Source organism: Strix aluco, chromosome 3 (genome assembly GCF_031877795.1).
Source record: "Strix aluco isolate bStrAlu1 chromosome 3, bStrAlu1.hap1, whole genome shotgun sequence".
In the NCBI taxonomy this organism is placed as follows: Eukaryota; Metazoa; Chordata; class Aves; order Strigiformes; family Strigidae; genus Strix; species Strix aluco.
The window spans coordinates 38,885,748-39,020,221 of NC_133933.1; the positions used below are offsets into that span (position 1 = coordinate 38,885,748).

Consider the following 134,474-nt stretch of genomic DNA (forward strand, 5'->3'; position numbering starts at 1 on the left):
CTGAGCCCCTGCCGCATCCTTCTAGAGCACTTACCCCTGTCACAAGCACCTTGGGTTTATCAAACCACAGCACAACAGGGAGAGGGGGAAACTGGGGCAGGGAAGGAAATGACACAGAGTCACAAGCTAAAATGCAAAGCATGGACCACCCCGGGGAGAAAGAGACCACGCAAAACCAATGGAGTATCTCCATAAGAGTGCTGGAAAACAGCCTCCCACTAACTCTCATCCCCAGCCTGGGAAGGGAAAATCTTCACACCTGCTCTGAATGTCGTGAAGGCTGCAATAAGCCCAGACAGGAATAGAAGTCACTAACTAGATGCTTTCCCTCCTCCAAATGAAAATGCAGTCTCTCCTCTCCTCTCCTCTCCTCTCCTCTCCTCTCCTCTCCTCTCCTCTCCTCTCCTCTCCTCTCCTCTCCTCTCCTCTCCTCTCCTCTCCTCTCCTCTCCTCTCCTCTCCTCTCCTCTCCTCTCCTCTCCTCTCCTCTCCTCTCCTCTCCTCTCCTCTCCTCTCCTCTCCTCTCCTCTCCTCTCCTCTCCTCTCCTCTCCTCTCCTCTCCTCTCCTCTCCTCCCTCACAGCACCCCAGCAGCCGCAGTGCCCGGGGAAGCAGCATGCACACTGTCCCAGCTTGGCTCACACACCCACTGCCAGGTTTGTCGAGCAAGGCAACACCGTCCACGTTGGAGAGCCCTGCAGCCGCTGGCCAAGTGCACAGGGCAGGGAGGAACGTGGCCAGTGTTGCTGAGGGGAGCTGGCTGCATCTGGCACCCTCAGTGAAGACATGACAGCACCCCATTCCACAGGAATAGAGCTGCAGAGGAGGATGGCTATTAAAAGTGCTCAGCATCCAATGTTATTATATTATTTACCTCCCTCATGGCTGCAGCCTGCCCTGTTTCTGCGCATGCCTCCTCCTGGACTCTACTAAGGGAGATGTCTCCCCCATCCCCTCCAAAGAGATGAGAGGATGCGTGCTCCAGGGACAGGATCTGTGGGGATTGCTGTGACACAGTAGTGACAGTGGAGACCTAGAGCTCAGGCAGTGCTAATGGAGATGCCCATCCCTGGGTATCAAGAACAGCCAACAGAAAGTGTCAGAGTCCCTCCAGAAAAGGAGGGATTGTTCAAGGGGCCACCCAGTTCTGAGCCAAAAGTATCAGGCATTGCTCTAGCACAGTCATCTGAAGCAGAAGGGCTGGGAATATCTGAGCAAATCCTGAGTCCCTTTTGATGTCCAAATACAGCCCCATGGTCCCAGCAGGCTTACAAATAGGGTATTTCTGCTGCCCACAACCTCTGAGACACTCTTTCTGGCAGGACAGATTCTCTGCTTTTCCCCTTCTCCTCATTTCAGTAAGGGGGGGACTGGGATCTTGTCCCGCCTGAGAGAAGCTTGCTAAACCTTCAGACCTGTGCTTTGCAGGCAGGGAACTACTCAGAGGTAGTAATCAACTCTGGCCAAAGAAATTTTCCAATAAGTAAGGAAGGAAGTGGGGCGAGGGAGTGTGGAGGAAGCAACAGCTGTGGTCGTGTCGTAGGCATTGCTTATTAATTATAGCATAGCCTGGGAGCTGGGCACAGGGGAGAGCTTCAGATCAGGTCCTCTCTTCCCTGACACCCCTTGATCTGGGATTCTGCCAGCACCTCCCACGTCAATCCTACCACAACTGGGGCTGAAGACCAGGGAAGCTGGAGCAAACACGGTAGCCTGAAAACTGGCAGTCTGGTTCTTCATCTCTTTTCTGTAGATCGAAGGGTGGAGAGAAAGGGAGGGGAGCCTGGCACAGCTCCTGCCCAAGCTTAGTGTGCCATCTGGCATTTGGATGCAACACAAGGGGCTGAGTGGGAGGCAGCAGAGGGACCTGAGTCTTCTGGCCTGACGTTGGAGGGATCTCGGAGAGAGGGAAGGAGTGAGGGCTCCAGCAGCAAGGAGAGAGGCGTTTGCAAACAGGAGCCAGTAGGTCCCTGGGCACTGATCCTGCCTGTGGGAAGGTTTTCATGATTCAGTCAAGAAAACATACGACCTGGAAAAAAAATTTTATAACTAAGAGGCAAATAAAACTGTCTTGCCTGGGGAGCTTCAGCTTGGCAGGATGAGGCAGTATGTCTGCCCTTTTCCTCTCACCCTGCTACGAGCAGCAAGAGTTGCTGAAGGAAAGGGGTCCCTGTGGTGGAAAGTGATGCCAGCTGTTGAGCTGAACCAAGCAGGGATAAATCCAACTTTTGGGGGAGCAGCAAGGATTTGTTGAGACACCACAACTGTTCAGATGGGCAGGACAGCACAGAGGTGGGATTAGCAAAGTGCAGCTTTACCAAGCATCTTGGGCAAACACTGGGATGGAGGGTGTCCTGCCCCAGAGACAGGGTCTGGGATGTACAGGAAAGATTTAACAGCCATCCACTTTTGCCTCCATCTTCTCACAATGTGATTCCTGGGAGGCACAGCCTCAGTGGGTGAAGAAAACCTCCCGCAGTATTTTTGCATCTGCACTAAAGTAACCTGGATGAAAGAAACCTTCCTGCTTCAGAGTTCAGGCCAGAGGTGGAGTGGCATAAGAAGGAAAAAAGCATCCCCCTTGGGCAGATCGTATCCTGACTAACCCCACGGCGGCTGGGCTGTGCCCTGCCAGAGATGGAGGACACGTCCAGGCATAACCTGGGACTGGCTTGCACCAGCAGCAGAGGAAAGATGCCCCTTTTCACAGGCCTTGGTGCAATGCATGGTGGTGGAGATGTCAGGCATGACAGGTCAGATCCCCTGATTATTTCTTCCCATCTTGTTTCTTTAATTAATCTCGAAGAGAGAGCATCCAACCCACCGGCATCCTCAGGCTTTGGTGGGATCATTTCTCTCACACCCCCCAGGTCTCCTGTGCACTACTGGAAAGGCCAGGGTGAGAGGAGCTCCTGCAGCCCTCCAGCTAGCAGGCTCTGCCTCCTCCCCTGTGCTCAGCATCCATGGGCAAGGCCTGTGGGATGTCCCAGGGAGATGAGCCTCTGCTCCCTCTGCTGAGCCCTGCATCTCACAAAGCCAGCGCAGGCAGCAGATGGGCCAGTTTGTCCCTGCCAGCACAGGCAAGGGGGCTGGAAGGTAGGAGGTGGAATGAAATCCAGTCTAATTAAGGGTAATTACCATTCATCCCAGGAAGGGGTAGGAGACAGAGCCCACATTCTCCCTGTCTATTAATAGCTGTCAGCAGCTGCACGGTTCCTGCTGGGACCCAGGGAGAGCGGAAAGCTTTGGGAGGAGCGGCAGCACAGAGAGCATCCTGCTCCCCTGTCCTTCAGCACTGGCTGGGCAGGGTTTTTTTCTCCTTACAAGATGTCATTTTTCTTGCCATTTCCCCCAGGACTCCAGGAGATGCCGGCTGCTTTTAAGAAGTGTTTTCCAGCAAGAGCTGCAGGGAGCCAGCCAGAGGAGGGCCTGGAGACAGCGTTTTGGAGCCAGTCCCTGCTCCTTAGCATCCTCAGTTTGCTGAGTCCCCCCAGTTCTGGCAACTTTCTGTGCTCCTCATTGAAAGGATAGAAGCCATTCACGCAAGAGGACTCCCCCAGCACCAAGGACAAACCTTGCTGGTTCCTGCCCTAGTGAATCCCTTTGGTGTCAGGCAGACATCAAACACCAACTGCCTCCTCTCAAACCTGACCTTCAGCTGCACCCGCAGTTCTTCCCCCTGGAGAGATGAACTGTGTCTGACAGATGGGGGTTGCCTCGCTGAAGGCATCAGCTAGAGAAGTTGCCCCACGTGGCAGAAAGGACTCAAATAAAATGATATCCTGAACTGGTATGGTGACTTCTGGCTGTCACAGCATGATGTGAGGACAAAGGGGACTGCAGGAGATGGACTAGCAGAGCTGGCTGGGTAGATACATGCACAGAGGTTGGGGGTTTTTTTCCCTTCCACTCCTGCTACCTCCAGCTGCCACTGCGAACAGTCTGCCGCTTGCCGTGGGCAAAAAGCTCACCAGATGTGTTTGTGCCGTTCCCAAGGAGACAGCTGGTGCTGGTGCCACCCCACCAGGGAGAAACCAAGAAGCAGATTAGAGGAGAGCTGCTTGGCTGCAGGGTGTCTCAGTGGCCAGGCAAAGCAGGGTGCAGGAGGGAAACGTTCTGTGCCTGGGCACCGTCCTCTTCTGCTCTGGCACTTGGCAAATGCCTGGCAATAGTCTCTGTCCCAGCAACACCCAGCACAGTTTCTCTGCCGGCACTGCACGGCTGTCAGCAATCCTTGTGCTCAGAGCTGCTGGGGTGAGGGGCCACTTGGTTCTCCTTCTCGCAGCTGCTTACCTTGCAGTGGAAGATGCCTAGATTGAGAGGGGCCACATCCAGCATCTTCTCTGAGAGGAGCAAGGCTCTGCTTCTTGCTGTTGCCGAAAGAAACCAAGACAGCCAGAGAGAAGGGAAATGTAAGAGTGGAGGTTTGGTGCAAAAGAGGGAGCTCGCCAGGCCAGCCCTGGAAGGGCAGCTTGGTATTTTAACTGCTGCAGGTCCCTGCAGCACACAGGCTGCATACATGTCACCAGTCTCTCTCCCTGGGTGATCTTCAGCAAGCGCAGCCTGCAGTGCTATGAAAGACCATTTGGGGATGGAGCAGAGGTTTGGAGCTCTGACAAAGCCTGAGCTTCTGGTGCCACAGCTTTAGAAATCATACCCAGTTGTGAGCTTTAAGATGTGGGCAGACAAAACAAGGATTTTTCCTTCTTTCCCCTCCCCAGGATGACATGGTGCTGCCTTCATCCCCACATGACTCATCTGCCAGAAAGTCCTTACAAACATCCTTAGAGACAAAGAAATCAGAGTGGGAGAAGCCAGGTAGGGTAACATGTTTCTAGTCCATCATGCCTGGGACACTAAAACAGGTTGTCACCCTACAGCCACAGTTCTGTCTCCAGAACAGCACCCAGATCTTCACATTAGCATCAGAAGATGCCCTGTGGGATATATTCCTCCACAGAAGGCACTGAAGGACGTGGCTCTTCTATTTATTTGTTGTGGTACGAAGTTCAACTACTGTTACACTGTCCTCAAACTCCAGGCAAAGACAGCGAATCTGATAATGCACTACACCATCAGAGGCACTGTCTGGGGGAAATCTGAGACCTGGCAGCTGAAGGGATAGAGAGGGCAGCTAGGATTTGCTGGTAGAATGATGCTCTAGTCACTAAGGCCAGGAAGCAGTGCCTTCCCCCATCCCCTCCCTCAGATGTGAACAGGGGGAATGCAAATGGATATGGGTGTTTTACCCTCCTCACAGTCAGCTACTTCATGGCATTTGAGGAGCAACTGCCACTGCACACCCCACTGGAAACACATGCTAATGTCTACATGGAAATAAATGCTAAGGTAGATACAGAGTTAACACAGCTGTTTTTTGGCTACCACTAATTGTTTTCAGCATATGATTCAACACCTGATTGCATCCAGTTCAACAACTGACTGTAACGCTCGGGCAATATTGTCTCTGGCAATCAGTGACTCTGGGCAGACACAGCTGGAGTCCATTGGACCATGAAGTCTTCAGAGATGACATTTGCATTATATTAGCAAATATAAGGTAAGCTAAAGACTTCAGTCTTGATGGCTTTTTGAAGACTCAGCTCAGAAATGAGCACAGTTGTGGAGGCAACTCAGGGGGGCTATTTCTGTGGATCTGGTTTGGCTATCTCCTTTGCTATTCAAGAGTCAAAATGAATACAGGCATGGAAATCAGTGCACGAGAAAACATTTCTAGCTTTATATTGCTCTCATTTCTGCTTTTCAAGCTCTCAAAAGCCCTGAAGATGTGTTCCCAGGAACAACATGGTCAGTGTGAGGCCAGAGTTTGCAAAGGGTTTTGAAGGCTTCTGACACCCCCGCTGTGTTAAACACCAGCTTGACAGTGTCACGGGCTTCTCAGGAGTTGAGTGACAGAATCAGGCCACACCTAGAAAAGAAATACATTGCTGACAAAGTCTAACGCCCCATCTTTGAAACTGACAAATGAGGCTTCAATCTTGACCTTTCTTTTTTTAATCTGTGCCTCTTTGCATTTATGGTTTTGTGGCTGAGCCTTTTGAGTAATCTTGGATCATGTTTGTTACATCTTCTTCACAACCAGGAGGTATATTTTATATGAAAGTCAGCACAGCTTCCCAAAAATGCCAGCTATTACGGGACTTGCAGGACTATCACGAGAGCTGGCACCAGTATTACGTATGCTCCCACAGGGCACAGGCTGGCTACACTCATCACGTACCCGCTACCGAGCACATCAGCATTTTGAAGGAGTGAAAGAAAGCCACGTTTCAGTCTGGAAATCTACTGGCAAATACCAAAATGCTTAGATCTGAGAAACGGGAAAGAGGAGATGCGTGTTTTCATCCCTTTGTTTACTCTCTATATTCCACAGCATCATGTGTGCAGTTGCTGCCTTGCCGAGGATTTGGGTCTTCCCCCTGCTCTACAAGAGGGTGTTCACTAGCAGAATGGAAAAAGAGCAGACCGAGGAGGAGAGAGATGGGCACACAGCAGATAGACCAAGATCTTGCTGTGGTGGTGTTCTCAGATTTTCTCTCCTCCCTCTCAGACCTGCCTGCGATCTGTCATTCAGGGGTAACAGCCCCAAAATGGGAGGCCTTGAAGCAAGCCAGTTTCAGGCACTGACAGCATATCTTCAGCGAGGAAGTTGTTGCAAATACTGATGAGCCTTAAAACACAAATGTGCAACAAAACAACTATCTGGAGCACAGCAAAGCCTTCGATGTTTCAATGCTGGTACCTAACCATTCAGGGAGCGCTGCCCGCCCCGTTCTTGCCACGCTGCCGAGATGCCACAGCAGCTGTCACTGCAGGAGTGTACAGGACCTCAGCAAATGTCCCCACCAGCACCGCTGGAGCAGCTCCCCGGGCCAGTGCGGGGTGTGAGGGACCTCGTGGTGAGCTCACACCCTTCTTCTGTGCTGGAAAGAGGGGTGCCAGCAAGGCCCAGGGTCGCGGGCCTCCAGCGCTGGGTTTCAGCAGCTGCAGTGGGGCGGGGTGACGGGGGAGCGCGACCCCAAATCCCGTCCCTCCGACCTCCCTGCTGTTTCTTGCAACCCCCCGCAGTCCCTGGCAGCGGGCAGTGTGCGGCGGCCGCCCGCAGAGCGCAGCACCCTGCTCAGGAGCCCCGGCCCGGCTCGGCCCCACCCGCGGCCCCCCCACGCGACGTGGGACCGGCTCCCCCACGAGCCCACACCCCACACACCCCCTCGGGGTGCCACGCGTGCCCGGCCCGCGAGGGGCTCCCCGCGCTCCGTTTCTGCCCTCCGCGGAAGCGCCTTCACCGCCCCGCCCCGGCAACGGCCGCGTCCCCAGCGACCGGCGGCGGCGGGCGAGGGCCGGCCGGGCCGGGGGGAGGCGGCCGGGCCGTTCGCACCCGCCATCCCCGCAGCCGTGGGCAGGGACAGCCCCGGGCCGAGGGGCGCGGAGGGACCCACCCCGCGTGTTTCCCGCCCGAGCTGCGCCCGCGGCACGGCCGGGGGCTGCCGGTATCCCCCTCCCGCGGAGCTCGCGTCGCCTCGGTGGACACCCACGCCCCCCACACCTCTCCTCGGCAGTTTGCAGGTCTTACTCTTCATCTAACGAGCTAACGAGTCTTCTTCCCTCTCCGGGACCGCGGAGAGGAGCTTCGCTGGGGGGAGGGTGCGCAGGATGGCGCCACCGACATTTCAGGGCGCTGGGGTGGTGGGGCTGGCGGGGGCCGGGGCCGTTAGCAGCGGGCAGATGTTTTCCGTGCCTCCCGGGGGCTGACAGGACGGAGCCAGCTGCGCGGGGTGGCCAGGGGTGCAGTGGGCAAAAGTGCTTTCATGTCTCTGACATCCCTTTGGGGCAGTGACCCACACCTGGGTGTGCTGACAGATACCCAGGACCGCTGGCCCTTCGCGCCGCCTGGATTACACTGATAACATTAACTGTATTCGCAAACGGCTGGCTGGCCTCATTCTGCCCAGGCTCCTGTTACAGACAGATTCCATTATATCTGAAGCTAAATAGATTCCTCATTTGGCATGCTTTTTCTTTTAACTTACTTAAAGCCCATTGCAGAGACTCAGCCCCTCGATGAGCCTGCAATATGCTGTCCTAATGCACACTGAGCATCAGCCTTCCGAAGTGCCAGGGAGCGTGCAGGTGGAAGCGGGATCAGCAGTGCTAGCCAGCATGCGGGATCACTTGCCGATGTCCCCGCTCGCCTGCGGGAGTGGAGGTAACAGCACAAAGGCCAGGGCACCTACAGACCAGCTGGCATTTTCAGGGGCTGCAGTGACGTGAGAGCTTCCTCGATTTCTGGGTAGGCTGAGCTTCAGCGCGAATGGGATCTCGGCTGGGCTGTAACTATCCTCAGGAAGAATTTCTCTTGTACTTACAAACTCTCCAGTAAATGCGGTGTTTGCAGTTGCTCCATTTCTTGGATCACCGTACTGCTGGTAGGAAGCATCCCGCCAAAGGTCACCGGTTTCCATGCAACTCTTCTTTTTTGGTCTCTCTGGGCTTTGGCGTGAATCGAAAGAGCAGAAATCTTTTATTTCCAGATCAAAACAGGTTCAACTGAAGGTTTGTTAGGCATATTAGGTAGCAGCGTTAAGTTGGTTGTGTGTGTGGATTTCTGTCAGCTTCTGCCTGGGAAGGGAAGTGTGATTTTTTTTTTTTTTAGAATTTTTAGTGTCATTTACCTTTCAGCCTAATCTGGGTGTTAAATGACATAAACTGGGAATTTACTACATGACCCCATTCATTGTATATCATTTAATAAAGCCTTTTTAGCGTAGGTGACTGATGTGTATGTAGAGTGGGTGGGAAGGAGCATGTGTTAATGTTGTTGACGTGGCTTATTGATAGTGAATTACAATGCTTCTCCGGTGTTTAAATACACGCTTAGCAAACCTGGCTATGGGAACTGGCTTGGCATGTTAGCTCTGGCTGAGTGAGACTCCCGCAGCCAAGGCAGAGGGGATGCAGTGGAGAAAGAGGCCTTTCCCCTGCCGGTAAGCACACCTGGTGGGGTACAGCAGCACCCGGTGGGGTGTGCTTACTGTGCTGGGGTGGTGGGGGGAATGGATGCGGTGCGAGCAGTGACTCAGCGTCAGACTCAGCTCCCCCCCTCCGCCGGCACCGCAGGCGTGGGGTTGATTCAGACGGCTTGCGTACGGGCTGTCGCACGCCGGCAGCCTTGCTTTTGCTGGCTTCACACCGAATGCCGAGTGGGGATGACAGAGTCATCCGAGCTGACTTCTTGTGGAGCTCAGGTCAAGGGAAGGTTCCTCAGCAGCCCGGACACAGGCACCCCCAGCTGTCTTCTTCTCCTTTGGGGTCACCCTATGTTGGGGCTGGCCCACAGCTGGGTGGCACGCATTGGCTGACCTCCCACTGCAGGTGAGCTTTGCTCAGCGAGCTTCATCCCCTGTATGGAGGGGCTGCACTGTTTCTTGAGCTGGGTTTCAGCTCTGCCTGAGGTCTCCAGGAGCCCCTTTGGCAGTCCGACATGTGCCATAGGTTATGTACCCTCTAAAATCAACCTGCTATCGGTAAACTGGCAATCAGATCATCTGCTGGAACGCAGCCACGAAATAATACTAGGCCACCAATGCTGCACTGGCTTTCCCCAGCAGCTGACCTTTCACAGTTGCTTCCAAAAGGTCAGGAAAGCCATCAGAAGCTCCAATTAGCTGTGGCTGGCCCGGGGGACAAAGTGACGTAGATGCTTTTTGAATAGGACAAAGGACTGAGCAAGGAGAAAACATTTTTCCTAGTCACTTCTCCTCTATTAATGCCACCTCACTGCCATCCATCTGTGCTTTTCCCTTCTGCTGAAGTCCATCAAGCACCAAGAGTTGGGTTTCAGATGGGTCAGTGTGCTGTGGAGAATCAGGCCTCTTCTCTTCCACCTCAATGGTGGCCTGCCATCACAGCACCTTCCTCTGGGGGCAGGGAACTTCAAAGAGAAAGGACTCCCAGTCCTCACATGTGCCTGTCACCCATTCCTTCTCCTTCCACACCCACCCTTCTTCAGAGCTGGCTCCCTTTTTCTACAGCCTTTGCCTTTGCCATCCGTACACCAGTGCTTCCCAGGAAACACAGCTTCCCTGCCCTTGGCACGCTTCATCATCCTGCTCTGTGACAGAGGATGCCCTGCCACTGCCATCTCCACCCTTTCCTGACTCTCATTCTGAAACAGTTCCTCTCTTCTCAGGCCTGCTTCAAGTGCATTTGAAGAAGCCTTTGCTGACATATTTGCTGCAGTACAGCATGAATCATTTTGCTCTTCCCCTCTAGTTCTCAGCATTTCACAGATCTCCTCTTTTCCCCTTTTGCCGGTTCCTTTGCAGGCCCTTCCTCAGATGCCTTTTGGAGGGGAGGGGGGAGCAGAGGGAGGAACACTAGCAAAGCCAGCTACAAAGCTTTCAGAGAGAGAGGGGCTTGTGCTGACTGAGGCAGCACAAACTGGGAGGGCAGAAGAGAAGGGAGCAGTCTTGTGCATGGGGAAGATGTTTCATTTGGGGAGCACTGTCTGGCTCACACCCTTCACAAAGGAGGAGCTGTTTGGGATCAAAGCACTGTTCAGCTGAGGGATGTTGTGGCACAAGATGGTAGTTATTTTCTGTGAAGGATGTTACTACAGGATCCTTTTGACTCTACTGTGATGCAAGGCCACCTTTGCCCTGAGGCATCCTCTTGGTCTTGCAGGAAGCTGTCCTCACCTGTGACATTGCCATCCATCCATCTGCCTCATGCTTCTTTTAGGTGTCCTGCAGTCTCTAACTGCCCAGCCCTGTGCTACAGCCCTGTTATGTCCAGTTAGTCCCAGTAAGGATCAGCATGGGTCTGTATGCCCTGGGAGGTGCTTACCAAGCCTGGGTGCTCTTGTTGAACCCAGAACTCAAGGGGCAGACTCCTTCCTAGTGTCTTCTCTGCCTCTTTCAGACCAGTAGGACTGGTAAGGAAACCATTAGGATGTCCAGGCAATAACCATACATGTGGGATCCTGATGGCTGAGAGCACTGGTCCTGAGATTGGGGTAGGAAACAGCAAATGGGAAACTTTGGTCTGGAAAAGCTCCACAGAACTAATAAGACTGGGCATCCTGCCTTCTGCTCCGGGCTGGTTCTTGTAGCTCATATCTGCTTAGGCTCAGTGTGGTCTGAACAGGTCTGAAACATCTCATCAGTTAATGGATGTTTGGAAGAAGTTCATCTGGAGAGTAACTGGGAAAAGCGGAAAAAAAACCCTGAATACACTTATAGTGTATTCATCTGGAAAGCATCGGTCTTTAAAGAGTCATAAGAACAGGCATACTAGATCAAACCAGGGTATAGTCTGGCCCAGTATCACATCTCTGACAGTGGCTAGAAGCAGATGCCTGGAGAAGAGTGGAAAAAGAATGCAAGTATGTGTGTTTCTTTCCTCCAGCACTCTCCCCACCTCCAGCTGTGTTTGTCACACTGAGCCAGATGTGGTTTCTGTGCACTGAATCATTCTCAAGGGTTTTCTCTTCCATGGACTTATCCTGGAACCTGCACAGTCTCAGCATCCACAACATCCCATGGCAAGGAATTCCCCAGTTAACTGCAGACCGTGTGAAAAACCATCATTTTCCTTTGCTTTAAACCCAGCTCCTGTCAGCTTCACATACTTCTTCTATTGTAAAAGACAGTAAATAATCAATTCCTGTCCATCCTCTTCAGCAGCACTCTGAATTAACACCATGTTACTATCTGCTTATTACATGTGGTACCTAGAGACCTCTTTGTACAGGGCAGTGTATAAAGATAAGGCTGAATAATAGTTGTTTTGCTGCAGTGCTTCCAGTCCAAGCAGAGGAGGCAGGCAAAGGGCAGGGGCCAAGTGCATTACAGGACAGCAGTGTGAGCAGAGCATTCTTATCACTGGCCTCTTTCTAAAGTTGCCTTTTTCTTTTGCAGGCAGCCCATCTGGAAAATGTGGTGACTCTCAAGCAATTTTTCTCTTGCTTCTGAAGGAGAAGTGGGTCCTGAGCAGGATGCAGCAGCCAGTGGCTGGTGACAGGAGCGCAGCCGTTCCCTCACTGTATCCATCCCAGGCCAGACTCGCTGCTGACTTGTACTCCACACACCGCGTCATTGAGGATCCTGAGTGGTCCCTCACCACTGTTCCCCACCTCACTGAGCTCTGCCTCCAGCACATCGTTCACAATTTTGAGAGTAAGCAGGAGCGTGTTTCCCTGGGACACATGGAGATAGAGCAACAGTCCCAGAGAGCAGAGGGTCAACAAGGCAGGCAGATGCATCTGAAAGGCAGAACGTGGTGCCCAGCCCTGCCAAAGGAACAGATGAGAAGCAGCTAGTTAAACAAACTGTTTAGTTGCTAAGTATGACTTGTACACTCCAGGGATGGCTGTAGTCCTCTGGGCTGCTATCCAGTATGTGACTCTGCCCTAAACTTGTCCTATTGTTTCTTCTTCCTTCCATGCTCTGCTCGATTCATTTACCTCAACCATGGTAAGGGCTGTGCAGTTGCTGTTTCCTTCTCTTGATTCATGCACATGTTATGGTAGCACTTGAGGATGGAGCCCCATTGTGCTGAGTGCTGTACGACGAGATGGAGAATTGCTCCCTGCCTGGAGGAGCTGCCATCTCAGAATATGTATTGTACTCACAGTCTCAGGCCTTCTCCACAGCTTTTGCTGGTGTTGTGACAAGTTATATCCTCAGGCAGGGAATGTGCTTTTGAAGCAGGTAGATTGATGAAACATAGCAAAACAGAAAAAGCATGTCTCATCTGAGAACTGGCTGGGAAGGGTAAAGGGAGGGCCTACCTATCTTTTTGGCTGACTCAATGATGTGGCAGCAAAGATCAAAGATAGGTCTAAGGCTATGTCCACATTGGGACTGTAAGACAGTACAGAGGAGCTCAGTGCTGCCTCATACCAGGAGCTGATGGTACTTGGGGGTCTGACCTGGGACACCCTTGCAGTCCTATCAGCCTGGTCAGTCAGCCTGATGCCAAATGGATTGGACCTACACTGCGTGCACATAGAAGCAGTGTGCTCAGTGTCTTGGGGACCCTCATGCACCTGAGCTGTGTGGCTGCGTCTTGCCCACTGGTGTGGCCTAAGTGAGCCCCAGTGAAGCTAGCCCAGTTTTGCCCCACCCCATATGTGTCCCACCTCTGCTTGTGTCATGGGACTTTGCAGAGAGGTCACTGCAGTGCCAGCTGTAGGACACTGGAGAATAGACTCCAGGAAGAAGCTGTGGTCAAACTCTGGGTGTCCTTAGGATGGAAATGCCACAGAGATAGAGGAAATATAAAGCTAACCCCACTTTGTGTCTCAAAATATGATTTTCCGTGTGCAGATAGGCCTCTCCACTGATGATTTTTGTTACTCAACACTACTGTGTACATGTTACCAAGCATTCATGGTGTGAGTATGCATGGCTTTCCTCTGGCGTTTCTTACCACAAAGAACTTCCACCAGACAGAAGCCAGCTGAGACTTAGGGCGAGCATCAGAAAAGACATTGAGGGAGGGAAGCTCCTGGAAAAAGAGAACTTTTATTTAAACAAGGTGGACCTAAAGGCTAAGAGTGCCTCTCAATGGAAAGGAAAAGGAATCAGTTTGGGGTAAGACAGACACCTGAGTTCAGATAAAAAGGCATGAGGACTTGCATGAAGAGCACACAGACAGTTGTTCTCAAAGATCATCCTTCAATATGCTTAGAAACCAAAGGGGGAAAGTTCAGCAAATCACAAGCCAAGCTCTCCCATTGCTGTAAGGCTGAATTAGCTCTCTTGGGAGCAGAAGTCCTGCTCTGAATATAAACTGCATTCAAACTAAATTTAAACTGGGAGAGAAGTTTCTGATGCAGTTCCCAAATATTACGGGAGTAAACCCAATTACACTGATGTTTTATTGTAAAAGTTAGAAATCCTCCAGAGAAAGGTAGGAGATGAATCCTACACATTTTCTGCCAGTTTAGCTCCCTGCACCAACCCTGGCAACTGAGAAAAGAGCCAATATCAGCAGAGGGGAGGGCACAGGCACACAGCTGGGGGCCCGGGCAGAACCCTAGTGCCAGCTATGGTTCCTACAGCCCAGACCAACCTCTCCTTCTCTTCACCCCCTCCAGAGAACCCTATTGTGGACCATCTACTGCCTGAGCACCAAAGGAAAGTGTTGGACAGGCTCTCCACTGGCCTTCCACTTGCTGTGACTGCCAACCTAATAAGCGATGAGGACTACTGGAAGAGGTGCTGCACGGAGCGCTGGCGAGTGTGTGACATCTCCAACTATGGAGACAGCTGGAAACGGATGTTTTTCGAACGTCACCTGGAGAACATCCTGAAATGTTTCATCCCTAACACCACAGACCCCAACCAGGTCCTAGAGCTCATCCCGTTCTGCAAAGACTATGTGCAGAAACTGGAGGTTGATCAGTTTCTGCCACCACTGCAGGTGGATCAAAAGGAGGAGAGGGATGACCTCTCTGATACAGAGAGTGATTTTGGATTCAGCAAGGTCTCTATGCATCACTATGACCTGGGAGTCCTCATTACTGCTCTTCCTCACCTTGAAGAGCTTCATCTCACTTATGGTGTGAAGGACTGCGGCATGAACTTCGAGTGGAACCTCTTTAACTTCACCCACCAGGACTGCTGCAACCTGGCTGTCGCCGTGAAGATGTGCCACAACTTGAAAGTAACGTATCCCCAACTGAACCTCAGCTAGACCTTCAAATTGGCCAGGGATAGGAACGCAGGGACAAATTTTGACTGCTGGCAGCAGCCTTCCTTTTGCAAGTTGCAGTCTGCCAGAGTGCAGAGATGTTAACTTGCTGGCCTAGTGCTGAGTATCTTGTTATATGCTTGTTAGAGCAGGTTGTCAGAGGGTCAGTGAGAAAAATACTCACTCCCACAAAACATGTTCCCTGTAGTGCAAGAGAAAGCAACACCCCTGTATAGTTCTGGGAGGGAGGAGAGAAGCCCAGAGAGAGATTTTCATAAGGAGTTTTTGGTAGTTATGCTCAGTAAATACATGTCAACATGCTCCAGAGGAGCAGAGACCCCCGAGAAGAGCATGGAGAAATACTCACATTTGCCTTAGAGTGATGAGGGGTTTTCCTTCTGGGCACTAACATCATCTTCAGTTCTGTGTCAACTGTAGTGCAGACACTCAGCCCCTCCAAAACATCAGTGGGCATTGCTATCCAGAGTGCAGCCAGAGAGGCTGGCTGAATGCTCTCCCCACGGATTGACGTGCTTTGAGAAATATTTGTCTGCTTGGCTTCCAGAAGAGAAATTATCTCTCCTGCGGCTGTTAAGGTGCCCTGGCCACGCAGGACATTGCCCTTCACAGAGAGCACTGTGGTTACCACTGGTGCACGTGCTCATTCAGACAGTGTTTGACTGTGAGCTGGGTTGAGTTCTGCTGTTACTCTCTGCAGATGTTTGGGCAGCTTTGTCTCGTTTTAATTTACCCCCCTGTGTCAGAGATCCTGTGGAGTCAGAGGAGAAGAACAGGCATTTCCAGGAGATGAACCATTTCTACAGGCATCTCCATGGGACATGAGTGGCATGCCCTGCCTGCTGGAAGTATCTGCCCATTATAAACGCAACTACTTGAGTCTACTGGATAAAAGTGTCTGAAGTGAAGGGGGGTGAATCCTGTCTGGTGGACCATAGGCTTAACATCCTTGAGATCTTGTACAAAGCTCAATCCAAAGTGCTGGCTGTTTTAGTGTCCCTGTCCTTTATCCCCCCAGGTTTTCAAGCTGACACGAAGCAAAGTGGATGATGATAAGACCAGGCTGCTGGTCCATAACTTGCTGGATCACCCCTGCTTGGTGGAGCTGAACTTGTCCCACAATCTCATTGGGGACAAGGGAGCACAAGCTGTCGGCAAATTGATCAACCGCAGCAGGTTAGAAACCCTCAATCTGTGTAACAACCGGATCAGTCACCTGGGGGCTCAGGCTCTTGCTCAAGCCCTGGCTGAGAACTCCACCCTGACCTCCCTGAATCTGTGCCTCAACCACGTAGAGGACAAAGGTGGGGAGGCGGTCGGCCATGCCCTGCTGACCAACAGCACCCTGAAGTCCATCCATCTGGGAAGTAATAGCCTGTCAGAGCCAACTGCTGCGCTTTTCTCCCAGGTCCTGGCTCAGAACGCCACCCTGACAAGCATCAACTTCTCATGCAACCACCTGGGGCTGGTAAGAGAAACCCCTTCTCCCTGCAGTTTGTGAGCCTGCGTGGTGGACTTGCAAAGCAGATGCTGAGCCTGCCCTGCCTCAAAGTCGCAGAGGCAAATGCATCCCTCACTTTGCACTCTTGCTGTGATAACAATCAGCTGCGAGCAGGGAAGAGACTCTAGCAGAGGCAGGAAGGACATCTGTGCACGCACATTCATTTATCTCACTTGTACATCTAGCTCTGTTCACAGGGCTGAATCTGGCTTGCAGGCTTTGGGGTTTTGGGCAGAGAGGGCTTTCCCCCCCAGGAAACTGAAAACCAGGGAGTATGTCTGGGAAAAATCACAGCCACTTCACATATGTGGGAGTAGATAATGTTAGGTGGCATGAGACAAGGGCCTTATGCATATCCTCTGTGCTTTGGATCTGCTGTGCCATCTGTCACTCAGCAGCACACACATAATGTCACCCTTCCCCGAATCTCTCCTGTCCGTCACACACTCAGAGGAGACTCTCAGAAAATTGTCTCGGTTATTGAGCTTCTTTAACTCACCCTGCAGCTCTGGAGCAGTTTCAATAGGTCGAGTCACGTCCGGGTGCTTGTAAGTAGCTCCTCAACCACAGGCTTACATTTTCTAGATAGAGGAGCATCCACAGATCTTACTACAACCCTAAGAGCTGCAGTATGCAACATGCCCACAAACCAGACTGCTTCTCTTCTGCTGGTTAAAAAGAGCTTTAGAAATCTGAAACTAGACAGCCAAATGCAATCATGCTGGTTTTTAAACTTTCTGCACTGCCTCAATTTTTCTCACTGTCACAATAAAGAGACAGCAAGACCAGCTGTCCCTGCTGGCAGGAATATTGGCATCAATGTGTTTGACAACGGTTTTAAAAGGATTTGATGCCAGAAAACCTTTTGTGAGTTCTGAGTTTTATGATCCTGGACATGGAAAACCATTTGAGTTTAATGATACAAGGGGGCAAAGGTTGGAAAGGATAGAAGGATTTTTGCTTAATAAATAATAATCTCTGTGTTTAGTATCTTTCTTTTGATGAGCTCTCCTGTTACCCATTTGTGAAGCTCTGTGGCAGCCCAACAAGTGGGATGGTGGTATTATCTTTGGGGAAATGAGGATCTTTGCTAAAGATGCACCAAATTCTGACCTCTGTACCCCATTGAAAAAAAAAAAAAAGACTTTTTGCTCTGTCCTTTTTGGCAAAATATCTATGAGGCAGGGTGCTGGGCTGAGGGGACCACCTGGATGGAGGAGATGGGGGCAGGAAGTGTATGTGGTACCTGAAAGAGAATACCTGTGGGGAAAAAAAAGTCGAATTGTCACATCCCTAAAGACAGTACTTCAGGTAAGGGAGGGAAATACCCCAAGGTGAGTTGTCTCCCTAAGGCTATCTACATTGCATTTTCTGTCCCACGCAAGTTGGACTTCAGTTGTGTGAGATGTTCCCCCCAGGAAAGCCAACCCAGCCTGGGAAATGGCATCCAGGCAGGAGACTGCCAGTGCTGGGGCTCTCAGCACTGCCAAGATGAGGAGCAGCACACTAATCACACTGCCCTTTGTCCCCAGCCAGCAGTGAGCTAGGGCCCGGGGGACAGGGAGAGCAGAGACTCCTCTCAGGTTATCATTGCCAGCCGTGCTATTAAACAGCCTGAGCTTGAGGACTCTTGACATGGTACCCAGAGGGCGTCATTAGCATGTGTCATATCACTGAGTGCTGCATAAGGTTACACTCCTTCCCTGTGTACTTCTGTGAACAACATTTCAGGCTTGGGTGAAGGCCTTCATTCCTTTTGGCACCATCTCATGGGCTCCCCATCACCAGCAGCAGAAGTTGCCCTGGGGAGGAGGGAAAGGGAACAACACACTTCACATTTGGATCTCCTCCTTTAACCCCCGCTTCTCACCCATTTGCAGGATGGTGGGAAGCAGCTGCTTGAAGGGCTGGCAGATAACAAGTCTTTGATTGAGTTCGACCTCCGCCTGGCAGAGGTGGGTGAAGAGACCGAGTACCTCATTCACCAAATTGTGTGGTCCAACCAGGAAGCGGCGAGGCTGGAGTCTCCGCAGCACCCCCCTGTCAAACCCCTCTAAAGAAAACGCTCCAGAGAGCAACGAGCTTTGCGGTGCAGTGTTGGAGATACTTCACTTCAGAGGCTTGTTTTTATTCGTATTTCTGAGAAACACTCAACTTGTGGCTGTCACCACAGCCTTTCCCAGATCCCCATCATCCAACCTGTGACTTAATATGAGACGTTAGACCTCATCGGACTGTAGCGGCATCACAGAAGCAATCTGCCTCTTGAGCCCTCTCTCCCACTGCCCCCAAGACTAAATCCCACCTCCTGTGGTGTTTCTTACATGCTCCGGCAGCAAGCTTAGTTCAGGCAGCTGGATGTTGTTCCACCTGTAAAGCAGCTAAGGTGAAGTATCCACCATCTAAATGGTTTGGCCCAGACCTAACCTTCAGGGCCGGCAGCTCTTTTAGGCTTTTTGCTGAGGAGGACATGAGATGCATAGAGAATAGAGGGAATGTTGTTTCTAGTTCCTCCGCAGCTTTTTCTCACTATTGCTCTGCTCAAGGATTTATTCATTTTTATAGCAAAATCTGTCTGGAGTATCACATATGGGTGGTGAAAACTAAAAAAAAAAAAAAAATAGATTCAATAAATGGTAGGTCTCTCCACCATGGTTTCCTGCTTTGGGTTGCTATGCCTTTGATCAGTTGCTAGCCGGCTTTGCAAACAGGTGAATTCTTTACAACCAGATGCTCACTTTAACTAGTAGTGCTCTTCTGTGCAAACCTGTCAAAAAAATAGGTGTTTCACATAAGTTCAAGCTAGAGGAGTCCCTACAGGACTGCCGGCCCACACAGCCCACAGTGTTGAAAACAGAGCAGCTTCCTTGGGCTTGGAGGAAAGCAGGGCAGCTTCCTTCTGCCCCACGGGCTGTGGCCACCTGAGGACAGGACAGGGCACATACCTGATTGCTCGGTCCTTCAACTGCCCCCCACTCAGAAGAGTTCAGCATGGAATTAAGCCAGCGGGCTGACATCCATCCTCTTCGGCCCTGTGAGTAATGCAGGGGCTTCACATGTCTCCCAGCCCTGCCCAGCTCACAGACCCACCGCTGGCAGCCAGCTCAGTGAATCATCTGAAACTTTTATTACACCGATTTGGTTTACAATCTTTGTACTTTGATATTTCCAACAAAAAAGGCAACATTGTGATATACTGTTTGTACATATATAGAGAGACAGACAGAGCTAGATCATATTGACAGAGTTGAAAAGTAAAAACTGTTTCCCAGTGTTCACAAAAGAATTTGTTCGCCACATACCCGCTTCTGCCTTGCTCCGTCTGATGGACACAGACACTCGCAGTGCTGCTGGCTGCCAGCCCCTGGCCAACAAGACCTTTACCCGCGCCATGTCACACCCTTATAGATCAGAAAGGATGGAGTGCGAGGCTGTCCCCCGCAGCAGTGGCTGCGTGAGGGGTACTGACAGGGCTCAGCCCTGAGCCCTCACAGGTCTGTGTAGCTCCCTTCCCAACTATTCACAGATGCTCCAGAGGCTACATCCAAAAGAAATCCTAACCAGCTACAGCAGCTGTGAACCCTCCCCACCCTGGCGTCTCCCACTACTTACTTCCCATCCTCGAGACCGAGGTATTGAATAGATTTATTTGTTTTTATTTGCATTTACAAAATACTTCCACTGAATGACACACCTGAATGAGATGAGAACTCGTGTTCAGAAACAGCAGAAAAGACCCAGATCAGCATCAGGCTGATGAAGGAACAGCTCCAGCAACAAGGGTGGGGTGGGGGCTTAATGAAGGTGGCCTGGTCCTGGGCAAGCCTGCCTGTAGCTCAGAGTACAGGGCTGCATTGGGTCAGCCAGCTGTGCAATGAAAGCTCGTGCTGGGAGGGCAGCGATGAGATCGCTCAGACATGCTAGCAGACACATGAGAAGGAATTGGCCGCCAGAACCAGTGAGGAACAGGGATGGAAAGAAAAGGACTTGGGAAAATGTATCATCACCAGAACAACTGTTGACTTGCGTTCCAGGATACTCATGGCTCCTCTTCCTGCAAATGGCCTGAGCACCCTCCAAACCCACTCCTGGGCTGCCACGCAGGAGCATCTGGACAGGTAGCTGCTGCCTGGAGAACCCTTTGCTTTCCCTCTCAGCAATCTCTTGGCCAAAAAGCAAAGCCCAAACCAAGCAGCCTGCACCACTCACCCACACCCAAGACCAACAGTTCACTATCCACCAGTTTGCAAGGATTGAAACTATTTCAAATACTATACACATTGGTTAAAATGAAAGCCCTGACAGCAACAACAGATTGTCTGAGTGTGAATGCTCACATTGTTGGTGGGCCACTTGACAGCTTCAGGTCCAGTTACCATGGTGTGGGACTGCCTTGCAGAGTGGTAACTAGCAGGTCACTCTGTGCTGGGTAGTGCATGTGCCAGCACAGGACCAGTACAGACCCCCTAGCTCTCCCATGAGATCCATCCCCAAGGAGTACTAAGGGGCTTTGAGGAGGGGGGATCAGCTGTGGGACTCCGTCTGGAGGAGGGAATGACCTCTGGCGTCTTGCTTGGGAGCTGGTCTTCCCTCCCACTGCCATCCACTGATGCAGCGCAAGCAGCACTCAGCAGCAGAGGGACCCCAGCTGAGCTGGGAGGAACACCCCTGCCTGTGGGTCTGTCCCAGAGAGATGGTGGGAGACGGGGGGGTGGTCAGGAAGTAAAGGAGGGGGTATGACACAAGGGCTTGCACTTGAACTACACCAGTGGGTGCCCCATCGGGCTGGAGCAGGGGTGCCCGGCTGGCTCCCTCCTGCAGCAGATGGCAAACCCTGCTTCCACTACTCCGAGCGCAGGAGCCCGTGGCTGGCTTCCCAAGCCTGGCGGCTTCTGCTCACAGTGACCCAGGCATCAATTTTCAAGGTGTCATGCTGGCATATGTCATAAACAGGACAGCAGGTTGACTTTGAGCACTGACTGGGGGTGGAGGAGCAGCCTGCCACAAGGATGGACAGAGGCTGTGCATGGAAACAGTCGCTGCGTTCAGCCTCCCTTTGCTCCCATGGAGCTGGATTTGTCCACGCTGAGCTTCTGTCCCTGCCTGATGGGTACCTGCTGGCCCTCTGCACAGACAGCCCAGGTGCTGATGGCTAGGGTTCAGCAGCAGGGGGGAAAATGAGGGGGACAGTGCGCTGTCCCCAAGACAGCACAGTAGAGCTGTCTCCGGGCTGGGTGAGGGCTTGGGCTGGGGCAGGCTTGGAGCATTTCCAGGTTGCCTCTTATAGGGGCAAATGGTGAAACTGGATTGGAGAGTAAATGGCACATTTGTAAAACACAGCACCAAGCACTACTGGCCTGAAACATGCATGGTGCAGGCCATGGCCCTGCACCCCAGACAACTGAGGCAAGCTCTCCTGATCGCTGGGGACCCACTGCTTTATCCTGTCAGCACCTACACCACCCATGGGTGCAGCAGCCTCCCTCCAAACTCCCTCACTAGCTAGCCCTGGCTGGGGCCACACACTGCCCTGCTGACAGGGCATTTTTGGCTAACCTGGACCATGTCCTGCTTCTTCCTTCGGTAGCAGTGAAGAGGGATGAAGCCTGAGCTCATGCAGCTGTGAGGCTGGGGAGCAGCACAGAGCCAAGCCTTGCATCAGCTTCCCTAGGCGAAGGGGATGGCTCAGAAATGAAGCGTTCCTCCTCCCTACAGGCTATGCCTGAAATAGCCAAGCCTGTCAGATCTCTATCCCTGGCTGTGATGGATTAGCCTCTCCAAGGCACAAGGCAATTTATTCATTAGTGACATTTACACCTTGTGGCTGCATTAGCCACTGCGGTTTGGTGACACGTGCTCAAGCTGTCAGTGCTGGACTTAGAGGAAACATCACTGCCCTGACAATGCAGCAAGGCTTGGCCTGGGCACCTCAGCTTGGAAATATCTCCTGACTGTCTCCTCAGACAGAGCATGCACAGCTTGCTTTGAATGTCCACTTTGTTCCCCAGCTTCTCCATCAAGTGCCCTGGTCCCTGTTTCCCCCCCAACCCTCCCTGCCTCACAGCACCACTGCTCCAGCACAGCAGCCTCTTGCCCTGTCTTGTCTTCTGTCTCCCATAAAAACCATTGCATCTGCAAAGTCTTTTACAGCTGTTCTCCTACAGCCCCTCCTGTCCACATTTCTTGCTCAGCATTCACATGCTATTCTGCCCTCCTCAGCCAGCTCCTCCATCAGCTGCGTCTTGTTCAGCAAAGCTGCCCTCAGTCCCAGTGGAAAAGCACGGAGCCACGTCTGGAGATTCCCCTAGCAGACACGCTGCTTTCACTGTGACCCTGTCCCCTGGTCCCACACTGCCACAACAGCTGACCTGCCTCTCCTCCCCAGGGACAAGCACCAGGGCTCTGCAGATCAGGACCACCAAAATGTTAAGGCCTTCTGTTTTCTAATTTCAGTCTGTTGAACTTACCCTGCCTACAAAGGCTCAGAGAAGCGCTGTGAAATTCTCTGAGAAAGCATAAAGTGATGCAGAAGTGAGGCCAGGACATGCTGCAATGCTCTGCAGGCTGTGCTGTCTCTCTACCAAGCAAGCACGAGGCATGCCAGGGCAGGGAGCATTGCTGGAAGGCTGTGCACGGGCAAACCAGCAGGTTGTAGTGAGGTCTGGCCACCAGCACGCCTGAGGTCATCATGTGTCTGCTGGCATTCCACGGCCAGCCCACAGCACCTAGCAGGGAGTGGACCGAAATGATGCGAATGCACGGCCTAGGAGTTCAGGGGAGGGGGGTGCTTTCGCTAGCTCAGAGGAATGACAGTTTGCACATCAGGTTTGGGGAGGGTGAGAAGAGCTGGAGAGTACTGGCCAGGGAGCAGATCCAGCAGCTCTCCCGTTTCAGGCAGCCAGCAAGAGATTAGCTTGTTCTCAAACACAGCTTGCTCCATGCTTTTATCCCTGCTCCCTGCCACTCGCTGCAGCAAATATGACACTTCACACCATCTCCTCACAAAAACCAGGTCAGGAGTTTCATCTCACGGGGAACAAGCAATGCTCTGTCACCCTGCAAAGCCCCTTGCTGCAAGGACAGATGAGCGAGACCGAACCAAAGCCACAAACACACCAACCCTCTGAGGGGCCACGGGTCCCAGCCACGCACACAAGCACACAGAAGCCCGCCCTGACACACACACATATGTGGGTGTACGGCCAGGACACACCTCCCAGGGCAGAGGAAGACTTTAACCTCCATCCTCCGTTCCTGATCAGCCTACCCCACTGCAAAGCCAAAGGGCCACTATCCCAATCTTCCTTCAGCATTTCTTCTCCACCAGCACTTCACATTTCTAACAGAGCTGGCTGAAGTGGAGTGTTTAAACCCACTTCATCATCAAAACTTAATTTTTTTTAAGCAAGGAACAGCAACCTGAAACACTTCTCACAACTGTTAAGGCCTTTTAGTCTCATTTCAGTTTGAGAAAGTCCTTGGCATTTCCAAAGTGAAATCCTATTATTTTGGGTTCTCTATGTCACCACTTTTTCCCCAGCTGGCTGAACAGTGCTGTGCATGCTGCTTCGTCAGATGCACCGTTATTTTCATTCCGCTCTGCTCGGCCCCCGGGGACAGGCTCTCCCTGGGAGGGCAGGTGCTGCACAAACAGACCCCACCAGCTTCTGGCTGGGTTGAGCAAGAGGTGACGGCTGCTTTCAGCTGATCCTCTCTCTGCATTTGCTTCTGGAGACATATAGACTCAGGCTTGGGTTTTTCCAAACATTTTCACCCTGACCGGTTCAGGGACTGCCACCCAAAGTCCGAATTCATGGCACAGCAGCTGATGGTGCTGCTAATGGACATTGGGACCATGGGACTGATACAAAATACTAAGTTATCTCACCACATTCTAGCTAGGCTTTTTCTTTCACTAATGTGAGTAGCTAAGATCGCAGAAGCAGCTTGGGCTGATGGAGTGTGAAAGAACCTCATGTGTCTGTGTGTGAAGTTACTTTGCTCTACAAAATCCGTGAAATTATAATCACAGTAGGTGATGCATCCGTTCCCAAAGTTCAAAGGACTGGGGAGGGTTCAGGATGGGCACCAATTTCTCACAAGCTTCATTTCCCCAAATGAAGTTTACGAAAATCAAATGAACGAACAAAAAGCCCAACAAAAACAGTCTTCCTCGGGAGCAGGGGAGGAATAAAACCCACTTAGCTTTCCAGCAGCCACTGTGCTTATTCTCAGTGCTGGATGGCCATGTTGCACATTGTAATGGGCTCCTGAAAACTCGGCAGCTTCTGGAAGTGTTGCATAGGTGGACGATGTACCTGTTAGTAGAGCCTGTTTACGAGCTGCAGGAAGAGGAGCTTGCTGAACTCCACAAAGAAACTGTCCCTCCCCCAAGACAGACAGACGAGGTGAGGAAGGAAGGAAGAAGGGGAGCCCATGAGGCCATCGGTCTTGCAGCTTCAGTTTTGTCCTTGGGACATCTTTTCCCTTGTGTGTGGAAAGGCTATGGTCCTGTGGGAGAAGGCTCCTCTCCCAGTGCAGTGGAGGTCAATTTGCTTGTTAGCTTGCTTTTGAGGGAGTTGATGAGATCGCATCCATGGGCATAACATTTCCCTCGGCAGAGCAGCTGTGATGGAGGCAGTAGAGCAGAACAATTCAACCCACTGCTTGCAGAGACAGTAGATATTCAACATTCATTCATGTTGGCCAAATCCCAACATGAACTCTATGCATCAAGGCAACACTGTGACAGATCAATTTGTCTGGTCTCAAGGACAGACCACACTGAGGAGTTGCTAAGCCAAGCTCACATTGGTATAGTACCACTGGCTTCAATAAAATTACACTAGGAATGAACATAGCCCATTAATTTCTACCTGAAATGTGACTAAGCCCCTTTCCCCTTTTTGCAGAATGCCCACAGGTAAAAGAGCCCTAGGCACGCTCAGCCCCAAGTCCCCACTGGGCTCCCAGGTCCTATGAACGAGCCTTTGGTCCCCATGCATACCTGGCTCGGTGGAGACTCTAGGCCCACGTGCATCACAGGAGGCAGCAGAGCTAACGCTTAAACCATGTCCCTTTTCTGAGATTATCTGGATCCAGATCATATTCATACAGACCTTATTCTAACCACCGAGTATGAATGAAACATGATTAGAAGCACGTATCACAAATTGAGACTTATAGCTCTTTGGTAACACAACTTCTTGGTGGTAGTGTAGTATTTCAGACCCATGTCCTACAGCTACTGCAGCAGAGTAGGAGCACATTGCAGCAAAGTTGTACCCTGCTAAAAGTAAGGCAGCACCCTGGTAATACTAGACAGCAGTACTGAAGCTGTGGTTGGAAAGGCTGGAAGGAGAGCTTAAAAGGTATTGTTCTTCCCACAGGCTAATCATCAGGCACTGTTTAACCAACATCGGATGCTACCTAACTTTCTTAAGCTTTCACTTAATAAACCTCTTCCTGCAGTCTCCTCCCCATGGGCATCCATCAGAGTTACTAAACAGCTCTGCAGCCTCTTGAGTGGAGAGACAATAAAGGGGGCAGGGACATGCTGGGTCTGTAACATGTGCATTTTATGGGGAGCAGAAAGGGAAGGGGGTGTGCTTGTTTGACATCAGAAGAACAGCAGCTTCCCCAGCACTAATCCTTGTGACTCTGGAAGGCTTGGCCTTGGCCATAAACTGAGATTCCCTCTTCCTGTCCTAACAAATATCCCCACGGTTGCTCAGCCCAAAAGCCCTCTCTGAAATCTCCCTCCTTGGTGTGGTCTGCATCACACACAGTGGGCTCAAGAAGTACCACCAGGCTGGTTGGTGTCACTGCCTGGTTCTGCGCAAGCAAAGTGCTAGGCACTATCTGGGAAGCTTCCACTGTGTGCTGGAAGATGGATAAATGGGTGGTGATGTGCCCTGAAGATCATCTAATCCAGAGCTTCTCAAATGCTCATTCTCTCTCCTTCTCTAGTTCAGGAAAGCTGGAGAGCTTTTAAGTACCTGGCAAGCATACTGGCAGCAAAAGGAAACACCAAATAGCTCAAACTTATTGCCCAGCCTTGCAGCAGTAAGGACTAGCTCTCTTCTAGGGATGTATTAGTGCCATGAAGGGCCAGGAAGAGGAGCTGGCAGTGTTCCTGCCTCACTCATCCCGGTATGTGAGGAAAGCCTGCTGACAAGTGCAATGCTGAGCCTGGCTCTTGGCCCATGGAAAGCTGCAATGGGTGAATGACGTATGGAAAAAACCAAAGCCGTCTGACTGCGGAGATCCTCTACTTATTGCCCCCTCATACTGACAAGCACCTGGCTTTCACCTTCCCAGAGGGTGATGCAGGCTGTCCTGCTTTCCTTGCTTTCCAGCAGCTGTGTACTTCACTTACTTTGAAGAGATCTTCTGCACCAGAAATGAGGACACAGCCACCCTGACAGACCAAGGTATTGCTTATGCCTTTGGCCCTCTCCTCTTGCCCAGACCAGGCTCAGAGCAGGAAGGACAGACTCGCTACACAGGAAAAACTTCTGCACGACCATGCAAGCCAGGGTTTGCCCAGTGAGATCCTGGGGGAAAGAAGACCCTGGGACTGGTGAAGGAAAGGCTGCAGAGACCAGATAACACCTGCTTGTGTCGAGAAGGCCATGGGGAAAAGGAGCTGAGCCAATTAGACTCACCAGTCAATGAAGGAGAAGTAATGGGATTAAGATACAGCAGGGAGGATTCAGGTTAGATATAAGGGAGCAGGCTATCATGAGAGGAGCAGGCTGGGCCATCGAATGAGCTGCCAAAGGAATTGTCATCACCAACACAGACACGGCAGAGAGCAGACACAAGTCTGCAGGAAGAGCAGATGCCCGACTGCTGCTCAGCCGGGAGCTGTAGCGGGTGGATGTCTGTGTGCTGAGGAGATGGGACCACTCCATCACGGAGAGGCTGTGTGCCAGAACAGGGACAGACAGTCTCTGGATGTCTGTGCTGATAGCCTGAGCTACAAGAAGAACTAAATCAGCTGCCCTTTGCCCAGGGCCCTAGGGTCCCTCACCAACACTTAGGAGGAAACCTATACACGCACACCCTTTCTGCCGGCTGTGTCCCATGCCGGGAGTGGGAAGGGAGAGCCCAGTTCTCTGCTATGAACTTCCCTGCCTGGCTAGACATGCTGTCCTGCTGTTGCAGGCAGGGAGGAGAGGGGAGCACAACCCCAGTTTTAGTCTGTCCTCTTCAGTTCCACCACTTCTCTGCCAAGTCACCAGGCAGCTCCTGTCCCTCCTGCTCAGCCCTGCTGCCCTTCCATGCCCAAGTGTGCCATCCCCCTTTCCTGAGCCTAAGAGAGGGCAGGAAGGTCTCCAGCCTGGTGAGAATGGAGTAAGATAGACTGGGGGGGGGGGGCAGCTCCACCAGGTGCAGTGGGGTAGCAGGGCCAGGAATATGAAGAAAGGATCTCCAAGAAATCCTGGCACGCAGTGGGGAGCACTAACTAGAGACGTCCCACTTCTCCAGGGTGCTGTGGGTCTGGTACAGCCACAGACCGTGGCACTGGGACTACATCTGGGACTCAGCTGCCGCTGGCACTATGTGCATGGGGAAGGTGTTCAGCAACAGGGAGACTCTGCACAGATCCTGCTGGCCAGAGCAGCAGCCGTGGCTCAAAGATACATCTGTCCACCTGGACAGACCACCTCCAGAATAAGATTTCATGGGTGAAAATGGGGCTGGAGGAACAAGTTGAGGCAATCTCATGAAAAGGCCCAGAAAGAGCCAAGAACAAAGTGCCTGAAAGCAGAACTCTACTGCAGGTGCTAAAGGACAGGGGCACAGAGACCCCACTAATCTGTCTCTACTGTGAGGACTGTCTTTGCCCCAGGGAACTAAAAGGCCTGCCAAATCTTAGATAAATCCATCTGTCCAAGGCACCTTGAAGGCTGGAGACAGAAAGACGAGCCATCACAGCCTAATTTCAGCAATGTGTATGAGATTTCAAAGAGAACATGTTGAGAAGGACAAATGGACACATTCCTCACTGTTGCAGCTCCACTGACTGAACATCTCCTGATTCACTGGGACATACAAGTACATACTATTATCTCCCCAGAGTCACAAGGATGCTCAGCATTGGCCTTGGCTTACATTAGGCCCTTGGAGAGAGCAGCACAAGCGCACAGCAAGCCAAATATCATCACTAAGCAAGGAAATCCCAGGTCAGCCAAGGGGGCTGTAGCTGCTGTCACCCAGTCTGAATCTGTGCCAGTAATAATGAGAACAAAACACAGAGAGGGATTTGCCCAAACTGGAGACCTTGTGCTTCCCTGTTCTCAAAGCAACCCTCTTATTTAAGCCAACATCTAGGTCTGGTAGTGAGAGTAAGGGCAGATTACAAGACAGAATCATAACAGAGTGGGATTTTCAGGGCCTTTATTCAAACAACCATTGTTTGGAGTCTAGCATGTGAGATCCAGGAGGGCAAGATGACCTGAAGGGCAAGAGATGCTGACCAGGAAGACACAAAGAGCAGAAGGACAGACAAAAGCCAAGTGAAGCCTTACAATGCCCAAAGGCCCTGGCCACTCCAGGCTTGCCAGCAAGAGATGATTTTCAAAAGCAGACTGATGTGGTGGAAGGGTGCACTTGCAGCCTCCCCAAGACCTGGGAGATGAAGCAGTACAGCAGCATGACTACAGAAACAGACACTTCATTAACAGTTGGCAGGAGGAAGACAGGCTGGACTAAATGCCTCACTGTTTGCTGTTACATCTTGCCCTTCTGCAATGGATGTGGAAGCAGACACCAAGCTCGAAAGCCCAGGTGCTAATGGATTGCTCTTGTCACCCAAGACCTACTGCTCTCAGCTGTTGTTTGCCCCAGCTGATGACGGAAGCGTGGTGAGGCTGAGGAGCAGTAGTCTGAAGAAATCGCTGGCTGATTTGGCATGCACTCCCCCAAAGAGCTGACTGAAAAGGAGACAGATTTTCTGAGAACAGGGACACGAGGGATCCAGGGATGTGTTGACAGAAAAGGAAAATCTGGGTGCTTGCATGCTGCAGCCACTGAGACAGCTTCAGTGACATGAAGGCTCCTTGCCCAACATCACTGAGACTCTTTCCAGCAGGATAGAAGGGGCAGCACAAACCTCAGAGCAGGCCAGCCTGTCCTGACAAGAGTGAGGCAGAGGAACACAGGGGCTAATGGGCTGCACAGAAGCTACCTCACTTCTCACGGCCTGACACCTCTCTGCAAAAACCTCTGTAGCGCAAAATGCTCAGTTTTAAGCAGATTTCCCTCTAACGTATCCCCAGCCTCTGTTATGCACAGCATCCCTCAGAGCAGATGCCTCCATGTCTCCCACCTGTATGTCCTGCACCCACAGTGGGGCCCCACAGAAAGGGAATCCCTTTGCTCCTCATTTCCCCAGCCCAGGTTCCCGACGCTCCAGCGTGCTTTTTTGCATTTCTCCCTCCCAGCCCCTCAGAGCTCTCTGCCAAAACCAGGCTGCCAGGAGCCTGCAGCTCAGAGTCTGCAGCCAGAGCCCATATCCTTATCTTATGCAAAAATCACTCTTACAAGACGCACGCTAACCTGATGCTCTATTATCAATAGGTGAACTGCAACTGAACCTACCAGAGCCTTCCCTGATGCTTGTATGAACTGATTAGGACTCACTTCAAAGGTAGGAAGGGACCCCAGCCACTTGACACAGCACCTATTACCACGATGCCTGTCTCAGTGCCATCCTCTCCCCCTTCCCCAGCTCACCCGGGGCCTCCCATTTTCTCTTTCCAGCTGAGTGTTCCTCCAGCAAGCAGATCAGTAGTGCCACAGATCTCTGCTCCATCTGGGTTTGAACATTCATCCCTTCCCCACTGCTGCCTGTCTGCTATAATCCCAAACAGAAAGCCCTTTACCTAGGGGATGCTGACTCTGAGAGCTGGCGTGCCAAAGCTTCCTAAGGAGCCGAGCCTGGGATCCTCTGGAGGTGGTGCCATTCCCAGCAGTGAGAACAGAGTAACAGTCGGAGCGTGGTCTAAAAAAAAACAGTGGGGAGGGTGGGGAACAGTTGGGGGGAAGGGGAAGAGCTGGATTTGTGGCTTTCAGCCTTTGCTCTAACCTGCCGCTCAGCTCCACATGCCTGGATGCCCCAGACCTTTAGGCACAGGCAGTTACATGCTGCTCCCAAGGGGCCCGTTCCCCTCCACCCTGCGAGGGGTCTCGCTCCAGCATGGGCAGCGGGGTGGGCAGAGGTGCGGCAGGGTGCTTTCTGGTGGCTGCTGGTTCTTCAGAGCACAAGCCAGCCTGGAGCCAGGACTGGGAGCCAAAGCCCTCCCCTTCCTGCATCAGGCCTGTCTCTTCATTCCCTACTTTGGATCTTGATGCCATGAATTATGGTTTTGGGGTTGGTTTGGCTGGGAGGGTGGGTTTTTTTGCATGTGGTGGTCGGTCTAGAGTTCTGTGCCATGTCAGGGGGAGCATCAGCACTCACCCCTCTGGGAGGTCAGAGCCCCGGCGAGGGGAGCTTTCGCTGGCTGCCAGAGCGAGATGCCATGTCCGCTCCATCCTGATGTCCTCCTAGGCCATCTCCCTCCCCTGTGCTCCTCTCCCCAAATCCTGCACTGGCTCGGGCCAGGCAACAGACAACGAGATCTCACCGCCCTCTGCTTTCACAGTGAGGTCTCCACGCAGGACCCGTTGCGATGGAGGTGACGGTGATCGTGGTTCAGGCAGCCTTCGTTGCGGTGCACGATGAGGATGGGGAAGTAGAGGGCGTCCTGGTAAGGAGGGGGGTCCTCCTCCTCCACAGTCACCTGGCTGGAGAGGCGAGTCTGCTCCGTGGGGCAGCTCTGCTCGTTCAGGCTCCCGCTCCGGCTCTGCCAGAGGCAGCTGCGTCGCGAGCCGTACAGGCGGCCCAGGGAGAAACGGCTGCTGCTGAAGGGGATCCTGGGGCTGCCGTTGCAGATGCTCAGGGCACTGCGGGAGAAGATGGAGGAGCTGCTTATAGTCCTGTGGCACCGCTCGCAGTTCTGCCGGTAGCCCCCGTACCGGCAAGCAGAGTAGCTAGTGCAGCCAGAGAGCCCCACCAAGTCCATCAGGACTGCTTCCGAGTAGCTGGGCACCAGTTGCTGGTTGGATCGGATGTGCCACTCCAGCTCGGTGCTGTCCACCGTGTTGACACGGGGCATCCTCCGGCAGAATGAACGCTCCTCGGCCGGTGTCACCGCCACATAGTCGAACCCAAAGAGTTTCTCCACGTGGTAATGGACATAAGAGGTGCGGTATTCATTTAGCACCCGCAGGGGCCAGGATAGGGTCAGCAGAGCCGCCACCCAGAAGACATAGTGGGATACATACCAAGGCAGGTTGTCTGGGTCAGAAAAGGCCACCATGTATTCTTTGAAGTCCACGTTTTTGAGGTGCATCCCCTCCCTGGCCTCCATGTAGTCATCTAGGCCCTCATTCTCCGTAAAAAAGCGGGCCCGCTGGGTCAAGTAGGAGTTCTCTGACTCCACATTGGCAAAGCTGAAACACTTGGTGAAGCGGAGCCGCGTGGCCGGGTAGCTCTCCAAGTCGATGAGGTCCTTGGAGATGTCCTTAACTCCACAATTGGAATAATCAAACTCGGCCTCTGCCACATGGGTGTTGACCCGCTCGTGGTACACTTGCGTGGTGGTGTAGGCATCCCCATTGCGGTAGCGGGTAACCTGCCGGGTCCTGCGGACGTAATGGTAGCTGATGGCCTTCCACCAGATGCAGGGAGTTGCCTGCTGCATCCGCTGCACACGCTCGTGCACGCTCTCCACGTCCACTTTGTACTGCAGCTCGTTGCGGGTGTAGCAGTGCCAGCACTCCACCAGGTACACCACGTAGAGCATCACCAGGAAGGCCAAGGGGATGTAGACATAGCCGTTGGAACAGGGACTGTCGTGGTACATCATGGACTTGCCCTTGTAAGCGCTGTCAAAGGTCAGCCGGGTCACCTTGGTGACGTGGCACCAGGTCATGGCTCCCATGCAGCCGTACATGAGGAGGGACAGCAGCAGACATTTCCAGTGGGACTCTCGGCACAGGGACTTGCTGAGAGACTGCTTCACTGGCCGCTGCTGCTCCGGGGGACCGGGAAGAAGGGGAGAGAAAACAAGAGAGGAGTCAGTAGGGTGCAGCAGCAGGGGGAGAGGGAGCAGGCAACACAGTGCCACGGTGGCACCTGTAGCTCCACGAATGTGGACAAAATAGCAGACACTGTGGGGCTCCTAGCCTCAGCAGGCAGGCCGGAGGCCAGGATCGCCCCCAGGATGACAGTTCTGCAGTGTGGGCAGCCGTCACCCCCCCTTCCCTCTGTGGTGCTCTGCCCCTCCGTGGGAGATGGCCAGAGGACAGCTGGATGTGGAGGAGAGCATCAGGCGGCAACTCTGCCAGCCTGCACCCTGAGCATGCTCCTTCTTCAGTGGGGAGTAACCCCCACCACTGCCGCATCCCGGACAGGGCTATTGAAGCACAGCAAGATGGAGGCTGGGGGATCTATGTCACATATCTCGGCTCCTGCACCAATCCCACCAGTGCAGCCAACTCTAACTGATGGGTTGTCCCAGCTGAACACCTCACCACACCTCTCACTGCTCGCACACAAGTCTCTCCCCCTTTCCCGGTCATGACCAACAGCAACATTCAAGTTTAGAATCATAGAATCATTTAGGCTGGAAAAGACCTTTAAGGTCATCAAGTCCAACCATTAACCTAGCACTGCCAAGTCCACCACTAAACCATGTTCCTAAGTGCCACATCGACATGTCTTTTGAATACCTCCAGGGATGGTGACTCAAGCACTTCCCTGGGCAGTCTGTTCTAATGCTTGACAACCCTTTCAGTGAAGAAATTTTTCATAATATTCAATCTAAACCTCCCCTGGTGCAACTTGAGGCCACTTCCTCTTGTCCTATTGCTTGTTACTTGGGAGAGGAGACTGACACCCACCTTGTTACAACCTCCTTTCAGGTAGTTTCAGGTAAAGAGTAATAAGATCTCCCCTGAGCTTCCTTTTCTCCAGGCTAAACAACCCCAGTTCCCTCAGCCACTCCTCATAAGACTTGTGCTCTAGACTCTTCACCAGCTCCGTTGTTCTTCTTTGGACACACTCCAGCCCCTCAATGTCTTTCTTGTAGTGAGAGGACCAAAACTGAACACAGTAATAGAGGTGTGGCCTCACCAGTGCCGAGTACAGGGATAAGATCGCTTCCCTAGTCCTGCTGGCCACACTATTTCTGATACAAGCCAGGATGCCAAGAAGGCCACCTGGGCACACTGCCAGCTCATATTCAGCTGGCTGTCAACCAACACCCCCAGGTCCTTTTCTGCCAGGCAGCTTTCCAGCCACTCTTCCCCAAGCCTGTAGCGTTGCATGGAGCTGTTGTGACTCAAGTCCAGGAGGTGGCACTTGGCCTTGTTGAACCTCATACAACTGGCCTTGGACCATCAATCCAGCCTGTCCAGATCCCTCTGTAGGGCCTTCCTTCCCTCAAGCAGATCAACACTCCTGTCCAACTTAGTGTCTTCTGCAAACTTACTGAGGGTGCACTCCATCCCCTTGTCCAGATCATTGAGAAAGATACTAAACAGAACTGGTCCCAGTACTGAGCCCTGGGGAACAGCACTTGTGACCGGCCACCAACTGGATTTAACTCCATTGACCACAACTCTTTGGGCCTGGCCATCCAGCCAGTTCTTTACCCAGCAAAGAAGCCATGAGCAGCCAGTTTCTCCAGAAGAATGCTGTGGGGAATGGTATTCAAGGCTTTACTAAAGTCTAGGTAGACAACATCCACAGCCTTTCCCTCATCCACTGAGTGGGTCACCTTGTCATAGAAGATCAGGTTAGTCAAGCAGGACCTGCCCTTCATAAACCCATGCTGACTGGGCCTGATCACCTGGTTGTTCTGTACACGCCATGTGATGGCACTCAAGATGGCCTGCCCCATAACCTTCACCAGCTCTGAGGTCAGACTGACAGGCCTGTAGGTCCTGGGATCCTCCTTCCAACCATTCTTGTAGATGAGCGTCACATTTGCTAACCTCCAGTCAACTGGGACATCCCTGGTTATGCTGATAAATGATTGAAAGTGGCTTGGTGAGCACTTCCACCAGCTACCTCAGTACCCTTGGGCAGATCCCATCCAGCCCCATAGACTTGTGTGTGTCTAAGTGGTGTAGCAGGTCACTAACTATTTCCCCTTGGACTATGGGGGCTTCATTCTGCTAAGTTTCTCCTACCAGGGCAGCACAAGCAGCCTGGGGTGCCTGTAAGGCAGAGAAACGGACCTTCTGCAACTGGAAAGGCCTCTGTTTGGTAATGGCGATTCCCACCACAACACTTGGCAGCCCAAGAGGCTCTGAAGTGCTTCTCAAGTGCTTTACAAACCACACAAATGGGAAAGTACTTTTCCATGGCTGAAACGCAGCCGCCTCTGGTGGAAGAGAAAGCAAATATAGAGTAACATCCTAAAAGGTGTTCAGGAGGGCAGTAAAGTGAACCCTACCAATCTGCCACAGCAAGATGGGCGAGCAGCTGCCAGCAAATGTCCCTGCTTGCACTGGGGTTTTTTTTGGGTGTGACAGCCCATACTTCTGGAAAAACTGCTCGCAGGTCTTTCATGGTGAGGAAAGGGCAATACTTCAGCAACAGGACTTTTAAAAGGGATTGCACTGATGACTTCACCATAGGAGCCATGCAGGATTTCACAAAGACCCAGGGAAAACCCCACTTAAGGAAACTGCTGTCACTCTCTGCAACACCCTGAAGTCTCATGTATTGATCCAGCTTGGTCAGTGAGACCTCATATTATCACAACCAAAGGCAGAACATGCAGAAGGTTATTTGCTTTCTTATACAAAAGACTTAATCCAGCCCAAATGCCATCCAACCCAGCAATCTCCAAAGGTGCAACCTGAGAGAGGGAGACAAGAACCCCAGCCTGGTGCAGATGCCACAAAACTCAGTAAGAGGCTTTCAGCTTTGCTCTCCCGCCCCAGCTGCACGCAGCGTAGCTCCTGAGCTCACCTCTGCCGTTGCAGGGCCTAACACCAGCTGTAATGACACCATTCAGGGCAGTGAAGTTCATGCCTGCCCCAAGCCCTGCTCCATTCCTGAGTACACCAGACTGGAGGGCTCTTTCATCCAGTGATCTCAAAGAGCTTAATAGGCTCACACTGCCAGAAAGCAGAGGGGTCACTTTCACAAAAAGGAAAATTAAAGCAAGAACCAGAAGTCACAACACCACTGGCAGGTCTAAGGACAGATTTGGGCCTCTCCTTTCCTCTAAGAAATGTCCCCCTGCTCTCCCCGCAGAGCCCCTCAGCCCTGGCGTGGTCCCCTCGAGTCCTATGTGCTAATCTTTCCTCCCTACACCTTGCCAAAGCCTGGTCCACCCCATGCCAGTGGGACTTCTGCCACTGCGATTAGCAGGGCTGGATCCGGCCCAAATCTCCAACAGAGGTTTCTCTCCCAGAGGCAGGGAGCTTCCCTTCCTGCCCGCCCCGGCAGCCCGCCTGCCATGAGCAAAGTAGGCGGCACATCCAGAGGGACCACCAGTGGCAAGGGGAATGGTGGCATGTCCTGCTGTGGATCCTGAGCATCAGTAGCACTGAGTTCTTTGGGGCCATCAGCTGAAAGCAAGAGCCGGTGACAGAGACACAGAGCCCAGGGAAGGCAGTGCTGGTCTGCTGGCAACAGGGAGAGGCTCTGCTTGGCACCTCCAGCACGGACACACGTGTGCCCCAGTCTTCCCAGTGAGACCCACCACTGCGGCAGCCTTGTGGTCACAGGGCAAGAAGGGAACCCTGTGTAAGAGAAAAGGGAGCGAGGAGAGGAAGGGGGGCCACCCAGCAGACAGAGCCGCCTGAGCTCTGCCCTCTCTGGTCAGGTCCATGCTGCAGTTACAAGAGTCTGCCCGGATCCCTCTGGCTTTGCTCAGCTGCAGCAACGGCTCTCCTGTGCTGGACTGCTGTGCCACTACCCAGGCAGCTGAAGGTTTCCTCTCCCACAGCTGCCTTCTGCACTGCAGATCGTCCCCAGCAGCAGCAGCCCTGGCTGTGAGGCTCTAAGGGGACTGCTCGGCCAAAGGAGGAGCATGGGGAGGGTCTGAACCGGGGCCTCAGGGAGATGCAAAGCACACGCTAAGCCTGGGGTGTCTGTGTGGTGAGAGGGCTCGCACAGAAATAGTGCCTCGTTCAGGGGGCAATCTGCCAACGGACACAAGGAATAAAGCAAAGCATTGCGCTTGCTCATTTGCCAAGTTGGGGAAGGGGCACCAGGGAGACAGGTCTTTGGCCAGGACAGTCTCGGAAAAGCAAATTCCACCTCCCAGTTGCTCCACGGCCTCTCACATTCTGCACTGCCTGCTTCATCCTGCTCAGGAGAAGGGCAATGCTGGCTGTTGCCCTGCAGAGATGTAGGCAAGCCCCGCTGCAGTTACCCACCCAGGGCAGGGCGGCAGGGAGCACGATGCAGCCCAGGCTTGGTTCCAGGAACTGTGTTAGCAGGGCTCTAGTCCACGCATTAGTCTCCTCCTAGGACTACGCAGTATTTAGACACTGCAGCGCTTTTACAGGGTCACGCTAACCCCTGCTGTAAACTGTTTACAACCCAGTTTTGTCCTAGGCTTTTGAGGTAAAACACTACACATTGGCTGCACTGGTGGGGTTTCTAAAAGCTGATCAAGTGCCAATGACAGGGGATACCACAGCAGAGACGGAGGAGGAGCCATCTGCAGAGCCTAATCCCAGTAGGAACTGCAGCATCCCTGCTCGTCTCCCGGGCTCACAGGAGCAAACAACCAACTCCACAGCTTCCCTCCGCAGAAGCAGCTGAATAAGGTTGCCTCCTCAAGCTCTTGGAGAAGTCCAGCACAGCAAACACACAGATGAAAAAGCTGGGGAAAAGGGAAATCCCTTCCGTCCCAGAACAGTGTCACTGGGAGAGCAGGCTCTAATATAAATGCCATCGTCATCTGCCCGCTGCAGTCTGATGGAACGAAGCTAAAGGCTTGCCCTACTTCACTGCAAACAGGGTTTCCATCCACCACCGGGAGCCTCCCCCATCGCTCAGGCTTGAACGCTGGTGAATGGTAAGTAAATCTGCTACTGCAGGTGCACCTAACATCTCTGCAGTGCTAGAGGGCAGAACTGGTCCAGCCATGGCTTGGGCAACCCTTTGTGGGATCCCAGTCAAATCCCTTCTCTGTGCTTCAGTTCACCCTGCAGAACACATGGGACAACCTTACAAGGCGCCTGGGCGCTAACTGTAACACACATTGAAAAAGGCAAGGGGGTGGACCTCTGCTACAGCCTCCCCTCCCTCATACATAGCGTTAGCCTCTGACATCGCCCCTGAGGTGAAAGGAGATGGAGTCCCACACCTGCAGATGCTGCTCTGGGATGTACAGAATGGACGGGATGACTTACGAGTGGCCATGAAGCAAACAGAGATGCCCGCAATGCACAGGGCAGAGGCAGTAGAAGAGGGAGCCCCCGTCACTGCTTGCACTAAACTCGTTTGAGATCTGGGGAATCCTCTTCTCAAAAAAGCCTCGAGGGGACAAACCTACCCAGCACACCGCTGACCAAGTACATGGGCCAAAATACCTTCATCACCCCAGCAACCTTGACGCTGCAACTTTGAACACTAAACATCTCCAGAAATCCTTCAAGCTCTTCAAGCTCCTCTCTGAAACAGCCTGTCCCTAGTCCCATCTACGGTCCCCCCGTTTAACAAGTGTTCCCATGTCCTAACCTCCTGCACCTCTCACCTGCCTCTCCCTGCAGAGACCTGCCTGAAATCTCTGATTCACCCCCAGAATGCTAAGCCCTCACTTTACAAGACACCCTGGGGTTTGCAGCGTTAGATATCCTAGAGACAGCTCTCTACAGGGCTGAAAAAACAATTCAAAAAAGCCTCAGAGCAGCAGCCTGAAGGCCCAGGTAGCTCCTAAGTGCCAGGCTGTGGCAGCAGCTTGCAGGGGACTCCAGTGGGACTCCTGAGCATGAGTTTCCATGGCTCTGCCCTGCCGATTCGCTTACATCATGCAACAAATGAATAAGCCCTGTTTCCTTTGACCTCAAATCCCTAGAACAAGGCAGGTGAGGAAGATCCAGTCATTTCTAGAGACTGCGTACTGTCCAAGGCCCTGGACAGCCACTGGCAACTCCTGGTCGGGATGGTCCCCTCAAACACCCACATCACACCCCACATGCCCACAGATTCAGGAACTACCTGCCTAGAAGAAAGAGCTGGCTCAGGCCCAGGCTGGCAGCATTGCCAACTGCAGAGGAAAGGGGAAGGCTGAGCATCTAGGAGCTAGGGAAGCCTGCCAGCAGTCAGCTCCTGCAACGATACCAAGGTCTCCATTTTACACAGCAACTTGGAGGAGGACTGGTTCCTTCCATTGGATCCCACCTTAGCAGCAGGACAGGGATACTTTTTTGCTTGTTCCCAGGCTGAAGAGTTTGTCCCTTCGCATTTCCTACCCTCCAAGGCAGAAATGCATTGCTGATTTAGATTCAGCTCACCACCATTAAGTGTAGATGTATGCATGTGATGCCACCAGGAAACAAGGGCTCAGCCAGCTCTGGCCAGTAGTGGCTCTTGCTACTTGCCTTGCTGGGACATGCTGAGCAGCACCTGAAGCCCTGGCTGGCTCCTGGAACCGTGACCTGAGATATGTCGAGACGAGGCACCTTCAAACAGGACAGAGCACATTTCCCATTTTCCAGTCCCCAGACCTCTCTTCTGGCTCCCTGTCAGCCCTGGCCAACAGACCCTTACAGGTGGGATTCAGCCACACTCCTGGGACGTTCAGCAATGCTGGCACCAGCAGTTGGTCCTGATGGAAATGAGAACATCACACGGCCAGTACAACCTTACACAGGCACTACAGGGGAGCAGGAACACCCTCCCCTCCTGGTATTTCTGGGGACAAGAGGATTACCCTAGGTCAGCCCATGAAGCCAAGCTCCCCACTAAGATCTCTCCTCATTGCATCAGATGAGACACCAGCAAGCATGGCACTGTCAGGGGAGGCTGCAGCTTCCCTCTTCTCCACCAGCTGCTTCATGCAAGTCTGTGATAGCTTCTGGCCGCGGGAAGCGTGCCCTTAGCCTAAACACTGCATGTCATGGACTGCAGCTCTTCTGCCTGCTCCCACAGGGTAAGATTATACTGACACCCGAGTTGGCAGCCACCATGAAGCAATCAAAGCCCAGACAATCTTGTCGTAATCCCTCCGAGCCAGGGGACACCGTAGGCGAGGGAAACTCACCCAGGCACTGCCCCTGCTACACTTCTTTCACCCAAACCGGCTCTCAGTCTGGCACCTCTCAAAAGCCACTGTGCTCCCTTGAACATAGCACCAGCACTGCCAGGGCACTGGGGGCAAGAGGCCACGTCCCAGCCTGATACAAGCATGTCCTCATGCTAAAAGGGCGCCTCACTGTTCAGCTGCCCTGGCCAGGATCTGTTTGAAGAGTTGTTGAATGGAAGCAGGAAGAGAGGAACAGCCGCAGAGCAGAGTATACAGTATTTGTACAGCTTCCCAGTCTTTGAACTTCACCATTCCTTTCCCACAATTATTTATATCTAAATATAAGCCTGCATATATAGAATAACCGTCCATGGGCATGCATGTCCTTCCTAAACCAAGGAGGCAGAGAATACCAGGATTATGCAGCACTTGCTAACCGCAGCTCCTCAACAGCAGAGGACGAGTGATGTGCCAGCTTCTGAGCACCCCCCCAAGCTGCCCTTTGAGCTGCGGTCTCACCGGTGAGGACAACCCACCACACCAGGATAACACTGCCCTCCCTATGCTGCCTAGCTGCCCTCCATGGGCCGCCAGCCCCACAGCGTAAGGCGGGTCTTGCTAGTCAGTGTGGTTGCTTCCTCTCCTCTTGGGAAGCCCAAGCTGCAAGCAGACCTGTGGGGGCAGACAAAGGGGCTCCTGCCCCCCCGTGCTGCTCCCTATGCACCAGAGCACCCTGCTCCTGATGCTTTTTGGCATCTGCTGACCTGGACTCCAGAAAAGTCATCAGCTGAGGCGGACTGCAGCATACCTGGAGGCAAGGCAAGGCTGCGCTGGTACCTGGCCTGCCCTAGTCGGCACCTTCTGCTCTCCCCAGCCAACCTCCAGCGGGGAGCAGCCACCAGCGACAACCCCAGGCTTCCTCTCCCCTGCTGCCCACCGCGTCTTCCCTCGCAGGGGCCCAGGCAGCTGTGCGACCTCCTGGCACTCCCCCCGCCCCAGAGCCAGGAAGCGGGGCGGAGGGGGGGTTCCCCACATCCATTTCTCCCTGGCGTAACAATCTCTTCCCACTGCAGGCTCCCTGGCGTAACAATCTCTTCCCACTGCAGGAAGCCCCAGCGGCGCCCCGAGCTTCTCTTTCGTGATGTTCTCCCTTCCTCCGACACCCCAGCCGGCCCCGGCGCCGGCCCCCCCGCGGCTGCGCCCCTTCCAGCCCCGGCGGCGAGCCCGAGGCGAGGCGAGCGATGGAGAAGCGGGGCCGGGCGGCGGGCGGGCAGCCTGCCGGCGGCGGGGACCGACGGGCGGGTTTCCTCGCCCCCCTCTCCTCCCCCGCCGGCCCGCACCGCAGCGCCGGGGCCGGGGGAGCGGAGCGGGGCTCCCGGCGCCGGGGGTCCGTACCTGTGCGGGCAAAGCCCGTCCCGGCCGGCGGCGGGGCTGCCAGCGAGCGCGCCATGCAAAGCGGGCGGGGAGGGAGGGCGGGGGTGGGGAGGGTGGTTGGGGGCAGCCCCGGGCGGGGGGGGCGGCCGCTCTCCTCACCTCCTCTCGGGCCCCCTCCGCCTCCTCCTCCGGAGGCACCGGCGTGCTGCTGCCTCCCTCGCTGGCGGCGGCCGCCGAGGCCGGGGGGGACATGGCGGCGGCGGGGGCGCCCCGCTGGCAGTGCCTGCGGGCCGGGCAGCCGCATTATCCCGCCCGCCGCCGGGCGCTGCCTCGCCGGTGGCCGGGCGGGCGGCGGGGCGGCATGGCCCCCCCCCCGCCCCCAGCCGCGGCACGGCGGCAGCGGCAGCGCTGGCCGCCCGCCGGCCCCCGGCCCCCGGCCCCGCCGCAGCGCAGCGCCGCTTCCGCGCCCGGCGCGGCGGAGGGCGGGCAGAGCCGCGGTGGGAGGGCCGCGGCGGAGGCGGGGGGGACGGGACGGGATGGGGATGGGATGGGATGGGATGGGATGGGATGGGATGGGATGGGGATGGGGATGGGATGGGGATGGGGATGGGGATGGGATGGATGGGGGCGCGCCGGGATCCGCGCTCGCCCGAGCGGGGCGGCGGGTGACCTTGAGGCGCCGTCGGCAGGCAGGCAGGCAGGCAGGGAGCCCGCCCCTCGGGAGCCCCACCGGGAGCCGAGCTGCCGTCCGGGCGCTGCCGGGGAGGGCTCCCACTCCCAGCCCCGCCGGGGGGGCGTCAGGGCGGCCGGGCGGGCTTCAGCCCCGGCTGCGCTGCTGATAGCGAGGGTGAGGGATCCCGTGGGTTTTCCTCCCCTAGGGATGAAGTGGGAGAGCTCGGAGGACCACGAGCGCTTTGCGTGAGCTCCGGCTGGGTTTTTTTTCTAATCTGTGGGCAGCCCCAGCTGGTCTGGGGGCAGGGGGGATAGGGCTGACCATCAGCGCTAATGCCGGCACTTGGGAAAACCTTAGGTCAGGCGGTGTCTTTGCTGCTATGGTCTCCACTGGGCCCAAGGATGCGCAACTAGCTATCACAGAGCTGACTGCAGCGTATTTCACCCATAGACCTAACCTGCTTGGTTGCAGGGACGGGTGGGAAAGTCTCTTCAGACCCTCCATCTAAACTCACAGTGACATCCTCAGGGGACACACACACAGAGCTCAGGGAGGGTCCACACTCATCTAGGTCTAGATATTGCAGGTAGAGCCCAACTTCCTTGAGAGTCTTGAGAAATCAGGTGTCTCTGCAGGTACTTCCTCAGATCCAAACTGGGGAAAAGCATAAGCTGCAGAATTTGCTGGAAATTGCTTGACTTTTTCTGAGCTCTGAGGCTCAGCCTTGGCGTTGGGATGAGTGGCTTGCTCTTGCCCACTCTGTTGCCTGGCACAGGGAAGGAACGGTCCATAGGCCTGACGTCTCACCCAAGGAGAGGCCTCCAAGGGGAATTGTCAGCCACTGTTTCTTACGGGAATAGGTGTGGCAGCCGGGGGTGCTGCTGAAAGAGCTCATCTTCAAAAGAGGCTGGGGATGCGTTTCCTCTCGCTTTTCCCCTGTTTCCATGGGAACAGCAGCAAGCAGGAGCAGCCTGCTCTGAATTTCACTGCCTACCGCTCAGGCACCCCCTGCCCAATCCTCTAGGCAGACTTTGCCTCTCAAGGGTTTCAGACCCACGCTCATGTGATGGATCCCATGCCTCCAAGGAGAGCTCAGCAGTGTGTGCGTACCATGACAGAGCAAGGCAAACAGGCACAAGCCCAGAACTGCCAGAGTTCCTGTAGCAGCACCGTATGCTATCGCATGCGCTCTAACAGACAGTTGCAAATAATTTGCATATGTATATGCATTTCTGCTTTTTATAGTGCTAGGGACTCCCGGAGGAAGTGACCTCAACTAGACCAAAAGGCGCCTGTGGGATGATCACCCTCCAGAACAGCTCGGGTTTTCTCCCAAAGATGGTAATGTTATCCAAAAAGAGCAAAGCAAAAGGGTGGAGGGGAAAAAAAGGCCATATGAGTTTATGTCTTTGGTGGCTTTTTCTCCAGGGAATTTTTCCATTCACTTTTGAATTCATGTTCACTTTGGACTTGTAGATGCTGCCTGCATTCTGTGGCAAGGAGTTCCACAGCACACCCTCAGACTCCAGGAGCAGCTTCCTTTGGGGTGCCCATTTTGGGCAGGTTATCCCCCAGGACTACCCCTTGGGAAGCGGGCTGCTGCCACCCCTGTGGAGCCACCCACACAGAACCCTACAATTTATTCTCCACCAGTGGATTCAGTAGCTACTGGTGAGCCAAAAGTAGGGGGGTTTGTATCTTTGATCTGGTCCTGGCAGCGTGTTTTCTGTGTCTTGGAGACAATACTGCCAAGCATATCACCAGCTATGCTATTTTTGTCACAAAGAAGTCCTGTGTCCTGCTCTGTCTGAACTGAAGTTGTACAAGTTCTCAGCCATTTTCTGTGGGAAACAGGCACAGCAGGTTTCAACCCTCAGATAGGAACCCGAGGGCATGGCTGATAACGCATTACAAAGAGCACAGGACCCCCCCCTCTGCGAGATTGGGAGAAATAAGGCTATATGATGCATACGTCATTGGGAAACTGAAGCGAGAAAGCCAACGTCCAAGATTGTGTTCTGTGTCACCATCACAGGGAGAACCCAAGAGTCCTAATTATAACACACTGCCCTAAACACTCAACCCCTCTTTCTCTTGAAAGCAAAAGACAAAAACATCTTTTGCTTTAATATGTGAGAATCCCCCCCTCCTCCCCCCAGTTATTTCTGTAGGTTTTGGGATGCTCTACTGTTAGATCATGTTGGAGAGCGGGGACATTTCTGGTACAGGGGCACTTCTGATGTGAAAAAATGGTTGGAAGAAGCAGGCAGGCTTCTAAAAAGACATGGCAACTGAAGTAGAGGTGGTGCCCTTACTGGGATATCAATAGGTTTCTTCTCCAGATACCCTCTATCCACCACCCTGCAGAGACATTCATTTCTGTTCCAAGCAGATGTAAAGCACTAGGTCATATTAGCGGTATTCTCCATTCATGTTCCATAATATGTCAAGCCAGAAAAGACCTCACACTTCTGCTTCTGGTAGTTACAGAAAATTGCCTTTTAGCTCATGGTTAAGTATGTTTTTAGTTGTTAACCATGCAGTAAATTTGCTTTTCATTTCTGGAAAAATTCTGACATTTCTGGAAAAATTCAGACATTTTAAGCCGAGTGACCAGAGATAGCTGTGCTTGGGCTGGTATTCGTAGCCTAAATATAAAACTGGATTTTGCAGCAAATTTCTGTATATATAACATCGGGTTTAGCTTTATTTTGTCCAATAGGCCAAGTGTGATCAAATCTTAGCCTTTTGTTTTGAAGCAATCAATGATTCCTAGAGGTCTGCTGCTTTTTCTCTCTTAAGAAGATGTGTAGCAGAGAATCCCCTCATGTTGGATTTTTTAAGCTCAGAAACTAATGCCTATTACATTTAGAAATTTCAAGGATATTTTATGCTGGCTGCCTGAGTCTTCCAGAATGTGTCACTCCAATTAAATTACTCCTTAATAATGCAACAAGGGAAGTGTGGGTGAAGGAACGTGCCTCTTGCTCCAGTTAAACAACATCCCTTTGCCATTGCTGGTCGTCGGTGTTGACTGCGTGGGTGCCATTTACCTCTGCACTCATTGTCCTCAAGGAAATCTGTGCTATTAGTTACATTTTCTTTGGCTACACTCAGACTTCATGTCTGCTGGGAGGAGACCTAGGTGTGCCCATTTTTATTGTGGGAAGGAAACCCATAGGGGTCACTAATTTCTGACTGGGGAACTAGTTTCTCTTCAGCATCACAAGACATGGGTCCGCATCTCCACGGGCAAGATGCCAGCAACCCTCAAATGCACAAAGTCTTAAACCTTGTGAAGTTGATGGGTTTGTAGCTCCTGCTCTGGGGTGTATTTCACAGATGGGAATTGCTGTCATTGGAAACTCTTTGATCCCTGCTCTGATCCTTCCCTTTCCAACAGGCCGCCTGTGTGCAGTTTGCTTAGTTTCCATCCAGCCCCATGAGAGTCTATGTCTTCATCACCACAATTATTTGTGAGGCTCTGCAGAGGTTTCTGGCTCGGGTTAAATCGCTTTCCTCTCTGCAGCAGCCCAGCAGGATACCCCGGGCCCTCCCTCACATCCCCTCTAGACATAAAAAGTGGATTCAGAGCTGCCCAGATGCTGTTTGACAGTCCTCAGGACATCTCATCAGAGATAACTCCAGAGCATCAGCAGCAACCACCCCAAGTGCCTGGAAACCAACCCAAATCCTCCCCTGGCAAATGTTTTGTTCTGCCTGAGTTCTTTGGCCCATCACCCCCAGAAAAGAATAAGCCACAGAAACTAATGGCTCAGAGAATTTAGCCTGTCCCTAGATACGGTCCTGGGAGTCACCTCCCTAAAAGCATAAAATAGGTTTCTCTTGCAATTTGCCTTCCTCGCACTGAGCGGTTGGGGCTGACACATCCTGGTCTGGGGAATCATCCCTTCTCCACCCAACTCTCCCCACAGACCTGGACAGGTGGGGGAGACGAGGCTGTTCTGGGGAAGGGGCTAAGAGCCCACCGCATGACTGTCGGCATTACTTAGGGGCCATCACACGGGCTGGGGCTGGCGGCAAAGCCAATGTCCTAGGGAATGGCTGTGATCCCACCTTGGGGAATGGCTGCAATCCCACCTTCGGTGTGCCAGGAGCACCTGTTACCTGGGCAACACAGACTCATCCATCACTTATTCATGGTGCCAGGGCTCCTCCATCCCAGGGTATGGCCACCTGCCTTCTGCATGCCCTGTGCTCCTGCTCAGCACCTGAATATTTCAAACAGCTTGCTCACCCCCACCTCCCCTCCCCACTGCCCTGAACCAGCCATCCTACTCACCCCTCTCTCCTAACCCCTGCCTAGGCTACTCAGTTGCTTACAGTGGCGTGGCTGCACCAGGCCTGTTCCCAAATCACTCTGATGCAAGCATGGAGACACATGAGCTCTAATTCAGTCTGGCAGCTGGGAGGTTTAACTCTCCTGGGAGCAGAGCCGAGCTTGCATGAGTAATACCTCTGGCAGCACTGCGCAGCTTGCTAGGGACCAGCAGAGAAGCCACTCAGAGAACTCTTAGGAAGCAAGGACTGGGCTAGAGGGCGGATGCAGGGCTACAGTGAGGGGCTGGGGCAAAGCAGGAAGCAACTCAAGCAGAAGCACCTCAGAAATGGAAGTTAACCCATCCTCCTAACGGCCATCGGGTCCAGTGTGGTGATGCTGAAGCCCGAGATGCAGGGTTGGCAGCATCCGTTCTGCGCTCCCTGGCAAGGTGAGCTGAGGGATGGTTGGGTGAGTTGAGGTTTTTGTTCTGTTTTGGATAGTCCCTGCCAGATAAACTGTGCTTAGAGAGTCATGAATAAATGATAGTCCAGCGATGGAGCACTGTCTTCCACAGCTATTCAGCAGGGAGGGGCACTCTTTGTTAAAGCGGTGTGGCCAGAGAAAGGTTATGAGAGCCACCGTCTGGAAGTGAGTCTATCTCTCTACTAGCTACAAAGGGAGCCCCAGGTGACGAGATTTCTCACCTAGGGCACAGTTTCACCATCTATTTAAGCATGGTTTTATTATCAGTTCTCCAAGACCATCTGCCGTCCCCTTCCCATTCATAACCACATCTGCCATCTCCTTTGGGAGAGCTCTGAGCACACACAGCTGCACACGCACACACAGAGACATAAATAAATACATACCGAGGCCTTATCAGCCATGCATTTGCCCAGATGCAAGCAGAGTGCATTGCCACTGCAGTCATGGAGATGACAGAAGTTACACAAGAAGGATCTAATTCAAAATGAAATTTTGTTAAAATATCTGGGGGTTTTGTTCATTCACTTTGTAAGCTCGAGGATTTTTAGTGCGTCTTTATACTGATCACATTCTGCTCATGGAAGTGAATGCTGTAGCTGAGAGCAGGGTGTGTGAGCTGTGATCCCCATTCAAAGAATTAATTAATCCACCTTGCCCAACTTCCTACACATCATACACACATATACACACAGTGAACAACAGAAGGAGCTAAAAACTGTCCTGTCCACCACAGGACTCTGGGCAACAGTGGGAATCGTGTGTCCTTCTCAGGAAGGGCATTAGCTGGGCAACTTGCTGACCACCTAACACATGTAGACAAAACCTGAGCTGCTCCAGGTTGTATCACCGTATTGGCACGATGGGTCCTGTAATGTTATGTGAGCGCACAGCAGAAGGACAAGAGGCATCCAACACAGACTGCAAGGAGGAAAGCTCCGAGTGGAAATAATCCCTTACTGCAAAAGCAAGCAGGTGTCCACAGCAGCATCCTTGGAGAGATTCAAAGTGACCCTGTGATTTCAGCCAAACTTACCACAGGAGAACAAACCAGCATTTTCTAGGCTGATTTCCCCCCCCCAGAAATGGATGCCTGAGGCGGATCTGCTCTGCTCTCACCCCTTAGAAAGCTCAGCCTTGCTTCTGGTCATTGAATCTTTAAAAGGCATGTTCCTGCTTCACTCTGTTAGGCCAGAAAGTGAAGTGACCCAGTTTGGTGCACCATGGAGCTGATTTGCTGTCAGATATATGGAACAGCAGTCAGAGGAGAGAGCCTGTCATCTATCCTGCAGCTTTCCTCACTCTCCCAGGGCCTCTGGTCCCAGACAAGAGCCCAGCACCTGTGGCTTCTGGGCTGAGCTCCCCGAGCTGGAGCTGGAGCCCCAGGCAGAGGTCTGGGTTGCTGTTCAGGGCACCCAGAGTCATCTCTGGTGTGGAAAATGAAGTGGGAGCTTCCTCAGATGGGGTTCTAAGCACCTTTCTGATGGGCTCAGCACTTCTGATGCTAGAGACAGGGGAAGAGGGCAGCATCCCCAGAGAACAGGGCAGCCCAGTGCTTGCGTGGGACCAGAGCTGTGCAGTTGACGGTCTGTGTGGGGGGAATGTAGCACCAGTCATGTGAATTACTGTGGCAATAACTGCTTATAACAATTTCACATAACCTATGTTCCTTAAACATGGCAGAGGACCACAGCTGGGATTTGAAGTACCACTATTTTTCCTTGGACCAGACACAGACTGGGTATAAACTCCCTTTCTCCATCTCTCTCAGCTGCATCTCACTTATCTCACCCAGTTAACAGCTTGAGGAGCAGTGAAGAAGATGCTGGTGCCAGGCCAGGCTGCAACTGAGGTGGGCAGAGCTTGGGTGCAGAGACCTGGGTTTCACTTAGGAAATTGGAGGGCTGTACGTGGGGACAGGGCATTATCGGGGACAGGGCATTATCGGGGACAGTACCGGGGGTCACAGGTCGCCTGGGGAGTCCTTCCCAGGTCCAGGCTCTGCCCTGATGCTCCTGGCAGTGCAGTGTGGTGGGAGCGCCTTTCTGAGCCGAGTTTCTTTCCGGAGAGGTTATTTTGAGTAGCGCTGGGTTCCTTCGAGCAGCATGTGTTGACACTGACCTCTAGTGGGAATAGGTCCCTTCCTCTTTAGTTTTTCCCAGCAGTTTTAACCATTTTAAGTGGCACATCTTAAGGGTGACTGGAGAGAGTCCAGAATTAGAGTTTTGGTTTTAAAATCCTCAAAAGCAAATCAGAACATCAAGATTGGCCTCATATGTTTAAATGTTTTTACTCCCTCTACCACTACCTGCCAATACATTATATATATACATGTGCATATGTATATGTATACATATATGTATATCTCTCTGTATTTAGAGCCCTGGAAAATAATGAAAGTCCAAAGCCCGCATGGCCGTGCAGAAAAGCTCTCTGTTGGGAAGACAGCATGAAAGGGAGCCCAAGCCTTGCTGAATGAGTGATAGAAGGCAAGTAACAGAGCAGAGTGGCCAAGCTCATCTTTCAGACTTTCCAGTCAAATTGTCCGAAGGGTTAATAGAGGCACACCCAGCCAGAAGAGAGATGGCAAGGAGATGGTGCCTGAGCTGAGTGTTAGTGGGTGTAGTTGGAAGGTCAGAGCGGAGAGTGGCTGGACCTGGATGCCTGGGTGCTACAGCTGATTTTAATGGGGAGTGCTTGGTCTCCACAGCTCAGCTGCACCAGACCACTGCAACATAGCCCTGGGAGAGTACTAGCCAGCTCAAGAAAGTTCAGGGCTCACCTTAGAGAAGCTGCAAGATTGCTAGCTCCGGCTAAGCTCACGTCAGCAGCAGAGGAAGGCCACCTCCAGGGGCTGTTTGGTGGTCGGAGGTGTAGACATCTTGCAGTGGACTGGACTGTAGAATCCCAAGTGGTGGATTTCGAGTTGCCTCCCTGCAGAGCTGGTCCAGGTTTCATTAGCTCAGGCTCTGTGCTTTGGCTGAACTGCTCCTGGACCTGCGCTAGCCCTGGTAGCAGGCTCCACACCGATGCCCCAACTGGAACAGGACATTGCAAGATAATCAAGGGGTGACTGCCACTTGCTGCATAACCAAGCAGCTACTAGTTCACTGAAAAGTGAAATCTTTGTGCATCACCGCACAAGTTTGTGCTGATTTGACCAAAGTGGATTTCTCCCAATACCTGATTTTATCCATGCAAAAGTGTACAAGGAACTACTCCATGATGAAGCTGTATCTCTAGTAACATCTAATATGTTACTAGAGAAAATGGCAAAGGCATTTTGGAAGGTATTTGATGGGTAACCTAGTAGCAGTTGGGTACACAAAGCTCGAAAAGTAGAAATTCTGGGTGTAGGTTAGGAACATCAGCTGCAGATGCACATGGAGCTGGGATGCAGCCACTGCCAGTGTGTGAGAGGGAGTGACATGAATATATGGCCCAGATCCCTGCCCTGCATTGGACAGGGCTGATAAGGTGTGGGAGAAGCTCCTTGCCGTCATCAACTGCAGTCACGCAGCCAGGCAATGCCAGGGACACAACTGGAGATACTGATACGGATCCTGAGCGTGGGAGGAAAACTTGTGACTGGAAGTTATTGATGCTGACAGAGACTTCCCCTGCCTCACACACCAAAACTTTTCTTCCTGCCTGGTTAGAGGCACTTTTTGTGGGTAGCTCGCCTGCAGCAAGGCTGTGGTTAAAGGCCTGGTGGCCAGTGCTGGGGGAGTGACGCAAACCTGAAGCGGCAGCTGCAGCGCGGGAGGGAGAAGTCATTGGCACTTTGCATGTGGTTTGTGTGAACTTGGTCCCGTACCCACCACCAAGATCTTCCCAGGTAAGCTCCCTTGCAGGTGTGCAGCACGAAGAGATCCTTCCCCCCCCTGCTGAGCTGAACTGGAAAGATGGGCACCCTGTGAAGGTGGGGAGGCACATCAAGCAATAAAACCAACAAGTGAAACTGATTTTAAAGTGTCACCTGCACTCAGAGCTATCTAGGTTGTCTCCTGAGGAAAGCCCACTGCTTGGGACACTGAAAAGTAACTAGATGAGATCCATGAAGAACACAATTGGGTAGTTTTGATGTTGGGAGAGCACTGGAATGCAGCCTGGTCAATCATTCACAGGCAGAGAGCTGGGCCTTCACTTGAGCTTCTATTTTCAGCTTTGATCTTTGTGTCCTGGCTGCTCTTGTGTGAGCCACTCAGGGCTTTGGGCTTTCTATCTGCAACACAGAAAGGCAGTGGGAAGCGGCTGGACCGAGTGACTTTTACAGTCCACCGTGGTGACCACCTGGCCTTTCCCTTTGCTGTACAGGCAGGACAGACAAGAAGGTGCCTCAGAGGGTGAAACGGGTTAAACCACACACACGGGAAAAGCAAACGTCTGGTTCACACCTATCGCTGCTACCAGTAAGTGACATCCACCATATCGTTTCCCAGAGAGCCTGCGGCTTCGGCCAGCACCTGCGCACGCAACAGCATCCTCACCCACACACCGCCTGGTTTGGCCAGGTCCCTGTGTGTCCCGTCCACCCCCCCCGGCAAACCCGCCTGCTATTTAAAGATCCCAGACGAGCAGGGCCGGGGAGGCGGCAGGTCCAGGACACACCGGCACGTACCGCCCGGCGTGGGGCAGCTCGGTGCGGCCGCCTCCCCGCTCACCCCAGCCTGCCGGCCCTCGGCCACGCGTGCCGTGCCCACGGGTGGGTCTTCTCGCTCCTAGTGCTCCTGCACCGCCTCGGGACAAAGCGGGCGGGGAGACGCAGCCCTCCCCCCCCCCCCCCCCCCCCCCCCAGGTTCAGGGGGTGCCGGGGCAGCGCGGCGGGGCGGCGGCGGGGGGAATCCCGGGCAGGCGGGGCCGGGCGCGGCTGAGTCAGTGCGGGCAGGGGCAGGGGGAGGAGAAGGAGGAGGAGGAGGAGGAGGAGCCGCTGCGGCGCCTTACCCTCCGCGCCGGCCGCCGCTCGCTGGCTTTCCGGCCATGAGCCCCCCGGCGGCGGGGCCGGGGCCGGGGTCGGGGCCGGGGTCGGGGCAGGCGGGCGGTGGGCGCTGAGCGATGTCGCGGGGGGTGGGCGGCGAATGCCGCAAGGAGACGGCGGGCTGGGAGGGCGAGGACGGGCAATGCGACTCGGGCATCGAGTCGCTGCGCTCGCTGCCGGGCGGGAGGGAGATCCCTCCTCCCGCCGCCGCCGAGACCCCCTCCCCCGCCGCCGACACCCTCGCCGAGACCGTGGCCGCCGAGGAGCGGCTGGACTCCAGCTACGGCTCCGGCGCCCTCCCCGAGGCTCTGCCCGGGCTGCCGGTCGCCGGCCGCGCCGAGGAGCCTTCGCCGCCGCCCGCGGGGCTGAGCCGGCAGCAGCTGGAGGCTCTCACCTACCTTTCGGAGGATGGAGACACGTGAGTGACCGCGTCCCTCCCCACATACACCCCCCCGGGGACGGCTTGCGAGTCCCCCCGCCCCCCCCCAACCCCGGGCTTGGTCCCTCGCAGCCGGCCAGGAGCCGGTGCCTAGAGATAAGCTGGGCTTTATCGGCAGCGGTCCCCAGCCCTCTCCCGAGGAGCACCCATACAGCCGGGCTGTGGAGGATTCCTCGAGCCCCCATCCCAAAAGCCTCCCGCCTTGCGCTGCGCACGGATGCTTGGCACCCTGGCGTGGGTTTGGGTGGGTGACCGGGGGGCATCTGAGCCAGGTCCAGCAGAGTGGGTAGGGAGGAGCACCCCAGGCAACATGGCACAGAACAGACCCGCCACAGGAAGCCATCTTCCCCTTGCTGTGGGGCTGCTAGCAACTAGAAGGTTTGGGGGGGAGCAAATCAAGCCCCCCTGCTGTCCCTTCCCCAGAGAAGGCAATGTTTCCTCCCCAATGGGGAAGGCTTGACTGTGTGAGATGGCATGTAAGGAAGACCCGAAACGAGATTGGCTATGCAGGGCAAGACCTTGAGATGGCTGTGGTAGGGCCACAGATGCTGCTCAACCAAGCAACCCAAGAACTATTTGTTCTCAGGTGGAAATCGCCTTGCTTTGCCAACCTGCCCTCACAGCCGCAGCTTTCAGCACAGTTGTGACGCACGCCCCGCTACGGGGCTGCCCTCCTGAGCCTCTGTGACGGAGATGAGTGTTTCTTTTAATGAGGGGGGGCTTCCCACATCCGTAATACCCTCTCAAGGGCAGAGGCATCACGTTGGAGTTACTTGGTTTGGCTTCTGGGCATTGCCTTCAGCGAATCACAGTGTTTTCCTGTCGTACATTCGCTCAGTGGAAGGTTTTCGTCATGAGTGCATGCACAGAGCGTAAGCGAAGCGTGCTCACAGCTGAGAAGGGCAAAGCTTTGCCCCAAACCCAGGATGGAGTTTAATACTGAGGAATGGTGCAAGAGGAAGAGAAACTAAGAGGCACTGACACGAGCAAGCAAATGTCTTCAGTGGCAGGAGCAGCAAGGAGGGTCTGTCCTTGCCTGGCAGAGCACATCTGGTTCTGAGGCTGAAGATGAGCTGGGAGCCAGCCCAGGTGTTTACTTCCCAGTTAGGAAGGAGTCTGTGCATCTGCTAATTAGTTCATTAATGCTCACTGTGGGATCTGCTCTGAGGATTGGCTGGAAGTCTGGTGGCAAGCTAGGTTAGACTTAAACCCAGCCTCCCACACTCCCCGGCTGGGTGCCTGGATAGTGTTTTCTAGTCCTGTCTTATCTACAGGCTGGCTCTGGGCTCCTCGGCATGGGGAAGCTTTCCCAGCTGTAATGCTAAAGCCAAGGTATCCACAGAGAGAGCCAGGGGTCTTTTAAGCAGAGCTGTGGAACTAATGCCTCAGAAAGGCCCGCGGGGCTAGTCTGTCCTGGTGTGCCAGGGCTCCCCGCTACTGTTCTTTAGTGAGCCTGGTAGATGCAGCTGCTTGGAGGTGCTTTTGCTTCTTGAGGCTGTCTGTCTTGTAAGGTGGCTGAGCCCTTCACCCGTCAAACTTGCTTGGAGAGACCTAACACAAGCATCTCATTAACTAGGAAAACATTAATCGGTGGTGCCTTGGTTACTGTAGGCAGGAGAGGCCCTTGGAGAGCTCTCCAAATGGTTGCAGTTGCTCTTCTGTTTTCTCTCACTCACAGTGCAGTTCAGAACAGGAAATCTGTAAAGAGGGAGGAGGGAGCGAAAAGTCTGATGGTGGTGCAGCTCGTACAGCTCTGGGCTGGCTGTGCCCGTGCAGAGACGGCTTTCCTGGGATCTGCTTCCAGTGCTGGGAAAAAAAACTATTCTTGTGGTTAGAGTGGCAAGGCTGTGGATTTCTGCCTCTGCTATTCCTGTCTCTCCTCCTGACCCTGCGGCAGAGGTAGGCGGCATTTATATTTAGAAATGCTGAACATCCACCGTTTGGTCGATGCAAATGGGAACTGTGAGCACCCAGCGACTCCTTGAACTGCCACCGGTTTTGTATGCAAAAACAAGTTGGGGCTGATAGTAATGTTAAAGTCTATGGAGCAATTGCTCATCCGGTGACAGAAGGTCCCCAGAGAAAAGGGATCAGATGGCCACAGGCTGTATCCCTTTCATCCATCCAGCCAAACCCATTGACTTCTTTTCATCTCTGTCAGCGGCACATTTCCTTGTGTGCCTCACTTGAATGTCTGCCACAAAGCAGCTCCAGGCCGAGAATTAAAATCATACTATCAGTATATTTCAGAAGACTTGGGCAACAACACTTTCCTGTAATTGTAATTCTGAAAATACAAAAAGTTCAGGCATTTTGGTCAAATAGTTCCTGTTTCCCCAGATGCCCAGGCTGGTACCAAGCAGAGAGGAGCTCTGGGCTTGCACAAAGGGAGCTCTCCATCTGACAAAAATCTTGGCTGTCCATAGTTCTCACAGGCTCACCCACCCCTGTTGCCTCGAGGTGTGCTTGCAAGGGGGCTGTGTTTGTCAGCCTGGTGCTTGTGAGGAAAGTGTGGGAGGTGGAGGCAGAGGTGAGGAACATGTGCTTGGGTGGTTGGAGTGTCAGCAGGACCCTCCTTGGATACCTTCCTGCCCACCTCCATGGGAGAGGAGCATTAACCCAGGTGGAGTGAAGCAGTGGGGTTAAAACTGGCTCTTCTTGTGCTCAAAATTAGAAGGGGTCCCACTTCTAGAGGAAGGAAATTGGCCAACAGGGGAGATGTGGGTGTGATGACCAGTGAAATGTGTGGGTGCCATCTTCCAAGAATCATTTCTTTGCCCAAGCATCAGCCACCCCCACACCTCCTCAGTGCCACTGGTGGTCCCTCTGCCTCGGGGAAGTCAGAGCTGCAGTAATTGGGCACCGGCACATCAGTCCCTGAGAGAGAGCGGCAGAGCTGGCATGGCAGAAGCGGTCAAGGATGAGGAACAGGGTGACAGGCAGAAGATGGTGGGTATGCTTAGGGCAGTGATATGTATCCCGCTTATTCTGTGGCCAGGTAGAGAGCAAGCCCTGTGCACTCAAGCGCAAGCGGTCTCCGCCAAGAATCCGTCTTTTCCTTGTGAACCAAGCAGTCTCCTCCAAGTATCCGTCTTTTCATTGTAAACCAGCTCCTTTTCTGCTGAAATGAGTCCCAGTGGGACTGCTCTGCGTGGAAGTGAAGAGAGGGGCTTTCCAGCTGCAGGCATGGCTAGCTCCGACCAGGCTGCAGGCAGCTTTATCGCTGTGCCCCAGCCTCTGGACAAGCTCAACCTTTGTTAGGATTCGCCAAGGAAACCCCTTCCTTCCCAGCCTTGCCAGGCAGATGCAGGAGTCCAGCACCCTGGGAAAGGGGTGGGTGTGTGACCAGCTCCTTCAGGGTGGGATGGGGTGGGACAGCCTGTCATGTTCCAGCACGAGGGAAAACCTCCCTGTTCGCTTGGGCTTATGGAAGCCTCTGCCAAGCTCTGGAGAGGCAGAGTTGATTCATCAGTGTGGGAAATCAGGCAGAGCTTCCTCTCTCTAGGACTATCTATTCAGTTTTAAACTTAAAAACATGTTTCCCTTTCTGCTCATGCTGGTCCTTGGGCCACACACCAGTGTATGTTGTCGGTACCTGATGCCACGGTTGATGGGGCCCTTGGGCAGCTGGGAAGCGTGCGTGCAGTCTTGCTCTGGGACCTTTGGCCGTGCGGTGCTGCGAAAGTCTGGGGGCTGCGCCTCCGCAGCAGGGCGACTGTCTTCTGCACGGGGGTCCATATGCAAAGCGACGCAGCTCCTCTGCAGGGGTGAAGGTCAGGGGTCCCCAGCTCAATCACAGGAGAGAGATCTCAGCCTCCTTCAGATGGAAAATGGGACTGAGTGGTTTTGGTTGGGTGTGTGTTTCGGGGAGGGAGGGGAGCAGAGGAAGCCTGACTTCCTCCTTCCACCAGAGACAAGTGCTGCCCCGTCTGCTGGTAAGAAATCACGTGCCAGTGACTTGTGGGCTGAGATGCCTTAACAAGGGCTCAGGGACAGTTAATCGAGTAAAATTGGGGCCTCACGGGAGCTGATGTTCTGAGCACTCCCCCACATGATGGTAGCAAAGGGACCTTCCCTGCTGAGCCCTTGCCTGCATGGGTAGACATTGAGCACGAAGGCTCATCTAGCGGGGGCCAAGAGCCACTTCTAACCGTTCCCTGGTGTGTGCCAGTTGTAACCCTCCCATCTCATGTAGCCCTGTGCTAGAGATCCCCTCATGCAGGGGAATGAGGTTGTCTCTATTCAGGCTGCCTGCTCCAGTGTGGCTGCTTGGTCGGCACTTGCCCTGCTGAACAAGGGTGTTGCTGAACCCCCTTACCCCAGGATCCCAGTGTTTGTTCCTGGGGGAATGCTGAGCGTGTGACAGCAAAGGGAAACCACTGTGAAAGAAGGAAAAAGAAGCAGAGGACTGGAGAGACACAGTTTTAGGAGAAGGATTAGAGAACTCCAGTGCAGAGAGCGCATGTGGTTACTGGTTGGGCTGGGAGTCCCCCTGTTCAGCTGGGCTGGGCTGCTGCTGGCTGCCCGACAGCGGGATGGCCACAGTTAATGGGAAGCAGGCATGCTCTTGGTTTTTCCAGAGGGGCTTTGGAAAGCTCCTTGCCCAATTGCCAGGGGAGTTTGAGTCCATCCCGAGTTGCTCCCTAGCACACTGCTATTGTGGGGCAGAGAAGAAAATGAGTCCTAATGTGGGGCTGGCTGGAGGGAGAAGGGACTTGCTGTGTCTGGCTCCCTGTGTCTGGACTCTCAGCTCCTCCTCCTGCATGCTCAGGAGTTTGGTGAGCAGGGAAGGGCTTGGTGCCCCTCCAAGTGAGAGCAGGCAGCTCTCTGCAGGCTCCTTTAGGAGGATGCCCCAGAAGTTGCTGGCTGACACAGGGATCACACACATACAGCCTTAGTGTAAGGTGGGTCAGTCCTGGCAGCCCTCTGAGATTGTGCAGGCAAGAAGAGATTTTTTTTTTTTTTTTTTTTTTCCCCATTTGGATGACTTCAGCCTGGCCTGGAGGAAGTTTCTTCAGACTTTCCACCTGCATAGGTTTGCCTTGGAGCTGGGGAGAGGCACAGGGAACTTCAGCACAGAGGAAGGGAAAGAATGGCTGGAAATTTCCATGTCCTGGGATGCAGAAGCCTGATGTCTGACTGTAACAAATTAGTTGAGATGGGGAGGACTTCAGGTCCTTGCACTCAGCAGGCAGGCTTGGCCGCTGCTGGAAAAGGGTTGAGCTCAGCTAAATTAACAAAGAAAGTTTTGATTTTTGTTGGTTTGGGGGTTTTGTAATACAATGGGGATAAAAGAGGAGTCAGACGTGACTGTGTAGGAAGAGAGGCTGTGGGATCTGAGCTGTGAGAGTGGTTACTGGGTGCCTCTCAGTGAGCTGCCTGGGATACTCTGCGTCCTGCAGAGGGGAAGTCCCTCTGACTAGGGCAGATGCCGGGCTGAAGGGGGCCCCTGAGATATCCTAGACCCATGTCTGGTGCCTCATTACAAGAAAATCCTCAAGGCAGTGAGAATACGTGTGGGACTGTAAATGATTGCTAGGGTGTGTTGCCAGACTTTGGCAAAGTCCAGGCACTGTCCTCTTGTAAGAGGCTGTTCTGACCTCAGGATATCTCTATGTGTACAGAAACTGTTGGAGAACATATTTGCCTCCTGATGAGCGAGAATGAAAATTTGCTCCATTTGAAATGGAGTTGCCATGGCCAATGGACATTTTGGGATGTTTGCTGCTTCTATTTTAATTGTTCGTCTTGATTTCAGCCCATGACTGGGCCCTCCTGAGATGGGCTGACCTGCTTTTCTGTCTTGGCCCATCCCTGCAGCGGTGGTAGTGCAGGACAGACCCCTCATTTTGCAGGAAGCAGTCTGCATGCATCTGCTGCAATCTCAGATCCACCATTTGCTCATAAATGGAGCAAAATGCTCAAATGTGTGGATGCAGAGTCTAGAGGATGTGAGACTGGGGTACTGTATGTGAGTGAACAGGCCCACCTTCATCTCCCCTCCTCCTCCTCCCCTACCTCACTCAAAAACAAAGTGCCCACAGCCCCCTTGCAATGCCTCCCCTGCCAGTCAACCTCCAGCACCCCTCATCTGCCAGCACCTGCACCAGACCCTCTGCAGAACACCCCAGGAAAGCGGAGGCTGTCTCCCCTGCTCGCCCATCGCTTCCCACCCCTCCCTTTGGCCCCAGCAGCCACAGGCTGGGAAGTGGCTGCTGCCTAGGCTGGAGGTCTAGGGGACTGAACACAAAATGGCTGAAAGGGCTTTGCATCCTGCTAGCCACAACCGTCAGTTGTCCGTCCCCGCCCCCCCTCCCCAGCTCAAATTCAAGCTGTGCCCTGCCCAGGGAAAGGGAGAAGAAACCTGCAGAACAGGAGACCCAGGGCAGGAGCAGAGGACACGGGGATGAGCCTACAGCCGGCTGGGATCTGCTGCTCCCTTGGAGCTGCCAGAGGGCAGCTGGCACAGTTTTGTGGAGCATCACATTGGTATGCGGGGAGGAAGGGAGCCAGGCTGGGCTGGAGGAGGGCTGCAGGGCAAGATGAAGCTGTGCTTGCTGAGCCTGCTGGCAGAGGTTCATGCTGATGGCTGAGGAAGCGGTTAGCAGTGCAGGTTACAGGGCTGGAACAGGAGAGCAGGGTAAGCGTGGAATTCCCCTGCTGTTTTCCTCCTCCCTCGCTCTCCTCTCTATTGCTGCTGGGGCCATTTCCTCCCCTGAACAAGTTTCTTGTGCGAATTGTTTGCATGATTTCCTACTGCTCCACTCAGCCAAAATAAGGAGCCAGGAGTGAACTGTTTACACTACAGCGAGGGACCTTATCTAGAGAGGGAGAAAAATTTCTCAAAACAAATTCTACTGAATGCTGTATCCCTTGTCCTGGGTGCTTCTGGGGTGAGATGGTGACAGGGGAGGCTGCTTTGAGGACAAGGTGTCTTGCTCCACAAATGAGGGGATCTGCATGGTTGAGCCCCTTTTCTAGAGGGAGAGAACTGGTGGGACTTCATCCATTGTGCTTGTCTGTCAGAGCTGGCTGTCACCCTTACCCTGTTCTGCCTCCAATCCTCATGTGTGGACACTTTTCCTACCAGGTGCTTGAGCTCACTCAGAAGCCTGGGAGATGGGCAGCACTGTGGAAATGGATGCTCTCCTGTGCCTAAACTAGGACCACCTTGGGCATGGTGTGCTCAGACCCCGGGGACATCCCCAGGGGTGGCCCTGACCCCCCTGCTCCAGGATCATTCTCTCTCTGATGATGGGTAGATCAGCTTGTGCCAGATGCCCTGTGCCCATGGGACATTTGCTATTCAGAGCACTAACAAGTTCCCTTGTGCCAGGATGGAGCTGGTGAGCAAGTAGAAAAGCTGAGAACGAGCCCAGCAGTCTGTACTCCTCAGTTGGCCGTATTTTCCCTGCCCACAGCTCCTCTGTCCCCTGCCCTTTCCAAAACTCCCTCTTGCCCTTTCCAAAAGTCCCTACTGGGCACCCACCCCCATGTCTGCAGGCAGGAGTGTGGGGAGGAGAGGAAGGAGCAGGCAAGCAGAGGAAGGCAGAGGAGAGGTGTGCAGGAAGCTGCGGGAAGGTCAAGGGTCTGAGCATGGCGGGGTGGAGGGCTTGTTCTGGCAAAGGCATGGGACCGTGGCTGGGTCAGGTTGGGTGTCTGGTTGCGAGCGGGTATGTCTCCCTCACTGCGCGCTGGCTGTGGGGCCCAGCTGTGAGCGCTGCGTGCCAGCATGCAGCAGCCCATCAGCAGCTGGATCACATGGCTGCCATGTCAGAGAGAGAGGTGTGCTTGTGGCCTTGGCTGGAAGAAAGTGGAGATTTGCACAGCAAGGTGCAGGCTTGGGTCTCCTGGGCATAAGTTGTCTCCCAGGTTAGCAGGACACAACCCTGATTCCTGGTTGGCATCATTGCCCATGGCACAGAGTGCCTTGGTGCACACACGCTCTGGATGGGCTCATCCCAACCCAGTGGCCTCGCTGTAATTCCCCCAAGCAGCTCATGGCTCTTGCAGCCATTTCAAGAAGTTGAGGGCTGTCAATGAGGAAAGGGGGGAATGAATGCGGAAATGAAAGCACACAAGGAGGCTGCACCCAAGTGGAGAAGGAAGAGGGAGGGGGGAAAAGCAATCCTTCGAAGCAGGCACATCCCAGCTTCCAGGTGAAAGCCTGAGCTCTGGCCAGGTGGGGATGGTCGTCCCCATTGCCTCCATGACATAGGTGCCCAAACTTGCTCAGCATCAGCCCAGCCCTGAGCAGCTCTGCTGCCTCATTGAGCTGCAAAACCACCCAAGCCAGGAAGCGTGAGGTGGTGGAGGGCTGCCTGGGGTTTCCACCTCCCCTGGGTGACTGCCCCACTTATCCCCATGTGACAGCACAGAGTGGCATAGTTAGTGGCAGAGGGGATGGGGGGATTCCTGGGGGCGCGGGGGCTGTCTGTGGTGAGGCATGACCCTGGGTGCTGCTCTCTCCCCCAGGAGCCCAGCGTGGCTCTGGAAAGTGAAAGCAGCAGAGGTTTAAAGTTCAAGCCGAATTGCCTTGGAAAGTCCCTTGTCTGAGCACTCTTATCTCTGCTGTACCTGAAAAAGGCAGATCCTGCACCCTCCTCCCGCACGTGGTGCCTGGGAGTGGGTTTGGAGAAACAGGGACTGTCCCTGCAAGTGGGCAAAGGACACCTCAGCCCAGGTGCTGCCATGGGGACTGGAGGCCTGATGCAAAACCCAGCAGGGAATCTCCCTGCCTGGATCATACCCAGGCTGGGGCCAGAAAGAGCCTGCCAAGGGGAGAGGTATTCTTGCAGCTGGTCTCTCAGCTCTGCCCCTCATGCTGGCCTGGGTTCCTTGGCTGTGTCTCTTCCCCATGGTCCACTGAGGGTGGCCGGACCCTGCCTGTGGGACTGCTTGGCCCTGGCTCGCAACCCCCTCCCCTGCCCTGGGGAGTGCCAGCAGCGAGGGGGCACCCCATGGCAGTGCGGAGGCAAATGTGGGTGGCCTCTCCTTCCAGAGGGGAATTCCCTGCCGTAGCATGACCCGGGGCTTCCCCAAGGACGCAGCCTCTCCTGTCGGGCACAGCCTCTTCCCTGGCGGCACGGTGAAGAGGAACCAGCCTTGGTTTGCTGCCAAAAATGGGGCTCAGCTGAGGGTGCCTGGGGTCCCCCGGCTCAACCCTCAGGTGGTGCTTGGGAGATGGATAAATGACATTTTGGGGGACTAGCCTCTGGGCTTCTCAGCACACTCATGTCCCCCCTGCAGCTGGCGAGAAGGCAGCCCCAGCCCTTCTTTACTGCAATGCTTTAGGGTCAGGTCTTGTCTTCCCACCTGTGGAGGGACACTGTCCCTCCCCACAGTGCAGGTGGCATCACAAAGCTGGGGTGTCCAGCTAGTGCGGTGTCATTCTGGGGCTGGCACAGCTCTCACCCTCTGTCCATCGGCCCTGCCTGCCTCTGCCAAGCAGTGTGGGTGGCAGGAGCCCACTTCACTTTGAGCCTGGCCTTCGGTGTGGAGCTGATCCCTGCTGGAGATAAAAGCCATCCAGGAGCCCCAGCACAGCAGCGAGGAGGTAGCAGGAGGCTCAGCTCATGCCTGCCATGCTCTGCAGAGTGGGAGCTGCTGCCTGCTCCTTGCTGCTGCCCGCCATAGCTGGGGGCTGCCTTGTGGCGGGGGGCCCAGCCCCTCTATGCAGGGGCTCCCAGGAGTGCAGCAGGTCGGCAGAGATGACTGGAAATTCCCTCTCGGCTCTGCCTCTGTCGCACTCTCACTTCTGTTCTGACTGCGCAGGGGCCAGTGTCAGACCCAGATGGAAATAAAACCTCTCCTTGGGCTGGGGGGCTCTGGGCTGCCCAGCCACCCCGTGGCCGTGGGGGTGACGGTCCTGAGGACATGGGCTCCCAGCTGGCCACCAAGGTCTGACAGCCACACCTCGGGTGTCCCTCTGTGCCAGTGGGCTGCGTGCCAGCCCTGCCATGCCAGTGCCGAAAGGGAAGGATGTGGGGGAGAGAAGAGGAAATCGGTGTGGGCCAGCCGATCGACTGGCACGGGAACTGTGCCGTGCAGGTGATCTTGGACCGGTGCCGGGCTCCTGCCTGGCCTTGGCTGCCTGCCTTCACGGAGAGGAAAGCAGAAGTGCGGTAGCAGCCGGCAGCGAGGAACTGGAATTCCCCGGGCAGCTGCCAGAGCCCAGGCCTCCCTCCGCAGCCGCCAAATGCGGCCCTTGGGCTCTGCGAAGCGCATCCCAGGCTCTTCAGACCTGCCCTAGTTGGAGGCCTGGCTTCGGGCAGTGCCAGGTCAAGCCCCACACATGCTGTGAGGTCTGAGGGAGAACCCTGCAGTGCTTTGTGGAGACAGAAGGGTCCTTTCCCAGTGGGGATTGGAGTGAAGGACTGCCCTGGGGAGCCACAGACCATGTTCCTGCCTCGCTCTGCTGCTGAGCTTCCCCAGGAAGAGGGCAGGACAGAGGAGCAGAAGGGAAGGGGACTGGGAGAGGAGGGGGGGTTATTCCTCCATGCAGCAGTGAAGGATCTCTGCTCCTGAGCATAGCACTCAGGACTCCTTTTTCTTTTTTTTTACCTCCTGCTTTCCCTTTATCCCCTCTGTAGGTTGGTTCATCTGGCCATTATCCACTGTGTCCCAGCTGTGGCACTCTGCTGCATTGCTCAACTGCCCAGGGAGGTGCTGGAGATCCAAAATGATCTTTTCCAGGTATGTGAATATGATAGGCAAAAGATGGGAGGAAGGCAGGTGTCACAGACTGTTCTGTAGATAGATGCCAAATCCATCTGCCCTTTTCCCAGGACACCCCACCTGCTTCCTGTAGAGCGTGGTGAAGGTCCCATGTGAGCTGCCCCTTTTCAGGGAGGGGAAGAAGGTGGGAGATGAGATGTGACAGTTCCCAGCACCAAAGGGTGAAGGGGTCCTTTACGAGGCCCCAGGATGTCACAGACAGCCCCGGAGGGTGGAGCAGGCATGGCTTGAATGTGGCAGGGTAGATAACCTGGGCGACTGAGATCTGCCCCCACGGGTGATCCCTGAGCTGAGGTGTGGGGTGGCAGCAAGCTGTTTGCAGCCCACCGATGTCAGCCACACTTAACCCTGGAACAGGGACGGGCTCCTGCGTGGCAGCCTGCCTGTGCCACTGGGCTGGCTCCTGTAGGCTGGCATGGCTCATCACACTTGGTGTCCTGCAGGACATCCCTCTCTTTGCTAATTTCTGTCCCCGCCTCCTCTCTAGACCCCGCTCCACCTCGCCGTGTACCTGGAGCAGCCCAGCGTGATCCAGGCGCTGATCCACAAGGGAGTCAACCCTGGGCTGCAGGACCGCAACGGCAACACCCCGCTGCACCTAGCCTGCGAGCAGCAGCGCCTGCGGTGTGCCCAGCAGCTGCTGCAGGGCACAGCCCTGACGGAGGGCACAGCCCAGCCCCATGGGCACCACCAAGACCTGCAGCTCCAGAACTGGCAAGGTGAGACCTTGGGGCAGCCCGGTGCGAAGCTGGTGGCCAGGTTGGGGCAGAGACTGTGCGTTGTGTATGCAGGGATCCAGGAGCGCAGCAGAGTGGGCACAGAGGCAGGATTGGCATGCCTCAGGGTGGTCCGGGCTGACTGGGGCTCTTTCTCCTGTCTCCCTGTCCCAGGCTTGGCCTGTCTGCACATCAGCACCTTGAAGGGGAACATCCCGATGATGTCGCTGCTGCTGGAGAGTGGTGCCAACATCGATGTTCGGGTAAGGCTGGACATGGTGCGATGTTTGGGTAAGGCTGGGCACTGTGGGTGGCTCCCTTGGGCACGCGCTCTGGCCTCGGGGCAGACACTGCTGTCGGGCTTGGAGACACTGAATTTTGAGTGAGCTTAGAGAAAAGGTTCTTGAGGGGCTGTTGGGTGTCATGACAACGGTCAGGGTGGGGACTGCCCACTCTGCACCCTATCAAGGGGGTGTGGGTGGGTGCTGTGGGGCCCATCTGAGGGGACCCCGCACCCACACCCTCGTGATCTGCGGGCTGCAGGAGGGTACAAGTGGGAAGACCCCGTTGCACCTGGCCGTGGAGTGCCACAACCGCCGGGCTGTCCAGTTCCTGCTGCGCAACGGGGCGTACGTGGACGCCCAGATGTACAACGGATGCACCCCGCTCCACCTTGCCGTGGGCCGCAAGGATGCTGCCATCGCCGCCATCCTCTCACACTCCGGGGCTGACACCCTGCTGAGGAACATGGAGAATGAGACAGCCCAGGACCTGGCTGACGGCAACGACGATGTGAGTCTGTGTGGGGGGAAGCCTGTGGCTCTGCAAGCATGTTGGGTGGTGCAGGAGTCAGACAATTTGGGGGGAGCTCCTAGGAGTTTCTAGCATGCCCGTACTCCCTTATAGCATGTAGGCATTGGCTCTGGGGGTGTGTGGGGCCTGTTGCCTCGACCCCTAGGGAAAGCCCAGCCAGGGTTTCTTGGCACTGCCCTGGGCAGGTGGGAGGCTGCAGGACTGGGGGGGAGCAGGTCGGGGCCCCTACCCCAGCTCACTGGAGATACGACCCTGCATCCTTACATGTCCACACTCTTGGCCTTTGCAGCTCCTTGCCTTGCTGCCCTTCGATGACCTGAAGATCTCAGGGAAGCCTGTTGTGTGCTCTGAATGAGCGGCTGGACTCCTTCAACCCATGGGGCTGCCTCCTGGCTCTGCACTGCTGCACACTGGGACCTTGCCTGCCTGCAGTTCAGTGGAAGCAGAGACACTTTGGGAGACTTATCCCCCTCCTCCCCTCTTTGGAAACGTTTTGTTGGCCTCAGGCTGCCTTCCCAGAGGGAAGAAGGTGGCACTATGAGCACTACACAGGGGAGGCTTTTCATTTAGTATTTGTGCCCAGCAGCAGGACTGAATTTCCCCTCCCTGCCATGGGTCTGACTTGTGGGCGTCTCCAGCTTACCCAGGGAAGGAGCAGGAGAGGACTCCCTTTCACTCTGTACGGTGGATGGAACATCCTCTGGCACCCCCAGATGGCATCAGAATAAGTGTGGGGTGAGAAGAGTTAACACTCACTCTAATAAACGTTTGTTCTTGCTGCGAGCACCTGAGGTCTCATGTGATCTAACCCACCCCACTCCCCGCAGCATCAGGAGGCTGAGCATTACCGGTGCCGGGGCTTCCCCAGCCCACCCGCTCCCTCAGGTCCTTCGCACGGCAGAAGATGAGTGGGAGCACAGGGGCTTCCCCACTTGCAGAGCCTCTCCAGTGCTCAAGGCCGAGGCTGGGGGACCCTAGCCTGGTGCTCCATTCCCGCGCTGTCCTGCTGAGCATCTGGCTTCAGGGCTGAAGAAAGAGCGTAGGAGGTGCCGGAAGACCAGGTTGTGGATCCCTGCTTCTGCTGTCGTGCCTAACATCTTGCTGCCTTTCTGTGGTGTAGTTTCCTCTTTCACAAAGAGCCTAGAAAGATCCTGCCCCATCTCCTGGCTCGGGAGGGTGTTAAAAAACTTAGGCCATGGGTCTTCCCTGGGCTTTACGTTCCTCCAGGCTCAAAGCGGAGGAGATGGGGCGGGTTATCTCCACATCCCTTCTGTGGTTCAGCTCACCACTCTTCCCTGCCCCCTCTCCAAGTTGGAGGAGCACGTGGGTGCGATGCATTAGGGAACCAGCAGCCAAAGGTGCTGTGGGAACAGAGACATGGAGCGCGCCTGACCCCACCTCGGCCAGGGAAATTCCCCACTTGCTGCCTCGGAGCAGCTGCTATTGTTTGGGGCAAATCCTGGATGGCGCAATCACCCGTGATGCTCTGGAGTGAGCCCTTGTCTTCCTCCTCCCTTCTTGCAAAGATAGATAGCAAGGGAATGCTGCCAGGAAAGCAGCACGGGCTACCCCCAGGCCTCTCTGGAGCTTTCCTGATCTCTTCAAGCAGCCCTGGGCTGGATTGCTCCATTTCCTTTGAATATTTGCCTCTCACCTTCTGGCAGGGCCTCAACCCTGCTGCAAACAAGCTGTATTCTGCTCATGGGCCTTGGCCAGCACTGCCAGGAGCGGGTTCCCGGTGGGGCTGCGCAAGTGCCACCTTCACAGGGGATGTGGGGCACTCCCGGGTGTCACAGGGTAGGAGTGACGGGCACTGCGGGGCCGAGCAGCATGGTGGGGCCAAGGGCTGCGGCTGAGTGGGAAGAGGAGGAAAAGGGCAGAAGCAAGTGATCTGCACTATTTTTTTTTTTTAATTTTTAAATAGTTTTTTTTTAAAAGATGTCCCGTAAAATGTTACTGGGTGGCCACCTGACGGCTGCAGCCGGCCCTGCAGCCTGGCCGGGGGCCGGGCCGGGGGTGCAGAGCCGGGGGAGGCCTCCTCTCCCCGGCAGCGGCCGCGGGGTGTGCTCGGGGCTGGGCTGGCAGCTCGGAGGCGGCGGCGCTGAGCCGCGGGGGCAGGGACGGGGGGAGGCCAGCGAGGAGGTTCGAGGGCTTCTGCACCGCAAGCGGGTTTTTTCCCTGCGTCAGGCTCGGCCGGAGCCGAGCGGCAAGCGCGGGTTTAGCGTGTGCGGGGCCGAGGCGGGGCTCGGCCTGCTGACGCCCCCTCCCTGACTCGTACTTTCCACGCCGGGGCACGGGGGAAGCGACCCGGCCCCTCCGCCACGCCGCTCCCCTCCTCCAGCCGCCGACCCACGCGTGCGCCCGCCGGGCCTCCGCGCAGCCGGGGGCCCCCAGAGCGGCCGCCCCTCAGCCGCCGGCCTTCCGGAGCGGCAGGGGGCGCTGCTGCGTGCCCGCCCAGCGGGGCTTCCGCTGCCGCTACTGCCGCCGGGAGCGGAGGCGGGGGGAGCCGGCCGGGACCGGGGACCGGGAAAGGGCCGGGCCGGGCCGGGCCGGGCCGGGGCCGGGCCGCAGGTGGGTAGTGAGGCGGGAGCGGCGGGCGGGCCGGGCTGCGGGCGGCAGCCGCCCCGCTCGGCAAGGGTGGGCGAGGGCCGCCGTGGCGTCCTTATGGCCCGCCACGTGGCCCCGCGGCGTCCCCGGGACCCCGCACCCGGCCGGGCGCTGCCTCCCCCCGTACCTGGGCCCGCGGGGCCGGTCCCCGGGCAGGGGCCGCCGGCGCCCGGAGCCTCGGGGCAGAGAAGGCCTCGAGCGGGAAGCGGGCTCCCCGAAAGCCTCTCCCCCGCCCGCGGACCCCCGGGGCCCGCCCGGCCCTGCCCGCGGCGGGGGCTGCCCCTGCGGGGTCTGGGGACCCGGCCGCTGCGGCTGGCAGCCGCGGGGCAGAGGCGGCGGTGGCCCGGGGAGGCGATGGCCGGCTGTCCCGGCGACCCGGCTTTGAGCCGGCGGCGGGGCAGGGGCGAGACATCAGGTCCCCAGCTGCTGGGGGGGCCGTGGACTTCTGAGCTCCAGGGCTGGGTTTGACCTCAGCCCTTCGGGGTGCTGGAGGTGCCCTCGAGAGTAGCAGGGCTGCAGGCGGGGATTTTTTTTCAGGCCTCTGGCCCGGGACCCAAATTTCGCATCCCAGGCAGAGAGCTGTGGCCCAGCCTGGCTCCGAAGCGGTGCGTTTGAGAGCTGCCGCTCCTGTGCCGAGCGGAACAGTAGCCGAGTCTGTTGTCTGGGCTCCCTGGCTGCTCTGCAGGCCCCAGACTAAGGCTCCTTTCATGCCTCGTTGTGCCGCCTGCTTGCCCTGCGTGCCCCCCGCCCCCCCTTTCTACCTGTAACACTGGTGGCCCTGTTCCTTCCCGGCTTCGGCGGGGAGGGCAGGGCCTGCTGCACTGAGTCAGCTCTCGGGGCCTGGGAATTGCTAGCGCAGGCATAGAGAGAGCCATTGTCCCTCCATAGCCTCCTCTTCACGGTCACTGTGGGAGAGCAGAGCTGATTCTCCTCCCGTGGCACCGCTGAGGGGGCCGGCGGGGTAGCAGCAGGCACAGTCGTGCTGAACGGAGCCGGCTGGCTTTCGGTTTCTGACAGGTTGAAGGGAGATGTGGCCCATGAGTGTAGCAACCGACCCCGCCACTTGTATCTGACTTCTGCAAAAGCGAACGTCATTTCTGCACCCTCTTCCCAGCCAGAGGGCTGTTGCCATCAACCAGCGTTACTTAACACGGGCAAACCCAGGAGCAGGCTCAGCCCTAGGTGCCTGCACCAAGCCCTGTTCTTGCATCCCACAGCACCCCTACAGCCTGCGGTGATGCCCTGGCAGCAGGAGAGATGACAGGGGTGGAAGTGACAAGCTGCCTTTTCTGTGGGGGAGAGCAGGGGGGAATAGGAAGCAGGCACAGAAGCCCACCCCCAGCTGTTTGCACTTCTCCCTGGGCTGGGAATTTCTGGGTCCTTCAAGTCACAGAAGGGAGATTTCAGGGTGAAACACAGCATCAGCTTAAATCAGGTTGTTTGACTCTGGGGTCCTGGCCACAGCAACTGAAGATAAGAAAAGCGCCTCAGGTCTTTCCCAAGGGGACAAGAGTTTGGTGGGGAGGGCTTGTTCATGAAATGGCAGGGGACTTTCTTGCCTTTAACGCTCTTAAGTTTGTAAGTCTCTGAGTCTCATGTGAGGGCTACTGGAGGTCACAGCTATATTATGTTGGGGCCAGGTACACCTCACAGGGCCTAAATTCCTCTTGACTCAGTTTTGGGGGGAGGGGGGATTAACATCTCTGGCCCTTTCTGTCACAGGAGCCCAGAGCTTCTCTGTTGCGTGTTTATGTAGCCAGCCCCACAGCACCTGGCCCCCAAGGCAATCCGGAGGCTTTTTCTACTGGAGAGACTGAGGCAGGGATGGAGCACGGACCAAGGAAATCTCCTACCCTGATGCAGGAAGCCACAGCTTGCTGTGTGAGGGGAGGATGCAAGTGGCTTTGGGTGTGGGAAGTCCTTGCCAGCTTGCTCATTCTGTTGTGTACCTGGTGCCTTTGTTCTTTGTGTGGCCCCTGAGGCCCCTGAATATCATGGGTTTGCCTCTGAGGGAGGGGACAGTGGAGGGAGGAGCTCCTTGAGGGAGTTTTAAAGCTGGCTAGGTCACCACCTTAGGGTTATAGCTGAAGAGTATCACCTATACCTTATCAGATAGTCCTACTAAAATCCCAATGAGCCAGGTGGTAAGAGAGTTCCTTCCCAGCCTTGGTTTCTGGCTGTGTCTTGCCAAGCGGGCGAGCCCTGGTAATTTCCTCTGAGCTGTGGGGAATGCCTTGGCACGTTCCCTTCCAGGGCTGCTTGGGGAGGTGGGGGAGGCTGGCAGCCTCAGCCCTCTGCGGCCCCCCTCCACTCACCTGTTGCAGCCGGAGGGGGAAGCACTGAACCGTTTGCTCTCAGAGGAAGGTTGTTCTGGCCACAGGCTTGAAACATGAGCTGCTAGGTAGGAGTTGCTTTTTCCATTCAGTGACCTTTTCTTTTTCCACCCAGGAGCTGCGCTAAAGTTCAGCCTAAAAACGTGAGGTGTGAGGTGCTCCTTGCATTTGGAGTAAGAGCGTTGTCAAAACCAGATGGTTACAGCAGTGTTCAAGTGTTCTGTCCGATCCTGAAAATTCAAGTTTCTAAGTCCACGTGTTCCTAAGCCAGAGCAAACACCCTTAACAGAAGCAAACATAAATGTCTGGCCTGTGCTCTTCAACTCCAGAGGGCTTTTCCTACTCCATGTCCTGCTGTCATCGCTGCTGTTGCTGGGGTGGGATCTGAGTGCTGCCTGCTGGTTGGGAGCAGGCCGGGTGGTGGGTGGCACAGGCATGTGGAGCAGAGCTGGCCATGTACCAGTAGCCCACCATGCGCCTCTTCCTCTCTCCGCAGATTTTGCCTTCCCCTCGTGCTGGCTTCCCTCCCTATGATGGCTACTGGTGAAGAGATCGCCCCTGCCCTGCAGGACTCATGGGTGGACTTCTGGCTCTTCCGTTTCTTTGTTAATGCTGCTGGCTACGCGAGTATCGTGGTGCCAGGATTCCTCCTCATCCAGTACTTTAAGAGAAGAAATTATCTGGAGACAGGTAAGGGCAGAAGCTTCCCCTCCACATCCTTGCATCCTTGTGAGCTCTCTGCACCCCCTTGGCCAACCCCATTCAGCGCTGACAGGTTGCTTCCCCAGCCTGCTTTGTCAGACCAGGCTTGAGCTGCTCACAGAGCTGCATCCCAGAGCTGTCTAGGCGCTACCCTGAAACAAATTCCTTCGAGGTCCCCACACCAGCAGATGTGGGGACTAGTAAGGAGGGAGGCTTCACCTCTCAAGCTGGTGCGGCTTGTGGTGCCCAGACTATGGTTAATTCTGTCTCCATGTTCTCTTACCCCATTCAGGCCGAGGCATTTGCTTCCCTGTCATCAAATCCTGTGTGTTCGGCTCTGAGGTGAAGTCTGTACACCAGGAGGATGGCTCCCTGCCACCCCGAGCAGAGCCCACAGAGTCCTCTACAGCCCAACAGGTCTTCAAGCTGCTCTTCTGTGCTGCTGGCCTACAGGTAGGAGCCCTGTGTGTGCGTCTGTGGCCATCCCGCTCTGAGAGGAGGATGTGGTGGCAGCAGGTTTGTGGCCGTCAGTTCCTTGAAGACCAAGGACGCAGTGCTGTCCTTGATCGGGGCAGGGTTGGAGGCTGGGACACGGCTTCTCAACCAAGCTAGTCCACCAGAGCTGCTCTGTCACCTCTAAGGGCTGTGGAGGACCACTTAGCTGGTGCCGTCTGGGCTGGGGCCTCCTGTCCATCTGATCGCAGTCCTCTGCAGCCATGGGTAGGGAAAGTTCTGTGATTCAGCAGATTGTTAGGGCTGCTCTTCTTCTGGCCCTCACATCAGAGCTGCAGATCGTTTGAGCCCTGTGATCTTCCAGGCTCTCCTCTGGGTCACCATCTGGGGCTAATGCATCCTGCCTTGATGGATTGGATTCAAATACTGGAGAGAAATACCGAATTCAGCTACAGATAAACAGCACTTTTTAATCTTAGTTTTCCTAAGTCTCAGCTACAGCCTGAGTGTCCTTAGGAAGGGCAGATTTTTAGGTTTGAGGACTAAAAAGAGACATGTGGGCATTGTGATAGAAAAAGCCATGCATCCTGCAGCCAGCAGAAGACACCCACTCTCTGGCCTACTATCCCAGCCCGTTCAGACTTGCTGTGGGTCACCGAGTCCTTCTATCTCTCTCCGTTTCTCGGGAGGGGATGTGTGGTGAGAGTAAGTCTGCGTTACTTCTGTGAGGGGCTTGGTACTGTTGCACCAGAAGTAGTGGAGGTGACAGCCAGAACAGTGATCATCCCCAGAGGACAATTTCGTCTGCTGGGTTTGAAACTAGAATAGATTTGGATGGAAGAACCAGGCCTAGGGAGCTGGAAGTGAAAACCAATGCAGAGGCCACTGGGAAAACCGCCAGGACCTGCCGCAGGGAGCTGGCACCAAAACCACAGCTGTGCATCGGTAACGTTCCCTGAGCCTGTCGATCTGGTTTCACAGGCAGCTTAAAGCGTAACCGCTCACTGTACACTACTAGCATGTTTGCTTTGCGGGCTTCTCTCCCCTTGAAGAGGCTGTAAACCGAGCAGGTTTTGTTTGGGATGAGACATTCCGGGTTGTAACCACACGGGTTCCCCCAGAGGGGTGGTGTAGGGGGTGACCCCATCTCCCGGTGTCTGAGAAGCGTTGCCGTGCCGAGGATGAGGCAATGCTGGGGCAAGCAAGGGGTCTGATGGGGTCTGATCTTCCCATGGTTGCTTGCAGCTGCCCTTGCGGGTCCTGACTCTCCCTGTGCTCCTCCTCCTTCGCAGGTCTCCTACCTCACGTGGGGCGTTCTCCAGGAGCGTGTGATGACAAGAACATATGGTGCAACTGAAACAGACCCTGGTGAGAAGTTCAAGGATTCCCAGTTCCTAGTGTTCATGAACCGCATCCTGGCCTTCACAGCAGCTGGTCTGTACTGTGCTCTGACCAAGCAGCCACGCCACGGAGCTCCTATGTACAAATACTCCTTTGCCTCCCTCTCCAACATCCTCAGCAGCTGGTGCCAGTATGAGGCGCTCAAATACATCAGCTTCCCCACCCAAGTGCTGGCCAAGGCCTCCAAAGTGATCCCAGTGATGATGATGGGCAAACTGGTGTCACGCAAGAGTTATGAGTACTGGGAGTACCTGACTGCTGCCCTCATCTCCGTGGGGATCAGCATGTTCCTGCTCTCCAGTGGTCCCAACAGGCACGCGTCCACTGTCACCACCTTCTCAGGCGTAGTCCTCCTGGCCGGCTACATAATCTTCGACAGCTTCACCTCCAACTGGCAGGACGCCCTCTTCACCTACAAGATGTCTCCTGTGCAGATGATGTTTGGCGTCAACGTCTTCTCCTGCCTTTTCACGGTGGGCTCGCTCTTGGAGCAGGGTGCCTTGCTGGAGTCGGTACGCTTCATGGCCCGCCACTCAGAGTTCATGGCCCACGCTGTGCTGCTCTCGGTGTGCTCCGCCTGCGGCCAGCTCTTCATCTTCTGCACCATCAACCAGTTCGGGGCAGCCGTCTTCACCATCATCATGACGCTCCGCCAGGCCTTTGCCATCCTCCTCTCCTGCCTCATCTACGGGCACTCGGTCACAGTCGTGGGCGGACTGGGTGTAGCCGTTGTCTTCATGGCCCTCTTCCTCCGCGTCTACGCCCGCAGCCGCATGAAGAAGCGCAGTAAGAAGCTCCCACCAGGCGAGACCCCTGTACAAAAGGTCTAAGGAGATGGGGCCATGGCATTTAAGCCGTGCCTGCTGTCCTGCCTCCGCTCGGGGGTACTTGCTTGATTTCTCAGAACCCGCTGAGGAGCAGGGTGGGGTATGGATAGGCTGGACCAGTGACTCACTTTTCCACCTGCTTCTTCCAGGGAAGGGGCTGGAACAAGCCCAGGAAATGCTCTGGGCTGCCACAGCTCCAAACCTTTCCGTTTGCCTTAATGGGTCAAAGACTTCCAGCCAAGACATGGGCCTGGGGGCTCGCATCTTGGGAAAAAACAGTGTGCAGCTGCTGGTACTCCTGCCCCACCTCTGTCTTGTGGCTTCTCTCCAAAGTCACCAATGAACAAGGGAGCTCTTTTCCCTGGCACTGTCTTGCCTCTGGCTAAAGCTCCTCCATTTCTGTCACTGCTGCAGAGCTCAGCAGGAGGAAAGGGCAAGCAAAACACTAGCTTTCTGTTTGGAACACCTCCATGTGAGGCAAGTCGTAAGCTGAGCCTATCCCAAGATGGGGAAGCTCTCAGCCCCCCCTCCCAGGAGGTACTTCAGGTAGGACAGGCCCAGCTAAGGGAAGGACCCCAGCCTGTCCTACCCCAGGCCTAGCATCTGCTCTGGGAGGGCACTGCAGTGAAAGCCGGTACCTCCCTGTTTGGTTTTATCAGTTCCTTGCCCGTGCTTTGAGACACTTTTCTTTGCTTCCCTCAGCCCAGACTGATTTTTATGCAGAGACTGAGGCTGGCCGGTACGGTTCCCATGGCTTGCTGAGTTGTTCTAAGTTGCTTTTTGGTTACATCCGCTGCTGTCACAGGCCAAAGGCTGCGCTGCCCAGAAGCCCCAGCATCGCCTCGGGGTGTCTCAGTGCCACAATTCTGGGCTTTGCAGTTGCCATTCACAGAAGCACAAACAGCCCCTCTTCTGCCTGCCAACTGGAGGCATCAGCCCTGGCTCTCCTGGGGCCTGGCCAGAGCCCCACTGGGCCCAGGGGGCCGAGAGATGGTGCAGGGCCCGCTTGGGGTGCCTTGTTCCTGCTCCCCAGGCAGCAGGGGAAGGGAGCAGTGAAAGCTGCTCTTCCCCAGGAGCCCAGGTTTTACTGGTTAACCCTTTTCTCCTCAACACAACCTGACTGACAAGCCAGCAGGTTTTGGTACTTTTGAAAGGCAACTTTTTTCTCTTTTTATTTTATTAAATTAAAAATATGCTGCATATAGTGCCCTGAGGGTAAATTTTTTTTTATTTTTTTTTTTTTCCCCATGTACCTGGAAGGAGGGGAGAGACTGCCCAACCTTTCCTATGTCCCTAGTCTCTCTGGGACAACAAAGTTGTCTTTCCTTTCCAAAGACAGCTGCCTCCGCCTTTGGCCAGGCAGGTATCAGCCAGGGTTGGACCCAAAGCTGCAAGGCCTGGTGTGAGATTCTTGCACACAGGACTGGGGAGCATAGCCAGGTTGGGACCTGCTGCTTGTGCCAGCGGGCAGGCAGAGGAGCTGTTAGCCTGAGTCAGGTTTGGCTCCTGGGTTCCCTGTGTCACGCAGCTTTGGCAGCCCTGGGGGTGTAGCTACAGCCGACATAGCTAGAGGTGGAGCAGACACCTGCTGAGCGCAGCCAGCTGGGGCCATCACTGCTGTAGCACTGTAGTGGGGGAGCCCATCCTTTATGGGGTGCCTCCGCACCACCATGGGCTCCACTGGCCCCACGCCAGAGCCAGGGGAGGCTTGGGGTGTGGATGGTAGAGCTGACTGGTACCTAGAGGAGGCCTGGTAGAAAACCTTGTCTGTAGGCCTAGGCAGTCGAGTCTGGGGGAGGTCTGGGGTCAGAGACAGGGCCTTGGCCTCACAGCCAGAGAAAGGGGAGACCTGGTTGAAGGCTCCAGGAGAAACAGGAGACAAGGGACAGGAGCTGCTTATCACACTGCTGAGTTAGCTGAGCCAGCACCGATAACAGAGCTGGTGCTGAGCACAGCCCAGGCTTCAGAGCACTTGGCTCTCCAGCAGTTTTACCTGTGCTCCTTTCCTAGCTCCAAGCTCTTGAAAGTGCCTGTGCAGCCTCACAGCCCTTCATCCTGCCCCTATAAATTCCCCCCAAATGTCTGCCCCCAGCATCTGCTGACAGCCTGAAAATGGATTTTTTTCCCTTTGTCAAAAATAAATAGATTGCCCAGTTGGGAATGAGATACCTTTTCTAATTTAAATGTAGATTTAAAGAAAAAAATAGTGAAATAAAAAATCCAAAGCATTATAAGTTAAAAAGAAGAACTGACTTCACTGGTTTGTTATTTGGTAAAACCTTCCTGTCCAGAGAGAACTCTTTACTTTTAAACCATTTTTTTTTCTCCTGTCTCAGGGAAAGAAAACCACCCTGAAGGCATTTGCTAGCTCAGCTCCAGCACTGCCCCATCAGCCTGCACCCCAACAGCTGCCACAGGGGCAGCACAGTGCCCCGCAGTGCCTTTGTTTGCAGCAAGGGACACAGCAGGGCCTGCAGAAGATGGATACCAGCTAAACCCAGCTCCATTTTGTGCCTGTGGCTGCTGGTGAGCAGCCAGCAAGAGAACCTGATGCTGGTGTCACTTTTCCCTGACAAACCCCAGGGGCCATTGCGGCAGAGGGCAAACAACCCTGCTTAGTGCAAGCTCAGTGGCTCAGTGCAAGGGGCAGAAGAAGCAGAGGTGATGGCCCAGGCTTCTCCCACACAGGCAAAAGCCAGGGGGGTGGCCAGACACTGCCAAACCCCCCAGGGCTGCAGAAGCCCAGAAGGGGCAGGCTGGAGGCAGGAGGAGTCTAGAGCCTTCTGGCCTAAGAGCTGAAGAGAGGCAGCGTGAGTACAGTCCTGAGCTGTCACTCCATCCCCTGCTCCGCCCTGCAGGGGAAGAGGCAGATGGCTCCTGCCACAGCCCCTGGCCCCAGGGACGCTCAGGCCAGAGCAGCCAGCAGCAGCGCCCACTTGGCTCCTGGCACAGTTTGCCCAGCCAACAGGTGCAGCATGGAAAGGTCTGCTCCCAGGCTGCGGGGCACGCGGCGCTCTAGGTGAAGAACTACTGCACACTGGAGAGGAGCCCACCGGCACAGCAGGTCATGGGTTTCTCCTACCCCGTTCATGGTGCCTGCGCAGGGAAAGCTAGAGATCCCCTAAAGCAGGACTCTGAAAACCAGTCAGGGCAGGGGAGAGACCAGTAGCCCAGTACCCTCAGGCACAGGCCAAGACCCTTTCCTTCATATGGCTGGCATGAAACACAAGGGACCCCACCATGTAAGTCACATTCTTCAATACTTTAATTCCAGTAGAACAAAATAACAGAAAAATAATCAAAAAAATAACCAAGCCAACCAAAATACAACATCCTACCCTGGGGGTTCAGGGAGGCAGCAGCTCAGAGGAAGGGCTCTCCCAGCCCAGTGGAACAAGGGCAGTGTCTGATGCCTACTGGGAACATGAGAGACCCCATGGCAGGGGAGAGAGGGGAATCCCGGTGCCTCCTCAGCTCCACTCCCCACCAGCTGTTCCTACGCAAGACAGAGAACGGACAGGCCTCGGGCTGTCTGAATCACTCACTACCAACAAACAGGGAATCATGCCCTCCTGCACCCTGCCAAAAACAACCCCAACCAAACAAAACAAAAAAAATAAGACACCACCAAGAAGTCAGTAGCAGCTGGTGGGACCAGACCCCCTTCTAAGCAGACATGACATGGGGCAGAGGCCTGGCAGGTGAGGGAAGAGGCGTTCCTCCTCTAGTCTACCTCTTCCATTCGGGATGCATCTTCATCTCCCTCCAGAGGGGGGATTTCATCAGGGACAGCTGCACTGGGCTCCTCTGCAGTCACCTCATCTTCATCAATGCCTGGGAGAGGGGAGGAAAGGAAGAGATGATGCCTCCAAGTGACACCTGATCCCAGAGGTACAGCCTCTCCCAGACCAGAGGCTGGCTCCTACCCACAGCCTGAGGGACAGGGCTATTTGCATCCAGTAGTTAGGCCAAGCCACAGCACCTCTCGATTTACATTTTTAGCCAAATACGCAATTTAGAAAAAAAAGTTGGGTGCAGGCACAAGCTGTTTCACCAAGATGGGCCACATCTCCCATGACAGACTTTTGACATTCACTCTGAAGAAATAAAAAGCCTCAGCTTGTCATCTGAGCAGCCTGGTGGTGGCTCCTGGCCTTGTGGAGGACAGGATGGTCCACTCAGAGGCCTAAGCCCCCCCAAAGCACCTTGTTCCAGATTTCCACTTGCCCCTAGTCATCGTATGTACACAGCCAGTTCTGCATGTCACACCAGCATGGCTCACTTGCTGGCCTCCCCCCGCCCCAAGACAGTTACACACCAGCCTCACCAGCTGATCTGCTTTCAGGACCTGCTCCAGGCCTGAGAAGCTGCACAGACACCTACCAAGTCCCAGTTTGATCATCCTGTAGATGCGGTTGGAGTGGGTCTGGGGATCTTCCAGGGAGAAACCAGAGGACAGCAGAGCAGTCTCGAAGAGCAGCACCACCAGATCTTTGACAGCTTTGTCATTCTTGTCAGCATCAGCCTTCTGGCGGAGGGTTTCCACAATTGGGTGGTCAGGGTTGATCTCCAGGTGCTTCTTGGCCATCATATAGCCCATGGCGGAGTTGTCCCGCAGCGCCTGAGCCTTCATGATGCGCTCCATGTTGGCCGTCCAGCCATAGGTGCTGGTGACGATGCAGCAGGGAGATGAGACCAACCGGTTTGAGATAGTTACCTGCCAAGGCAGCCAAGGGTTAGCTGAGCAAGGTCCACATACAGCCTGGACTGGGCCCAACCACAGCACATAGTACCCCAGGTATTTGCCCCAAGTTCACCTGGGGACACCCCAAAGCAAGCAGAGATCCTCCAAGCAGTGCCAGGACTGCTGCACAGACTTCATTTGGACAGCTCAGCCAGCACCTTCAGCACCCACTGCACGTCTCCTGCACTTACCCGCTCCCATCAATGCATGTGTTTGGGTCAGTGCCCCTCACCTGCAGCCTGGCTGCTTTAGAGCAAGATGGCGCATGCTGGGACCTCCAGTCTCCTTTAGCGGCTCCTCTGCAGGAGATGAGAGGCACGCACTGAGCTGGGGCCCTTGCCTGCCTCACAGAGGGCCCAGCTCTCCTTCCTCCAGCCCAGGGCCGAGCTCCCTCTGCCCATCTCACCTTCTCCACCTTCTTGTCCAGGATCTCCTTCATCAGTTTGCAGAGGGTCTCGAACTTGGCCTTGCTCTCCTCCATCTTCTTCTTCTCCTCCTCATCCTCAGGTAGCTCCAGCCCCTCTTTGGTGACCGACACCAGGGTCTTGCCATCAAACTCCTTGAGCTGCTGCACGCAGTACTCATCAATGGGCTCAGTCATGTACACCACCTCAAAGCCACGCTTCCGCACACGCTCCACAAAGGCTGAGTTGGCAACCTGCTCCTTACTCTCCCCTGTGAGAAGGGTAAAAACAAGATGTCACCAAGGTGTAAGAGCTGGTTTCAGCAGGACAAACAGCACCAGTCATTCGGAACCCCTAGCATAAAACTGGCCGCAGCCAGGGCTCTAGGCCTGGTGGTCTTTCCCCAGCCCCCAGGGATGGGCCATGATTCAACAGGGAGGGCCTGCTGAAGGCAGCAGGGCCTACCTGGAAAAATTTGCTTTAAGTTAGGGCTCCACCTCACTAGGGCACGGAGGAGCTCTGGCTCACCTGTTATGTAGTAAATACTCTTCTGGGTCTCCTTCATACGGGACACGTACTCTGAAAGCGAAGTCACCTCATCACCTGACTGGGACGTGTGGTAGCGCAGCAGCTCCGAAAGGCGCTTCCGGTTGGTTGAGTCCTCGTGGATGCCCAGCTGGGGGCAGAAGAGGAGCATGAAGCCTTCAGGACAGGACTTGCATAAACTTGGCCACCCCTGAGGCACAGCCATCGCTGCCCACCCCTCCTGGACCATCTGAGTGTTGGGCCTAGGGCAGCCAGAGGGGCCAGCTGCCCACACACAGGTTCTCTGGAGCACTCATGAGACCCCCCTCTGTCCTAACACCCATGCAGAAAAGACATGGCACAGGGACAAAATTGCTCCTCAGGCAGACGGGTCATGGGTCCCTCCCTCCTCCAGGTCCAGGGTGCCCAGCTCACCTTCAGATTCTTGGAAAAGGCCTCATAAAATTTCTTGTAGTTCTCTTTGTCCTCTGCCAGCTCGGAGAAGAGCTCCAAGCATTTCTTCACAATGTTTTTGCGGATCACCTTGAGGATCTTACTCTGCTGAAGCATCTCACGAGAGATGTTCAGAGGTAGGTCTTCTGAGTCTACAACACCCCGGATGAAGTCTGAGTAGGGAAAGTGAAAACAGGAGTCAGGTTAAGAACTGTGAGCTTCATCACTGGAGGAAAAGTGCTAAGACACTGACTGCTGTGCACCCACACAAGCTAGTGCCTCATCCAGTTGCTTTGTACTGGGAACGGTACCACAAGCTGTGGGGGTCCCAGCTCCACACCGGGAGGCTGAGGGAGGGAGGTTCTTACTTAGGTACTCAGGGATGAGCTCATCACAGCTGTCCATGATGAAGACACGCCTCACATACAGCTTAATGTTATTCTTCTTCTTCTTGTTCTCAAATAGGTCAAAAGGGGCACGGCGCGGGATGAAGAGCAGGGCCCTGAACTCCAGCTGCCCTTCCACGGAAAAGTGCTGTGGAGCCAGGAAGGAAAAACAGCTGCTGGGGTGCTTCCCTTCTACCCTTCTCCCAGGACCCACTGTGGGCAGGCTGAACTGCCATTCCTCAGCACTGGGGCTGGCAGGGGGGCACAGCAGGATCTCCAGCATTTCCCCCTCCACAGTCCTACTGCCCACTACATGCCAGGGGTCTCTGGCATCCAGCAGACCTGGACGGAGAACTCATGCTCCTCTGAGGCCCAACACCCTCCTGCCCTGCTTCTAGGCTGGCACTGCCAACCCCTCCACCTGCAAGGGAGTCACAGTGCAGGCTGAGGCACCACCAAGAAGGCCAGGAGCCCTCAGTCCCACTGAAGCACAACCACGTAGTGGCTCTGGGTATGGGCTGGAAAGGGGCCCTCTGGAAGCCAGGGTGGCCCAGCACCCACCTTGACAGCCAGGTGGTCCTCCCAGTCATTGGTGAGGCTTTTGTAGAATTCGCCATACTCCTCCTGGGTGATGTCGTCAGGGTTGCGGGTCCAAATAGGCTTGGTCTTGTTCAGCTCTTCCTGGTCAATATATTTCTCCTTGATTTTCTTGGTCTTTTTTTTCTTGCCTTTGTCTCCCTCTTCCTCCTCCTCATCAGAACCCACATCCTCAATTTTGGGTTTCTCCTCATCTTTGGATGCTGACTCTTCCTCTTCCTTCTCACCTTTCTCCTCCTCTGCCTCATCATCACTGATCTCTTTCTCACGCTCTTTCTCCAGCTGTGGAGAAAGGGACAAAGGTCAGGTTTAGCCCCAAGCAACTGTTACCTGAATCGTTTTGCTCCAGACGAAATACATGTCCTCCAAGGCCCAACAAATGCAACAGCTGGAACCAGGACTTCTCCCGAAATCAGCTCTCAGAGTCCCTCCACAGCTTGTACAACCAAAAGCTGTGTCTGAGACGAGACAAGGGGCAGGAAACCCTCCTCCCTCCATGGCTGGTTTAGATGACCTCCAGCTGCACAGATCAAAGACCAGAAGTGTGGCTAGATACCCACCACCTTCACCTCCAATAAGCCCTCAGCCTCAAATCACCTCTGGCCACAGGAGCTGGGAGCACCACTGCTCAATTCCCAGCAGCCAGGAGCTATGGAAGGGAACAGAAGAGACTGTACTCTGCCCTCTTCTGGGCTTCCCCTCCCAACACCACCCACCCCTGCCTCCAGCTTTCCAGTGGGTCCCCACAGTCCTTCCCTTACGTACATAGAGCGTGATCGGGTAGCCAATGAACTGGGAGTGCTTCTTCACCACCTCTTTAACACGCCGCTCCTCCAAGTACTCTGTCTGGTCCTCTTTCAAATACAGGATCACTTTGGTGCCCCGTCCAATGGGCTCACCTATGGTGTGGGAAGACAAACAGCAGCATTTCAGAGCAGTGTTAAAGGGCAAAGAGCAAGTGGGACCAGCTCCTTGACCCTAAACACTACTTGATACCTAACGTTAACAAGTGTGACTGACAATGCAGCACAGCTCTAGGGAGCACCAGGAAAAGAGGTGCTTCTAGCAAAGAAATACACTTAAGTTTTTTGTACAATACATACCATGGTCAGTTCGGACAGTGAAGGAGCCCCCGGCTGATGACTCCCAAGCATACTGCTCATCATCATTGTGCTTGGTAATGACAACCACCTTCTCAGCCACTAGATAAGCAGAATAGAAACCCACACCAAACTGCCCGATCATGGATATGTCTGCACCAGCCTGTGAAAGCAGAGAAAGACTGATAGACCAGCGAAGAGACAAGAGATGTCTGTAACTGATTCACAGCAGCAAAGAACTGGGTCAGCATGCAAAGAAAAAGAGGCAAGTGCCAACAGGCAGCCAGCCCTACCCTCAGTTCCTCCCTGCTGCTGGAAAGGTGGGGGAGCACGCTCATGTAGGCCAAGAGCTCCCATGGCAAAGGTGGCAGCAAGGCTGGGGTTATACCCCAGTGAAAGCCTGTGGCCCAGGCCCTAGGAAACCCATACAATCAAAGGCAACCCACCTGCAGGGCTTCCATGAAGGCCTTGGTACCGGATTTCGCAATAGTGCCCAGGTTGTTGATGAGGTCTGCTTTTGTCATCCCAATGCCAGTGTCCACCAGGGTGAGGGTGCGGTCCCGGGGGTTGGGGACTATGTCAATCTTGAGGTCCTTACCGCTGTCCAGCTTTGAGGGGTCAGTCAGGCTCTCATAGCGGATCTTATCCAGTGCCTAGGGGAGAGGGTGATGCTTGCCACAGCCTCCCTCCTCAACGGCCACCTCCCACCCCCAGCACAAGCCCTGGAGACCGCCCAGGCTGACAGCAGCCTCCCCCTGAGCCCCCCACGCTGAGGAATGAGACCGCCCCCACAGAGGTGAGCGGGGCCCGGGCTCACGTCAGAGGCGTTGGAGATGAGCTCCCGCAGGAAGATCTCCTTGTTGGAGTAGAAGGTGTTGATGATGAGTGACATGAGCTGGGCGATCTCCGCCTGGAAGGCGAAGGTCTCCGCATCCTCCTCCTCGTGCTGCACTTCCTCAGGCATCTACAAGGCAAGCACAGGCCGTTAGCCCCCGGGGGGGGTGGGGCGGGTGTTAACGGGGTACCAGGCGCGGCCCGGCCGAGGGTCCTCACCGTGCTCAGTGTGAGACACCGGCAAAAGAACTACAACCGCCACCGGCGGCTTTTTATAGCCACCGAGGGGCCTCATCGCTCACCGTTTCCTTCCGCCTTAAAACGGCCATGATTCTTCTGCAGCATCCCGGCCCCCACCACCCTCATGAATATACCTCCCTATCGGCCCTGCCTATCTCATCCGCCTTGTCCACTCTGTTCTCGGCTTCTGTAGGCAGGACCCGCTGCCACCCCCCGCCCCGGGCGCCGCGGCAAGAGAGATGTGTGGGGCCCACCAGCGTTGCCGTTTAACGGCGGCGGCCATGGTGGAGGCGGGTGCGCAGCCCTCAGCTCCATGCTGCTGCTGGACCGGCTCCCGGCCGGGCCTCCCGGCCGGGGCTCCCCGCCGCTCCTCGCCGCGGCGCTCGGAGGGCCGCCCGCGGCCCTCCGAGCGCCGCGGCGAGGAGCGGCGGGGAGCCCCGGCGGGGGACTATTTCTCGCTACCGGTAGCGGAGGAGCACCGTCTTGGGGCGGAGTGGAGGGGCATCAGCGCAAAGACACTTCTAGAGGTTTCCACAGGGGTCACGGGCGCGCCTTCCGCGGCGGTTTCTTGGCTCCCTCAGGCTGCAGGCTCCGGGCCTGAGCTGGGAAGTGGGGATTCCCCCCCCAGCCCTATGGGGTGTCTGCTGTGCCAGCTTCATGCTGCGGTTCCCCCAGGGTTGAGAGTCATGTAGCTTTGCTGTCCTGAGGCTGGGTGTGACCTGGGGGGGGTCTGCGGCTGAGGAGGGGACAAGATGGAGGGCACAGGCTCTGCAGGGAGAGACAGGCTGTAGGGATCGTGTCAGGGTCTGGAAGCAAAGCAGCCCCGTTTCCCCCGTGGGAAACCAGTGTGTGGATACACCATATTAAGGACAATACAATAAACATAATGCCTTACCTTCCCCGTTGGGGCTGTGGGCACACAGGCCTGACAGCAAGGGAAGCTGGGGGTGGCATGAGGGGACCCGAGCCCCAGTTTTTGATTGTTGTTGCCTGGGGGTGCTGAGGAGGTGATGGCTGTGAATGATACAGCGCAAAGGGGTGGTGTGTTGGGGTGAAGGCCTACTTGGAAGGGTGGTGTAGGAGCAAGAGGTGGCAGTTCAGCTGTTCCCAGGCACAAGGAATGCTCCCAGGTATGTGTGCTGCAGGTCACTGCATCCCAAAACGTGCAGGTACATCCAGGTGGTGGTGGTCCCTTGCTGTACCCGGTGGGCAGCACCCCCATACCATGCTGACTGTGTCTCTGTAGCGGAGAGCCGCTGGGCCTGTCTGTGCAGGGGTACACACACCATGTCATACAGCCAGATGCTGGCTACAGGGAACCCCAGGAATGCCCAGGAAATGCTGGTGCCTGCTCCCTTTAGCCCTTGTCCCTCCCCTGTGGGGAGCAGCCCTCTCCCCTGTCGTGATGGAGACACACATACCCAAAGGGGTGTTTCAGTCTTTTTATAGAAAATGGCAACTGTACAGACAACATTTACACAGACGAGGGATGGGAAAGCCAAGGGAGAGGTCAGGCCTGCCCCTGCAGCACAGATGGGCAGGTAAGGCAGCCTGGGTGGGAAGGGATTTGCTGCCTCTCTTGCAGCCCACGGTGGGACCTCCTGTCACACAACCAGGAGGCTGAGAGAAAACTGGAAAAATCACCCAAAAAAAAAGAAAAAAAAAAGTGGGGAACAAAGGCAAGGAGAGGGGAAGAAGGGGGGGTGTGGAGACCTCCTCCCTCAGCCTAGCCACGGTGTTGGCTCTATGTGGGTGGGCCACGGATGTCCCTGGGATGGTGCTGCGCAGGGGGATGTGTGCCTAGCAGGGAGTGGGGATGGCGAGGCTGGCTGGGGTTCTCCCCATTTGCAAGTCTCACCAGCAGGAGAAGTGGTGCGGGATGTTTCCAGGCCCCCTGGAAGGAGAGGAGAGGAGGAGAGCAAGTCCCTAGGTGCCTTGGGGACAAGGGCAAGAGAGAGAATAACACTGGATACCAGCCTTCGATTCTGTCAGAGGAGGAGGCTGAGAATGGCTTTTGACCTTGAGCTGGGGAAATTACGCAGCGTGGGAGGCTGATGGACCTCTGTGAGATCCCGGGGGTCTTACACACACACAGCATGGGGAAGGAGAAGGCACATAGGCCTGAAGGCATCACACAGCCAAGCATGGCAGGAGCCAGGCCAACCCTGCAGGAGTGGAACCGTCCCTGGGTGTAATGTCTGCCGTGGCAGTGCGATTTGGCAGGGGCAGGCGTGAGGTCTTATCTCCCCACGGCGCTGAGGTGTCCAGGCCTTCGGAGGAGGATGCGGAGCTGTCTCTCGGCGTCCCTGCATCCTCCGGGTGCCTCTGCTAAATGAGCATTCGGAACAGAAAGGAGACGGCAGCTCCTAGAGCCAAGCCCAGTGACAGGAAAAAGGCCATGACGGCTCCAGCTGTCTCTGCTTCGTGGGCAAGCACTTTCCTAGGGGAGAAACAGGTGTCAGACCCGTCCTCGGGGATGTGTGCCCCGTGCCCTGCTGTGAGTTCAACAGGGAGATGGGAGGATGCCACAGAGGAGCCAAAAGCCATGCTCCTCTGCAGCAGAGGAGCAAGAGCAAGTCCACCTTGGCTCTAAGAGCCTGCCTCCACATTTTGGGCTTGTAAAGAAAGAAAAAGTGCATCAGGCAGGCTGCCCTGGAGCTCCCAGCGCCAGGGACACCCCTCCCCAACTCCTGCCCCCACGTGCCGCAGCCCGCCTGGCTGAGCCCCAGCTGGGAGATGGGACACTGGCAGTGTGGCGATTCCTCTCTGCACCTGCATCCCCTTCTCCAGATGCTAGAGCCGGGCAGAGCCAGGCTCCAGGAGTCGTGCTGGGGCTGGCGTCCGGGGCTGTAACCAACCCTTCCCCTGTCCCCAGCTCTTACTCACTTGGGCCCAAAGCACATGCAGAGGCTGGCCAGGTAGCCATTGGAGATGGAGAAGAAGATCATGAAGATGATGTACCAGGCGTCATGAGAGAATACAACAGGCAGGTAGTCACGAGGTTGCACATTGCACAGCATGAAAAGAGGGATAAAGATGACGCGGAGGGCCACCATCACTGGCAGGAGGCAGCTGTCCTTCCCAGGCTGGGAGAAAAACACAGATCACTGAGCGGCTGAGAAGCGGATGTTCCCCATCCCACGGCATGCAGCAGGGGCTATACAGAGGCTGTCCCTACTGCACCGGGGCTGCAGAGGAGCCACAGGGATGGCAAAGTTGCTGAGAGACTTTCTCTGCTGCAACAAATCTCAGCATCACGGCCTGCTGCGGTAAGGAGTCCTAGTAGGCCTGAAAGTCCTATCCCAGCTCACTTGGAGAGCAGCAGCACTAGAGCCAAAATACTGAGCTGGGCTCATGAGTGACTGCTAAGCCCTTGCTGGAAACAACAGGCAGGCAGGCAGGAGAGCCTTGTGCACACTCATGCAATCTCCTCATGCAGCAAACCACTGTGCAGGACAAGGCTGGCTGAGGTAAATCCCCACTGGCACCTCAGGGCCTGCAGACTGGGTTTTAACCAGCTCTTCAGCCTCCTGTGCCACTCCCCAGCCAAGCGGGGCAAGATCCAGCAATCTGGGAAAGGGATTATGCTGGGGCTGTTTCAGAGTGCTGGGAAAAACATGGACTGAGTTACGGTCTCCTCGGATCCTGAGTCCCTGGACACGTGAGACTGGGATGAAGAAAGAGGCGGCATGGTTTCTCTGTGTTGTCCCTGCAGCTGGGACCAAGGCAGCCCCTGGTATGAGACATGCCTGGCTCTGTCTGGGGTCCCCTCAGTGAGGTGCCAGGGTCCCAGATGACAGGGCTCACTGGTCTGGGGGTCAGAAGAGACCCACAGCTGCCTCGGGAGCTGCTGGGCTGGTATAGCCACAGGACACTTCATGAGCTCAGGGGGAAGCCGAGGTTAGGCCAGCTGCTGTGTCTGTGGGCAAACTGGCAAGAGCAGCAGCCTCTCCTGCTTGAGGAGGAGAAAAAGGACTGAGCGGGGCCCCAACCAGGGAAATGAGGCCCAAACCACACGCAGTCAGACTTTCCACACAGCCTTGTTTTGGAAACGTCTCCTGCTGGGTCATCCCACCACGGAGGCTGCGGCCTGGACACAGGCAATGCGGCTCATGGCCAAGGCTGAGGGCAGCCAGCAGTGATGGCCAGGGGAGAAGCAGCTCCAGGCCATGGAAGCCAGGCCTGGACAGACCCCATGGCATGTGGTGCTGAGGAGCTTCTCTAAACAAACAGCCTGAACAATACAGGGGGAAACAGCACTTGGGGGGTGGGTGAAGGGGCAGGAAGAGATACAGACAGGACAGCCCCCTTCCTCGCCCACCCCCATCACAGCCCCAGCAGCTCTGAGCCAGGCAGGGGAGATGAGAGCAAGGGGACACGGCAGGGGACAGCTCTGTGACCCACATGGCATGGCTCTGCCCTGCTCCCAGGACAAGGCTCTTTAAAGCATCTGTGTCCTGTGCTGAGGCCAGAGGTTTTATTTTGGGCTGCCCCGTCTTTCACCCTCTTTCCCTGCCGCCATCCTGTCTCACTGTTTGCATAGCTGGAGTGAAGGTTTGTTTACAAAGAGGCTGAAATGGAAGAGGCAGCTTCATCCAAGCCATGCTGAAAGAAGGGTGGGAGGAGGATAGGACAACACTGTGGTTCTCGGCTCTGACCCGTAAATCTCTGCTTAGGACTTAAAGCCAAGGCAGGAGTCAGCTCTGCACCTCCTTCCTGCTCCAAGCCATGGATGGCAGCCCCAGTGAAAGCCGTGACCAAGGGGCCTTGGGGTGGAGACTGCCTGGGTATTTGCTCCCTGCCCCACACTCACCCATGTGAAGAGGGCAGTGAGACTCCGTCCTGTCCAGTCAAAGACATTGAAGAGCAGGAAGCAGGAGACAGGAATGAAGTAGAGACCTGCAGAAGGGGGAGAAGGTGACTGATGAGCTGAGGGTGCCCCAGGCCCTCCCACCAATTGCACGAAGACTGTCTTTCAGGTGTAGGTTCTCCTGGTTTCCCACTAAGGGCTGGAATAGTTTTCCAGCCAGGCTGGCGTCTGCATCCAAACCATCACACACAGTAGTTTCCTCTTTCCTTCAGGCATACTGTATTGGGTTTGTGTGACAAGGTTTTGGTAGCCAGGGGGCTACAGGGGTGGCTTCTGTGAGAAGCCGCTAGAAGTTTCCTCTGTGTTGACAGAGCCAATGCCAGCCAGTTCCAAGAGGGACCTGCTGCTCCCAAGGCTGAAACCACCAGGGACGGTGGTAGCGCCTCTGTGATAACATATTTAAGAAGGGGGAAAAAAAAACCTCTGCAAGGGCAACTGCAGCCAGGGAGGATTGAGAATATGTGAGAGACACAACTCTGCAGACACCAAGGTCAGTGAAAAAGGAGGGGGAGGAGGTGCTCCAGGTGCCAGAGCAGAGATTCCCCTGCAGCCCGTGGTGCAGACCCTCGTGAGGCAGGCTGTGCCCTGCAGCCCATGGAGGTTAATGGGGAGCAGATCTCCACCTGCAGCCCATGGAGGACCCCACACTGGAGCAGGTGGATGCCCAAAGGAGCCTGTGACCCTGTGGGAAGCCCAGGCTGGAGCAGGCTCCTGGCAGGACCTGTGGCCCCATGCAGAGAGGAGCCCACGCTGGAGCAGGTTTGTTGGCAGGACTTGTGACCCTGTGGGGGACTCACGCAAGAGCAGTCTGTTCCTGAAGGGAACTGCAGCCTGTGGGAAGGACTCATGTTGGAGAAGTTCATGGAGGACTGTCTCCCATGGGAGGGACCCCATGTTGGAGAAGGGGAAAAGTGTGAGGAGTCCTCCCCCTGAGGAGGCAGGAGCGGCAGAAACAACGGATGATGAACTGACCACAATCCCCCTGTGCTGCTGGTGGGGAGGAGGTAGAGAAATCAGGAGTAAAGTTGAGCCCAGGAAGAAGGAAGGGGTGGGGGGAAGGTGTTTTAAGACATAGTTTTTATTTCTCCTTATCCTACTCTGATTTGATTGGTAATAAATTCACTTTCCCCAAGTCAAGACTTTTTTGCCCATGATGGTAATTGGTGAGTGATCTCTCCCTGTCCTTATCTTGACCCATAAGACCCTTTTGTTATATTTTCTCTCCCCTGTCCAGCTGAGGAGGGGGGTGATAGAGTGGCTTTGGTGGGCACCTGGTGTCCAGCCAGGGACAACCCACCACACATACCCACTACTTCAAGCCCCACTTTCTTTGCTCCTATTTACCTTGTTCCTAGTTTCCTCCTACCCCACCCCATCCCTGGCCACACTTACCCCATCTGTTTCCCTCTCCGAGGACAGTGGACACCTTAGCTGTGATGGAAGGAAAGACGCCGATGGTGACAGTGAAGACGAAGCAGACAGACACAGCCATGACCCAGAGCTAGGCAGATGAAAGAAAGAGGCTGGTACCAAACACAGGGCACGAGACCAGTGCAGGGCCGGTCTCCTCTCCCCATGCTCTCCTACAGCTGTGCCCATCCCCTGAGACGAGGGGCAGGGCAGGGGTTGCTGGCAACTCACAGACCTTCTTAAAAATCGCAATGACCGAAGGCTTCTCGTCAGGGTTCTGGATTGGGATGATCTTTGAGTTATTCTGCTCCATCCCATTAGGCTCGTCTGCAGGGAGAGACACAAGTAGGGCATAGCAGACCCCAGAAAGCTGAGATCTAATTTAAGTCCTTCTGTCTCATTCTTCCTCTCAGCTCTTCCTCTTTTTCCTTCCTCTTCCTCCTCTCAGACCCTCACCTTTCTTAATCAGGTCTCTCTTGGTCTCCAGCTCTGCATTGTACACACGGTACTCTGTCTTGTCCTTCATGGAGTAGTATCGGAAGAAATCCTGCAGAGAGACAGCCATGGAGAACTCAATTCATCCGTAAGGAAAGAAAGCTGCCAAGGGCTGTGTGGTAATAGCAGATGTGGGCAAATCCAACATGGGAAAAGTATTCCTTCCACTTATGCTTGATACTGATGCTTTCCTGCTCACCCAGGGGCTCGTTTCCACTGCACCCCAAGGATACTGGGACAGCTGAGGTGGGAAGTATCCCAGAGAGCTCCCTTGGGACAGGGGAGAGCTTGCCCTGACCCAGGAAGCAGAGGCTGGTTGGAGCCCAGGCTGGGGTGCTAGTGGGCCACAGTCCTTGTGCTGTGATGCGCAAAGGTCCCATGTCCCCACGCCCTTCCCCACCAGGATGACAAAGTCTCACCATGCGAGGCAGAAGGATGTAGGAGAACATTGCCAGCACGATCGCCACACAGGCTGTGGTGAAGTAACCGATGAAGCTCTCAGGTTGCTGGGCACCAACTGGGAGCACAGGAAGGGAGGAGACGCGGAAAAAGGAAGATGATGAGGGCTGAGAGGAGTGAGACCCCGCTGCCATCTCCCACCCAACCCTACAGCATGACCCCAGCACATCCTGTTGATAGCAGTACTCTGGGAAGGCCCTGTCACCCACCGAGCAGGGACTACTCACTGGCAATACTGAAGATCATCGCCAAAGCGGCAAAGGTGCCTGCCAAGCCCTGCCCACTCATGATGGGAGCTGTGTAGCTGGCAGGTAGGAGCCCTGCCAGCCCAAAGAGGCTGCTCTGGAGAATGGCACCGAAGGCTGCGAAGGGGAAAGATGAGCAGAAATGAGTAACCAAAGGCAAGGATGGACTGCACCTCTGTGGGGAGCCAAGGCCCCCGCCCTGCAAGGCAAGGCAGGTCCCCCTTGTCCTTGGCTCTCCCGCAGTAAGGTTCATGCTTTTCTCTCAGAGATCAGTCCTAGCCATGGGCCTGTGCCCCTTTCCTTCCCCCTCCTGCCTCACTCACAGTTGATGAAGACGATGCTGATCATGGTAAAGACGAAGAAGGGAAGGGGCTCCATGGCGACCTTCACCATGATTGCAGTGACTAAAAACACCAGCCCAATGGCCACCAGGCTGCCCGAGATGCGGATCTGCTGGGGAATCCTGAAAGAGAAGATCTCAATGAGGAAAACCCAACGCCCAAAAGCCTGTGAGGCTGGGGCCAAGCTCTTCCATGGGAATCCCAGCCAAACCCCAGGACAGGAGAGCGGTGTTTTGCCTTTGAATTGACTGAACGGGCTGTGGCTTGGCTCAGTTCCAGGCCAGGAGGGCGGGCCAGGGCTGGGCGGCCCTATGGGGGCTGGCAGGGGCAAGGATGGGGCAAGGCTCACCGCTGGTGGATGAAGGAGTTGAGGCAGGTGAAGATGAGGAGGGGCACCATGGCGCAGAGAGTCATGAAGTTGTCAAACATGGACTGCAGGTAGGAAGGGGACAAGGCAGCCTCACCAGTCTCGTTTGAGAAGTGGCTCGTCTCCTCCGGGTCTGCAAGACGGCTGATGAAATACTGCAAGGGAAGGAGCCTGGTGGAGCTGAGGTGGTGCAAGGCCTCCCCCCAGCACACTCAGGCCGCCCTTGTCCCCCCATCAGCCCCAGGCCCACCCCTCCTGCCACCTCAGCACTACTTGTTCCACCCAGGTCACCCACGTTTTTGTCTTCTGCGTGCAAACGCAGGGGCTCTACGCTGTGCCATGCTGCCACAACTACACCATGGTCCCTAGATGTGACAGGGGACAATTAGTGTCATGGGCAGCAGCGGGAGGGAAGTCCTCACCTCCCTGGCGGTCATGAAGAAATTCCATGGCAGCAGCGTTCCCAGCCCAAGGATGAAGAAGATCAGCCAGACAGCCTTGTACCTGCGGAGGGGACAGAGCGGTTTGGAGTGGGACGCTGAGCAGGGCAGGGAACAGGTATCGCTTCTGACTGTCCCTGACCACACAATGGGAGGCACCAGGAGGAGGAGGGAGGACAAAATTTATTGCCCTGTCCCTGCCCCACAGCCCCTGCTAGCCTGGGCTGCTGGAGGAGATATGGCATCGCAGAGGGGCTGTGGGAGGCCTTCCCCGTGGAGGGTACGAAGGTGGGCGCAGGCTGTCTGCTCCTCAGCACGTGGCACCCAGACACACAGTGGCTGTTGCCAGAATTGGGAGGGAGTCACGCACGCTCCCCAGGCATGTCGCAGTGCTGGGGACTGTTTACAGCCCGTTTGCTATGGAAAAGCTGATGGAGAGAGCATCTTAGGGAAGGGACAGCTCGGTAGCCCAGTGAACGTGCAGGAGAGGGGGTCCCCCAGATGCTGGGTCCTCCTGTCCTCCCTCACCTCCTGGTATCCTGGATGTGGCCCCACACTTACACCAGAGCCCAGCATTACCTATCTTGGGGCCCGTCTCTTGCTGTCATCTTGTGCGGCAAGAGTCAGCACAGGTCCCAGCAAGTCTCGTGGCTGCTCTCCGTCTGGAAAGCAAACAGAGAATTTTATGGGGGACTGAGGGACGCAGGCCAGGCAGGGCAAGTGCTGGTTTTAATCCTCTGGCTGTGCTGTCAGGTAAGTGCTCCACAGTACTGGGAGCCAAACAACCGGCAAATAGCAAAAGCACAGCACATTAGTTTGGAAACCTGCAGTTCAGAGTCCTTCAGCCGAGGGGCTGTGACACTCGGCCTTATTCTGCTGGCCGGGGGACACCAAGCCTTCCCTCCGAAAGGGAAACCGCTTTCCTGAGATGCCGAGGCTGCTCAGCGCCGGCTGCCCAGCTGCTCCGCGTCAGGCTCTTAAGGGATTTGTGAGCCTGAAGCTCTCTGCCCCCAATCCTGGGGCTGTGAGCGAAGCATATGCGCAGCGGGCTGTGTTCACCCCCGCTGCTCTCCCCACCTCCCTCCAATGCCCGGGGCACGGTGGCACAAAAGACACATTTAATTCAGCAGCCTTTCCGGCCAGAACCACACGACCCCCCCCCCCCCCCCGTTTCCAATTCCAGTTTCCCTGGGGCTCTTGCAGCCTTCTCCTGGGTCACCTTGGAAAGCCAAGGGCATCCCTGGTACTGCTGTCCCCTCCGCAGCACCCACCGTTCCTTTTTCCCCATCGCCACCTGCCCAGCCCCTGCCACCACCCTGGCGTCGCCCTCCCCTCAGACAGCCCCAGAGATGCAGCTCCAGGAGCCCCGAGAAGGGACCTTCTCTCCCCGGTCCCCCCCTCCTTCCTGGGGCAGAGCGGGATTAGCCGCCCGGGAGAAGCCGCAGGCCTGCCTTGTCCTTTTCCAGTCCGGGCAGCGCAGCATGGGATGCTCCGGCACCTCTCCCAGGGCTTCATCTGCAGCGGGGCTCCCGGTGCTGAGCCCCTGGCCCCCCCGGGGCATGCCCCTCAGCTGCCTGCACTGCTGCCGGCTGCAGCATCCCTGCCTGCACCCTGCCAGGTGGGGTGTGGGAGGAGGCAGGCAGGAAGCAGCATGCTGGGATCTGTAGTCCCTGCCAGCCCCGGCATGCGTTAAAGGCAGCGGAGCCCCTTCCCTGTCGCAGGCACCCATGTGGGTTTGGGCACAGCTCGCCTCCTTCCCCCGCTGTGATCCTGTAGGTTGGGCAGTCTACAGCTAGGATGGAGCCAAAACACAGCCGGCAGGATGTGGAGAGGGATCTGGGAAGCCTGTTGGCTGCTTGGAAAAGCCAGAGCAGGCTGACAGGTACATCCACATGGGGCTGAGAGCCCCGCCAACCCAGCAGGTACCACCCCATGATGCTGGAGCCGTCTGCAGTGCTGCTCCCCTGCCTTCCCACACAGACAGCTCAGGGTATGACAGCTCCTGCCTTGCCCTTGTGAGCTGCCCAGACTTCCAGAGAAAACATCCCAAAATCCCCTCCCGGCAGCCTGCCAGTGCCTCTTTGGGCGGGAGACGCCCTGAGCCCTGACCCGGGATTAGCAGGGGGATCTGCAAGCACGACTGACACCCCCTCGCACACAGAAACCATGCCAGGGCCACTGCTTGTGTCTGAGAAAACAGATCTCTCCCCCAGACAGGCAACAGAAGCCCAGCTCCCCCAGCAGGTCCCCAGAAAGCCCTCAACACGCTGCCCCTTGCCCAGCCAAGCGCCCCACCAGGTCACATCGGTGTCCCAAGAAAGCAGGGCAGGGACTGACCCCACAGACATACCTGGGGAGGACAGAGCCAGGGAAAGCCCCGTGTTCAGCGTATTTGAAGGCAGCACGGTACCCCCTGCTTCCGCACCCCCCTGCTCTTGGGGGTGAGTGTCAGGCCCCGGCTCAAGTCACGGGGGCTGGGGCCATGTGGGTCTAGAGGCATCCGCGGAGGAGGAGAAGAGGTGTCGGGTACCACAGCTGGCACATGGCCCGGGTCCTGCTGCCCAGACGTCCAGGGAAGGGAGGAAGGGAAGGGTGTTGTGGAGGAGGTGGCAGGAGCCAGGGGCGTTGGGGAGGAGGCAGGGGGCATTGGGAGGGGGACTCAGGGTTGCTGGGGCAGGGTGCTGCGTGCTGCTCTGCCACGCTGCTTTCTCAGCCGCCTCCTGCTTCCGTCCGAGAGCACCCACATCCCTGCGTCAGGAGCCCGACCTCCTCGGCAGGCACTGCCCGGCTGCCCAGTCGCAGCCTCCTGCCTGCTCTGTTTGTTTTCTGTCTCACTTCGCTAAGTGCCTCCTAATTTTTTCCACAAAGAGCCAGTGCCTGCCAAGGGGTGCACATGGGTCAGCACTCATTATGGCAGGAAACGCGTCCAGCCGCCGGCTCTTACAAACAACCCTACAACAAACAGAAAAGGTCACACAAACAAACACCAGCAACAGGTGGCAACCTTACTCCCACCCAGCGAGAGCAGACCTACCGTAAGGGACCAGGGGAGGGAGGCCACCCTCCAGCCACAAGGCTGGCACAGCACAGCTCTAAACACCTCCTGTAGAAGTCTCCTGATGTTTAGCCCAGCCACCAGCTCGGTGGCTGCACAGCCTGGGGGACAGGGAAAAGGAGGAGTGATGCAGGGCCTTGGCATAAGGACAACCATTTTGTTCCTGGGCATGGAGCAGTCTGTCTTAACCCCTCGGAAGCAATGTGTAAGCGGAAGGAGCAAGATAACAAGGAGTGGGCTCAACAAACCACAGGCTAGCACTGCTGAGCAAGTACAAACATGAGATGGCACAATTTTAATTGCCTGTTCACACTGCACAAAGCCCTTGACAGACACTAAGTGACACCTGTGGTACTGGGCCACGCACAGTCCCATTGCCGGCCAAGCCCTGGGAGCCCACGGCAGGTCCAGCCGTCACCAAAACCAGCTAACCTCCGCAGAAAAACTTGCACTGCAGGACAGCCACACCTGCAGGCAGCCGTTTGTCACCGGGCTTCAGAGATTTCCCTACCTCTCCCTTCCCACGCATTGCCTTTTCTCCTCCTTCTGCTGCCTTCACCAAAGGCAAGCACAATGCGTGCTTGGCTTTCCACTCACGAGCGATTTCACGGTGCCAGGTAGGCATGCTGTGGGTTTACACCCAGAAACACCATCTCATTAAAGAAAAGCCCTTTACGCCACACCAAGCATAGCACCATCCTTGCAGTCCCTAGACAAGGGGCTGCTGTCAGGCCTGATGGCGAGCACCCTGCACCCTCCTGTCGCCACTTGTAGGGGATCAGTTTGCAGGGATAAGGTCAGCACTTCCTCCGAGCGCGGCCAAGACGGGGCAGGACCAGGTGCTTCACCAGGCTTCACCTCATCCCCTACATCCGCTCGCCCCCCTGGGTGACACCGGAGCCCTCCCAGCAGGAAGGCTGATCTAAGGGCTCATCGAGATTTACCTGCGGGCAGGGAACAAGCCCGGCATGGGTGTGCGAGTTGCACGAAGCCCTGCTGCCTGTGCCTCAGCTGGAGGATGGGAAACGCTTCGAGACTGCCCGTTTCATGAGATTTCACGTGAACTCTAGCCATGCCACTCACAGGTCCTACCTTGTGCTGGGCTCCGGGGAACCAGCCTCCTGGGGCAGCGTCCTGCTCGCCTCCACCTTCAGCCACCAGGTTCAAGGACATATGCTTGTATTTCACAAGACGTATGAGTGTGTGCAATTGTGCACCATTACCACAACGCTGGGACAAATGCAAGCCCTCCCAAAATAAGGGCAGGTGCCCTGTGTCAAATTAGAGGCCGGTCTGGCTCAAAGCTTGTCTCCATCAGAGGGCGAAAGCAGATGCCAGAAAGGGTAAGAATGGCACAGGCATAGACTAACGCCCCAACTGCTCCCCCATCCTCCAAGCCGGGAGGGACATACTGTTCATGTGTTCTGTAGCCCGCAGCAGGTTTCACTTCTCTGAAATCCCTGCTTCCCCCTCTAACTCAGGAGCCTCTGAGTGATGGCAGCATCTCTCCTCACACACAGCGCCTCGGCCGGGGCTCCCTCACCCTCGCCATCAAAGGGTGGATGAACATTGGAGTGGCTTCTCCATGCCAGCCATGGCTTTACAGGCCTGGATTGTATCCACCCTTTCGCATGTTTTCCAAACAGGGAAATTCTAGCTCACTTAGTCATCCAGGCACGGCTCCACACCTTCAGTCGTCCTTGTTGCTTTCCTCCCAACGTTCCCCAGCTCCTCTCGACCCTTCCAGGGACACTGGGGCTGGGGGCACACAGACACTGTGAGGGGGTGAGATGCCAATCTGAAGAGCAGCACAAGGCTCTCCTGCTTTGTTTCTGCTTTGTCACTCACAAAGATGATTCAAAGTGTTTTTATGCATACCGAGCTATCTGAAACAGCCCCAGGCCTTGCTGCAAGTGGCCAGCTCATTGTGTAATCTTGTTTGTAGATTTGGGGCTTCCCCCCCCCCCCCAATCTATCACTTGATATTTATCTAAACTGAATTTAATCTGCCTACTGCCCAGTGTTGTAATGGTCTTCTGTACTCTTTCTACCTGGCACTTGTCCTCATGAACCCGAGTAATTCAATCACCTCAGCAAGCCCTGTCATCTCATCGCTCATTCCCTTTTCCAGGTCACTCTCGAATGCATTGGAAAAAACATGGGACTCAATGCAGAGATCTCTTTCTACTGCAAAAACTGACCGCTGACTCCTACACCCTCCTTCCTGTTTTCGTACCAATTACAGAGCCATGTGAGGACCTCCCTTTTGACCAGCCAGTTCTCTTAAACACTGGGCTGAAAGCCCTGGTTGAATGTTTTTTGGGAAGCAGCGTAGGCACCATGAGCCCAGAGTCCCTATGAAGCGCTGCCCCAGCTCGGGGGCCCCTCAGCAGGAGCACAGACACCCAGGACACACAGCAGATTCACTGGTCAGCTTTTCCCTGAAGTTCCCTCCAGCCCTTCTTAGAAATGAACGTCACATCTTCCCCCCCTCCCAGTCCCGGGGGGCTGGGGCAGTTGTGAATGAATGACTAGAGGCCACACGTGACAGCCAGCCAGTTCACCCTCCCTTTCCTTCTTGTGGACATCGCTTTGCCCTAGTGACTTGTTGCTGTTTAGCTTTGCTTTCTAACCTGTCCTCTGTGGATGCTCTGAGGAGCCCCCCAAGAGAAGGTGGAAGAAACTGCTCAGGCTCTTCTGGAGTGAACAAAGACGCAAAAGCTGCATCTGGATTTTCTGCTATGGCTCTCTTCCTCTGATCCTCCATCCCTCCAACAGACTGCAGCAGGCTTCCTACTCCTGGTGTGCTTTGTGAGCAGTTTTCATCAGAGAGCTGATGATAGCACTTCCTATTATTCTTGTTCTTCTCCTTTCTGAGCCCTGCCTCTCTGCAAACAGCCTTGCTGCGCTGTCCACTCCCCCCAGCGCTGCTGGTGCCTGCATCCTGAGGAGGGAGCTTACCAGGGGAGCAGGATGGGGGCATTTCTGCCTCCTCCCTTGCCTTGCTGCCTGCAGACAAACCCCTCTACATTGCCAGGGCTTGGCAGGCATAAAAAACCTCCAGCAAGACAGCCTGTGCAGCACCCTCACCCCACAGAGGTGAGGGTCCCTGGGCAATGTTTCTGACCTGATTCACCTTGCTCCCTCCACTCCTCCATGGGCAAAAGGAGAGGCAGCTCTAGACCCTCTTGTGGCACTTGCAGCCACCACACAAACTCCCCGCAGAGCAGGAGCTACGGAGGGTGTCCTCGCTCCCAGCACCCACCACCGGCCGTTATCTCAGCTGCTGGGTGGTGCAGGGGGAACAACATTCAGTCCTGTGGTCTGTTTTGAACTGTGCACACCAGCCAGCTGCAAAGTCCCTTATCTGGAGAGTTCAGGGAACCCTGAGAGGCTCCCCAAGGGCCCTCGCCCCTGGCAGGTACAGTGACCTGGACGGGCAGCAAATTCCCCAGGGCCTGGCAGGACTGTAGTACTGTCCCTGCAGGGCTTCCCACCAGGGAGAGGGGAGTGGGCAGTGGTGGGGCAGAGACAGCCCTAAAACTACCACAGGTAACACAGCTGGGACTCTTCTACCCATCACCAACTCCCACGTGGCCGTGGGCATCCACCTCCCCACTGGGGCTGCTGAGTGGGTTTCTGCCCTGACATATTGCTGATCAAATACCAACAAGGGGACCCTAGTGACGCCAGCCCCATGTTGAACACACACACCTCCCTCCTCAGCACACGGCGAGTGCCCAAGCCCAGGCACACCTGGTCCCTGGCCAGAGAAAACCCCTCCAGGCACCCATGCAACTCCCTAGAGTGAAGATGGGTGGTCCTGCTGCATGAGGGACATTTTAATGTCACAGCAAGAAGCTTACCAGAAGGGCAGGTTGGTCCCAGACCCTTGCTCCTGGTCACTTCAGTCCACAGGACTACAGGGACGGTGCAGCCCTGGGAGAGGCAGGAAAAGCCCGGCAAATTTTTGAGCACTCGCCCGCTCCAAGGCCAGTGGTTTGGGGGTGTAGGAGGAGATACAGCGTCCTGGGGGGCAGGAGCTAAGGGGGGGTGTAATTTCTGAGGAGGTGTCAGAAGGGGAGAGATAAGCTGCTCTCAGGAGCCTGTATGCAGAGACAGGATTCGCAGGGGCTCCTCCTGGCTTCCCTGATGGCACCCACTCAGGCCACTCCCCCCAGGGGAAAAGACTATCCCCTCCAAGCCACAACCCTGACCTGGGGAAGGAGGCATGTTTTTCCAGGGCTAGGTTCAGGCTCCATTTGTTGGAAATTTAGAAAAATAAAGACCCTTTCTCCCAAGGGTGGAGGAAGGGATTTGCTTGGGGCTCCACTCAATGCAGCTGCAGAAACCTCCAAAAACCCGCAGAAACTACCTCCAGGACCTGGATGGTGCCTCCAGGCAACTTCCAGCTCTTCCAGGGTCTGCCTGCAGGTGGGGAGGGGCGGGGGAATGACCCACTGGGCAGGCACAGAGGTTCCCACCAATCTCACACCGCCTGGCCATGGCTTCCTGAGGGACCACCATGGGTTTGGGGGAGGGGGGCCTGGGGATGCTTTGCCCCAGACCTTCATCCTCACCCGGCATCCTCTGCAGCTGGAAGCCCCCCTCAGCCCACGTCTGCAGGGCTGGTCCAAGCCCCCCGGGGGTGCTGGCATAGGTGCTGCCTGGCTCTGCCCAGGGGCTGCGGGGAGGCGGGGTGCTGTGGGAAGGGGTGCTCCCATGTTGTTGGCCTGGGGGCCGCGGCAGGAAGAGGCACAATGGGAGGAAGCCACGTTTCCGCTTCCGAATAGAGAAAACCTTACAGGACCCTTGGGGAGAACAACCGGACACCACTAATGCAAAAATCAGCTGGGAGTACAAGGAGCAGCCAGAGGCAGCCCCAAGCTGGGAGCGGGTCCTCCTTGCATGGAGGAGCCTGGGCTTGGTGGCACAGGCCACCTCGTACCCGGACAGCCATGCACAGAGGACAGAGGCAATCCCAACCATGCCACAGCTCTGCCTGCCTGCAGCCTGGCTCTCCCGCAGGCAGGTGACACTCCTTATTTCCACCCAGTCAGGTGGGAAGAGGCATGCTTCCTGGTGGGCTGGGGAAGTGCTTAGGTAAGACCCCCTGGGGCACAGCTGCCAGATGTTTCTCTTTTGCTTTAGTAGCTTCCCACCACCCCCCCCAGTCACGCTTGGGCTTGCTCAAGAGCAATTCCTGTCTGTAGAGATGGTATCTCAGTCAGCCGCACCTTGGGCAGCAGCAACTGCACGTCGGAGGGATGGGCTGAGCCTACAGGACCATGTCCCCATTTCCCCCTTGTGTCTGCAGCTGAAAGGAGTGAAGGTGAGACCTGTGAAGAGGAAGCACACAGCAAGACAGGAGGAGAACAAAACAGCTCATGGCCAGACAAGTCTGAAGATAAGGACTTAATGAATGCATGGGAAGAAACCCAGGGGACAGTCTCATGGCTGGGGAATGAAAGAGGGACAAGACGAGTTTCTCCATACCCTGCCTTCTTCTGGGCTTGGTAGGGCCATATCTACAAGCAACATGTAGCTACCCTGAGGTCACTGCTCAGGGAGCAGTACCAGAGGGGTAGAGCAGGACTGCAGGAGGCCACCTGTCACTGGTGGTCCCCAGGGTGCTGGGACGGAGAGTGGAGAGGATTCCTCCTTCATTGCTTCATGTTCCTGGCCCCAGGACTGAGGTCAGAGCTGGCAGACCCAGGAAGGAGTCGGCCAGTAACAACACAAGGGGGCTGAGCACTGAGCAACCTGCAGTGAGGGGCTGGGGAAGAAGGATGGGAATAACTTACGTTGCAGCCGGGAAGTCCTCGAAACAGCCCTGCAGTGAGGGGCAAGGTGGGGGGGCTGTGAAATTATTGGAAAATTCAAAAGCCCCTCTAAATCCTTCCCCAAGTTACATATGGAGCGCCTGGCAGAGGAGGGTTAGAGGGCTCAGCTCAACCCCAAACACGCTTCCCCACCTCAAATGCCGCTCTGCACTTTATGGGGGCTGCTCTCCCCAAGGAGAGCCTAAGCCCAGGGCTCACTCACTCATCCCCAAAACAGGGCTGCTTTTGGAAGGGCAGGAAAAGTTGCCAGTCAACCAGCAGTGAGAGCACCTGCCCACAGCAGCCCCTGCCCGCTTCCACCCAGGCGCCTCCTGCCCCCCAGGGCACATCTGCCTCCCAGGGGAGAGGCTCTGTCCTTCCAGCTCTGGTTCCGTCCCATATGGAGCCCCTGCCAGATGCAAACGGGCAGAGCTGGCAGCAGGCAGGACCCTCAAAAGGCAAGAGCTGCCTGCACCCTGCAGCAGCTGCTGAACCACATGCACCTGGGCCATGCTGCCCCCGAGCCCGCACCTGAAACCCCCAAGCTCGAGCCTGAGCCCCCCAAACAGGTGGGAGAGCATCCCCAGTGCTGGACGGAGCGAGCTTTGCCCCCGCACCCAGAGGACTCAGCAGAGGGGCTGCAGCAGGCTGTGCTAGCGGGCTGGCACAGGGGCAGAGCTTATTTTGCCCCCACTCAGCAATTTTTCAGAGGCTGGGCTGGGCTGCACAGCTGCTTCCAATTTAGTGGGGGGCGGAGGAGTGAAACCAGAGCCAGAACAACAGGATCTTGCCCTGGTGTCATCATCTCCTCAGCTCCCAAAATTTGGAGGGGTGATTCCTTCCCGCTGACCAGCAGCCCCCTGGGAGAAGCTGGGACGGATGTGCAGGGGCCAGCCACCGCCAGGCCTGTGGCGGGTCAAAGTTGGCACCATCCTCTGCATGTCAGCTGTGCCCAGCAGCCGGGACAGAAATACAAGGGCTATTTTGGGTCCCCACAGACCAAAGTGGCCTTTCGCTTGCAGGCCAGCTCAGGAACAGGGGCCCTGGCTGACTCCTGCTTTCAGCATGAAATGTCTGCAGCCCTACTGGGAAAGGGGATGGTAAGCAGGGAAGCAGGTCTTGGTGCCCACCGGGGTCCTGTGCGGTCCCTCTGCCAGCTGCCTGTCCTGCCAAGATCCCACTTGCTGCCTGGACAGCCGCAGGATGTTGCAAACCCCGAACTGGCTTCAGCAGCTAAATGCAGCCATTTCACAATGGATGGGGGTACAGTGGCTCTGGTCCAGGAGGTGGGGCACATCTGTCACCCCCACACCCCCTTTGTCGCAGCCAAGGGGGACCCCATGATCCCTAGAAACAAAAGGAGAAGGGATGGATGCTGTGGCTGGGTCTGCTACCCCCATGTGCCCAAAGTCAGTCACTTCCAAAGTTGCAGCTATCTCTGAGCAGTGGGGAAAAGCTGTTCCCACAAGTCCTAGGAGTTGGGGGGACTCCAGGAGCCACACACGCCTGCACATTTCCCAGCTGATTTTAAATTAGGCTGAGGGGAAGATGCTGCCTGCTGAGAGCCATGTCTCCATTCCGTGGCAGCTCCAGAAGAGCCGTGTGGGCAGCACACAGTCTGTGGACCGAGGAATGGAAAGCCAAGGTGGCAGCACGCCATCAGCGGTGTGGAGCAAGCAAAGGACTTGGAGTAAACACCCAGGGCGGAAACGCCACCTCTGGCACCCTCTTCCCTCCTCCCTGAACAACTCAGCTTCCCCAAACGCCCTGGCAGAACTCAGGTCTCACATGTGGAGCCAGAGCAAGACTCAAGGCAGACACCTCCTTCGGAGGGAATAAATCAGAGCCCAAACCTCCCGCTCTCAGCACTGGCCTCAGCTAACCCACAGCAAACAGGAAAACCTTTATGCGAGTAGGATCAGGCAGGGACAGCCAACAGGAGGTGGGGAACTCACCCCTGTGTCTGCCCAAACACCAGCAAAACAGTCTCCCACACGACTGACAATAGTAAGCCTGGCCACAAGTTGGTAAAGGACAAGTCACATCTCTTCCAAATCCCAACCTGCAGATGCTGCTGCATCTGTGCAACCAGCTGACACTTGGTGTGCCACAGCCATAAGCATCCTTGGGGATGCCTCAGGTGGGCATGGAGAGCCTCACCTGAGAGCCCCCGAGTACACTGCTTCCGTTGAAACTGTGCTTTGGAGAGGTTGGTGTCAGCTTGTGGGCTCTGCCGGCATCCCAGCCCTTCCCACGTTAATTTGGGGAGCAGAGGAGATGAGGGCAGCTCTGAGACTCCCCACTGGAAGACCTAAGGGTACCATAGCCTCCATCAAGAGTGGGCTGGCCAACTGGCAAGGTGTCCTGCCGGAGCTTGCCCGAGTGTGTGAACACACTGGGATGCCGATGCACTCCCATGGCAATGCAGGGCAATAGGTAGCCCAGGGGCTGACCCCTGCTGAAGCAATCCCTTTCTGGCACACAGCATCCCCCTTGCAGCCACGGGAAAAGAAAAGAGAGGGACAGCTGGTGGCAGACGACTTGTGTTTGTTTATCAACAGCCAGGAAATTTACTGCTGTTGGGTTTTGTTTCTGGTCAAAGGCTCCTCTTTTGGAGCAAGCCCAGCCAGAGAGCCCAGTAAGGGGGAGTGCAGGGCCCTGTGGCAGCTCCCTCAACCCTGCCATGAGGCACAGCTCCCGCCCCCCCATCGCCTAGGCACCACAGTCCCGCTGCCTCCGGGGTAACAGCTCCATCCAGGAACGTGCCAGCAGATCAGTTCCCTGATGTGGTTCACCATGCAGTCACACCAGCCTTGTATTGCCACAAGGAGAGGGTGTGAAGACAGGAACGAGAAGCTGCAGGGGAGGGTGGATCGCTTCTTAATAACTTGGTTGTGTTACCCTTTGTCTGCCTCCACCCATAGTTAATGGATAACACTCTGGCTCTCATCAGGATGCCACAGAGACCTACCCAACCCCACTGGCCTCAGCCACAGCCTACAAACCTACAAACCCTGATGGGCTGAAAGCACCATGCTCACTGCGTGCCTCCTGCGGCAGTGCGCTCCCTGAGGAGGCAGAGGTCCTATCTGGAGCAAATACCATCAGGGAGCTCATCCACAGCACTAAGGGAGGATATCCCAGGCAAAAAAAAGGAATTGCCTCCAACTTGGTCCTGAGGCCAGTAAAAGACAAGGCCTGTTGAAGGCAGGGCAGGCAGGGCAGGCAGCTCCTTCAACCCTGAGCCCCTAGCAAGGACCAAGAAGGGAGCTGTGCCACCAGTCCCTCCTGCCTCCCCGAGCTGTTCTCCAGGGATAGTCCCCAAGCCTAAAAGGAGGAACCTCCTCTCACGAGGGTTTCCCACAAGCAAACTCAAATGGAGCTGCCCACCCCAAAGCCCTCACTGTCTCTGAGCTCCTCCAGGTGAGACAGCCCTCAGTCTCAGGTGTAAATCGGCTCCCTGTCCCTGCGTGGCATCGGTGGGTGGCTGTGCCAGGCGTGATGAACCAGGCAGGGGTGAGGACCATGCTCGGAGCCATAGCATGGGCAGCAGCAGGAGAAGCCAAGTGGAGTGGCCCAGGCAGGACACGGCTCTCCCCAGCAGCCTTGCAGGAGGCCAGGGCCATTTCAGTGGCAGGCCGGGGGAGCTGGTATGCATTCAGGTTGTTGATGGCTTGCCCTTGCCACAACAAGGCTGATGACCCAGTCCTGCTGCCATGACTCAGCCTTGGTACATGGCTGGAGCGGGCTGCTTCACGGATGGGAGGCCAACTGCATGCCCCTCCGATGCCACTGCTGCTCCCAACCCAGCCGTATCCCTCCCAGCTTTGCTCCTCTTCACCTCCAGCCCCTGCCTGCCTCCTCCCTCTGCAGCTTCCTGGACCACTCATTCCATGAATTTCCAGCTGGAAATTTCACAGCAAGGTGCTTTCCCATCAGACAAGTCCTAAAGGAAATGAAGTAAAGCAGATCCCACTGGCAGTGGTGTGGTGGGAAGAAGGCAAGAAGGCTCTGAGGAAATCTGTCTGATTTCCTGCTGAGTGCTTCTGCATGAGCCAGCAAGCAGGTAATAGGTCTCCTGCTCCCCTTTGGCTTCAGAGAAACCAGTTTCCAGGAGATGAAGCCTGACTGTGCTCACCCACGGCTTAACTAAGAGGCTGACAGAGAGCCTCGAGCACTGCACCCAGAATGCCAGGCTCACCGATCTTGTCACAGATGGTGCATGACAGCCACGCATAACCAGTGCTTTGAGGCTCCCCTTTCTCAGGGATCGGTCCAAGCCGGAGCAGGACCAAAATGTCACAACAGTGATGTTCTTCACACCACCAGCATCAGCAATGAAGTTACAAAGGGCTAGTGCTACCCCTACACAACAGCTTCCCTTGTCCCATGGGAGCAACAGCCCTCGTACACATTCCTCATGCAGCACCACAGCTCCTCTCCCACATGGGGACCCCAGAGCCCCTGTACAGCCAATCCCCTCACCAGGTCTGCAGGGTCTGGAGTGGGAGATGGGGTGTAGTGCTGCACTGCAACCTCAGCTGGGGGCAGTGGGGTCCCTCCAGACCACACATCCTGATGTAACCAAACTCATCCAGGGTCTGCCCCAACTCCGCACACTTGTTTCCCCACTCCACGTCTTGCACACTGTTAACCTAGGAAGCACTTATTCTTTATCGCACTGCTTAATCAAATCATCGTAACTGTGTGGCTGTTAATACCCTGACTCCTGCCCATCTGCAAATGCCTGTAGCTCACTTTGCATAGTGCTTTGCATCTGAGCTTGCTGGCAGCTGAGTATGAGTTAGTATGGTGATGCGACTCTGAGGGCTCGCAGTCCTGCAGCCCCAGCAGCGCCCGTGCTGGGCTGGCAGCCGTCACAGGGCAGAGCTAGGTGCTGGGGAGGCTCAGGAAGGCGTAGGGAGGTGAGCAGAGTTTGCACTGTGGGGTCAGTGCCGAGCTGGCAAGGACCACAAGCAAACAGCACTCTGCTGATAAGGGCGGGTGTTGCAGCTTCCTTAACACTTGCCAAGGACCTGGATGTTATGCTGGACAAAAACAACAGAGATCTACAGCTGACCTAGAGAAAGCACCAAAGGCTGCTTGTTGGCTTCCCAAAGCCCATACCCAGCGCCCTCCCATCTGGACAGGGCAGGCAGGTGCTCCTGGGCTCCCTCTGGCCCAACAGGCCAGTCCCCAGCTCTGCCTCTGCCAGCGGAGCTGGGAGTGGAGCCAGGCAGAGTGAGGAAGGTGCAGCGTGGGAGTGGGTGAACGGGTGCCTTGTCCTCTGTGACCTGGCTTCCCCCCCCCCGACCACAACAAGGAAGGAGACAGGTCATGCCAGAGCAAGAACAAAGCCCATGGCTCATCTTCAAAGAAGAAAAGGCTCATTAATACCTCCCAACCCAAGATAATGAGAGCAGGGATGCCATGATGGGGAGATGATGCCAGCAGTTAATTACGTAGCTTGGGGAGGAAGAGAGAAGAGGGACAGCTGCAGGATGGAGGTGCCACACTGCCCTGTGTGCTGGCGCTACATTTGCTGGTTCAAGCTGGAGTGAATTTCTTCAGCCTCTTCACTCCAGGCACCCGGCATAGTGTAGGCCCCGCCTCTTACCTGCACTAGCTGAGGGGGAACGGCCCCTCTGCAAACCATCTTCTGGGGCCTATGTTACGGCCCTCGGTGCCATACGGAAAGTGCCTTTGCTCTGTGAAGACCTTCCCAGTGAGTCAAGAGCAAGCCTACCGGTCTTTCTTTTTCAGGAGCAAAAGGCAACGGTGGGAGTAGGAGTGCTCCGGAGGGCACATGTGTGGTGTCTGCACTGCACTGACACTGTATCAATGGCCCATAAACTGCACTCAGACAATCACTGAACCTGAGGGAAAAGCATCCCTGCCTAGTCATGTCCTGAGATAGCTTTGTAAGGAAGGCAGGCTCGAGGGAGCCCAAGGCTGTCCGGCAGCTCACAGGGGCTGGCGAGCGGAAACGATGCCGCCAAGCCGGGATGCGGTGCAGGAGGGGAGTGGGATTTCCCGTGTCGGCATTCACAGAAGTCCCTCAATTGTGTCGGCTCGCAACAGGCAACTGAGGGGCCATCGGGCTGCTTCCTGCTTCAGAGCAGCCGGGAAGCGCATCCAGCTGTGGCCAACAGCTGCATGAATTCCTCCTGCAGCCCCTAGCCCTGGGGAATCTACTGGCCTCAAGGATACAGGCTCACTTGTCTGCGATCCCACAGCCCCAGGACTTGGCCGCTGCTGCCTTCCCACACAGCCCGCAGCTCCACAGCCCATTCCCGAGAGGCAGATGGGAGCGCTGGTGAGTACAGGCAGGGACTGTGTCGATCTGGCAGTATTAGCACCTAGCAGGGGTGTGAGGCTTAGATTTAACTAGAGGCTCAGCTTTAACGACAGGGGTGTGGAGGACAGCACAAAAGGGCTCCACACGGAGCTCTCGGCACTCCTGCCTGGACCAGGCTCTCCGTTAATGCGGCTGGTTTGCCCAGGAACGGAAAAAAACGGAAAAAAACGCTTACTGAAACCTTCCACCCCATCCCACAGACAACTGGGAGCATCTTCTGGAGCAAGACCTGAAGCAACCCCGGCCCAGCGGCGTTGCTGCCAGCCAAGGGGGCTCTGCCCCGTCGCTTGCACAGCAGCACATGGCGCCCAGCCCACGCGCCTTCCAGCGTGTCCCCGCAACGCGCTGCGACACGCCAGCAGCCGCTGTCATCCACAGACACGAGTGCTCAACGGCGATGCGCATCCCTGCAGCCGGAGAACGGCCGCACAAAACCCCTCGGTGAAGTCCTGCATCCCAGGCATCAGAGCATCGCCGCGCTTCGCGTCCCCAAAACCACACGCCCGGCTGCTCTGCTTCATATCCCCAAAACCACATGTTCTCCCCGGACCCCCCCTCGGCAGTTAAGTACTTGGAGTTGCCGTGCGAGAAAGAAACCCCCCCCCCATCCCAAAAGGCGGCAGCGTCTATGCATCACACACACACACACACACACAACCCCCCCGCCCCGAGCCGCGACCCACACGCCGCCTCCCCCCCACGCTGCGGCGCCGGATCCGGAGCTTGCAAAACCCCCCCGGCGCCCACCGAGGCTCCTAGCAGCGTTTCAAAGCTGCCGGGTGCCACGCACCCGGCAGCTTTGAAACGCTGCTAGGAGCCTCGGTGGGAGCGGGGTTTGCAAGCTCAGCGACTGTGAGCCAATACCTTCAATACGGGCGCCCACCGCTGCCACCCCGCTTCTCGCCGGCTCCGGCGCCTTCTGTCCCCGCCGCGGACGGGAAAGCACCTCCTCCCTCCCCGTTTCGCAAACTCCTCCTCTTCTTTTTGCCGCCTTCGGCGCCACGCGGTTCCCGCGTGGGGGAGGCGGCGGGTTTTCCCTCCTCCTCCCGCCTTCCCCCCCACTCCCACCCCTCTCCCAGGGAGAGAAGGGGGTGCCGCGATCCTCCGTGGGCAGCGGTAGTCACTCCACGGGTGAACCCACCTGCGCCGCGTCCTTCCACGCCGCGCCACGCCGCGCCGCTTACTGATCCCGGCCCTCCCTCCGGGCTTGCCCGCCCCTGGCTCCCCCCCCTTTCCGCGCCTCCCCGTTTCCCCACGCCCCGCGGCCGGCGGTGAATCCCCCGGCCCTCCCTGCCAGCCGTTTGGGCTGCTTTAGCAACCCACAGCCCCGGGGGAAGGAGAGCAATAGCGCCCCCCCCCCCCCCCACACACCTGCCCCCCCGGCTCCTGAGCTGCACCCAGCTCCGGGTTTGCATTAGTACCCATACACTGGTAAATATTATAGCTCTAAAGGGAGATATACATTATAATATGGCTCTAAATTGAGAGTGAACTCATTCCGTCTGCTAGGTCCATCGCTTGTCCCCAGTGCTACACCCTAATCTGGACAAAAAAACCTCTCTGCTGGCAATCACCACTTACAGGTATAAAAAATATATATTATATATATTATACATATATATATCAGGTTACAGAGAGAACTGAAGACAGCTTTTTGGACTGTGCATTCATGGTGATGCTGCCCGGGATGGCAGGTGATGTGCAGACCCCTCTGAAATTGAGCAGTTTCCCTGTATCCAGAGGATAGAAGTACTGCATGTATCCAGTATCTCAAGGGCAGGCGTGGACTACTAAGCTGTTTTTTTTTTCAGGCTGCCTGTCTCCAGGCTCCTATCTCTCCAGAATAGATATCTGCTCTGCTGTGATAAAAGCCTGTTTTGCTTAAGTGCCAGCTGCAGCAGGACTCGGGGTACTTTGTCCCCCAGCGAAAGGGGAGCGCACCTGAATTCAACCTCATATCTGGGTGGTTAAGCAGTCTGCAGAAATCTTTTTTTATGTTGTTTGGTGTTTCAGGGTGCTTCCACCGGGAGCACGGGGCCTGCCTCGCTCTCTCCGTTCACCTACGCCATGCGGCCACAGGCAGCGAGTGGCACCAGGAAGTCCCTGCAGCAGCTTTGACTGTGAAACTGTTTGTTCCATCAATAAACAGCCTCAGAAAATTCTCTGCAGACAGTGATCAGTTTAGGTTAGAAATTAAAATCAGAAGCTAAAACACCCCCGAATGCTCTGGCAGATTCCCATCCTCACGATTTCTCAGCAAGTTGGTCTCTAACACGCATCTCCCTGCAGAATCCAAGCACCAAACTTGTGTTTTAAGACAGACCTGCAAAACGTCACCACATAAGCAAAAAGTCCCCAAAGCCCAAGAAAAAGGCAACGGGGACAGGGGTGAGACAGCCACTGGTGCTTTCTGAGACGCAATGCTGACGCTGTGGAGTGTCACCCTCAGGAAGCAACTTCTTTGCTGTCCTGCTCGGCAGCAGCCTCTGCTGCTGGATCTCTCCCTCTGCACTGGTGGTAGATATTTGCTGCAGTTATGGGTTTCTGGGGTCAGATAGTAAGGTGCACTGACAAAATGAAGTGAACAGCTGACAGTGTTGTCAGATAATTAGACAGGAGTCTGTTGTCTTAAATATAAGATTTATATCAGATCAAATTAAATTTAAAAGCTCCCATCTCCAATTAAGCTCCTGTTGTGTCTCCCAGGCAATGATGGATCCAAGTTCTGGGCCTGCCTTTCTTCAGCCACTTTCCCTAAGCCTTTTTGATCTGGAAGGTCTTCTGGGTGAGCTCCTCTCCAATCCCTCTCCCTCTCCTTTCTCTCCTTCTCCTTTCCCTCCTTCCACCCCAGCATAAAGGGAAAAACATGAACCAAGATCACTCCAAAATAGGCTGGGGGGAAAAAAAAGCGAAATAGAAGAGCAAGGTCGCCTACTTTGGGATGTCTCACGTCACCTCCTCTCTGGCTTTGAGATGTGCCACGCTGCCACCTACAGAGCCCTACAACCCCTGTGGCAGTCCCCGGGACCTCAGTGCCATGACACCTTGGGCCCTGTGTTTCCCCTCGAGATGTCCACGCTCGCTGCTCAGCAGCATTGAGCTAAAATTTGAACATCACTACAATTTTATTTTTCTATATAAGCTCTAACTTTAGCACAGGCTAAAAGCTGCGGGAACTGATCCCTCAGGGACTCCCGAACAGAGGGTCCAGACTGACAGTGCCCAGCTGAACCACCACTGTAGTTTGAGAAGCCAGGGCAAGGCTCTCAGCATCATTAAGAGCCCCAGACCTCATCAGGAGGAGAAACACCACAAAATTTACCTTTGAATGGATATTCTGGGAAGTCTCCGCTTCAGGACAGGGTGGATGTAGCTGCTGCCTCACCCCAGGCTTTCAGCAGTGAAGTGTGTAGCACTTACCATCCCTAAAGTACAGGATTAAATGTTCTCTAATTCACAGCTCTGGTCCTGTCTGCACAGCCGCTCCCCCGAGCACTGGAATCAACATCTTTCAATAGAGAAGTCTCTCAGTGGAGACAGGGGGTTTGAAATCCATTAGTGCTAAACAGCATCGCAGCCACTGGTGACCACAGGCAGACAGGAAGCCAGCGGAGAGACCCCAGGGGAGGTGAGGACAAAGGCAGCTGCCAGCTCCTAAGTACAGCACGGGCTGCTGGCTGTTTCTCTGCACAGACCTGTGCACCCACCCACCACCGCCTTGCAGGCCGGGGCCTAACGATGCCTTCCTTTGGGCAAGCACGAGACCCAGAGCGACAGAGCGAGCAAGACACCGTGGAGTGAGGAAGGCTAAGGCTGGGAAAGCATTCATTTAAATCCAGCCCTGGCTGCTGCAGGATAGCAGAGATTTCACCCATGGGTCTCGTCTCAGGAGAGGCACTTCAGTCCCCTGGGGAGCACATCCATCCTCAAGAGCGATGCACAGTCCTTGGGCTGCGTCATGCCAACTTCAGTGTGAGCTCTCAGGGAGACAACACCTCCTCTGTGAGGGAAGGTGACAAATCGCACAGCCAGTGACAACTCACTCATTGCCCCGCAAACACCAGCCCTTGCTGAAGGGCCAAGCTGCCTTGCTTCATCTTGATGGGATGTGTTGTCTTTGTGGAGCCCTCTGCTCCCAAGTGACTCTCATGTTATCGTCTTTGCCTTTGCGAGTATAATAACAAGCCTCCAAGAAGAAGCAAACAGCTACAGAAACGGTTTCTGATCCAAACTGGAAACAACTGGTTCTTTGCCCTGCACTGGTACTGGGTCCACCACTCTACGACACCAGTACGACACACAGAGCTAGATGTTTCCCCCTGTGTAATTTGGGCAAGGAGAAAAGGCAGCCTCAAGTAGGGCCCAGAGGCTTGTTGCTCTTCTACCCTCTTCGTCCCCAAAGCAGCAGCGTGGTGCCAAAAATACGCTGCTGCTGTTGGCAGATTGTTGTGCTTCCCAGAGCAAAGGGAGAAGGCAGAGCCCTGCTTTCCCGGAGGAAGGCAGCCAGCAGAGCCTCTCCCTTACATAAGGCCGGGAGTCCCATGGCCATGCTCGCCAGGACATGCCGATGGGCCTCAAGCTGCCCAGCCCTTTGAGTTTTCTTTCTGAAACCTCAAATGTGCACTGCAGGCACTGCGACGCCGTCACCTGGCGCCCAATTTGTATGTTCTGCTCAAAGCTAGTTTGTAACAGGCAGAACAAACAGGCGAAGCGCTCTCCCTTCAGAGACGCTTGCTGCCAAACCTTTCACAAAAGCTGCTTTTTTTTTCCCCCTCTTGTTGCAATTCCCTGCTTCAACTGAAGCGACCAAATCCAAAAGGGAAAAGCAAACAAACAGCTGGTTTGGAAAGCAAGAGCAAAAAGGGAGATTTATTCCAGGCTGTGGGTAATGCATCATATGAGCTGAAGGAATATTTTCCATGCCTCTTGGGCAATATTTGAGTTTTAGGGCCTGAGGATCTAGGCAGCATTTGCAGGCAATTAGCATTTCCAGGATCCTTTACACTTGGCACCCACACCCACCAAACGTTTTCCTTGGAAATTTGCAAGCATTTTGCAACTATACATTAATTAACCCGCCAGCTCTCCTCCCCTACAATGAGATTTCCCTTTCCCTCTGATGTGCCTGTGCTAGGGGCAGGGGAAACTGAGGCACAGCGAGGCCGTCAGCCTGCAGCAGAGCTGAGGTTAGGGGGCAGCATGCCATCCAGCTCCCCTTTCCATCGCAAAACCACCTTTCCCTTTGCAAGCATGACCCACGGCAACAGTGTTTCCCTTCATTGGGCAGTGCCCACCCCGTCCTGGGAGAAGGCACGGGCAGCTCAGCTCGGAGAGCCTCTGCGCCGGCCCTCAGCACCGCGGAGCAGAGAAACAGAGAGCCAGTGTGTTTAGAAGGCAGAGCAGGCAGGCAGGAGTGGGGTGGCAAGCAGATTAGCAGCCGTATCCAATTCTCTGCACGTGTGACAAGGCAGCGGAGGACAGCCGGGTTAGGAAAGGGGGAGAAGGGGCATTTTAATCAGTCACATGGAGGGAAACACAGAAGATGCTGGACCTTTGTCAGGTGCCAGCAGGTTATTAACCTGTTAGCTCATGGAGGGAAAAAAACTACTACAGGCTCCTGGGAATACAGTTATAATGAGACTGCAATGATCCTGGATGCTTTGATAGTCAACAAAGCATCTCAGCCTGTTGCTGAGATCAGTGAATGGCTCAGGGACCATTTTAGTTTTGGGGTTCCCTTGCTGGCCCTGGTTGACCCCGGAGCAGGGTCCTGGCTGCAGAGTTGCTGACAGACCCTTTTTGGGATGGGAGTTCTCTGGTCATTGCTTGCGGGGCTCCCAATGGTGGCCTCCTGGGACCTCGGTGCCCTGCCCTGCATTTTGGGATGAGAGGTGGCAGGGTGGAGGTGGTGCTCACCTGATGGTCTGAGCCTGGTTGGGATGAGGTGGGGAAGGAGTGGGCTGCGATCCCTTCCTGAGCTCTGCCTGTGGCACGGAGATCCAGCCAGGCACGTCACCGCTCTCAGGGAGCCACGCAGATCTCCAGCGCACCACTGTCCCTCTGCTTCCTCGCACAACTCGACCTGCCAGGATAAAGTCAGGCAGCTGCCTGTGATTTCTTCACCCGTGGGCTGAGGGCAGCAGCAGCTCACTGCCAGCAGAGGAGCAGCCCTGGGTGAAAACCTGCAAGGAAAGGCAGGGGAGAGGGAGGCACTTGCTGCCAATTGACCTCCTCCCCACACACACCAAGATTCAATGGGGTGACATTGATACCACCAAAGCACTCACAGATCCAGTGAGCTAATGGCCCGGAGACACAGCAGGGAAGGGCCTCGACCTGAGCGCCTCCAGCCCAATGGCGGGGCCATGGGTATTTTCCAGATGGGCAAGCAGGAACAAACCCCATTGTCCGCTGGGTGGGTGCAGCTCAGCAAGGGGCCCGGGGTGCCTCCAGGGCTCCCAGGGGCTGGCATGGGCAGTGGGGTCCAGTCAAGCTCCAGCCTTTCTCTCACCACCGGAGGGGAGGGCCTGGTGCTCCTGGGGGCAGCAGCATCTTTGGGATGTGGGGCATCTCCCAACTGACAGGCTGGGGGGGACACAAACCCCTTCTGCCAAGCCACTGCTGAGGGTCTCCTGTCCCTGAGACCTCCTGAGTGTGATCCTTTCTGCAGCAACCCCGCCCTCCTCCATCCCCATCCCTCTGCCTCCCTCTCCACAGCCTGCACATCTTCCCTCTCTCTGGGCACCGCTGCTGCCCTCTCCTCAGCTCCAGCCACCCATTTGCTTACTCTTACAAACATTTACTGCCTAATGACACCAATTAGCCATGGAATTGCTGGGTGGCTAGTTACTGAGTGACAGCCACGCAGCCACCGGCCAAGGGTGAAATGTTACCCTCACAGCAGGCAGTTTCTACCTGCCAGGGGCCAACCTGAGACCTGGGTAAACTCAAGACACACAGTGCAGGCTCCCACTTGTCCAGGAGGAGCCAGGGTTAACCCCTGGCAGAGCAGCAGGCAAGAACACCCTGTGGCATTCAGAAATGGCAGCCCTGGGGCATGTGCCACTCCAAGCACACAGTGTCACCCGGTCATGGTCTCACATCGGGTGTCCTTGGCGGAAGATGGAGTTGGCATGGGCAGAGGGAGCCACACTATAGTCAAGGTCATCCGGCCCATTGAAGCAGTGCCGGGGGCACATCCCGCTCCTTGGCTGGCAGCACCAGCCTCCCGCGACAGAGCAGAACCATTGAGGAAGAAGCCGGCTGGCACCCAGCCACCCTCGTAAAACACCACGGGGGAGCTGCAGGCAGCTGGGAACGAGGGAATCTGGCAGGAGGAAGCGGGGTGGCAGTCACTGTGTGGTCCCTCTCCCCACCACTGCAAAGCCCATCCACTCCCTAGCAGGACCAGGTGTCCAGCAGCTCCCTGGGTCTCCAAGCATCACCTAAAAGTCAGAAGAAGACTTTCTGGAGGGTGGCTGAATCCCAGCCCCAAGGGATAGCCTGAAGCCATGGCTCCCCAGCCACCTTCCTGAGGCACCTTCGTGGCAGCGGGCAGAGCCGTGCTCCAGCTCTTGGGGAGCGCAGCCGTGGCCAGAAGCTGCCCACCCTGCCTGCTCCCCAGACAGGCTCTGCAGCCACCAGCACCACGGGGACCATGGCACATGGCCACCTGCAGAGATGAAGGCTCCAAACACAGCCCCAGGAGCTCTCATGTTGTGCTGGCCCTGGTCTGTGCCGGGCCCAACAGTTGCTGGCTGGTGTGGAGGAGGAATTCAGCTCTATGCAAACGTCTGGCACGGCTGACTAAATCCTGTTTGGAGACTAAGCCCGTCCTGTCATGCTTTCCCCCTTGGGCGAATCGGCAGCGGAGCTGTGGCTGAATGCTCCCAAACATCCCCCAGGGAGGTCTCCAGGAGGGCCGTTTCCCACAGCTTCCAACAGTACCAGCCGTTCATCATTTCCCCTCCTTGCCCGTCATGCTTCCGCTGGCTCCCAAGCTGAAACACGGCCCCAGGCCACCCGGCGGAGTGCAACCATGATCATCAAAAGAAGGACAGGCCGAACCCATGACTAGCGGCTTGACCATCGGGTATCGCCCAAGAGACTGCCCGCCCTCCCTCAGCCCCTCTGCAAGGCTGGGCATCCACCCGCGGGCAGAGGATGCGCTAACACAGCCTGAGCAGAAGGAAATCCTCGGGCGGGGGGGAATGGGTCCTGCGCCCCTCACGCATGGGGTTGGGGGACACCACCGAGAGCCTGCAGTGCCAGAGGAGAGGCGCCCGCTCCTCGCCCCTGCCCGCTCTTGCTGCAGAGCTGCCTGACGCCCAGAGGGGCTGTGCTGGGGGCTGTGCTGGGGGCCGTGCTGGGATCCCCCCTCCAGCCCTCCGGCGCAGCGGCAGAGCACCCACAAACTCATCGCCGGCAGGCGCGGGGCGGTGCTGCCCCCTGCTGGCGGAGCCCGGCAGCGCCCCCGTGGCGGCGGGAGCGGGGCGCGGCGGCCCCCGGGGGGGCGGGCGGCGGCTGTGGGACCCTCCCGTGACCGCGGAGCACGGGGAGCCCACGGGGAAGGGCTTAGCCGGCCTATAGGCTTAAGGGACTCCGCGGCATGCGGGAGGGAGGCTGGGAAAGCAGAGCGGGGGAGTGGGGGGGGCGCAAGGCATGCTCCTGAAAGTGGGGAGCGGATGGCTGGTGGGAGAGGGTCTGGCCTTTCTGAGCCGGGAAGCACCCCAAGTCGCCCCTCGGATGGGGGGCTAGGGAAGGGCGGGCAAGGGCCTGAGCGCTGGGACCCCAGGCCCACCGTGAGGATGAGGAGGCAGTGGGCTGGAGCAGGGAGATGGGGGCATCACCAGCACTGGGAGCTGTGTGCCCAAAGTGGGACCAGGCACCCCAAAATATGGGCAGCGATTTGGAGGGCTTGTTGCCTGTGCTGTGCTAACCCACGGCTGTGCTGCAGAGCGGGGGGCTGGAGATGAGTGAGAGCCAGGAAATCTGGGGGGTAAGCAGGGAAGTCCGAGGGCAGAAGCTCTAGCTCTTGGTTTGAAGGAAGTGTAAAGGAGGAGGGCAGCTTTTGCCTGTAGGTAACATACCATGCAGAAGGGTGGGGGTCGTGTTAGGAAGCAGATTTCAGGGTCCTGCTGTCACCCAGGATGGATGACATGAGGACACAACACAGTGACACTCACCCTGAGCACAATATCTGTCCTGTGGGGCTGTGCTTGCAGCTCAACTGCAGGCCACAGAGAAAGGAGTCCTGCCTGGTCCTCTGAGCGTCCCGAGTCTCACAGGGGTGGGATGGGGTGGGATAGGATGGGGAAAAGCATGAGATGCGCCTCCTCGGAGTAGCTCTCTTCTCAGAAGGCAGCTGGCCTGCTTCTCCCCGCAGCCCTGGGCTATAAGGTACCCAGGAGCATCCTTGTGCCACTGCCAAGTGCCTCAGGGACAAGGGGGACTCCTGGGGCTCCTGGCACTGCCTTCACAGGGGCTCATGGCCTGAGGCTGACTCGACACATCCACCCTCAGCTGACTGGGACTCACAGACAGTATCCGGGGAAACAGCCTGCTCTGCTACCACTGCGACCCAGACCCAGTAAATCTCCTTTCTGGCAAGCCAGAAGGGAAAATTCAGCCCTGACAACAGCAGTAGCTGGCTTCCCTCAAAGACCCCCCCTTCTGAGGCAGACATCACTTACTCCCGGTGTTCTCCACTCTCCTCACAGGACCTGCCATCTCCAGCAGGTGCAGGTAGGTGGAAAAGCCTCACCCTGGCTTTCACTAGTGCTGTGTCCAGGGATGGCAGAGCCTGGAAGCTTCACAGCAGGGCTGAGCTGCTGCACGGTGCCCGCAGTGCTGCTGCTGTGCTGCTGCTGGCCCTACTTTTTAGCTGCAGTTATGGAGGTGCTGGGATCCCTGCAAAAAGTCAGGCAGATTGCTTCTTGACAAGCAAAAGAACTCCACGAAAGCCTGACCTCCCAGCAAGCCCTGGAGCAGCTTGTTGCTACCTGCAGCTCAGGTCAGGGCTGCCTGCTCTGATGCAGGACAGGCTGCTCCGCTGCTGCTGCCCGCATCCCCTGTTCCGTTGCTCCCAGTGCCACCCAGCTCGCCTTTGGGGCCACTCCGGCTACTCCTGGCAGGGAGCGGGGGCTCCGTATATATCTGTGCACGAGACAGCCGGCACAGCTCAAGCAGGCCAGCAGCAGCACATGGCCGTGCTCCTCCACCATGTCCTCCATCATCTTTCCTGCATGGGACTGTGGAACCATGACAGATGAGTTTCACTATCTCCTAGCCCCCAGCCATGCCAGCTTCCCTTGCTCCCTACCTTTCCCATCCATCGCAGCCCCTACAATGCCTGCTCCCTTCCCAAGGCAGCATTGGGGCACGGGAGGGATAGGGACAGCAAACAGAGGCAGTGACCCTCTTTTGTCACCTCTCACATGAGACTTTTACCAGGGCAGCAGAGTAGTGCCCTGACCTTGAGAGGCACCAGGGATGCAGGGCAAGGGCCATGCCATGAACCCTACGCTGCCTGTATCTTCGTCTTTCTGTCCCCTGAGGGTCAGGCTCCTACAGACCAGCCTCGGGCTAAGGCTTGAACCCCGGGGACAGCCGGGACCTGTGCACTGGGCCAAATCACGCCGAGGGCAGCTGGGGACAAAGTGGCTGGGGAGGAAGGAGCTTCATGGGGAATGGTGCAAGGGCAGAGGGCGGGCTCCCAGCTCCCAGTAGTCAGCCTACAAATAGAAAGGGTCATGAGAGAGTGCTCGGCTACGGGGACAAAGGGCCTGCGAGAGGTGGATGGGGCTGCAGAAGCAGCCCTGGCAGGGAGGCGAGGGGTGGCACAGCCCCTGGGCCTCCAGGAACAGGGAGGGCTCCCTGGTGGGTTCCCCTGAAGTGCAGGCACCCCTGGGGCCACACAGGAACATATGGGACTGGAAGGGCAGAGAGGTAGCCAGTCCTCAGGGAGGGCTGGGACTGATACAAGAAGGTAGCAGGGCCCAGTAAGAGGTGGCTGTGCCAGTCCTGGGGTGACATTGTGGGCAGGCTAGCCAACCACCATACCCAGCTGGCTGGTGCTGGGAGTTGGGGGACAGGCATTTTGTGCGCCATGGCACTGTCCTGCTGCCAGCCATATCTCCATGGATAGGTCCCCTGCCCAGCCCTGTGCGGGGTGCCAAAGAGGGAGGGGAAGGCAGCAGCACCCAGTACAGGCAGGAAGGAATGCAGGGTTGAGCATGTTGGGGTGAAAGCACCTGTCGGATGGCCTGCCACCCCCCTCAGCACCCCAACCCTGGCTGCCCTACGCTGCTGTGGGACGTGTTCCAGGGCTTCCCCGGAGTGCTGCCAGCACCGCTGCCAGGGACCCTGCTCTGCCCCAGCACCCACTCACTCCCGTGGCAGCAGGCACCGGCCCTTAACCCCGTGGCCTGTTTACAACCTGCGGCGGCAGTCCCCAGCCCTCCAGCCAGCGTGTCCCTGCCCGTGGGACGCAGCACAGGGAGCTCCTGCCTGGCCCGGGGTGGCCGGGGGCACAGCCACGCTTGCTTACATGTTTTTTTCCAGAGCTGGCAGGCTCCTTCCCACGGTGCTGCTGGCTGACAAGGCAGGATCCCACACCGTTCAGGCAGAGCGCTGCCAGCAATGCCTGCCCAGGGCTCGCCAGGTCCTAGTGCGCTGCCTGCCACGTCAAGGACACAGCGCAGATGGGTGCAGGACAGCCCTCAGCCCCAGTCCAGGGCCGGCCCCAGTGCTGCGGGACTGCAACCCTGTGCTCCCACCCCTGCCTAACCCTGCCTTGCACCCCGCTCCGCTCCAGGCCCCCCAGCTGCAGCACCCGCAGCTGCCAGCGGGATGCTGCTGGGATCACCCCGCTGCCACAGCCCCAACACCCCCGTGCTCTGGCTTTTCCCAGTGACACGCTTCCTCCTGGTGCAGATGGCTGGCCCACCTGCCCCTGCACCCTCCTGGGAACACTGCCCCGGGGGTCTCTGCCCTGGGAGGGGGTTATTGCTGTGCCGCAAGTTTGCCTAGGCAAGGAGGTCAGGGTGCCAGCAGCTCCCCGCTTTCACTCCCCTCCTGCAGCGAGGCCAGGCTCCACACGCCCCCCCCCCTTGCAGCCACCTCACCGGAAAGTCCCAGGTCCCAGTTGGGGTCCCGAACCTCTGTCCCCCGGGGCTCTAGGAGCTCAGCACAGGCCCCTGGCTGCAGGGTGACCTCGCAGCAGCACTGCCGTGCAGCCAAAATGGGGGACAACTCCTTGGCTCAGCAGAGGGGGGCTTGGAGCCAGACGCCCTCCCTGGTACCCAGGGGAACAAGAGACAGCAGGGACAGCGCTCGCTCTGCTCACCCCCCTGCCTGCACCCTGCCCTTACCTCGAGGGCTCAGCAATCCTGGTGCCAGGCGATGCTGCCTGCAGCCTCCTCGCTGCCTGATGCCAAGTGGGGTCAAGGCTTCCTGCAGCGGCGGGACTGGGGTGTGGAGGCTCCGCTGCCTGGCGGGCTCTGCAGCCGGAGCGGGTTTCAGAGCCCGACGCTGGCTGGGGCCGGCTGAGCACGGCTCCCGCTGGCTCAGCAGGTGGAGGCTGCATGCACGGGCGGATTAGCAGGGGGGGAAGTGGCTTCTGCCATAGGAACTGCAAGCGGGATTCGTCAGTGGGTTGCAGCGGGGCGAGCGCCAGCGCAGGGAAGGGGAGAGGGGAGGCTGCGATCGGGCAGCTGCCCCGGGGGGGAACAATGCAGCCCGTGCAAGGGGGACAGCCCTGCGCACTGAGAGTGGTGCTGCAAGTGCCAGCATCGTCCCTGGAACAGGGGCACCTCTCCGGTGACAGATGTCACCCCACGCTGCTGTGCTGGACTCGGGCCATGGTGAGACGCCTGCTGAGCCCCCACCCCACCGTGGGTCGGCATTGGTCCCCTCGGGCTGGCGGGGGGGCCCCTCAACAGAGCACCCTGCACCCGCTGCTCCCTCCACCGGGCCCCTCAGCTGCTCAGGAATGAACTGGCGCCTGCCCACCGGCTGCTCTCCTGGTATGTGAGGCTGGAGCTGTGAATGCCGTGCCTCGGCCTCCTCCCTGGCCCAGCCAGGGCTGGCCCCCTCCCAGGGCATCCCCCCCAGCCCTGCCATCCCTCTCGCCTCTTCCCATTAAGGCAGCGCAGGCAGCTGAGCTTCAGTGCTGGAGGAAAACGGTGCCGGAGCCAAGAGGGATGAAGCCAAGTGGAGGGTGGGAAAGCACAGGGGGAGCACAAGAAGCACACCCCCACCCACATGGCAGCAGCCCTCGCTGGCATTTCCTCCCACCCCTCACCGGGAGCATGGAGAAAGCCCCTCTGCCAGTGACACCAGCGTGCCCACCTCCACCCCACTGCCTGTCCCCAGACCCAGGGACACTGAAGGAGGGAGAGGGGGTGGTGGGAGCATTTCTGCTCTCGCAGCCCTTGCTGCAGAGCTGGACTGCAGCCAGCACTTCTATTTTAAGCCCCACACTGTGTATGAGGAGGCGAGGGGTGTGCGCAGCCAAGCCTTGCAGCCCGACGGGGAGAGGCCCTGGTACCAACAGCCCCCGGAAACTTCCCCTTCTCCCCCTGGTACTAATGCACACTCAGGGCAGGTTGGGTCAGCTCCTCTTCCCCCTTCCCAGTGCAGGCAGGAACCAGGGCAGCTGAAGCTGGCATAGCCTGGTGAAGTTATTGCAAAATATCTGTGATGCAGGAAGCCCTGAGGGTCCAGCCACACTCCCCTGGCCCCTTCCATGGCATGTAGCATCCACCTGCCATGACGGGGGCCGGTGGCTATCCTGTGAGAGAGGAAGGCTAGGCAGGGCAGGCAGGGCTGTGCAGGCAGGAGGATTTGCTCTGTAGGCAGCAGCTTCCCTGCTGAGCTCCTGCAGCAGGGAAAAAGGGCCCAGGTGCCCTGTGGGATTAGATGGGCTGGGTGAAGGCACAGAGGAATCACAGGACAAAGCATCACTGTGAGAAGCACCAGACAGCTAAGGCTTCACAGGACCGAACCCTGCTGCAGGGCCCCCCCTCATCTGAAGCTCCCCCCACCCCTTAGCAGGAATCACCTTGCAGAGCCCCTCTCTTCCTGCGCTGACAGGTGCTGCTGGAGGAATAAGCTCCCAGACTAAGCATCTGCTTGTTTTTTAATAAAAACAACCATCCCACCCCACCCCTGCTTGCGCTGCATGTCGGCAGGACACCCGGGGAGCCAGCGGCACTCAGGGACAGCACCTGGAGGGCAGCAGGAGGGGTGCTCAGCGCCAGGCTGAGGCCGGGGGCTGCAGTGGCTGGGGCGCGGTGCAGCCCCGGGGCCAGCTGGAGCAGAGCCCTTGCTGCAGCCTCTCTCCCCCCGGGAAGGCAGCGAGCGGTGAGCTGGTGCTGGGAGCGGAGACCGTGCCAGGATGGCACCCAAGAGGGGGATAAAGGACAGGCTAGGGCTTTTCTTCCCCTCAGCTGGGGCTCACTCCTTCTTCCCGAAGAACTTCTTGAAGACGGATTTGTTCTTGGGACGAAGGGGGCCAGGGGTCTTCTCGCCCAGTGTGTCCCGTGGGCTCCCCGGCCGGGCCACAAAGGAGTGGCAGCGTGCCCGGGGCACGGCCGGTGCTTGCTCCTCAATGTAGAGCGTGACTGAGTAGCTGCTCCCGGCTTCCACGGACTCCTTGGGCACAGCCACCGGGGCAATCTTCTGGTAGGTGGCTGCAAGAGGGAGCAGTCACTGGGGAGGGCAGGGTGCCAGCAAATGCTGCTGGCCCCCCAGAGCCCTCCTCGAACGGGGGCTGCAGCCCAGGGCATGGGGATGTGGGAACCGGTGGGTGCTGGAGCAGCATCGCACCTGTCCTCGGGTGTCTGTGGGGACAGGGACACTGGTGCCACCTCCTGGCAGCGACAGGAAACCAGGGCCGTACCTGAGGTGAAGGAGTAGGACCTCCTCTTGTTGGCCACCAGCCCATAGTCGTCTTCGTGGCAGCTGTTGTCCCATATCCCGGGGGACCCCCTGGGTGACCACTGCTGCTGCCTGTGCCCGGCCCCAGGAGCATCCTCTGAAGCAGAATGGAGACATGTCACAAGGCAAGGCCACCACAGGACACCACTGTGTCAGCCCCAAAGAGGACAGGGAAATGTGTGGTTATCCCAGTATCCACGAAGCGAAGGGAGGTAAGTGGTCCTTCCCCCAACCCTATTCCTGGGCACAGGGCCCTGGGACTCCTGGCCCAGACACCACCAAGTTCAAGACTGACACACAGCCTTCAGCTTCCTCCAGTCAGCTCCCTTGCACCTCTCTGGGTTGGGGAGAGGAGTCAGGAGACAGCAGGAGCCCAGCCAGGCAGAAAGTCACCTGCTGATGCCACAGCCTCATTGGCTAAGCCATCCTGGCTGCCCAGAGGTCGCTGCAGCCAGGTGTTTGAGCGGGGTAGCACCACGATCTCCTGGCTCTTGGTGGTCGCAGCCTGATGATGTCCCTGGAGGTGGGAGCTCCCAGGGCTGGAGACCTTGCTGAAACTGGAAGGTAGCAGAGATTTAGCAAACCAGACTGGCCCACCAATGCCCTGCTGGAGCAGCACACACTGGCAAGCATGGGAGAGATTTGTAACAATGAGACCTGGCTAGCCGGCTCCTGGCTACTCACCTCCCAGCACCGCCAGTGCCTTCGACATGCTGTGCTGCCGCCTGGAAGTAATCCACTTCGGGGAAACCTGGGGGCACAGCAAACATCCTGCTGCATGCCGGCAGCACACAAGGCTGTCCCATAGAGCCAGCCCCAGCTCCGGGTGCCTGTGCTACATGGCTGGCCCCTCCAACCTCCTGCTGTAGCGCCTGCTCTTGGTCCTGCCAGCCAGCCAGCCTAAGATTTCATGGTGGGGCCTGAACCTCCTTGGGTACGGGTACAGCAGCAGGAAGACCTCAGTATTACAGGTCTCCTTGCCTGGAGGGCAGGCAAGGGGTTTCCAGGTCCCACAGAGGAGATGGAAGAAGACCGAGGCGCAATTATAATTTTCCTGACACTGGATTTTTGCTGCTGAGGCTCCACTGACGTCAGCTGTGCTATTCCTGATTTATAACTGTGTATGTGGTGTGAAAACAAAGCCTCCAAATCCTGCCTGGCAGAGAACTGCTGTTCCCAAGGCAGGTTAGGAAGATGCATAAATCAGAGACAACGCTGTGCTGCTGCTCTTCTGACCCCCCCATGTGTCAGAGGGCTCAGCAGGGACTGTGCACCCATAGTAACTGCATATAGCTGGGCCCCTGATCTGCCAGCAAGGGATGCTCACCTGAGTTTTGCTGCAGCTTGGAGACCCATTCATTCATGAGGGGCTGGGAGGGGGCCCTCAGGAGGTACTCGGAGCCATCCCGCAGCCTGCAGGGGGAGAACAAGCCAGCAATGAGACAGATGTGGGGTACAGATACCACAGCCCCCACCAGCCTAGAAAAGAAGGTGAGAAAGAAAGAAGGGAAGCAGGTGAGAAAGAAAGGAAATCCTCATCTAAGCACTGGACTGATCTGGCCCTGGGTGAGGGTGCTGGTGCACGTCTGTCCCAGCAGGGACACATTAGGGAGTGCTGTGGCTATGAGGCCCTGGCTGCCCTGGGTTGGGGTGACTCACTGAAGCCTGAAGCAGTTGGTCTTCTTGGTGTACTCAGCATCTGGGGTGCAGACTGCCCCGGAGAGGTTCAGGGGAAGGGCCACCACGGAGCTCTGCAGCACAAGGAACAGCAAGAGCAAGGGTTGGCAGGTTCTGCCCTACCTGGCCACCAGCCCCCCATCCTGCTGCCAGCCCCCTCCCATGTCACCCCGCTCTCCCCCACCACACCTTGAGGCTGTCCCTGCGGTCCTGGTAGAAGCACAGCGTCTGCCGCATCAGCACGGCATGAAAGAGGCTCCAGGCCCGGCAGTTGGCCTGTGGGATGCAAGCAAGGGACAGCTGTGATGCCAACACGTTTGGGAGAAGATAGGCAGTCCCTCGCCACTCAAAATGCACCCCAGCCCCCGTGGGCTCTGCCCTCCCAGCATGTCCAGCAGCGCTGCCATGGTAGTGCCAGGAGCATCCCTGGCTTCACTCCTGCCCCAAAACCTGGATGCCCCCCCCATGTCCCAGCACCCCAGTCCCAAAGGAGCCCCACAGCCATGCCTGTACCTTCCTCCCTCCTGTCTGCAACACGTGTTTCCTTTCCAGCGTCCCCTCCATCATCTGAAACTCCGTCTTACCGGGAGAGCCCTGCAAGGGGACAGGGGGTGAGTGAAGCAGTGCTGGGGCTGGCAGTGCCAGCTCAGCCTCCAGGCATCTGACACAGGGAGCATCTAACCCATCCCTGGCGGGCGATGCCAAGGGGGGAATGGGACAACAGGAATAATTTTCTGCACCTGGGCAGGTTCTGGACTGTTTGTAGGCTTTTGGGGTGAAGTGCTGCCTTGCTAAGGCTGAGGGCTGGTGGGGGAATGCATGCTGCAGAGACCCCCAAATTCAGCACCTAGCTCCTCCCTGCCCCACCAGCTGGAGCAAAGGGGCCATCAGAGTTGGGAAGTCTCCAAACACAGGTCACGTTTCTGGAGCAGGTAACCCAGCTGCTGCCTAGGGTGTCCCCAGCCCCCTGCCTGACCCTGAGGGAGAGCCCCTGGCCCGCAGCTCTCACCTTGCTGCCCTCTCTCTCCTCTTCCCCATGCCTCCGCTGATCCCAGGCGCCGGGGCCATCCAAGGGGGTTGCAGACACCAGCGCCTCCACGCAGGGGGACACCCCGTGTCTGCTGGGGCTGCCACCGCTGCTGTGCCCCGCGCCGGGGCTCTTCTCTCCAGACGGGCTGTGGAGGAGCCGGGCGGCAGTGGGGAGGGTGAACTTGGCCACTAGCACGTTGTTGGCCGACGAGAGGATGAGGGGCCCGCTGGCGGTGGCGTCAGGGCTGGGCAGGCTGCCTGCCCCGCTCCCCGGCCGGTGGTGGGCATGGCTGCCTGCTGGCAGGCTGGGTGCCCGCCGCTCACCCGCCCCATCCCAGATGGCCTGCAGCTCCTCCTCCTCTTCTTCAAACTGCCTGTGGGCAGGGTGGCAAACCTCCCCAGAGCCCAACACGGGGCTGGGGAGCCGGGGGGACCCCAGTGCCCACTCGAAGACAGAGAGCTGGTTGGGGGTCAAGGGGGAAGCCGGGGACCCTCTGGGCTGGCCACTGCTGGCTGGCCACTGTGCGCGGGTAGTGCTGGGAACGGCTCCTGCCCTGCCTGGCATGCCGGCAGGGGATGGCCCAAGCTCCAGCCATGCAGCTTCACGATGCCTGGCCCTGCCGGGGCTGCCATCCTGGCCCAGCCGGGCAGCCAGCTTGCCCCCCTCCCTCCCCACCCTCTCATGCAGCACACCGACACGGGAGGGCCGGCTCAGCCTGAAGTCCAGGAGGTCTTTACCAGCGCTGTCGGGGCACCGTGAGCTCCAGCGCTCCTCCCCAGCACAGTGTGCCTTTTGCTGGCTGTAGCTGGGGTTGAAGCTCACCTCCTCGAACCATGTTCCTCGCTCGCTTTTAGGGGACATCCCCAGCACCTCACTGGGCCCCTGGGGACTGTGCCCATCCACATCTACCTCCTCCTGCCATCCAGCCCCATGCTTGCCTGTGGGCTCCTGTGGCCTCACCCCCCTGCCCTGCCTCTGCTCCTGTTCCTCCACCTCTTCCCGCCATGTCGCAGCCCCTCTGTGGCAGCCCAGGACCACCGTGTCCCGGGGTAGGTCCAGGCTGAGCACGGAGCCCAGGGAAAGGTGTGGGCACGGGGTTTTCAGGTCAGGGAGGTGGGGGTCCCGGGGGGCTGCCCCGCACTCAGCATCGATGTCCCGCACCAGTGGGTTCCTGACGTAGAGCAGCAGCTCCCCAAGTGGGGGTCCAGCCATGGCTGCCCCCGGCTCCCCCTTCCTCCGGCCACACTTCTGAGGCCACGTGTTGCTGGGGCCGTGGTGCTCCTCGGGCGCGGGCTGCAGGGAGCCGGTGCCCATGATGCCCTGTAGTGTCAGCAGGCGGGCCTGCTCAGCCCGCTCCCGCCGCTGCAGGCTGTTGAAGAGGGAGCCGGCCCCAGCCCTGGGCAGGGTGTGGGAGGCAGCCGGCATCCCGCCACTGGATGCCAGAGGGTGGTGGGCAGGTGGCCGCTTGGTGCTGGAGGTTTTCCGGGCCTCCACCTGTGCCTGAAGACACAGAGAAGGAGAGAGGGGTGACCTCCATGGCCAGAGCCTCCACCATCCCATGCTGACCGCTCCCTCTCCATGGTGTGACCCTGGGCAAGCAGGGAGCCAGGGGGGCAGGTAGCCAAAAACACTCACCAGTGGCAGAACTGGGAGTGGCATGGCTCCACCTCAGCCCCCCAGGGCTGCTCCCACCCCAGTGCAGGCAGGGAATCCCTGCCTGTGATGGAGTCCCCCAGGTGTGGTGCAGTGGGGGCTGCCTGTGCTCTTCCCTAGCACCACCGTCCTCCAGGCCACCGCTTTTGGGTGGCTAATGAGACAACAGTCACTGCTGCCCATTCCTGCCAGCCCTGCATGCCCCCAGGCAGCAGAGCAGGCAAATGCAAGGGCAGGGGCTGAGCACAGCCCCTTCCCTTCCCCTTCCCTGCAGACACCCTCTCCAGACCAGCTGCAGCCCCTCTCCTAGGTTTCCGCAGCTGCCAGGATGAAAGCAAAGGGCTTTGCCTGCAGGAGCTGGAGCAGTGTCCCTCTGTACCCCTTAGGTTGGAGGGTGCCCATTACCAAAACCCTCCTGGCAGCTCAGCAGCCCCTTGTCCTGCCTTGATGCCCTCTGGCCTCTCTGGCCCCCTGCCCTCCCCCTTGGGCTACCCAGCCTGGCTGCGTGGGGGCCCGACTGCCTCTGGGACTCATCACACACAGGCCTTTGTGCAGGCTCTGCAGTAACAAATGGATGCAAACCCCAACAAAATACCAGGCTTCCAGCCCCCAAGTTACAAGCCATGCAACCTGGAGCAAGCTCCCCCCAGAACGTGCACCCTCACATGGCCCCATCCACCCTTTCCCCCTTCACTCAGCTGCATAAGGGACTGCTGCTGCCCCCCAGCAACGGAGCAGGGAGGCTCTCCAACCGGCTGCCAGTTTGCCGTGCCTCCCGTGGCCACCAGAACCACTTACCCAGGGGGCCAAACTGTGGCCAGGCCCATCTGAGCCCCCTCCTGTCATGTCCCAGCATCCACACTCTGCCCACCGCACTGGGAGCATTTCCCCTCTCCCGAGGGACCACTGCTGGCAGGGCACAGCGGCATGGCCAGGAGGGTTGGTAGCTGGGGGTTCACGCCATGCAGCCACTCTGCCCGGCATGCAGCCTCCCCCAGGAAAGTTACCTCTTCCACGGGCTGGTGAGGCGGCTTTCTCTTTCGCTTTAAACTACCCCAAGTGTTTCCTAAAAGCCCCTGGCAACGCTTCCAAAAGGTTTTACAGCCTGAGGGTTTAGTGGTGGGGAGCTGAGCAGGGGGGAGAGAGAGACACAGAGAGAGTTGAGGGCAGAGTGGGCAAGGAGCCACAGCAAGAGAGCGCAGGCAAAGGGGGTGGTGCAAGCTGGTCCTCAGCCCTTGGGCATTGCTCAGCATCAGCACAGCCAAAGGTCCCTCTCCTGAGACTTGACAGAGCCCCAACACATTGCTTGGAAATGGCTGGGGGTGGGGTCCCAGCATGGGGGCTACCCCACAGCCCTCAAAGCCTCCCAGTTTGCATGAGGGCACAGCTCCAGGGAGCTGCCCTGGCTGCACAGCAGTGGCTGGCCCTGGGACAGGCACTGGGTGCTCACCCATGGCTCTGCCAAAGCTGCCTACCATCCCCTACGTACCGTCCGCAGCGTCTCCTGCCCCGGCTGCTCGCTGCCAGCCACCGGTTGCACCTTCTTCTTCTCGCCCTTCTTGCCGATGCTGAGGATGAGGTTGACTGTCCCCCCCAGCCCGCCAGGGCCCCGCGGTGGCAGCAGCAGCGTGGAGGTTTCAGCGGGATCCCAGATGACAGTCTCCTTGGGGGGTCCCACACCGTGGGGTGTTGAGCTGCTGGGGTCCCCCCAGCTCTGCTCCACTCCCGATGGGGCATCTGAGAGGGGTGATGCCAGTGGGGACATGGCCACTCCTGCTGGCAGCTGTGGCTCTGATCTTTGCATGGGCTCGAGGAGGGAGCAGGGAGTGAACTCCACTGGGCTGTGGATGTTCTCCAGCCGGGGCTGAGAACATGGGGCACACTGCTCCTGGCGAGAGAGGGAATGTGGAGGAAGGGCTGCTGGGGCCAGGCACTTTCTCAGGACACAATCTTCACTTTGTCCTGCCTGAACCCCAGGGACTCCCACAGGTATTGCCACACATCCCTCCCCTACTTCTCCACCACCACTGTGACCCTCAGCCTCGAGGCTGGTTCTGCTCCCCAACAGTCTCAATGGGGCTGGGTACTCACTTGGCCGGTGGGGGATGTGTCCGATGGGCTCACCAGGTCCCTTCTGTCCTCCTGCTTGCTCCCTGGGTCCCGCTGGTGCCTCTGTGCTCTCCAGCGCACCAGCACCCAGCCCAGCATGCTCTGCAGCTCCTCCAAGCGCTCCTTTATCTGAGGGGAGGAGAGATGCTGGACAGCCTGCAAGGACTCCTGGCCCAGGGACACTGGCCCTACCAGGGCACCTCACTATGGAGGAATTTAGGAGATTTTTGGGAGCAGGATACAGTCTGTCACATCACCTCAGGTCTCAGCATGCATTAATGGCTGGGTGAAACCCCTTCCTGCCCTGAGGATGCGTGGTCAGCCCTGTACCACTCGCTGGGGCTCTGCGCCCGCACCTTGCTCTCTCGTCCTGGGACTCTCCCCAGAGGATTTTGGAGGGTGCTGAGGGTTTCCCCAACCCCATTTCTTCTGTCCTTACTGTTGCACTCAGGTAGTGCTCCTCAGACACCAGTTGCTGCCCCGATGCCGCCAGTGCCTCAAACTCCTTGAGCTTCCCTTCAATCCTCCTCTCCAGCTCCTCACATGGAGTCTCCGGGAGGCCGTGGCTGCTTGGGCTTTCAGAGAAGATCTGAGCCCGTGTGTCCTCCGTCCAGGAGCTGTAGGCATATGAAAGACAGGCTGAGGAACAACCCAATACCTCCTCAGCCCTGCAGGCCCCCGGGAAGCCATTCCCATACTCAGGGATGGCTGGAAGCAGCTCACTGGGGTAGCACAGAAAGTCTGGTGGCATAGGGAAAGGTGCTGTGGCACTGCACCACAGCAGGCAGCCCTGGCACAGCCCTTCATTCCAGGCTCCCCATGGTCTTGCCTGGCTGCAGCTCTGGCACTGCCCATGTACTTGTCAGCAGCCCATGCTCTGGCAACGCCATGCTCTCACCAGCTCCCTCCCAGCCACCACAGAGACAGCCCCGACAGCTCATTGCCACTTACATCATGGCTAAGTAATCCTTGAAGAAGTGCCGCAGCTGGCTGGCCTGCTGCACGTGGGCCCGGGTCTCCCGCAGGAGCTCCTGCAGCCCTGCCCAGGCCTGCAACGTCCCCTGCACCTCCCGGCTGATGGGGCACAGCCGAGCGGGGCAGAGCTCTTGCAAGCGGGCAGCTGCCCTCTCCAGCTCCTCCAGCTGCCCCTGCAGGGTCTCTGACACCGCACGCTAAAGATCACAAGGCAGAAAAGGTTCAGGATGCGTCCAACCCCTCTGCACCCAGGCTGGACTCCCCTCTGTTCGAGGATGGAGGGGAGGATGCTGGTGGAGGGGAGGATGCTGGTGGAGGGGAGGATGCTGGTGGAGGGGAGGATGCTGGTGGAGGGGAGGATGCTGGTGGAGGGGAGGATGCTGGTGGAGGGGAGGATGCTGGTGGAGGGGAGGATGCTGGTGGAGGGGCTGCAGGGAGCAGGCAGAGCCACCCTCAGCGGGGAGGATGGGCAGAGCGGAGGGCTGCTTGGTTTCCCCGCTCTGCTTGCATGAGTCACCTCCCCACTGGCGGGAAGATGAGCGAGGTGCTGGCAGCCGGGTGCTGGCAGCCGGGCGCTGGCACACGGGACCTGATGCAAGCTCTCTCCCCTTGCCTGGCCTGGCAGAGGGGAGTGGAGTGGGGCAGGGCTCAGCTCTGCTGGAAAATTCCAGCCCAGCCTGCCGCAGCGTGCCAAGGCTTACGACACCTGGGCCCTTGGGGCCAACGCCTCCCCAGGATGGCCCCAGCCAGCTGGGACACCTCCCCACCACGGGCACGGCTAGCCACGGTGCTCCTCCGGTCTCACCTCCATCTCCTGCTGCCGGCTCAGCAAGCCCTGCAGCCCCTGGAGGTCCTTCTCGCTCTTCACTGCGGTGAAGCCGCTCTCTGCTTGGGCAGTGTCTCTAGCCAGCGCCTCGGCTCTGCATCGAAGGGCCTCCAGGCGTGGGGACACCTCCGCCACCTGGATGGGAGGGGTGGAGAAAAAGAGATGAGCCCCGGCATGGGACCCCCTCCACCACCACTCACCATGCAGCCCCAGTCCACCCCAGTCTGGGGGCACCCTGCTATGCGCCTGCAAAAGGGCAGGGAGCACCAGCCACAGGAGGGACAGGGACACCAGCCTCACACAGAGCGGTCCCTGTGTATCCCAACACCCCCTTGTCCCAGTGGGACTAGCCGAGGTGCATTCCCCGTCCCAACTAGCCACATGTCCAGCTGCAGGTGGACCACCCAGCTGCATCCCCAGACACACCACCTCTATCCCTTACCAGGCGCTCCAGGCTCTCTGTCTCTGCAGTCACCTCCATGACCCGTTCCCTCTCCTTCACTGCATCGTTCAGCATCTCCACAGCCTCCTGCAGCTCTCCCAGGGGGTGGCTCATGTCCTCGCTGCTCGGCAGCTGCCCGGCCTGGGCTGAGAGCAGGGGAAAAGACCCCTGCAAGCTGCAACGCCCGCTCCCTGGCTGAAGCCAACAGAAACACGGGGCATGAGGGAGATGGGGAGTGACCCCCCAGGCAGCTGGGCCAGAGTGGGGCACCCATGGGGTCTCCCTGCCAGCCACAGACCAACCCTGGGCCAGTCCCAGGTGCCTGGTGATCCCAAGGGATGCCTGGCCCCGCTGCTCACCGCTGCGGGTCCCTGCTGGCTCCGTGCCTCCTCCTCTTGCAGGTCCTGCAGGAACTCGGACAGCACTAGGGAGTCACGCAGGTCTGCCGCCCGGCGCCGCAAGGCTGCCTGCACGTGTGCCAACCTGTGTGGACAGGTGCCTGTCAAAGGTGCTGGTACCCTCTGCACCTCCTAGGGGCAAGCATCCTCCTCCCAGACCACCTGGAGACCAAAGAGGAGGAACCTTCCCCCCGGACTCACTTCTCCTCCACCATCTCCACCTTCCTCTGCATCTTCCTTGCTCCCTCATGCTCAGTGGGTGGCTCGCCCGCTGCCTCCTCCCGCAGTGCCTGGAGCTTGAGGCCGCACAGCACCAGCTGCCTCTCCAGCTGGCCCGTCTCCTCCAGGTCCTGCCGCAGCTCCACCGGGCTTCTCATGGTGGCTGGCTCCGAGAGTGACCCAGCCACAGCTTGCAGCCACCGCTCGGCCCGGTCCAGCTCCCCCACCAGCCTCAGTGACTGCAAGGACAGCAGGGAGCCCATCAGCCTGGCTCTGAGCCACCCAGGGGAGGCAGAAGCCATGCTGCCACCAGAATGTGGGTACCCGGGCCACTGGGCGCTTGGGCAGCACAGCTGGAGCAGAGAGGCCAGCCGAAGATGTCACTGCCAACACTGCAGCTCCTGTCCCCATGGGCACCAGCCTCACTTGTCAATACCCAGCAAGCTGCTGCGATCAGGGCATGCCCCTGTGCCCACCCCAGCCCTGCCTCCATGTACCTTATCGATTTCCCGCAGCACAGCGCCGTTCTCCTGGTGCTTCCTCTGCAGGTCCTCCCACAGCTCCCCCAGCTCCTGCAGCATGGCCTCTACCTGCGGGCTCCCCGTGGGCCCCACCAGCACCGGCCCCTCCTGGGAGGCAGGGAGGGCGGTTAGGATAGGCCCTACCCAGTGTACCCCCTCACCCCACACTCGAGGGGACTCACCCGGAGCACAGCCCTGGTGCTGGGGTCCAGGGGCTCCCACTGCGTTTGTGCTGCCTCCAGGCTCTCAACATCCTCCGCTGGACACGGGGGGACTCCAGGACCCATGCTCTCCTTCAGCGGGGACACAGTCTGCTGAGGAGCAGGGAGACATGGTGCATTAGTGCCCAGACCAGGGACAGGTGTGAGTGCACAAACATGCATGCCCACAAGCAGTGGGAGGGGGTTGGGAAGGGGGTTCCCCTCGACACTGGTTCCCCTGGCTGGGCTGGGAGCAAAAGGAGCTCTTGGGGAGACATTACTGTGTTCACTGCCCAACAGACATCCTGCACCTGGGCCTCTGGCTGCTGCATCCCCCACTCAGACTCTGCCTCTCTTCTCCTCCTGCGGAGAGAGGGTTAGTCAGGACTGCAAGGTCCCCCCTTGCACAGAGGACCCCCATCCACATCCCCTCCAACTACATCTCACTCCCCACAGCCACCTCCATGAGCCGGTACCTTTTGCTGTCCCCGCCATGAAGGGGCTGCCCTGCCACTGGGGAGCCAGGGCTGCTCTCCTTCCCTGTCCCGTGCTCTACCATCTTCCCCGGCATGTCCTTCAGCACCTATGGCAGAAAGGCTCCCATTTCTCCTTTGCCAGCCCAAAGCACGCATTGCTTTGCCCTGGGCCTGGCACTTATCACCTCCTGTAAGCAGTGGGGCCAGGTCACAGGCATGCTCAGCTTGGGCTTTGCCCAACTTCTGAACTCCTTTCCCATAAGCTCCCCTGTCTTCCTGAGGCAGAGGTGCTGGAGATGCCTGGAGGAAGGTAGTGCTCACCATGCTCCCAGGACCTCTCATCCATTTGTCTTTTGCTTCCTTCCTGATGGCCCCACGGCCACTATCGTCTCCTCGGGGCTCCACACTTGGAGCCACAGCTTCGCCCGCCGGGGAACTGCTTGCCAGCGCTGGAGCCTTCTCCGTCCTGGGAAAAGGGCACAAAGAAGGTCCAGGGGCACAGAGGATGGAGAAAAGAGCAACCTTAAGTGGAGCTGATACCCCAGAGATCCTGCCAGGGACTAACCCAGGTCTTTCCACAGTCCTCTGGCTCCAACACTGGGGGATCAGGGTTGAGACCCTGGGGCTCCTGTCAGGCTGTGCCCTACCTCAGCACCTGCTGGAGCTGTGCCCAGCTCTCCTTGACGTCTCGGTGCTTGGGGGTGACTCGGGCTGCCAGGCTGGGCTGCAGGCTGAGGAGCTGGGACACGGTCACATCCAGCATCTGGAGGACAGACAGCAGCCAGGGAGTGATGACAGGGCTGGTCAGGGACAAGCCACTGCGGCCGTGGTGCAAGTGCATGATGGCAAGCCACCACCAGCCCAGCTGGGGCAGGAGAGGCGGTGAGTGCCAAGTCTGGTCCCTCACTGCCCCCAGGGAGGCTCCCCTGTCCATCACACAGCCGTGGCCACCTCACGCAGCTGTGGGTGCCCACTGAGCCCCCAACCCTGCTGGTGCCAGGGCTGACCTGGGAGGACACACGTCTCCCCTCTGTCGGGATGCTCCCCCAGGGCTCAGAGGATGAGGCAGAGCCTTGCACTTACCATCACCTGGCTGGCTATGTCCCTGACATCCCGATCCCGGCATGGCTCGCCCTCTCCTGACTTTCCTACACCGCAGATGCTCCTCTGCTGTAAGAAGAAGCTGCAGTCAGCAGCGGGAGAAGGATGGGGCCCTGCCCTCAGCTCCAGCAGCAAAGGATGCTGCAAAGCTGCGCTTGCCACTCTGGCTCCCCTTCTTACACCAGTCTCCATCCCCCAGCTCTCTCCCCAAGCCCCAGGCTGAGGGTACTGGGACCACAGCATCCCCACACAGGGGATAAGTGTGGAGTGTTACCCACCCAGTTTCGCTCTGGCCATGCAACAGCCCTGTACCAGGCTGACCCTGACTCCAGTGCTGGTACCTTGGCGTGGATGGCCCCGAGCAGGGTATCTGCTTGCTGGAGGAAGGCAGCCACCTCCAGGGCCAGCTGCAGAGCCTCATGGTGCTCCTTCAGGGTTCCCTGCAGCCGCAGCCACCTGCGCAGGTGGAAGGGTGTGGATGAAGGGCAGCTCATGCCCCTCATGGGGAGCTCTGCAGAGCTTGGGCAAGGGGAAGCAGGAGGGAGGTTCAGGGGGTCCTGCTTCCCAGTCTATCAGCTCCCTGTGCCCGGCTTGCCCTTGCTCAGCCCGTGCATCCTCTGCTCACGTTTTGTTGAGGTGCTTGCGCCGGGCTGAGATGCTCCTGCTCTCACTTTTGCCTTGTTTCTCCAGCTTCTGGGCCAGGCTATTCAGCTCTTTGTGCAGACTCTGGAACTGCTGCTCTTCCTGGCCCAAGCAGAGAGATAGACATCAAGCATCCCCCCTCAGGGACCTGCACCATGCCCCAGCCTTGTGGGGTTTGGGGTCCCCGGCACACCAGCAGTCCCCCCAGCAGCCTCTCACCTGCTTCAAGTCAAGGATGCGGCGGGTGAGCTGGATCTTGTCTGGGCTTTCCTGCAGGAGGGCTGCCAGGGAGGGCTTCTCCTCCTGGGCCAGGGGAGGGTGTGAGAAGGCAGGGGGACAGCCAGGCTGTCCCCCTCCCCGGACCGCGCTCCCTGCACCCCACACCTTGTGCCTGATCCATGCCTCCAGCTGCTCAGCTTTCCTGTTGAAGTCCTGCAGGCTACGCAGCCCCCCCAGGGCTTTGCTCTGGCTGGCGGCCGTCTGCTTCAGGAGCTGCCACTGGTCCCGCAGGGCCAGCAGCTGCCTCCGCACTGCCTCAGCGCTGGGGCTCGCCCGCCACATCAGCTGCTCACCCATCTGTGGGGCCAAGGGACCCACTCAGCATCGGGGGCTCCCAGGACCCTCCACTGCAGAGAGCCCAGGGACATGGGTGCTGCAGGGAATGGGAGCCGTGCCGCCACCTGGCTTCACCTGGTTGAGCTTTATCAGCGTGTTCTCGAAATCCTTCATGTCCCGCTGCAGGGTTTGAGCCACCTCCTCCCAGTCCCCGAGGTCGCAGCCGTCCTTCAGGTCCCGCAGCTTGCCTCGCACCCAGCTCTCTGCCTGCAACATGGGAAGAGCCACGTGGCCGGGTGCCTCTGCCAGAGCCCTGAGGATGCGGTTTTAGGGACCCAAACCCCTCTGAAGCCATGACAGTGACTGGAGGGCACACTTTTAGCTGACAACCCGTTCGCTCCAAGCACCAACAGGCCAGCAAAGGGGTTCAGGACGGCATTGGTGGCAACAGGGGTGGGAAGGCGAGCTGCATCCTGCTTCTTTCCAGCTTCTGCTCCAGTCCACCAGGAGAACCCAAGCCCCACCCGGGCAGGCTAGACCAGGGGTCTCTGTGCAGTACATCCCTGCACAAAGCATTTCTCCTTGCACCCTGCTCCCTGGAGTGCCCGTGCTTCCCCTCTCCAAGCATGGCATGGAAGCAGCCCCCCACGCCATCCCCATTCCCATGCCACTGGGGAGGGACAAGGGCTGGGAGAAGGAGGAGGAGGATGGGGGACGGGAGGAGCGTGCACACGTGGGGAGGAAGCAGGGCCCTGGTGCGGGCTGACCCCCTCTCCCCAGGGCTGACAGCCAGAGAGAGGCGGCCAAACATGATCTCATGCCACAACCACGGCTCTGCTCGGGGCCGGGAGTTCAGCCCTCCCCGCCACGCACCCCACCCCACAGCTCACATGAAAGGCTGTCGGTGTCCTCCCCGCCCCACTCCCCACACAGCCCCTTGGGCAGGCACCTCGGCTGGCCTCACCTGCATCATCTCCCGGTTGAACTGGGCTACCAGAGGGCTCAGGTCGAGGAGCGGGGCTGCTCCCATGCTGCTTCGCCCACTGCATCTTGGTGCCACGACCGGCTCCTTGCCCTTGGGGGTCTCTTTCTGGGGTGATGACGCTGGGGATCCTGCCAGCTGGGGCAGGCAGCAGTGGGGGAGGTCAGCATGCTGTCCCAAGGAGCCCTCCCCATCACCTCCCAGGAACATTTTGGAAACCCAGATAAAGTATGTCAGCCTGCCTCATCCCCGATCCCACT

General features: G+C 56.8%; 7 protein-coding genes across 25 annotated transcripts in view; 3 read left to right on the plus strand and 4 right to left on the minus strand.

Annotated features, from left to right (window-relative positions):
• Positions 1-7,350: 7,350 nt before the first annotated feature.
• On the plus strand, positions 7,351-18,882 carry DRC5 (dynein regulatory complex subunit 5). Of its 6 annotated transcripts, none has more exons than XM_074818159.1 (6): positions 7,501-8,225; positions 11,938-12,195; positions 14,121-14,689; positions 15,753-16,038; positions 16,143-16,202; positions 18,116-18,269. In XM_074818159.1, the coding sequence occupies exons 1-6, from the start codon at positions 8,081-8,083 to the stop codon at positions 18,136-18,138; spliced, it is 1,341 nt and encodes a 446-aa protein (XP_074674260.1). In that variant the 5' UTR covers positions 7,501-8,080; the 3' UTR covers positions 18,139-18,269. The 6 variants fall into 6 exon arrangements, with proteins under 6 accessions (XP_074674261.1, XP_074674260.1, XP_074674256.1 ...); XM_074818156.1 differs by having other exon boundaries at positions 7,520-7,585; positions 8,066-8,225; positions 15,753-16,202; positions 18,116-18,882; XM_074818157.1 differs by having other exon boundaries at positions 7,546-7,585; positions 8,056-8,225; positions 15,753-16,202; positions 18,116-18,882.
• A 457-nt stretch (positions 18,883-19,339) lies between these two features.
• TMEM151B (transmembrane protein 151B) lies at positions 19,340-49,805 on the minus strand. 5 transcript variants are annotated; one of them, XR_012622449.1, is made up of 4 exons: positions 49,100-49,805; positions 46,704-46,794; positions 30,331-32,317; positions 19,340-30,246 (listed from the first exon to the last, which is right to left on the minus strand). XR_012622449.1 is itself a non-coding variant. In XM_074818152.1 (4 exons), the coding sequence occupies exons 2-4, from the start codon at positions 49,273-49,275 to the stop codon at positions 30,881-30,883; spliced, it is 1,704 nt and encodes a 567-aa protein (XP_074674253.1). In that variant the 5' UTR covers positions 49,276-49,355; positions 49,501-49,805; the 3' UTR covers positions 19,340-30,880. The 5 variants fall into 5 exon arrangements, 3 of the variants coding, with proteins under 3 accessions (XP_074674253.1, XP_074674255.1, XP_074674254.1); XR_012622448.1 differs by having other exon boundaries at positions 19,340-24,861; positions 30,128-32,317; XM_074818152.1 differs by having other exon boundaries at positions 19,340-32,317; positions 49,100-49,355; positions 49,501-49,805.
• A 181-nt stretch (positions 49,806-49,986) lies between these two features.
• On the plus strand, positions 49,987-64,783 carry NFKBIE (NFKB inhibitor epsilon). Its single transcript, XM_074818171.1, has 7 exons — positions 49,987-50,155; positions 50,635-51,713; positions 62,327-62,429; positions 62,959-63,190; positions 63,362-63,450; positions 63,731-63,979; positions 64,290-64,783. Exons 2-7 carry the CDS (start codon positions 51,373-51,375, stop codon positions 64,353-64,355), a joined length of 1,080 nt encoding a protein of 359 aa, XP_074674272.1. The 5' UTR covers positions 49,987-50,155; positions 50,635-51,372; the 3' UTR covers positions 64,356-64,783.
• On the plus strand, positions 64,651-74,571 carry SLC35B2 (solute carrier family 35 member B2). 4 transcript variants are annotated; one of them, XM_074818168.1, is made up of 5 exons: positions 64,651-64,735; positions 64,828-65,061; positions 69,437-69,630; positions 69,935-70,095; positions 71,388-74,571. In XM_074818168.1, exons 3-5 carry the CDS (start codon positions 69,471-69,473, stop codon positions 72,324-72,326), a joined length of 1,260 nt encoding a protein of 419 aa, XP_074674269.1. In that variant the 5' UTR covers positions 64,651-64,735; positions 64,828-65,061; positions 69,437-69,470; the 3' UTR covers positions 72,327-74,571. The 4 variants fall into 4 exon arrangements, with proteins under 4 accessions (XP_074674269.1, XP_074674268.1, XP_074674270.1 ...); XM_074818167.1 differs by lacking the exon at positions 64,828-65,061 and having other exon boundaries at positions 64,653-64,735; XM_074818169.1 differs by lacking the exons at positions 64,651-64,735; positions 64,828-65,061 and adding an exon at positions 66,481-66,571.
• Positions 74,572-75,566: 995 nt separating this feature from the next.
• Positions 75,567-81,816, minus strand: HSP90AB1 (heat shock protein 90 alpha family class B member 1). 3 transcript variants are annotated; one of them, XM_074818150.1, is made up of 12 exons: positions 81,669-81,688; positions 81,350-81,496; positions 80,979-81,185; positions 80,536-80,695; positions 80,198-80,331; positions 79,397-79,714; positions 78,818-78,983; positions 78,432-78,622; positions 78,000-78,147; positions 77,474-77,742; positions 76,707-77,040; positions 75,567-76,157 (listed from the first exon to the last, which is right to left on the minus strand). In XM_074818150.1, exons 2-12 carry the CDS (start codon positions 81,494-81,496, stop codon positions 76,048-76,050), a joined length of 2,184 nt encoding a protein of 727 aa, XP_074674251.1. In that variant the 5' UTR covers positions 81,669-81,688; the 3' UTR covers positions 75,567-76,047. The 3 variants fall into 3 exon arrangements, 2 of the variants coding, with proteins under 2 accessions (XP_074674251.1, XP_074674252.1); XM_074818151.1 differs by lacking the exon at positions 81,669-81,688 and adding an exon at positions 81,586-81,663; XR_012622447.1 differs by lacking the exon at positions 75,567-76,157 and adding an exon at positions 77,300-77,366 and having other exon boundaries at positions 76,958-77,040; positions 81,669-81,816.
• Positions 81,817-83,034: 1,218 nt separating this feature from the next.
• On the minus strand, positions 83,035-106,678 carry SLC29A1 (solute carrier family 29 member 1 (Augustine blood group)). 5 transcript variants are annotated; one of them, XM_074818142.1, is made up of 13 exons: positions 106,610-106,678; positions 90,813-90,895; positions 90,216-90,297; positions 89,776-89,948; positions 89,409-89,548; positions 89,068-89,202; positions 88,801-88,898; positions 88,343-88,433; positions 88,122-88,213; positions 87,869-87,977; positions 86,420-86,505; positions 84,493-84,692; positions 83,035-84,046 (listed from the first exon to the last, which is right to left on the minus strand). In XM_074818142.1, the coding sequence occupies exons 2-13, from the start codon at positions 90,839-90,841 to the stop codon at positions 83,935-83,937; spliced, it is 1,347 nt and encodes a 448-aa protein (XP_074674243.1). In that variant the 5' UTR covers positions 90,842-90,895; positions 106,610-106,678; the 3' UTR covers positions 83,035-83,934. The 5 variants fall into 5 exon arrangements, with proteins under 5 accessions (XP_074674243.1, XP_074674242.1, XP_074674244.1 ...); XM_074818141.1 differs by lacking the exon at positions 106,610-106,678 and adding an exon at positions 106,333-106,457; XM_074818143.1 differs by lacking the exon at positions 106,610-106,678 and adding an exon at positions 97,155-97,326.
• Positions 106,679-119,590: 12,912 nt separating this feature from the next.
• LOC141920790 (uncharacterized) overlaps positions 119,591-134,474 on the minus strand; it is a 19,967-nt gene continuing 5,083 nt past the window's right edge. The window contains exons 3-32 of the mRNA XM_074818146.1: positions 134,197-134,352; positions 133,368-133,499; positions 133,062-133,253; positions 132,897-132,980; positions 132,661-132,779; positions 132,377-132,491; positions 132,018-132,104; positions 131,582-131,697; positions 131,256-131,400; positions 130,935-131,041; positions 130,740-130,821; positions 130,441-130,569; positions 130,235-130,366; positions 129,720-129,976; positions 129,480-129,603; positions 129,121-129,315; positions 128,658-128,813; positions 127,829-128,049; positions 127,317-127,494; positions 126,860-127,006; positions 126,258-126,656; positions 123,095-124,615; positions 122,599-122,679; positions 122,275-122,361; positions 122,068-122,159; positions 121,736-121,821; positions 121,093-121,159; positions 120,802-120,965; positions 120,371-120,505; positions 119,591-120,161 (exon numbers count right to left, since the gene is read on the minus strand). Of these exons, the coding sequence (XP_074674247.1) occupies positions 119,926-120,161; positions 120,371-120,505; positions 120,802-120,965; positions 121,093-121,159; positions 121,736-121,821; positions 122,068-122,159; positions 122,275-122,361; positions 122,599-122,679; positions 123,095-124,615; positions 126,258-126,656; positions 126,860-127,006; positions 127,317-127,494; positions 127,829-128,049; positions 128,658-128,813; positions 129,121-129,315; positions 129,480-129,603; positions 129,720-129,976; positions 130,235-130,366; positions 130,441-130,569; positions 130,740-130,821; positions 130,935-131,041; positions 131,256-131,400; positions 131,582-131,697; positions 132,018-132,104; positions 132,377-132,491; positions 132,661-132,779; positions 132,897-132,980; positions 133,062-133,253; positions 133,368-133,499; positions 134,197-134,352 (5,742 nt within the window). The 3' untranslated portion in view covers positions 119,591-119,925. The remainder of the gene's footprint in view (positions 120,162-120,370; positions 120,506-120,801; positions 120,966-121,092; positions 121,160-121,735; positions 121,822-122,067; positions 122,160-122,274; positions 122,362-122,598; positions 122,680-123,094; positions 124,616-126,257; positions 126,657-126,859; positions 127,007-127,316; positions 127,495-127,828; positions 128,050-128,657; positions 128,814-129,120; positions 129,316-129,479; positions 129,604-129,719; positions 129,977-130,234; positions 130,367-130,440; positions 130,570-130,739; positions 130,822-130,934; positions 131,042-131,255; positions 131,401-131,581; positions 131,698-132,017; positions 132,105-132,376; positions 132,492-132,660; positions 132,780-132,896; positions 132,981-133,061; positions 133,254-133,367; positions 133,500-134,196; positions 134,353-134,474) is intronic.

Excerpts from the sequence above, each read along its gene's own strand:
- DRC5 (XM_074818155.1), top strand. The coding sequence starts at position 8,081 with ATGAGCCTGCAATATGCTGTCCTAATGCACACTGAGCATCAGCCTTCC. Across the intron at positions 14,690-15,752 it reads AGATGTGCCACAACTTGAAA|GTTTTCAAGCTGACACGAAG; the intron begins GTAACGTATCCC and ends TTATCCCCCCAG. Across the intron at positions 16,203-18,115 it reads CATGCAACCACCTGGGGCTG|GATGGTGGGAAGCAGCTGCT; the intron begins GTAAGAGAAACC and ends ACCCATTTGCAG.
- TMEM151B (XM_074818152.1), bottom strand. The coding sequence starts at position 49,275 with ATGAAACCTGGACCAGCTCTGCAGGGAGGCAACTCGAAATCCACCACT. Across the intron at positions 46,795-49,099 it reads AATCTTGCAGCTTCTCTAAG|ATCCTTCTTGTGTAACTTCT; the intron begins GTGAGCCCTGAA and ends ATTTTGAATTAG. Across the intron at positions 32,318-46,703 it reads GCATGGCTGATAAGGCCTCG|CAGCGGCCAGTGAAGCAGTC; the intron begins GTATGTATTTAT and ends CCCCCGGAGCAG.
- NFKBIE (XM_074818171.1), top strand. The coding sequence starts at position 51,373 with ATGTCGCGGGGGGTGGGCGGCGAATGCCGCAAGGAGACGGCGGGCTGG. Across the intron at positions 51,714-62,326 it reads CTTTCGGAGGATGGAGACAC|GTTGGTTCATCTGGCCATTA; the intron begins GTGAGTGACCGC and ends TCCCCTCTGTAG. Across the intron at positions 63,451-63,730 it reads GTGCCAACATCGATGTTCGG|GAGGGTACAAGTGGGAAGAC; the intron begins GTAAGGCTGGAC and ends TGCGGGCTGCAG.
- SLC35B2 (XM_074818167.1), top strand. The coding sequence starts at position 64,689 with ATGGAACATCCTCTGGCACCCCCAGATGGCATCAGAATAAGTGTGGG. Across the intron at positions 64,736-69,436 it reads GGCATCAGAATAAGTGTGGG|ATTTTGCCTTCCCCTCGTGC; the intron begins GTGAGAAGAGTT and ends CTCTCTCCGCAG. Across the intron at positions 70,096-71,387 it reads TCTGTGCTGCTGGCCTACAG|GTCTCCTACCTCACGTGGGG; the intron begins GTAGGAGCCCTG and ends CCTCCTTCGCAG.
- HSP90AB1 (XM_074818150.1), bottom strand. The coding sequence starts at position 81,496 with ATGCCTGAGGAAGTGCAGCACGAGGAGGAGGATGCGGAGACCTTCGCC. Across the intron at positions 78,148-78,431 it reads CCTTTTCCAAGAATCTGAAG|CTGGGCATCCACGAGGACTC; the intron begins GTGAGCTGGGCA and ends TTCTGCCCCCAG. Across the intron at positions 77,041-77,473 it reads TGGACAAGAAGGTGGAGAAG|GTAACTATCTCAAACCGGTT; the intron begins GTGAGATGGGCA and ends CTGCCTTGGCAG.
- SLC29A1 (XM_074818142.1), bottom strand. The coding sequence starts at position 90,841 with ATGACAGCAAGAGACGGGCCCCAAGATAG. Across the intron at positions 87,978-88,121 it reads TCATTGCGATTTTTAAGAAG|CTCTGGGTCATGGCTGTGTC; the intron begins GTCTGTGAGTTG and ends TCATCTGCCTAG. Across the intron at positions 86,506-87,868 it reads CGGAGAGGGAAACAGATGGG|GTCTCTACTTCATTCCTGTC; the intron begins GTAAGTGTGGCC and ends CCCCTTCTGCAG.